The sequence below is a fragment of the Pleurodeles waltl genome, chromosome 1_1, assembly GCF_031143425.1.
Source record: "Pleurodeles waltl isolate 20211129_DDA chromosome 1_1, aPleWal1.hap1.20221129, whole genome shotgun sequence".
Taxonomy (NCBI): domain Eukaryota; kingdom Metazoa; phylum Chordata; class Amphibia; order Caudata; family Salamandridae; genus Pleurodeles; species Pleurodeles waltl.
The window spans coordinates 800804465-800948643 of NC_090436.1; positions in this window are offsets into that span (position 1 = coordinate 800804465).

Below are 144179 nucleotides of genomic sequence, written 5' to 3' on the forward strand. Positions count from 1 at the left end.
GAAGAGATAGACTTGGATTGAAAGGCATGTTGGTTGTGCTCTCCAGTTTGTTGGCTAGCTGGAAATGGATTTTTGTGTGTTCTGCTTACATATGGAAGGTGGTGTGATATTGATTAAGTAGCTGTTCCTAGGGGCCTAAAAATATATTGAACAAGAGGTACAAGGAGGAGGATGATCCTAAGGGCACACCACAGGACTCAAGGTGAGTACATAATCCGATGAACTCAATATTTATTTTGTTGTTGTGGCTGATCAGAAAATGTCCTTTTCTTTTTGCATTAATGTCACACATAGATGGATTACAATACACTACAGCCGGGCAACCAGCCTATGCATAATCACGGGTACTGATTCTTCTACTTTTGGTCCACAGGGCATGCCTTTTCCCTCTATATCAGCCAGAAGGATCGAAGAACCTACCCCAAACAGAGTGGCAAGCAGCACACCAAAATAGCCTATTCAGAACTATTGGCATTCCTCCTGCACCCTGCCTTGCACACAGGCTCTCCCCCTCGTCACAGGCTACGTCTGGATGCAGTAAGCAATCCAAGATTTATTTTTGCCCCTTCAAATTGGACACTTCTGTTTATATTCAAAATGCTAATTTAATTTCAAAACACTTTTTTGGGGGTCATTCTGGCGGGAACCGCCAGAAGACCGTACCGCGGTCAAAAGACCGCGGTGGTCATTCTGACTTTCCCGCTGGGCTGGCGGGCGACCGCCAAAAGGCCACCCGCCCAGCAGGAAAGCCCCAGCAACGAGGAAGCCGGCTCCGAATAGAGCCGGCGGAGTTGCTGGTGTGCGACGGGTGCAGTTGCACCTGTCGCGATTTCCAGTGTCTGCCAAGCAGACACTGAAAATCTTAATGGGGCCCTGTTAGGGGGCCCCTGCAGTGCCCATGCCAGTGGCATGGGCACTGCAGGGGCCCCCAGGGGCCCCACGACACCCGTTCCCGCCATCCTGTTTCTGGCGGTTTTCACCGCGGGAAGGGGGTCGGAATCCCCATGGCGGCGCTGCTTGCAGCGCCGCCGTGGAGGATTCCCTGGGGCAGCGGGAAACCGCCGGGAAACCGCCGGTTTCCCTTTTCTGACCGCGGCTTTACCGCCGCGGTCAGAATGGCCCCAGAAGCACCGCCAGCCTGTTGGCGGTGCTTCCATGGTCGTTGGCCCTGGTGGTCCATGACCGCCAGGGTCAGAATGACCCCCTTTGTTCGTAAATTACGCTGCGCAGAGTTTACTTGAGAAGACGTTTTGGCATGCTTTGACTCAGCTGACATAAAACAACTTTATCACATAACTGATGGTGTATAGCACACCACACCACATGTGGTGGTATATATTAGCAACATCGAGCATGGTCACCTTTGTAAGATTTTTGTAATTGTGATTTACCTTATCCTGTAGTCACCGCTGCCATTTTCTTGCAAATATAACTTTGGTAACAGAATGTGCAATTTCTGACATGTACAGGGGTACTTTCAAGTGAGTGAGAAATTCTCAAGTCAGTTGCTCAGATCCGATAGTTTACATTTTTGTATCTTTTCGATAGTTGTATGTCTACTATCCGCAATTTGTCCCTGCATATGCTAAAGATGTCTTTATTTCGGTTTCTACCATGTGCTCTCCATAGAAGCTCGCATGAAAACCAATATATTCATCCTGTCTATGTGTATAGTTTAGTAATTACGCTCACTGCGTGCTGGGGAAACCTCTTAACACCCATTTCTGTGATTCACAGATTGTTGTTTGTTAATAAACTCAACCGAAGTTGGAGGCCTTGGCTGGACCAACCTCTAAACAGGGACCCCAGGGGCCAAAGTTAAGGAGAGATTTTCCAGGGGCTCTTCACCCTCATTGGCATTGCCTCTTCCAAGCTCTTCTCACCACGAACACTGCTGTGAAGTCCTAAGGAATACTCACTTGGGTACACACCAGCCACTGTAAAAGAACCACCAAGCCCAGAAACTCCAACTTTCCTGGCCCCTCCTCTCCTGTGACCAAGTCACCCCTACATATCCTTCTCTTGCAACAGCAACTCATCATATCTCACTGACCTGAGAAGAAATTCTAGCAGCCAACCCTCTTCTACCTTGCTTACATCGGAGTGAAGCTTCATCTTCTCACCGACACTAACTCAGGTTGAGGAAGTTGGAAGCTTAACTCCTACTTGAATTCTTAATGGGTCTGGCTAGCCTTCTTTGCTTTCAGCCTTACCACCTGGTTCATGGTGTGGTACTGCTTGGATGGACCAGGTACTAGGCTCATGTAGATCAACAGCATACTGCCAGCAGCTTACCCCTGCAATTGTCATTCTGTGTATAATGAGAACATCTTCTTGCACCTTTTAGAGCAATACTGACAAACCCTTAAGGTTCCTCTTGTTGGATTGACAGTCATGCCCACAGATTATTGAGGGGATGTGCCAGTAGTCTGTATTCCCTATGACCAAGAAGAGTTGTGTTTTGTACTATCTCTGTATGGGCACTTCCCTGGTGTGTGTGACAATTCTTCCGTCTCTATCTCCTTTCTTATTTAACCATTACCACTTCCTTGATCAAACAATTATGCCCCTCGCCATTCACCTTCTGATACAACCTGTGGACAAGTTTGTGAGTTTTGAAATGCTAGCATTAATACGGGCTACAGTGAGTGCAATGTGTTTGTTAGAAAAAAGCTGACTGCACTTGATGAGTATCATTTCGAGCTTCTTTAGGTAGTCCTTTATTCCTGTTGCCGCTCTATAACATCTACTGGTTCTTAATTTGCCTGTGACAACTGAGCAATAGCTGGCTACCTAAGGACTGGTCAGTATCCTGTTTTCCAGGTTATATCCTACCAGCCATACAACAGACAGCTATCCAGCCCCCATTTTGGAAGAAAGTACCTAGAGAGATATCTGAGACTGCTAATTTCTTCAGCATCCTCTTCCCTATGAACCGGATCGGACTGGATATCCAAGAAGTTCAGACTGTAGTAAAAGTCTTGGAACAGATTGATTGCATACTCTGCCTCCAAAGTGTTAGGGTTAATCTGAGATAAGCTAGAAACCCAGAGATTTGGTTTTTTTGCAAACCAGAACGCTCTTAACTATGTCTTTGCTGCCAGTGGTGCAGTTTTGTCAGGTTTCAGGGAGAGGCACCACATAAGAGAGTCAGGTGACATACCACATAGAGAAGATTGAAAACAGAGCAGTGGAGACTGCAGTCATGGAGTCACAGAGGACAATAGCTTCCAGGTTTGGGTCTGAAACATGCTGCCCCAGCCATCAAAAGCCTGGTAGTTAACTTCTAGGTCAGAGAGGGCAGAGCTCTATAACGTTTTAGTGAATGCTGAAGAACATCTGACAAAATTGGTTGTTTCAACTCTACTGCTTGACGTTTTGGTTTGCAGGCGTGCTTCTCTTCATTCTTATTTTTCCCTTTTGTTGGTTTCCTTGGTTACCCTTCTCCCTGTTCTTTGAACTGACCCTTCTTTTGTCGTGGACTGACCTTGGTATTTGACTTAGCTATAGTTTCTGTACCCTTTCCTGCTGTCATCTGTGATTAGGCTTTGGCAACCAATACCTGCTTTTTGGACTTGGCTTTGGATTTCCCCTTTTTGCTTCGGTGACTATGATTCTACCTTTCGGGTGAGATGTGTTCATGTCATTTTGGGTTCTCAGGGAAGTGTCCAGGTTTGCCTGGAGCCTATTTACAGGGAGGCCTTCTCTCAAACAGGGTAATCTGCCTCAAACATTTGCTACTATACTACCCATTATAGATCTCCTCTTTTGTTAGCCAGTAGTCAGTGTCTTCAGTGTCCTCTCTTGACAGCAAGTCTTAGTGTGCCTCTAAAACAGAATGCCATCCTGTACTTCAGAGAGTCCAGTCCAGGTTTTCAAACAACCATGGTGCTGGAAACGAGTGTCTAACTCTGTTTCTCTCTAATCCCTCACCTCATCTTCCCCTTTTCATAACAGGTAGTCCCTACTTTTCTGGAGTGTGACATAGGGAGCAGAACCTCCTATATTGAGAGAAGGCTGAATTAACCTAGCTGTCCTTCAAGCAACATTCAGAGGGTCATAATAAGTTTGTGCCATCGAGGGATCACAATGTAGCTCGTTCATACCAAATGTCTTATTGAGTATACACAATAAAATTGACCACGCCCAAAATAGTGCTGAGGAACCTCACAAGATTAAAGATGGGTTTAATCTTGATGGGTGGAGTATTTGGTCTTGGCTTAGGGGTATATTTATAGGTATTGGGACAGAAAACATTGAAATTAGATTAGTTGTTTTCATATTACTCTTTCAGCTATGTGTATGAATAAGAGTTTGTAAGTGGTCTGTATAGCGTCTCACTAATGATAAAGAGTCCTTTCCTTCATTCTTTCTCACCTTACCACAGATCAATGATGATGTTCATAAAGAGTCTGAGTATGGGTTTTAAAAAGCTTTGATGAAGAAATGTCCAATGAAGTAGGTAGACTTATTCAACGGACTTGCGTTATAGATGGCACAATATTGTTCCAAACAGAAGGGTTGTACAATACTTATGATTTGCCATAACATAGCAGTAGTAGCTGCTGCCATTTTCTTGCTAATGTTGATCATGGGATCAGTCTTCATGACTTCTGAGGTGTACAGCTTCACTCTGTCTGTGACACATTTTCAAGTTCCTTGGTCAGCTTCAAAGGTTTTCATGTTTGTATTTTTTTAAGGTAGAATGTGTACTAGCTCATGTTCTGTCTCTGCACCTGGCGAAACCATCTTTGTTTCAGGTTCAACCGTGTGATTTCCATAGAAGCTCTGTGTATGAAAGCCTATGTTTTCATCTTGTGCATCTGAGTTGTATATTTGAGTTTCTTCTCACCAGGTGGTGGGAAAAACTCGTCAACTGTTTCTATGATTCACTCATTTTCAATTTTTTTAAAAACATTTTCAAATTTTGTGTAGGCATGTGAGCAGTTTTCTTCTACAACTTTGAAAAGATGAAATCTTCAGCGTGTGAATTCTTAATTGCATTCAGATTACTGCAGCTGGTGTATTAACTTTATTAAACCTTAGTAGTTAGAAAGATATTTTAGAGATAAACAGCCTGACTTAAGGTTTGGTAGACAGAGTACAATCCATCAGGTTGGCGGAGGACAGTACCTCCGCCACCCTGATGAACTACAGTCTGCCAAATTTCGAAATGACACCCGCTCCAGTAGTCATCTCTCTATACTGAAAGGAATCGCCATTGCAGCAGTTCTTTCAATGTACAAAAAATTTGGTGGATGGCCACCGTTTTGGCAGCCAAACTTTTTTAAAATTCCCAAAGCAGGAGTTTGTTTTTGAAAAAAAATAACAAATGACCCCAACACCCTGTGAATTTTCTCCCAGGGCATGACGGTAATTATTATTTTTTTTTACCTGCCCCTCACTGCCAGCTTTTTCCTGGCAGTGAGAAACAGGAATCTAAATAGTCCCTACTCCGTCATCCGTCAGGGAAAGTATACCTTCGACTTGGCCAACAGGAGATCTGTGGAGAGAATGCTTAAGGTCCTCCCGTCTCTAAACGAGGCGGCGGACCAAGTTTTTGGCGGGCGGGGTACTCTGTGGCATTTGCGTTGGAGTACCCTGTCCACCAAACTCTAAATCGGGCCCTAAACTGTTGCACTGACACTGTTCTCTAACCTCTGTTTGTGGATGTCCTTTACGTAAAGAGGAGGGAAAATGGAGATAAGGAAAGAGTGTGAAGAACTGAAGAAAGGCACAACAGATAACAAAGGAAAGAAGAAAGAAGAGCGAGAAGGGAGTCAAGTAGTGTGAGTTATAAAAGACAGTTGAGGAACAGCTAAAAGATGTGAGGATGTAAAAAGGTAAGGTAGAAAAGAGTAGAAGGAAGGTAAAGAAAAGATTTGAATGCAGCTAAAGAAGAAAAAAGGGGAGCAAACGAGGAAGAAAATGGATGACATTTCAAAGACAGGAGCAAGTAAGCAATCAGCTGAGGGAATCGATAAGGAAAAGAAAAAGAACAACAAATTAATGAAGAAAATGCAAAGTACAAAAGGGAGCTTTATGAAGAGAAGGGAGGAATGTGAAATAGTGGCTTTGTATTTTACTTTTTAATCTTGGCTTGTTAACCTACCCATTGTGTGATCCTGTGCGATTCCCTTTATCTCCCTGCCAATGCCTGATGGAGTAGGGCTTGGAGACAGGCTAAACATCCATGCTGAATTCAATCAATGGTTTATTTTGGTTACAAAGATCCATAAACATACAGAAATACATAAAAAATCGCAAAACAAAAAATATTAAAAATAAAATAAAAATATTAAAATCAGCAAGTTTTGGAATCTGTTCCTAAAATTGCATAATCAATACTTAAAACAAATCGACTTGATACATTAATCTCGCTAAATAACATTAAAAAAAAAAAGATCCAAAAGGAAAACCTCACATGTCAACATCCTACTATCATTCATTTCCAAAATTAAAATATAAAAATTGTGTCGAAATGGGACAGTAATCAAGTAAACTATATTTAAAAGTTCCTCATATTAAATTAGTTCATTAACTTGTTACTTCAGTAGGAATTAAACCCTTATAATCAAAGTTACCATTCAGAGGATAAACTTAGTTTCAACCAAGATAGTTAAAAAGTGCAATTTTGCCCCATATGTTAAAATATTATGACCTCCTCCCACCAAAGAATTTACAGTTAAAAAAATCCAGGAACCTAACCTAATGCAACCGCAGCATGTAATGCTCTAAAATCTCAGGGCTGCCTTGCCTCGGACATATGCAACAGTCAATAAAAATGGCTTGTTCCAAACCCTAGGTAAGGGGTAGTTTTGAACTTTAAAACCCTTAAGGCATCCTGATATTTCCTGATTCCTAAATTATTACAAAGCGGATGAATCCATTTCCTTCTAGGTTCCACATAAGATTTTTTTAAAAATAACACATGCTCAATAGTTTCAGTATCGCCCATGTTGCATAAACTACCAATCCAATTGTCTCCTTCATTATTCTGTGTATCCCGTTAGGTAGTAAAAGCCCTAACTTGAAAGATGTACCAAAACTTCATGTAAACTGTTCTTGCAAGGCTTGGTTGAATTATGTCTCACCACTCTTCAAAGCTAGAATTTGATTTGACATCTAGGAATTGAGAGGTCAACCTTCCTAATTTAGAATTTTGGTTAAGGTTGCTTAAAAGATAGTCCTAGTACACTTGTTTCAACAGACCCTTTTAGTGCACTGTACGAGAATGAGGTTTGTCCCAAAAAGAGTTACGCCCAAGTTTAGCAAACCATACCCTAACATGGGGAAGCCAGCGGAAGGTTACATATTTGTCAATATCCAACAACTCAATTAGTGCTTCTCTATAGTGGATCAAATCTTGTGTTCTCCATAACCTAATGCAATAAAGCATTGGCCTCAAAGCTGCTAGATGGTCAATTTGTTTTAAGCTCAAATCAAGAAAACCTGGGACCAAAGGTGTTGAACCAGGTAGTCCCAATGTGACTCTCATGAACTTATTTTCTTTCAGTGTTAGTTCTTTAGTTTTGGTTAGTCCCCAAAGCTCTTCCCCACATAAAGCTGCCAACTGGGCCTTATGTTTGTAAGCCTCAAGTACAGGAGATACTCATTTTGCCCTAATCTTTCAATACTTGTTGCCAATCGGTAAGGAATAATGAAGGAGCGTCATTTTTGCTTTATCTACTTGGGGGCCCCAAGATAGGTTAGAATCTAGGATCACACCTAGATAATTAAAGTTATTCACAGATTCAAGTTTTTGACCTTGGATCGTAAGGTTCTTCCTAAACGCCCTGTGGAGTCTAATAACCAAATATTTAGTTTTTTTCAAATTAATTTCTAACCTCTTTAACGTACAATATTAATTTAATTTTTCTAGTAAAATTTTCAAGCTCTTTGGGGTTTGGGACATCAAAATAGTGCCATTTGCAAAGAGAAGTGCAGGGATAAAGTCACACTTTCGGGGGGTTATGGACACATTGCTTAGGTTGGTCGACCCCATCATTTATATAAAGTCAGAATACGGTTGGTGCAAGAACACAGCACTGTTTCACTCCCATATTTATAGGGATGGCTTTTGTTAGTTCACCATTCGGGCCCCACCAAACCTTTACATAATTACCCACATGTAGCCTAATTACCTGAGTTAAAAGACTTTCTGGGATGCCCTGTTTCTTTAGTGAGGTTCAGAAAGAGCCTCTGGGGACCAGATCAAAGGCAGTACATAGATCTATAAACACAATATAGAGATGACCCCTTTAATTTAGTGTATTTCCATGCAATGCATAGGAGCTGAAGACCTGGTCAATTGTGATGGTTCGCGGCCTAAAGCCTGCTTGGTAGGATGTTAAATTGTTGCCTTCCTCCATCCGGTTAGCCATTTCATTTAATAGCTGCCTGGCATAGATTTCTTGTAGCACATCTATCAAGCAAATTGGCCTATAGTTTCCAGGCTCCTGTCTGGATCCTTTTTTGTAGATTGGAATAATTTCAGCCCCTTTCCATGTTTCAGGGATAGGGGCCCCTGATGCTACTGCATTTGTAATTAGGTTAATGTATGATGCCCATACGTCAATGCTATTTTTGAATAGGTACCCGGGGATCTTATCCAGGCCCGGGGCTTTGCCCAGTTTCATAGCCTCAATGGCCGCCATCGTCTCTTCCAGGGTGAAATAGGTTTCAATTGCTATGGCCTTAATTGGCTATTCCTTGGGATCAAACAGGTATTGAGAGCGCCTGAGTTCAGAGTAGAGATCAGTAAAATGCTGAATCCATGTGTCAGGATCCAAATAATGCTCAGTGCTAGATACTCCCTCCCTACTTCCATGGGCAACTATCCTCCAGAGTGTTACTACATCTTTGTGTTTCACCGCATTAAATAAATTGGCCCAGCTCTATTCTTCCCAATTTTTTCCTCATTGGTCAAAGCTTTTTTATAGTTCGCTCTAGTTTCCCGTACTGCCATTGGACTTTTAGACTTTAAAGCTTCAAGTAGAGTTTTTTGCCCTCTTTACCTTCTCTCGTATACCAGGGATTACATTGCCTAAGAATATTCCTTGGCTTTTCCTTTGTCGTGGTGGTTTGGTTAAATAAGGTCTCGGTGCTGAGACTAGGGATTGATGGATATCTAGAATTGTTGTGCCAATAGGTCTTTTATCAACATATGGAGTTAATAAATCTGCAAACACAGAGTATATGTTTGCCATGACACCCAGATTACTCATTAGTGAAGGTCATTTTACTATCCTGCGATTATTACTAATGGTGGGCTGTAAACCAACCGTACCTCTCCTCAGGCTACTTAATTCTAGAAAACACCCCCTCAGCTCTAAGCATAAGGGGAAGTGACCACTTTCACTTCTATTAACTATTCTAAATGATACTATCCTATCCCATGTTATTGTGCAATGCATAATATAATCAAGCCTTGAAAAGGCCCTACCTCTTTGGAATGTATCCAAGTTAGTACTGCCCTGTCGAATTATACCATGACAGGCAACTGTGCAATGGACTGTCGATTCAATAAATATCATATCCTCATCCTACACTAATTGTTCTAGGCCATTTATTGGTTCATAATTACAATTAAAGTCACCCCCTATTAATATTGTTTCCTTAGAGGGGATATTCTTTAAGAAGTCATCCAAAGTTTCAACTACACGTGAATTCAAGTTTAATTTCCTTGGCCTTATATAGATATTAAAAAGATGGGATAGAGTCTTATTTTTGGTGCTTAAAGATACCCCTAAAATATCGGGGGAAATTATATTGTACATATTTATCTCGATATTTAAAGAGATTTTCACCCATAGGACCTAACCTACCGAAAGTCTTCCACTTGTTACCGGAGTAGCGCTCACAAAATATGTTTTAAAGCCCACTTTATGTGGTGGATCCATTAACCAGGTTTCTTGTAAGAGGCAAAGATGAAATTGATCGACATACTCATGCCAATCAGGATCAATAAGTTTACTCCTTAGACCCGCCACATTCCATGAACTCAGGGAAACAGTGCCCTTAATTGTTGATATTATGGAACTTATATCAATTACTTGTGATAGTACAGGACCAACATTACTAATTATAGGCCTATAATTTCTCCCCTCCCCTAGGGTCTGCTGCATGTTCTCACCAGAAATTCTGTAAGCAGCTACCCCAGTACTTTTATCCTTGGCTGCAAAAACTATTTGAGTCAGTCAGTCTACTGCCTAAAGATCAACTTCTCTTCTATTCACTGTTGACTGACACATCTCTCTTTGGATATTCCGTGATGCAGAGGACTTGGCAGGAAAGGGACTATGCAATCTAAATCTCATGGTGGAATTAAGGGAAGCACTGGATCTTAGCTCCATAGAAATGAGGCCATCTACTATCCTCTTATCTTTTACTGTTAATGCAATTGCATCATAACCCCACCTCCCATCAGATAGTCTTTCCGCTCTCACAATATCAGAGCGGATAAGTGACAAGCATTGGCGTTCAGGTCTAATCCAATGAGTAATTTTATGTTTTGAGCGCATCACAGTCTTCCCTACTTAATGTAATTTCGGCACGTTTGTTATATAAACTGTGTGTTCCTTATGATACATTATACTTCCCTCAGGGTATTATGTATCTTCAGGATTAGTGGTCCTCCTTTCATAGGACATACTTGATGGTTCAATTGTGATCCCTGCTTCTGTTAATAATGGGTGGCATTTTTGTTTACCCTCTTGGTGATGGAGATTATTTTACCGACTTCCTTGTGTAGTGCTCTTGTCTGGGGCATATCATAACCACAGGGCCTGCTACTACAGTCAATGTCTCGCTTCCTACACTGCAATGGTGAGTAGGTGGAATTACATTGCTCGCGATTTTGGTTGAGCGGCACTGCTGGTCGTAAAGGGGTTGGATATCTACTGGTTGGATACAAAGATCTGGGGGATGTATCACTGACAGATGTCCATCTATTTGTTCCCCTCACCTCCCTATCTTTAACAAATATCATCAGTAATTCGACCAATCTCCTTAGCTCCCCCATTCCTCCTTTGAATCCCCTTTATCCCAGCCTTTACGTCTCAGGCATTATTTTGCTCTAATTGCATTAATGCTCTTCCCTCCTGAGTCACTCCCACCACTAGGCCACCTGGAGAGCCTAGAGAGGAGGAATCTGCCAGGTTTGATCCAACATGTTAATTATCTCATTTTCAGCCAGGGCCATATATCTTTTAGAATAAACAATATCAACCCCATGCTCTACACCCTCTTTCTCTATGCCTTGGCTTCATCCTGGTGAAGAAGACGGAGCCTGTACAGTTTTGTGTTTATCTCTTTTTGTTGTGATGTCAGTGCCTTGCTGGGCAGTTTGTCTAGCACCCTCCCCCGTCCCATAGGCAGCCTTAATTACACATTGTGGCCCTGCTTTTCTCATGTAAAAACACGTAATCTTTGCATCAGGCTCTTTCTGTGATCCAGTGTTATCACACAATAGGGATTTTGACTTCTTCTATTGTCATCTATCTCTTCTATGATGCATTTATCACCTGTGCTTCTTTGTTTCTTAGGGATTTTACCATTACCTGGAGGGAACTCGACCACTTTACGTTTGCCCGTAGTCAACCAAGAAGATAACTTATTTCAACTGTCACCAGTGTATAAATCCCACCCACCTAGTTGTTAAATAATTTTGTTCAACCTCTTAAATGACTGTTGATCAACTATGCCTGGCAACCTTCTTTGAAGCTATTGCACGAATATTGCGTAAAAACAACTAGTACTCCAATACAGAATACTACCTTGAAACCAGACAAGTTTTTAGACAATAAGGGGCATATTTATACTCTGTTTGCGCCGAATGTGCGTCAAACATTTTGACGCACATTCGGCGCAAACTGTGCACCATATTTAAACTTTGACACCCGAGCCCGCGGACATTAAAATTCCTCGATGTGCGTCATTTTTTGGATGCGGGAAACTGCCTTGCGTTAATGACATGCAAGGTAGGCGTTCCTGCCCAAAAAATGACTTTAAGGCCTGTGCGCCTTATTTATACTCCTGCATCATTTTGACGCACAGGAGGAGGCAGGCCTTAAAAAACGGCCCACAGCCTGATGTGCGCCGTTTTTCAATGCCTGGGTGAGGGCAGGCGTTAAGGGACCTGTGGGCTCACTTCCATGGTCTCTGACCATTGAAGGAGTCCAGAGGTGCCCTTCCCTGCCCCAGGGACACCCCCTGCCACCCTCGCCCGCCCTTGGAGGACAACCATGAATGGGGGGACCCATCCCAGGTAAGTACAGGTAAGTTGAGGTAAGTATATATATATTTTTTTAAGTGGCATAGGGGGGCCTAATTTGGTCTCCTCTACATGCCACTGTGCCCAATGACCATGCCCAGGGGACAGAAGTTGGAGATGGTTTGCGTCAAAAAGTATAAATATGGGCCTAAATACTTCACATATAGCGGTTTTTGATATCCATTACGAAGATGAAAGAGGGCGGGCCAGCCCAGCCAGCCTCCTCTGGGCTCCGATGGGTGTTGACGGGCCCACCTTGGCCCTGGGCCCGGCCTGGGCGCGGCCTGCGCCGTGGGGGAAGAGACAGCGCTAGAAGCGTGAAGTAGACGCCGCCCGCTCCCTCAGCGCAGTTGATGGTGATTAGGGCAGTTCAGTCCCAACAGTGCAAAGCACCCTGGGACAGGTAGATCCACCAGGGCGACGGATGACAGCTGCAAGAAGAAGAAAGAGGGCAATATTACACTCTGGGACAGATGGTCTCACCCAGGTAACGATGACACACTCCACAGTCTGCCCACTAACAAAAGTAAATCCCATGCAGCTGGGGAAGAAGCAGCACGATAAGCGCGATGTAGATGCCTACCTCCTCAGCGTGGCTAATGGTAATTAGGGCAGTTCAGTCCTGACAGTGAAAAGCACCCTGGGACAGGTAGTCCCACAAGTGCGACGGATGACAGCTGCAATAAGAAGAAAGAGGGCAATATTACACTCTGGGACATACAGTTCCACAAGGGTAACAATGATACCCTCCACAGTCTGCCCACTAACAAAAGTACATCCATGCTGAATTAAAAATGAATTTACTGGCATAGAAAAGATGGTAATACCCAACTACGCATATTTTATGAATTGCTATTTGTCCCTTTGAGTTCCTATTGCTTTGTGCAGTTGAAAGGAGATGGTCCTTTTGTCGCATTTTTTAAAAACGTTTATTGAGTTTACAAACTAAACAAACAAGTTGAAGTCGCGACATAACCAGAGCTGTTGCTGCCAGAATGCTTATCTCTTGGCTTTATTATCCTTATTCAAAGTACACCAATATTGTTATACTTTCCAGGTGAATCTTCCCTTCTTGGAAAAGCAAAGGACATTCGCCGAGTAAGCATTAACCATACACAATCAGTATCATGCTGTCAGCAATTAAACATTTAATGTGAAGAGGACGTTTAAGGTAGAGATTCACATATGCTATTTGCATAGACCTGGCACCGTGTCAGAGGAGAGCTGCGTATTTGTTTATTGCGATTAAGCTGTTTAAAGTGTATACATTTTTTTAACTTATTTTTATTTGCTTTTTTAAACAAAACAAGTCGTGCATAACATTTGCAACACCGAAAGGCGATTGGGTCCCAGAGGTCACAAACGCAATAACCATTTTATGTTGCATAATTTAAATATATGTACAAAACGGGAGAGGAAGAGGGCTAAAACCTGTCATATCTTCCACTTCACAACATAGTTCACTAAGAATGACAGGTAACCAGAAACATTCTTTTGGGATTGCCCTACAAGAATCCCAAAAGATTATGAAATATCATTTCACCCACAACTTTTGTGACATGCTTAATCAACGGCAATTTTCTACACCATGGTAGGTAAATACCAGCATGGCGAACTCGAGCATTGCTGGGGATTTTTAGATAAATAATTGTTGAATCATCTCAGGGATTCAATATAGGGTTAAACATATCTTGAGATGGACCCTGGAGTTATCCTTTAATAGTGGGTATCCCAGTTATGATTACACTTCTGCACTAATTTGGGTAAGGGGTGATTTATAATGTCTCACCCACCCATGTAATTATGCCAGCATGGTTCTGCCATTTAGTAAGCCTAAAATACGGGTGGTTCGGCATTTTGTCAGACAGACCGACAGACAAGAAGTGATCTAGGGGTGCACTCAGGCACACCTCCTTGACAAATGTGTGACTACAGGGGAGTGTATCACTGATCTATCTGAAAAAAAGACCCTACCACCCAAAGTTTAGGGTTCAGAAAAAGGCATTAGACCTCATTATAACGGCATGGTATGAGTATAGCCAGGCAGGGACTGGAGTAGCCCTGATGAAGGCCGGAGACCTGAATGGGCTTTCCAAATGGCCAAAACATGCTGGCAAGCTGAACATGTTGGTAATCTGAAGAACCTATAAATAGTTAGTATGGCACCCACTTTCGACATAGGTACAAGGGTTATTTGACAAGGGACACAATATGTAAATGTACCTACTACCTCCCCAATATTGTTGCATATTTCCTGGTCATCCTCAACTTCTGTACATTAACTCCTCTGCCAATGCTTCCATCCCAGAAGCTATTTGTCAAGTGAAGGGGCAGTATTTGCTCGCCAGTAATGAGTGATCTCCCTTTTGGCCACAAGTAGGTCCGCCGGCACTAGCATTCTATTTCTCCACAATCTATCCCAATCTGATTGTATACCTAATATAGCACCTGTTCTTCACTGTTTCTAATGTATTGTGAATACGGACCAGTATGTTTGTATCCTGTAGCTATCCCAGATCATGTGTAAATGTGCCCACCACTGCCAGACATCGGGTACAGAGGGGCATAGCAGCTTTCCTCATCCTATGGAGTCTATCCGGAGTGTAGTATACTCGATTTAAGTATTTAAATTGTATGAGGCATAGTTTAGCCAATATGGCTGACACCCTGGTTGCCACTTTGGCCTGCAGCCATTTCATTATCGTCAATGACCCCAAAATCTGAGGTCCATCTTTCCCAGGATTTCAAACGGGTCTGGTATATTGACTACTAGGTCCTTATAGGGTCTAGGCAGTCCCTTCCAATCCATCTTTTTTACCACCAATTTGGATTCTAAGGGATTCAAATCTGGAATAGGGTTCAGCCCCACCTTGCAGTCTTGCAGAGCATGCCTTAATTGTATAAAAGCAAAACAATTGTGACTTGTGTAAAGCGTACTCTGGTGTGAGGTCAGAATAGGACTTCATGTATTCTCACCTAACCTTGATATACCAATATTATCCAGGCCCTGAACTCCTCTATTTTTGTCACTGCGGAGTTCCATGTACCGGCCCACAACAGAGTTCCTCTCATTAAATTCTCCCCCCATGCGGTCCATCTTAAGGCATGGCACCAACACTCAATTGAAATCCTTGTAACTGATGGTAACAACTTCATGTGTTTCACATTGTACGTCTGCTTCAGCAGCCCTGCTCCTCTAGACCTCCCAACTCCAATCTAAAGGCAGGATAATCATATCCTTCTCTCAGAAGCACCAGTCATTGATAGGGACCATCAGGACTACCCAATAATATGACTGAATGTCTGCCACGGTGAGCCTCCCATCAAAAGTAGACTGAATGCATTTAACAAAGGCTACCCATGGTGGTGAGCCCCACCAAAGGTAGGATAACATTTGGGCCTAAAGTGTTTTTAAGAATGTTGGTGGTATTGAATATGGATAATCTAAGATATAAAGCATTTGTGACAGTATGATAATTTTAAGTACAGCACTTCTGCCCATTATAGACATCGGAAGTTTCGCCATGCATTCATCTCAGCTGTATCTTTAGTCCGCATGAGTACTATATTTAAGTTCCAGCAGGCAGAGGGGTAATGAGAAATTTGAATGCTAAAATATTTGAAATGACTGTGTGATATCTGACATGTAGGATTATCTACTGCACCCTCGTCCAGATATCCTGTCAGTGGCACCAGAAGCAATTTATGCCAGTTGACTCTAAGCCCCAAGGCATTACTGTAGACAATAAACATGTTTATAATTCTGGGGATCGGGAGGTGTGACCTTCTGCAGGTATAATGAAACATTGGCAGCAAATAATGCTGTGCGGTCCTTCAGGTCGCCACACCTGGGCATCACCTCTAATCCAGTTCTCAAATGGTTCCATTACTAAATCAAACAGGAGTGGGCACCTCGGACCACCCTGCTACGTTCCCCTGTCAATCTTGAAAGACTTATATAATACCCCATTGATACAAACTCGCACCCATGGAGAGGAATAAAGCAACCATTTCTATGCCATTAAACCTAGGACCAAATTGCATCTAGCCCAAAAAATGATGTAGGAATTGCCATGAAACAGAATGAAAACCTTTATCGAAGTTAACAGAAACATTGTGCTGTAATTTGGTTTACTCTGTCCAGCTTGGCCAAGGCCACGTGTAACCTTCTCTAACAGTGTCTGGTTCCTCTGTGGACATGAATCTATTCTCTTCAGAATCCTCCCACGAAGAAATAATTTTTGCATGATTGGTTGCCAAAACTTTTGTCATAATTTTTGCCTCTGTATTTATTAAAGATATGGGTCTGTAGGAAGCTCAATCTGTAACCGGCTTACCTAGTTTTGGAATGAGCACTATGGTGGCCCCTCATAAATCCTCCAGCCATTGCGGATTTTTGCTGGCAGCAGGTAAAGGGGGTACCTCCTGGTACAGCATAGGGTTTTGTATATTGTGACCGGTAACAGCGAATGGTCTGGGAAAATCGAGGAAGAATTTTAGACCTCCCCACCCAGTACACATAAACTGCAGAGACAAAGAAATAATCTGTCCTAGAGTGAGACCGTTCTGTAAATCAACAACTAAGGAACCACCTTATTTCCCAACCATCCCTCTCCGCATACTTTTCAACACAAAGCATCTGTCGTCCAACATAAACATTAAGTCAACTTCCATATGGATCAGCGGCTCTGCCAGCCAAAAGGACCAAAACCATTTCAATGACTTACCACATAATTTCATAGATATTAGCAACTGAGGTCCTTAGTTCTTGATTTTGCCTCGTAGTGAAACCTTTATCAAGTTACGCACTTTTACTTGGTGAGTGCCAGTTCTGACTGCTTTGAAAAGTTTCTCCCGCTGCAGTGGATCTCTGATCGCTGTCCTCGCTAGAGCTGGCAGTCAGAAGTTTCCCACTGTCTCTTTCTTTGTGGCGGAGAGATCTCGCCTTGTGTCTCTGCCCACTTCGCAGACAACAGTCTTTCAAGTTTGTAGCACAGGAGCCCACCAGAGTGCTCCTCTTTAAGGCCAAAAACTCCCTGCACTTCGTTCAAAGATCAGGCCTTTCCTCCACCCAGATCTAAGGTTCCTAGGGCGTTTCAGAAAATAAGAAATTTCTCCTGGAAGATTTATGTTGCTGTTTCACCTTCACGGTGTGGACTGGGAAAATGAACATCTTATTAGTGTCACACTGGATGTCCCACTCTCTGACCCTATTGAGGATTGTATCTGTCAGCATAGTTCATTCCCCACATGATCATCCTGTGAGGGGGAGCAGAGGTGGAGGTTTAGGTGTCAAGGCCTTATGGACTTCCTGTAGGAGGACAAAACACACAGCTCTTCAAAGCCCAATCAATTATTAATCAAAACAACTATTTTAATACATTCATGATTTTATTAATTCAAATTTCATTAATAAATCAATACTTCAGTTCTTAAAAGAATAAACAACAGTCTAACAGAAAAATATATATATTTAACATATATAGGAATCCCAAAGCAAGAAAAGCTAACGTAGTCAGACTAGCCCCCACAATTCTCACAGTTACTCAAACCAAAAATCAAGTCCTGTAGTTAAAAATAAGGCCCCTGCTGTAGACACATAGGCCCTCAGTATAACATTGACGGTAAATACCGCCTACTGCCACAGTGAAGGCCACCATCCGTCCGCCATATCATGGGCACTGCCTGATTTCCGCCATAATAAGGGCGGAAATCTGGCAGCATTCATAGTGGCGGAAGGTGGTAACACCCTTCATCAGGTGGGCTAGCTTGAATCCAGTGGCACAGTGAGCAAGGGTCCCACGTCTGGGCATACCCTTCCCACTTAGGGCAACTTGAGCAACACAAAAGGATGATGGACGGAGGGCTAAACAAATCAAACACTCACCCCAGTCACAGATCTGGGTTTAATCCATCGTTCTTTTGCTCACCATGCTACCCCAGGTTGAACCCAGCCATATGCAAATCAGTCTTGACCCTGTTCCTCATGGGAACAGTCCAGCCCAAACTGCCAAGCCAGGGCCTCCCTTGACCGGAAATAAGCATCCTGGGACCGGTTTCAGGGTATCACCCTTCATCAACCAGGCTAGCTTGAATCTGCAAGCTGCACATCCCCGGTTGAGACGTGAACACTGACCTACACAACGGAGCTGCACTAAGATAGGCAGACAGCCCTGTCAGGGGAACATCTATCACTCTGCAGCTAGCTGCTGGCTCAGCCATCTGGGGATCCGACTCGGCCTGATGCCTTCACTTTTTTGGGGGAAAAAACAAACAGGCCTGCCCTTGCCGCATACAGTGCTCCTTAGGCCCATGTAACCTGGCATGGCCCACATGAATGGAATGTGGGTTCCTCTCCCTGTATGTGATGGGGTGCTGCATAAGGGGAGAGAAGATACGTTGGGCCCCAGAGGAAGGCCCAAGTCGACCGTGGGGGCATAACCAGCCCAGCCTGGCTGACATGCCGAAAGACATTCCAGAGGGCGGCGGCAGGCCTTTTTTGACGTGTGATTGGCACACAGTGGGGTGTCCATGGGGGAGAGTGGCAGGAAATTAGAGATCATTTGGGGCCCCTGTGACCCACCTATTGCCTCACAAGCTGACATCATAACCCCCAGCCTGGAGCACTGCGAGCAGGCCCATCTCCAGCACAGGCGATACAGCAGGTTTGGACCTGCGGCCCCCACCAGCGAACTACAGGCACATGGCCCTGTGAGTCCTTGATGCTTTGCGGCAGAGGTTAGAGGACCAGTAACGAATCCCAAAATGCATGCCAAGATTGCCTACCTTGACCAGGATCCCTCACCCACTGTGGTGAAGCGAAGAGGGGCTCCCCCAGTTCACTCGCTTCGAACCCACAGCACCCAGATCCCACAAACCACTCAGCTTGTGCATCATCCATCACCCAGTCGGACACTTGGCCACTCAATACAGGGCCGGTCTCCAACACAAACGGCCCCTGGTCTCCAGAGGCGAGGAGAGACTCCCATTTGGACAAACCTTAACATCTCCAGGATTGACCCGGATGGGCAGATCTCATTGACCCTCCCTGACAACTACCTAGAATATCCCCCAGCAGGAAGACAGGCTACACCAGCCTAAAGCCCAAAGGAGTAGAAGGTGCCAATATATTGGGCGCTATGACAGAAAATGACTAAGGTTCAATCCAGCTCACTATCACCTCGATCATTGGATCGGCCGAGGAGACCTAACATCTCCACAATCCCTGGACTCCGCCTCTAAGGTGGATGCCATCTTGCATGCTATTGAGACATTGTGCACATCAGTTGAATCTTGCATAGAGGAAATCTGGGTGGAATTCAGGCTCCTCCACAAAGACCAAAGGAAACCTCCAGGGTCACCGATACAGAGCACAATATTTCATACATGAAACCACAGCTGTTAGATTGGGAAAGGACAACCCAAGACATCCTTGAACGGGTGCAGTGGCTGGGAAATCATCCAGAAAATACAGAGGGGAGGGTCTGACGAAACAACATATGCAAAGTTGGCCTTCTGGAGGGTGTGGAGGGATTCCACCCGATGGTCGAGTTCCTGGAGAAGTGGATGAAGACCTTCACACCAGCCCAATCTCTCTCTCCACATTGCTCAATGAAACAAGCATACTGGGTGCCTGCTCGCAAGACCCCACTGAGGACAGCCCCCCATCCAGTGGTAGCAAAGATTCTCAACTACAACCACAGAAATGCTATCATGTAAGTGGCAAGACTCACAGCCCTGCTCAAGTACGAGAACTGCCGCATATCAATTTTTCCAGACTACACAATGTTGACTCAATGCCAGCATTCCTCCTTTCTTGCAGTGAGCCATCACCTCCGGGACTTACATTTCCTGTACTCTTTACTGTTCTCAGCAAAGCTAAAGATTACCCATGACCACTTATTCACTGAACCGGACTCCGTTTAGGAATGGTTGGAAACTCACTTTGAGGGCAGCCGCCAACCTCCAGTGACCAACAATTCCGGGTCCCACCTTGGAAAGCAAAGACGCCGGAAAAATAGACAGTGTAACAGAACTAGGGTGGCTCCCAGAGTGCCTTCCCAGCACGAACTGCGCCAAAGCCAACAATCAGCCGTAGACATAGCATTTGCTCTTCATCAATCTTCACCTACTCAACACAGATTCCAAATCCACTGTCAGCAAAGCTGATAGGATCCCAGGAGAACTGAGACAAGGGGCTATTGTCTGGCCCATTGATTACGCCACAGTCAGTGGAGGATTTACTTTAATGTCCCTTGCTTGCGCCCTGGCAGTGACCGCTTACGGGAATGAACCTGAATGGCCTATGCTGACTCCTCCTTAATACTTGGCCAGGGTCATAGACCATCCTCTTTGAGGACTCCACACTCCCCTCTGACATCTCCCCCCTCTCACTTTTGATCATTGCTCAGCGGTTTGTGAGTCGTCTACCTGCCCACCAGCAACATGATTTGGATTGCACGTTGGAAACCTCTAGACCCTTATTTCTCCTGGCTCAATTCTGAGCAGTAATTTCCCAACACCCCTGTTTCATGTACTGGTTCTTTGAGCAATATTTTAGGTGTGTAGTCACCAGCTACAGGCTCCAGTTCCTGTTAACATATTGTTGTTTGTTACCTGTTGTCTTTCTACCCACAGCATGAGTGACACATGACTCTCCCCCACCCCTGGCGGACTGGCACAGACAATGGGACGGACATCCATGCACCACCCCCTCTTACCTTCCCACACACACCTGACATGAGCAAATGGCCACTAAATGCACCACACGATTTCTCACAATAAGGCCCTGTTTATACTTTGTGGTGCAAGACTGCACCAACGCAGTTTTGCACCAAAACGTTTAGCACCAGATAGCACCATTTCTGTGCACCAACCGGGCACCATATTTATGGAATGGTGCAAGCCGGTGCAAAGGGTAGGATAGTGTAAAAAAAAATTACGTTAGTCGGGTGGGGCTGGCAGTATAGAAGAAGGGGGTTTTGCACCAAAAATGACGTTAGGCAGGTTAGAGTAAAAAAAAATGACTCTAACCTGCCTAGAGTCATTTTCTGATGCAAAACCATCCATACCACATGACTCCTGTCTTAGAAAAGACGAGAGTCATGCCCACCACCCCAATGGCCAGCACAGGAGAGCAGGGTCCCCTGGGCATGGCCATTGCACCCAGTGCACGTAGGGTGGCCCATTTCAGGGCCCCCAATGACACTTTAAAAATAAATAAAAATACTTACCTGTATTTACCCATAATTACCTGGGATGGGGTCCCCCATCCTCCGCTGTCCCTCTGGTGTGGGTGTCCCTGGGGCCTAAGGAGGGTGCCTGTGGGCTTATTCCAGGGTGTTCCACCATGGAAATAGGCCCACAGGTCCCATGATGCCTGCACTGACCCCGCTGTTAAAAAAAGGTGCAAAGCAAGCTTTGCACCATTTTTTTACCCCTTCTCCCTCCCGTGCGTGATTTTAGCTTGGGGGGATAAATATGGCGCTAAGGCCATAGAGTTTGTACTGGAATGCCTACTTTGCATCTCATTGACACAAAGTAGGTTTCCACGTCCAAAAAATGACTTTAACTCCATAAATTTGGTGCTAGACAGGTCTAGTGCCAAAGTATAAATATGGTGTTAGTTTTGCACCAAATTTGCGTTAAAAAAATGACGCAAATTTGGCGCAAAATAAGTATAAATATGCCCCTAAATGTGCAGGGGATGCACTCAGCACACTGTTGGTACTCTGTACAAGGATGATATTTTGGACCAATTTCTCAGGAATCCTAGCCCAATGGGTGGGTAACCATGGATACTAGGTGGTGACTATAACAACATATCGCCTGATCGCTCCCACCCAACACTCTTTCACGCCCAAGCCTGTCAAAATTCCCAACAATTCTCCAGATGGGCACAACAGTGGTCCCTACTTGATGTGTGGAGAACTCATAGCCCAAACCTGCGCTTATATTCTCACTACTCGGCCCCACACAACCTTTATCTCTGATTGGATCACATTATGTGTTCCCAGGACCTGGTTCCACAGCTTACCCACTCAGACTACCTGGGTCAAGTACTATCTGACCATGCTGCACATATAGTGGACATAGAACTAGGGGCGGGCGAAGCTCACAGAGTTCTACTCCGCAGAATTCTGCGGAGTTAGTTTAAAACTCTGTGGAATTTTGCAGAGTTCCATGAGCGGCAGAGTGCAGTCTGCCCTAGTGGCACCCTGGCCTGAACGCGTCAGATCTCCTGGTTAGCCAGGCCTGACCCTGCTTAGCTCTTCTGAGATCGGGCACATTCAGGCCAGGGACGTATGCAGCGAAAGCTGCTGTTTCAAGCCTCTTGCGCACCGGCCTGCCCTGTGTGCACAAGAGGCCTGAAACAGCCCTGGCCTGAATTCAGGCCAGGGCTGTAGGAAGCAAAAGCTGCCATTTCTGGCCTCTTGTGCACCAGTGTGCACAGAAGATAACAAAAAAAAAAGGATTTACCTGGGTCCTCCCAGGTTCTTCATTGCCAGCAGCCTGGCTCCCTGCCTCCCTCGCCGCCACCCCTGCATAGAATTGGGAACTTCACACCCACTGGTTCCCACCTGGAAATTATCCAAAGACATACTAGGTGACTGGTATGTTGTGATACCCATTTCACCTACATTACCTAGTACTTTGAAGAAAACCACGACACATCCACCACCCGTGCGTTCGAGTAGGACTCCTTTAAAGTAGTCCCTAGAGGTTTCTACATGCAAAAAATAGCTGGGGTTTGTAGGGAACTGGTTAGGGTCCTTCAGGACGCCAATGAGGCAGTGACCGCATTGGATGATCGCCCCCCACTTGGATGGCATAGAGTGCCATGCCCTGACGGATGCCAAAAACAATACTGAGCTGCCATGATAGAGTGCCTCAGCAGTTATAACATCCATCACAAGATACACAGCCAGGCTGCTCGCAAAGGGGGGCAAACCCAGTCACCTACTAGCATGGTTAGCGTATCAGGAAACACGTACCCTTAATCACTGAACTCGCCCCAGATATAGGCCAATCCTGAGGTCCCAATCAGCTATATTACAAGCATTCAGTTCTTATTATGCTGAGTTGTACAGTGTACCTCCCGCTCCACCCCCTGGGGCAATCTGACACTTCTTAACCCCCATTCCCCTACCACTTATCAGTGCTGTGGAGCGAGAGGAACTGGACAAACTAATTACTGTGGCCGAGGTGAAGAAGACAATACATGATCTAGCCCGCTATAAGGCCTCAGGATTGGATGAGCTCCCAATAGAATATTATAATCGGTTGTTGACTAGCCTTACCCTAGCGTAGTTGAGATGTACAATGAGGCTCTCACCACAGGCGTGCTCCCAGCCTCCCTCCAGGAGTCTCTCCTATCACCCAGTAGCCATACTGGGAGCCGACTACAAGATACTCTGCAAGATCCTCATCGAACAGTACCTGCAGGTACTCCCTGCCCTAGTCCACCCTTACTAAATCGATTTTGTACCAGGTCGTAACACGGCTAACAACATCAGGCGACTCTTCCATGTGATGGATCACGCTTTGCTATGGTATCCACAGGCAGGGTGCCTCATACTGGACCTTTGGCTCCCTGTCCTGTGATTACCTCTTCGAAGTCCTACAGGTGGTGGGTTTAGGCCAGCACCTACTACCATACATAACATTGTTGTTAACGAACCCATCACCCAACGTACACATTGGCCACTTGATCTCACCCCCCTTTCCCATAGATCGCTGAACACGTCAGAGGTGCCCTCTTTCCCCTATTCTATTCTCAAACGCCATAGAGCCATTAGCCCATCGCCTTCGCCCAGAAAGTCAACATTTCGGGATCCCCTTGGACAGACCTAAACACGCTGTGTTGTTTTATGGGGATGACCTACTACTATACATCCAGAATGCATCAGAGGACACAGCCTCCATATCAGTGACCTTCGGGACTTTGAAGAAACAGCAGACCTTCGTGTAAACTGGGGAAACTTGTTTGCCGTTAAATTTTTGCAATGATATCCCCTTCACAGATAATTCGTATGGGTGATACTCCACTAACCTGGAACACAGCAGCAGTATGGTATCTGCGTGTCAGATTATATGATTCCCAAGGGGACGTGTTTGAGGGCAACCTGAAACATGCTTTTACAGCCCTAAAGGCCCAAATGTGATTTTGGCAGCAGCTACCCCTCGCCTCAACAGGCAGGATAATGCTTTCCAAAATGATTGTCCTCCCCCGCCTCCTGTACTACTTTGTAAATGTACTAGTGTTCCTCCCCAGGGTGTTTCTTTTGAGATTTAGACTAGATGCTGGGAGACCTTTTGTAGGATGGTGGGATGAGATGGATGGGAGGAGATGGTGGGACAGGCAGGATTTGGGGCACCATCCTTCAAAACATTACTTCAGGGCTCAGCTCCAATGGCTGTCCCGATGGCTGGCAGGAAAGAACCTTTAAGAGACAAGCACAGGAGAAGGCCCTCTCCTTATGCACGTAATTTGCCAACCGCTTCACCTTCACATCAAGACACACCGATCTTGGTCCCTACACAGGTAGGCCACCTGAAAGTACCTAGCAGCCTAGTGGTGTGATGGAGCTGGGGATTTTCGGTTGGTACTGCCACTGTATTTGCTTCTGGGACTTTCATGTTTTTCGTACTTCAACCCCCCCGCCCCCCTGGCTGGGGTAGTGGTGCCTCAATGAGTGTTTGACAGAGCCTGCAGGTGAATAGGGGCAGAGAAGTTTGGAGTATGCTTTGGAGGTGGATCCCCTTGGCAGGTAAGGCCTCTGAATGGGGACTACTGTTATGACGATCTCCCTACTGAGCACATTGAGGATCTGTGTAGAGTGCTGGGAGAACTTTTTGCTCTTCATGGATTGGCACTGGTGGTGACCTGAGCCCTCCCTCAACTGTTGCGATTCATTGTGGGGAACTTGACCTTTTAGGACAGACTTGACACGAGGAGAGAAGACAGGTCAGGCTTCATCACTGGTGGCACCCAGTGCGACAATCTTTGGTGGGGGCTCCAAAAATCTCTTTATAGATTAATTCCTTCACTACCATGCTCCACCAGTGCCCCTCATCTCTCCATAGCCTCTATCACACACTCATTTAATTTGTTTTACAGTGTTACTCATACCAGTGGAGGGTGTCAGAACACTTTACATCACACATGCAATGAATCATACATGTGTAAATCAGTCTATAGGAAATTTTACATAAGACAATGAGGACTGTAAGGTGTAGGGGTCACTTGTCACTGATAATAGTAGGTAGTTGTAGGATGTTGGCTCTGTATGTGCTATTTCAAAGTAAGGAATAGCATGCACAGAGTCCAAGGGTTCCCCTTAGAGGTAAAATAGTGGTAAAAATAGATAATACTAATGCTCTATTTTGTGGTAGTGTGGTCGAGCAGTAGGCTTATCCAAGGAGTAGTGTTAAGCATTTGTTGTACATACACATAGACAATAAATGAGGTACACACACTCAGAGACAAATCCAGCCAATAGGTTTTTATATAGAAAAATATCTTTTCTTAGTTTATTTTAAGAACCACAGGTTCAAATTCTACATGTAATATCTCATTCGAAAGGTATTGCAGGTAAGTACTTTAGGAACTTCAAATCATCAAAATTGCATGTATACTTTTCAAGTTATTCACAAATAGCTGTTTTAAAAGTGGACACTTAGTGCAATTTTCACAGTTCCTAGGGGAGGTAAGTATTTGTTAGTTTTACCAGGTAAGTAAGACACTTACAGGGTTCAGTTCTTGGTCCAAGGTAGCCCACCGTTGGGGGTTCAGAGCAACCCCAAAGTCACCACACCAGCAGCTCAGGGCCGGTCAGGTGCAGAGTTCAAAGTGGTGCCCAAAACACATAGGCTAGAATGGAGAGAAGGGGGTGCCCCGGTTCCGGTCTGCTTGCAGGTAAGTACCCGCGTCTTCGGAGGGCAGACCAGGGGGGTTTTGTAGGGCACCGGGGGGGACACAAGTCCACACAGAAATTTCACCCTCAGCGGCGCGGGGGCGGCCGGGTGCAGTGTAGGAACAGGCGTCGGGTTCGCAATGTTAGTCTATGAGAGATCTCGGGATCTCTTCAGCGCTGCAGGCAGGCAAGGGGGGAATTCCTCGGGGAAACCTCCACTTGGGCAAGGGAGAGGGACTCCTGGGGGTCACTTCTCCAGTGAAAGTCCGGTCCTTCAGGTCCTGGGGGCTGCGGGTGCAGGGTCTCTCCCAGGCGTCGGGACTTTAGGTTCAAAGAGTCGCGGTCAGGGGAAGCCTCGGGATTCCCTCTGCAGGCGGCGCTGTGGGGGCTCAGGGGGGACAGGTTTTTGTACTCACAGTCTTAGAGTAGTCCTGGGGTCCCTCCTGAGGTGTTGGATCGCCACCAGCCGAGTCGGGGTCGCCGGGTGCAGTGTTGCAAGTCTCACGCCTTTTGCGGGGAGCTTGCAGGGTTCTTTAAAGCTGCTGGAAACAAAGTTGCAGCTTTTCTTTGGAGCAGGTCCGCTGTCCTCGGGAGTTTCTTGTCTTTTCGAAGCAGGGGCAGTCCTCAGAGGATGTCGAGGTCGCTGGTCCCTTTGGAAGGCGTCGCTGGAGCAGGATCTTTGGAAGGCAGGAGACAGGCCGGTGAGTTTCTGGAGCCAAGGCAGTTGTCGTCTTCTGGTCTTCCTCTGCAGGGGTTTTTCAGCTAGGCAGTCCTTCTTCTTGTAGTTGCAGGAATCTAATTTTCTAGGGTTCAGGGTAGCCCTTAAATACTAAATTTAAGGGCGTGTTTAGGTCTGGGGGGTTAGTAGCCAATGGCTACTAGCCCTGAGGGTGGGTACACCCTCTTTGTGCCTCCTCCCAAGGGGAGGGGGTCACAATCCTAACCCTATTGGGGGAATCCTCCATCTGCAAGATGGAGGATTTCTAAAAGTCAGAGTCACCTCAGCTCAGGACACCTTAGGGGCTGTCCTGACTGGCCAGTGACTCCTCCTTGTTTTTCTCATTATTTTCTCCGGCCTTGCCGCCAAAAGTGGGGCCTGGCCGGAGGGGGCGGGCAACTCCACTAGCTGGAGTGTCCTGCTGGGTTGGCACAAAGGAGGTGAGCCTTTGAGGCTCACCGCCAGGTGTGACAATTCCTGCCTGGGGGAGGTGTTAGCATCTCCACCCAGTGCAGGCTTTGTTACTGGCCTCAGAGTGACAAAGGCACTCTCCCCATGGGGCCAGCAACATGTCTCGGTTTGTGGCAGGCTGCTAAAACTAGTCAGCCTACACAGATAGTCGGTTAAGTTTCAGGGGGCACCTCTAAGGTGCCCTCTGTGGTGTATTTTACAATAAAATGTACACTGGCATCAGTGTGCATTTATTGTGCTGAGAAGTTTGATACCAAACTTCCCAGTTTTCAGTGTAGCCATTATGGTGCTGTGGAGTTCGTGTCTGACAGACTCCCAGACCATATACTCTTATGGCTACCCTGCACTTACAATGTCTAAGGTTTTATTTAGACACTGTAGGGGTATCATGCTCATGCACTGGTACCCTCACCTATGGTATAGTGCACCCTGCCTTAGGGCTGTAAGGCCTGCTAGAGGGGTGTCTTACCTATACTGCATAGGCAGTGAGAGGCTGGCATGGCACCCTGAGGGGAGTGCCATGTCGACTTACTCGTTTTGTCCTCACTAGCACACACAAGCTGGCAAGCAGTGTGTCTGTGCTGAGTGAGAGGTCTCCAGGGTGGCATAAGACATGCTGCAGCCCTTAGAGACCTTCCTTGGCATCAGGGCCCTTGGTACTTGAAGTACCAGTTACAAGGGACTTATCTGGATGCCAGGGTCTGCCAATTGTGGATACAAAAGTACAGGTTAGGGAAAGAACACTGGTGCTGGGGCCTGGTTAGCAGGCCTCAGCACACTTTCAATTGTAAACATAGCATCAGCAAAGGCAAAAAGTCAGGGGGCAACCATGCCAAGGAGGCATTTCCTTACACAACCCCCCCCCAAACGAAAGAGGATGAGACTAACCTTTCCCAAGAGAGTCTTCATTTTCTAAGTGGAAGAACCTGGAAAGGCCATCTGCATTGGCATGGGCAGTCCCAGGTCTGTGTTCCACTATAAAGTCCATTCCCTGTAGGGAGATGGACCACCTCAACAGTTTAGGATTTTCACCTTTCATTTGCATCAGCCATTTGAGAGGTCTGTGGTCGGTTTGAACTAGGAAGTGAGTCCCAAAGAGGTATGGTCTCAGCTTCTTCAGGGACCAAACCACAGCAAAGGCCTCCCTCTCAATGGCACTCCAACGCTGCTCCCTGGGGAGTAACCTCCTGCTAATGAAAGCAACAGGCTGGTCAAGGCCATCATCATTTGTTTGGGACAAAACTGCCCCTATCCCATGTTCAGAGGCATCAGTCTGCACAATGAACTGCTTAGAATAATCTGGAGCTTTGAGAACTGGTGCTGAGCACATTGCCTGTTTCAGGGTGTCAAAGGCCTGTTGGCAGTCCACAGTCCAGTTTACTTTCTTGGGCATTTTCTTGGAGGTGAGTTCAGTGAGGGCTGTCACAATGGATCCATATCCCTTCACAAACCTCCTGTAATACCCAGTCAAGCCAAGGAATGCCCTGACTTGAGTCTGGGTTTTTGGAGCTACCCAGTCCAGAATAGTCTGGATCTTGGGTTGGAGTGGCTGAACTTGGCCTCCACCTACAAGGTGTCCCAAGTAAACCACAGTTCCCTGCCCTATCTGGCATTTGGATGCCTTGATAGAGAGGCCTGCAGATTGCAGAGCCTTCAAAACCTTCCTCAGGTGGACCAGGTGATCCTGCCAGGTGGAGCTAAAGACAGCAATATCATCAAGATAAGCTGTGCTAAAGGACTCCAAGCCAGCAAGGACTTGATTCACCAACCTTTGGAAGGTGGCAGGGGCATTCTTTAAACCAAAGGGCATAACAGTAAACTGATAATGCCCATCAGGTGTGGAGAATGCTGTCTTTTCTTTTGCTCCAGGTGCCATTTTTATTTGCCAGTACCCTGCTGTCAAGTCAAAGGTACTTAGAAATTTGGCAGCACCTAATTTGTCAATGAGCTCATCAGCTCTTGGAATTGGATGGGCATCTGTCTTGGTGACAGAGTTGAGCCCTCTGTAGTCCACACAAAACCTCATCTCTTTCTTTCCATCTTTGGTGTGAGGTTTGGGGACTAAGACCACTGGGCTAGCCCAGGGGCTGTCAGAGCGCTCAATCACTCCCAATTCCAGCATCTTGTGGACTTCCATCTTGATGCTTTCCTTAACATGGTCAGACTGTCTGAAGATTTTGTTCTTGACAGGCATGCTGTCTCCTGTGTCCACATCATGGGTACACAGGTGTGTCTGACCAGGGGTTAGGGAGAAAAGCTCAGGAAACTGTTGTAGGACTCTCCTACAATCAGCCTGCTGTTGGCCAGAGAGGGTGTCTGAGTAGATCACTCCATCTACTGTGCCATCTTTTGGGTCTGATGACAGAAGATCAGGGAGAGGTTCACTCTCTGCCTCCTGATCCTCATCTGTTACCATTAACAGATTCACATCAGCCCTGTCATGGAAGAGCTTAAGGCGGTTCACATGGATCACCCTCTTGGGGCTCCTGCTTGTGCCCAGGTCCACCAGGTAGGTGACCTGACTCTTCCTCTCTAGCACTGGGTAAGGGCCACTCCATTTGTCCTGGAGTGCCCTGGGAGCCACAGGCTCCAGAACCCAGACTTTCTGCCCTGGTTGGAACTCAACCAGTGCAGCCTTTTGGTCATACCAAAACTTCTGGAGTTGTTGGCTGGCCTCAAGGTTTTTGGTTGCCTTTTCCATGTACTCTGCCATTCTAGAGCGAAGGCCAAGTACATAGTCCACTATGTCCTGTTTAGGCTCATGGAGAGGTCTCTCCCAGCCTTCTTTAACAAGGGCAAGTGGTCCCCTTACAGGATGACCAAACAGAAGTTCAAAGGGTGAGAACCCTACTCCCTTCTGTGGTACCTCCCTGTAAGCGAAAAGCAGACATGGCAGGAGGACATCCCATCTCCTTTTGAGTTTTTCTGGGAGCCCCATGATCATGCCCTTTAATGTCTTGTTGAATCTCTCAACTAAGCCATTAGTTTGTGGATGGTAAGGTGTAGTGAATTTATAAGTCACTCCACACTCATTCCACATGTGCTTTAGGTATGCTGACATGAAGTTGGTACCTCTGTCAGACACCACCTCCTTAGGGAAACCCACTCTGGTAAAGATACCAATGAGGGCCTTGGCTACTGCAGGGGCAGTAGTCGACCTAAGGGGAATAGCTTCAGGATACCTGGTAGCATGATCCACTACTACCAGGATATACATATTTCCTGAGGCTGTGGGAGGTTCTAGTGGACCAACTATGTCCACACCCACTCTTTCAAAGGGCACCCCCACCACTGGAAGTGGAATGAGGGGGGCCTTTGGATGCCCACCTGTCTTACCACTGGCTTGACAGGTGGGGCAGGAGAGGCAAAACTCCTTAACCATGTTGGACATATTGGGCCAGTAGAAGTGGTTGACTAACCTCTCCCACGTCTTGGTTTGTCCCAAATGTCCAGCAAGGGGAATGTCATGGGCCAATGTTAGGATGAACTCCCTGAACAGCTGAGGCACTACCACTCTCCTAGTGGCACCAGGTTTGGGGTCTCTGGCCTCAGTGTACAGGAGCCCATCTTCCCAATAGACCCTATGTGTTCCATTTTTCTTGCCTTTGGACTCTTCAGCAGCTTGCTGCCTAAGGCCTTCAAGAGAGGGACAGGTTTCTTGTCCCTTACACAGCTCTTCCCTTGAGGGTCCCCCTGGGCCTAAGAGCTCAACCTGATAAGGTTCAAGCTCCAAAGGCTCAGTTCCCTCAGAGGGCAGAACTTCTTCCTGAGAAGAGAGGTTCCCTTTCTTTTGCTGTGTTGCAGTTGGTTTCCCAACTGACTTTCCTGTTCTCTTGGTAGGCTGGGCCATTTTTCCAGACTCCAGCTCTACTTTTTCACCCTGTGCCTTGCACTGTGCTCTTGTTTTCACACACACCAGTTCAGGGATACCCAGCATTGCTGCATGGGTTTTTAGCTCTACCTCAGCCCATGCTGAGGACTCCAGGTCATTTCCAAGCAGACAGTCCACTGGGATATTTGAGGAGACCACCACCTGCTTCAGGCCATTGACCCCTCCCCATTCTAAAGTTACCATTGCCATGGGATGTGCTTTAGTTTGATTGTCAGCATTGGTGACTGTATAAGTTTTTCCAGTCAGGTATTGGCCAGGGGAAACCAGTTTCTCTGTCACCATGGTGACACTGGCACCTGTATCCCTCAGGCCCTCTACACTTGTCCCATTAATAAAGAGCTGCTGCCTGTATTTTTGCATGTTAGGCGGCCAGGCAGCTAGTGTGGCTAAATCCACCCCACCCTCAGAGACTAGAGTAGCTTCAGTGTGGACCCTGATTTGCTCTGGGCACACTGTTGATCCCACTTGGAGACTAGCCATTCCAGTGTTACCTGGATTGGAGTTTGGAGTGGAACTTTTCTTGGGACAGGCCTTGTCTCCAGTTTGGTGTCCATGCTGTTTACAGCTATGACACCAGGCCTTTTTGGGATCAAAGTTTTTACCCTTGTACCCATTGTTTTGTGAAGAGGCTCTGGGCCCACCCTCCTGTGCAGGTTTTTGGGGGCCTGTAGAAGACTCTTTACTATTTTTAGTTTTGGTTGTCTCATCACCCTTCTGCTGGGGAGTCTTTGTGACCCCTTTCTTTTGGTCACCCCCTGTTGAAGTCTTGGACACCCTTGTCTTGACCCAATGGTCCGCCTTCTTTCCCAATTCTTGGGGAGAAATTGGTCCTAGGTCTACCAGATGCTGATGCAGTTTATCATTGAAACAATTACTTAACAGGTGTTCTTTCACAAATAAATTGTACAGCCCATCATAATTATTTACACCACTGCCTTGAATCCAACCATCTAGTGTTTTCACTGAGTAGTCAACAAAGTCAACCCAGGTCTGGCTCGAGGATTTTTGAGCCCCCCTGAACCTAATCCTGTACTCCTCAGTGGAGAATCCAAAGCCCTCAATCAGGGTACCCTTCATGAGGTCATAAGATTCTGCATCTTTTCCAGAGAGTGTGAGGAGTCTATCCCTACACTTTCCAGTGAACATTTCCCAAAGGAGAGCACCCCAGTGAGATCTGTTCACTTTTCTGGTTACACAAGCCCTCTCAAAAGCTGTGAACCATTTGGTGATGTCATCACCATCTTCATATTTAGTTACAATCCCTTTGGGGATTTTCAACATGTCAGGAGAATCTCTGACCCTATTTATGTTGCTGCCACCATTGATGGGTCCTAGGCCCATCTCTTGTCTTTCCCTCTCTATGGCTAGGATCTGTCTTTCCAAAGCCAATCTTTTGGCCATCCTGGCTAACTGGATGTCCTCTTCACTGGGGTTATCCTCAGTGATTTCAGAGTTGTTGGTCCCTCCTGTGAGGGAGCCAGCATCTCTGACTATTATTTGTGGAGTCAGGGCTTGAGGAGCCCTGCTCTCCCTAAGTAGGACTGGAGGGGGGGAATTTCCCTCCAAGTCACTATCTTCATCCTCTGAGTTGCCATCCTCAGAGGGGTTGGCCTTTTCAAACTCTGCCAAAAGCTCCTGGAGCTGTACTTTGGTAGGTTTGGGGCCCATTGCTATTTTCTTTAGTTTACAGAGTGACCTTAGCTCTCTCATCTGTAGATGGAGGTAAGGTGTGGTGTCGAGTTCCACCACATTCACATCTGTGCTAGACATTATGCTTCTAAAAGTTGGAATACTTTTTAAGAAACTAAAACTGGTTCTAGAATCTAATTCAAACTTTTACCAAACTTTTAAACTTTAAAAGAAATGCTAAACAGGATCTAACACAAGGCCCTAGCAGGTCTTTTAAGAATTTAGAAAACTTTTCAAATTGCAAAAATCAATTTCTAATGACAATTTTGGAATTTGTCGTGTGATCAGGTATTGGCTGAGTAGTCCAGCAAATGCAAAGTCTTGTACCCCACCGCTGATCCACCAATGTAGGATGTTGGCTCTGTATGTGCTATTTCAAAGTAAGGAATAGCATGCACAGAGTCCAAGGGTTCCCCTTAGAGGTAAAATAGTGGTAAAAATAGATAATACTAATGCTCTATTTTGTGGTAGTGTGGTCGAGCAGTAGGCTTATCCAAGGAGTAGTGTTAAGCATTTGTTGTACATACACATAGACAATAAATGAGGTACACACACTCAGAGACAAATCCAGCCAATAGGTTTTTATATAGAAAAATATCTTTTCTTAGTTTATTTTAAGAACCACAGGTTCAAATTCTACATGTAATATCTCATTCGAAAGGTATTGCAGGTAAGTACTTTAGGAACTTCAAATCATCAAAATTGCATGTATACTTTTCAAGTTATTCACAAATAGCTGTTTTAAAAGTGGACACTTAGTGCAATTTTCACAGTTCCTAGGGGAGGTAAGTATTTGTTAGTTTTACCAGGTAAGTAAGACACTTACAGGGTTCAGTTCTTGGTCCAAGGTAGCCCACCGTTGGGGGTTCAGAGCAACCCCAAAGTCACCACACCAGCAGCTCAGGGCCGGTCAGGTGCAGAGTTCAAAGTGGTGCCCAAAACACATAGGCTAGAATGGAGAGAAGGGGGTGCCCCGGTTCCGGTCTGCTTGCAGGTAAGTACCCGCGTCTTCGGAGGGCAGACCAGGGGGGTTTTGTAGGGCACCGGGGGGGACACAAGTCCACACAGAAATTTCACCCTCAGCGGCGCGGGGGCGGCCGGGTGCAGTGTAGGAACAGGCGTCGGGTTCGCAATGTTAGTCTATGAGAGATCTCGGGATCTCTTCAGCGCTGCAGGCAGGCAAGGGGGGAATTCCTCGGGGAAACCTCCACTTGGGCAAGGGAGAGGGACTCCTGGGGGTCACTTCTCCAGTGAAAGTCCGGTCCTTCAGGTCCTGGGGGCTGCGGGTGCAGGGTCTCTCCCAGGCGTCGGGACTTTAGGTTCAAAGAGTCGCGGTCAGGGGAAGCCTCGGGATTCCCTCTGCAGGCGGCGCTGTGGGGGCTCAGGGGGGACAGGTTTTTGTACTCACAGTCTTAGAGTAGTCCTGGGGTCCCTCCTGAGGTGTTGGATCGCCACCAGCCGAGTCGGGGTCGCCGGGTGCAGTGTTGCAAGTCTCACGCCTTTTGCGGGGAGCTTGCAGGGTTCTTTAAAGCTGCTGGAAACAAAGTTGCAGCTTTTCTTTGGAGCAGGTCCGCTGTCCTCGGGAGTTTCTTGTCTTTTCGAAGCAGGGGCAGTCCTCAGAGGATGTCGAGGTCGCTGGTCCCTTTGGAAGGCGTCGCTGGAGCAGGATCTTTGGAAGGCAGGAGACAGGCCGGTGAGTTTCTGGAGCCAAGGCAGTTGTCGTCTTCTGGTCTTCCTCTGCAGGGGTTTTTCAGCTAGGCAGTCCTTCTTCTTGTAGTTGCAGGAATCTAATTTTCTAGGGTTCAGGGTAGCCCTTAAATACTAAATTTAAGGGCGTGTTTAGGTCTGGGGGGTTAGTAGCCAATGGCTACTAGCCCTGAGGGTGGGTACACCCTCTTTGTGCCTCCTCCCAAGGGGAGGGGGTCACAATCCTAACCCTATTGGGGGAATCCTCCATCTGCAAGATGGAGGATTTCTAAAAGTCAGAGTCACCTCAGCTCAGGACACCTTAGGGGCTGTCCTGACTGGCCAGTGACTCCTCCTTGTTTTTCTCATTATTTTCTCCGGCCTTGCCGCCAAAAGTGGGGCCTGGCCGGAGGGGGCGGGCAACTCCACTAGCTGGAGTGTCCTGCTGGGTTGGCACAAAGGAGGTGAGCCTTTGAGGCTCACCGCCAGGTGTGACAATTCCTGCCTGGGGGAGGTGTTAGCATCTCCACCCAGTGCAGGCTTTGTTACTGGCCTCAGAGTGACAAAGGCACTCTCCCCATGGGGCCAGCAACATGTCTCGGTTTGTGGCAGGCTGCTAAAACTAGTCAGCCTACACAGATAGTCGGTTAAGTTTCAGGGGGCACCTCTAAGGTGCCCTCTGTGGTGTATTTTACAATAAAATGTACACTGGCATCAGTGTGCATTTATTGTGCTGAGAAGTTTGATACCAAACTTCCCAGTTTTCAGTGTAGCCATTATGGTGCTGTGGAGTTCGTGTCTGACAGACTCCCAGACCATATACTCTTATGGCTACCCTGCACTTACAATGTCTAAGGTTTTATTTAGACACTGTAGGGGTATCATGCTCATGCACTGGTACCCTCACCTATGGTATAGTGCACCCTGCCTTAGGGCTGTAAGGCCTGCTAGAGGGGTGTCTTACCTATACTGCATAGGCAGTGAGAGGCTGGCATGGCACCCTGAGGGGAGTGCCATGTCGACTTACTCGTTTTGTCCTCACTAGCACACACAAGCTGGCAAGCAGTGTGTCTGTGCTGAGTGAGAGGTCTCCAGGGTGGCATAAGACATGCTGCAGCCCTTAGAGACCTTCCTTGGCATCAGGGCCCTTGGTACTTGAAGTACCAGTTACAAGGGACTTATCTGGATGCCAGGGTCTGCCAATTGTGGATACAAAAGTACAGGTTAGGGAAAGAACACTGGTGCTGGGGCCTGGTTAGCAGGCCTCAGCACACTTTCAATTGTAAACATAGCATCAGCAAAGGCAAAAAGTCAGGGGGCAACCATGCCAAGGAGGCATTTCCTTACAGTAGTATATTTTAAGAGTGTTTGGTCTGGAGCAGCATAAACTCGTAAAACGTACCACAGTGGTTGGATTTACTAATAGGAATGTATTTCTGCCAAAATTAACCTTTTTTAGCAACATTAGGATAATGAAAGAATGTGGGGAAAAAACATAACATTCTAACCTATACCATACAGTTTGTATGCAGCTCTGTGATGACTTCTTATAGCAAACTGTGCTATACTATGGTTGTACTTATGAACTGCAAGTGACAAAAACATCCCACTAACACAAGCAGTAACTTACTGAGCAATCCACATAACATACAATTTGGAGGTTTGCGTGGTACACACTCTTTGCAGCATGCATATTAACCCTCAGCTCTACTTTATCATGAGTGAAAACTGCCACTAGACAAAAGATATCTCTTCAGTGTGAACATTATTCACCAGAGTTATCTTGACATTTTCATTGTTGCTTGAATACTGCTGGACACACAAGGAACTCAGGTGCTTTTTAAACCCTTGTTATTTCTAAACACGCCCCTCTCCTCAGGTCAGGACCAGGTACAGCTGTACCAGTCGCGCTGTCCTAGAGCTAGCCTAGTGAGAAGACCTGATCACGACGGGGGAGGCCTTAAAGCAGAAACAGGAGGGGCATCCTAGTTTCCCATAGCGGGGTAGTTTTGATGCTTCTTCTTGCTCTACCTCTTACTTTCGTTCCTGCTCCCTCCAGGAGCTGCCCTTGATTTGAACCCCTTTCACTTGGCCAAAGATACGGTTTGCAGCTCTGGTCATTTGGGTCAGATTGACAAATATACTAGATAGGACCCTCCCTTAGACCCACCAAAAGCCGCCTCTGAAGCAGTATTGACAGAAATGATTCCTAAAGCAAATCAAAATACTGGGGCCTCATTTACGAGGTTTTAGCACAGGGCAGTGCGGCAAGGAATCTTGCTGAGCTTCCCTGCTTCAAAAGGGAAGGGCAAGAATGCACCGTATCTATGTGATGAGGCATATTCCTATTCTTTCCCCCTTTGCTGGCGCACATTGGGGTGTCATGCGCCAACACAGGCACCCTTACACCACAGTGCAAGGGAGTCTATGTTGTAGGGATGATTATTTTGGTGCAGGAAGGGACACCTTCCTGCAAAAAACGATGAATAGAGTCTTTTTCCTCTTTCTATGTGTGCTGCAGAATCTAGTACATATAGAAAGAGGAAAAAGGAGGAGAAATAAAGGTATTTCTCCTTGTTATGCCTCCCTTGGGAGGCGCAGGCTTTTGATGCTTTCCCAGGTTCACAAAATCTCGTAAATCTGGGAATGTGGCTAATAACATCTGTGTTATGTGGGATCACCCACTGTAACACCAATGGCATGCCTCCTGTAATGGGTTCTTAGTCTATAGGGGAGGGATATATTGGAATAATACTATAGGCCCCGGCTTTGGGTTGGATAATTGCTTTATTGGTATGTTTAAAAGTTTCTTTGCCTCTTTTTGTTTTAGGTTTCTGGGTGGCTCGCTACTGTGTTCATCCGGGTTCTTTTCCTTTCTTGTAGGGGTCCAGTTAGAGGTCTCAAACCAGTCTGTCCCTTGATGGAGTAAGGTCAGTGCTTCTCTCCCATGACGCCGGATCGGGTTCCCCAAAACAGAAAGAACGGAACAACAGGTAAGTGTAGAGGTAAGGATATAGGGTTTAATAGGGTTAATAGGGGTGGAGGGAGGATGGGGTTGTGCAGGGTTGTGGTTGGGTATTTACTTTCTAGTGCATTTCACCTTCCCGTGAACTTTCTCTCTTTCTCTCCTCTTTAATGTCTTTCTCTAGCTGGGAGAGGGGTTTTATCACAGTGGGATTAGTTGTTTTATGCTTAACAGACTTCTCCTTCTCTGTAGCACCTTTCCCCACTCCTCCCTGTAGTTCCTTCACTCTTCCTCCCACCCTGTAACCATGTCGGCACCCAAGAAAGGCTTAGGTACGATCGTACCTGTGAATGCCACGCCCCTCCGGGGACATGGCGGGCCCCTTCGTGGTGTCCTGGTTTCTCCTCGGTGTTCTCCAATGGCGGGGAGAGATCTTCTCCTTCCTCCGGCTCCTTCGGGTGCGGTTCGCGGGCTTCCTGGGATCCTTCGTTCATCGGCGTCTCCTTCCTCTCGGTCCTGGACGGCAGGGTTCCTTCCTGCTTCTCCGACGACGCCTTCGGGAGTCCATCTTCAATTTCTAGCCGGATTTCGACGCATTCAGCGTCTGACGTCACTTGTTCCAGTCTCTCTGGAGTGCCCCGGGGGTATGGTGTTGTCGGCTCCAGCTGCCTGAGAGTAACCGCGGCGACAGACGCCCGGTTACACCTCCCTATCGCAGTGTGAGGCAACGCAGTGACTTGCCCTGCGTTTTCCTGCAGTCTTGATCCTTGTCCCCATGGGAACAGACAAGCCGGAACTGCCAGGACAGGTCCTACTTGGACAAGAAACTAGCATCCTGGGACTGCTTTCGGACTTGTAGCCATTGGCTTGTAGCCATTGGCACAGTGACGTCAAGACCCACATCTGAGCATATCCGGCACACTTAGGGCAACAATTTAAAAGTTTTTTTAAAAAAATACTAGGCAGAATGCTGAACAATGCCAAAGATTCACTCCGAGGTAAGAGATCTGGGCCTCAATACATTGTTTCTTTGCACACCATGTCACCCCAGTTTGGACCAAGCCATGTGCAAATCAGTCTTGACCCTGCTCCCATGGGAACAGTCCAGACCGAACTGTCAGGCCAGGCTCTCCCTGGTCTAGAAACAAGCATCCTGGAAGCAGGTTCAGGGTATCACCCTTCATCAGCAAGGCTAGCTTGGATCCAGTGGCACAGTGAGCCCGGATCCCACGTCTGTGCACACCCGGCACACTTAGGGTGACACTCGCAAAAAGAACAGATGATGGACAGAATGCTGAACAATGTCAAACATTCACCCCAAGTCAGAGAGCTGGGCCCAAATAAAACAAATTTGCCCACCATGTCACCCCAGTTCGGACCCATCCTTATGCAAATTAGCCTCGACCCTGTTCCCCCTGGGAACAGTCTAGCCTGAACTGCCAGGCCAGGCTCTCCCTGGACCAGAGACAAGCATCCTGGGACAGGTTTCAGGTTCTCCCCCCTCATCGGCCAAGCTACCTTGAACCCATTGACACAGTCAGCCCAAGACCCACATCTGGGCATATCTGGCACACATAGGGCAACAATTGCAAGTAAAAAAAGATGCTGGACAGAATGCTGAACAATGTCAAACATTCACCCCCAGGTCAGAGATCTGGGCCTAACTCCATTGTTTCTTTGCACAGCATGTCACCCCAGTTTAGACCCAGCCATATGCAAATCAGTCTTGACCCTGCTCCCAATGGAAACAGTCCAGCCTGTCCTGCCAGGCCAGGTCCTCCCTGAACCGGCAACAAGCATCCTGGAACCTTTTTTAGGGTATAGCCCTTCATCAACCAGGCTGGCTTGAATGCCTGGGACCCAACTCTGGGCATATCCGGCGCACTTAGGGTGACCAATGCAAAAAGAACAGATGATGGATGGAATGCTGAACAATGTCAAACATTCATCCCCAATCAGAGATCTGATCCTAAATCTCTTTTTTTACCCACCATGTCACCCCAGTTTGGACCCAGCCATATACAAATCAGTCTTGACTCTGCTCCCCAGGGGAACAGTACCATAATTTACACATTGCCTCTTAAATTAAGCATGCCTGCTCTGTTGCAAGCTACCAGAGGGTGAGCACAGGTTCATTTATGGTGTTTATCTGACTTACCCTGACTAGGATTGTGGTTCCTGCTTTGACAGGGTGCATACCTCTGCCAACCAGAAACCAAAGATCTAACATGAGACCTTTGTAAATGATGTAGCTGGTTTTGAAGATGGTGTGTGCCAGTATGGGGAGCAAATGGAGTTCCATCAGGATGGGGGTTATTTGATCATATTTCTTCAGGCCCTGGATGGGATTTGCTGCAGCATGTAGGATGCCCTTCCATATCATATTTCATCATGCTCTGGATGAGATGTGCCGCAGGGTGTAGAATATCCTTAAAGGGAGCCATAGTGGAGTCTGACAGCCAATAAAGTAGGGTGTTACCACCACCATTCAGATGTGAGTCTTTGAGGTCTTGCACAGCTGTTCTGAAGTAACTTGTATAAGTATGTAAAACATCCAGTCTCTTATGTATGTAGGTAGATAATGTATGTATAAAATCCTAGAGCATAAGGAGTAGTAGAAGCTGGTTCCCAAGCTTGTTTAACATGGCCATCCCCTTGCAATCAGCTGAGTATTGCAATTGTTTCTGACAACCTTGCACCTAAATTCCCATTTATTCAGCTCTTATTACCCTTTACAAGGTGATGAAATGTATCTCATATTCACTTTATGCACTCACATGGACTGGCACAGGAGTTATAGCTAGGCATGTTTTTTTAGGACAAGGTTTCAACAAAGACACATGGGGGGTTATTACAACTTTGGAGGAGGTGTTAATCCGTCCCAAATGTGACGGATATACCATCAGCCATATTACGAGTTCCATAGGATATAATGGACTCGTAATACGGCTGGTGGTATATCCGTCACTTTACTGTCACTTTTGGGACGGATTAACACCTCCTCCAAAGTTGTAATAACCCCCATGGTGTGCACAATTTCAGCTGTACAGTCAGTGGATTCACAATATGTTCAATAAGAAGTAGACCTACTCTTTTGTATTGTAACTTAAGGAATGTTTTCAGATGCAGAGTTATGAGTTGTAAGTTATTAAATTTTTTATCTATAACTGATTGAAATGGCCATCTGTTCTTGTGGATGGAGGTAGGGAAGTATCTTACATGCATGGCAGTTCACCTCCTTGCTTTTGAAATTCTCCAGTTACAGCCTGTCAAGTCTTGCAGAGGTTCTGGTGTGGATGGGCCGGCCTACCTCTTTCACTCAGATATTCATTTTTTAGGATCTGTCCTGGGGTTCAAATCACCTCTTAGTCCCTATCCACCTTCTTCCACCTTCATTAGAGTCTTCTGTTGTAGACTGTGGATTTCTCTCACATCTCGAACGTTCTTTTCCAGGGATTCCTCCAATACATACCAAAAATGGGTTTGTCCCGTCATCACCTGTGCAGACAACACCTCCTAAGTTCTCATTAAAGATTTCAGAAGTCAATAAACAGAATCGGACTTCACATGTCATACATTTCAGAGTGCCCTAGTCAGTCGTGGTTCGCGGGAGGGAAAAGGGGCGGGGCGGCTTGTGGTGGGGAGGGATACAAAATAGAAAAAATAATGAAAATGAACTTACCTTTATTCCCGCGCCTCGCCCCTCTATTCTTCCATTGCAGGCTGCAGACAGACACAGGCTCCCAGCCTGCCTTGCGGGCAATCCTGATGATCCTAGGATTGGCTGGGAGCACCCATCCAGGGCGCTCCCAGGCAGACTGGAAGCCTGTGCTGGCTCTCTCCAGCCTGGCAACACAGTGTCAGGCTGGAGAGAGCCTACTGCGCAAGTGTGTTTGGCCAGCCCGAGACGGCTGGCCAAACATACTCGCGCACTGAAGGGGAGTGCTGAGCACTCCTCCTCCATCAATGTCATGCTAGTGGCCCCGCCCGCTTTTACCGAAACAACATAATAAACCGAGTTTATTATGTTGTTTCTATAAGAGTTTTGCAGCTCCTGCTGCTGGCGCGGGGGGAGAAGGGCGATGCTCCTCCGGCCCAGTGGAGGAGCCACCCTAGTACTGTCTGACCTAACCGTTGAATCAGACTTCAGGCCTGGCTTCATCCAATACCCTCTTCCACAGAATTCTCCAGCTTATCCTTGTGCCTGGGTTTCTTGTGTGGACCCTGGTCTGGCCTCTTGATCTCGACCTTGATCAACCATAGGCACTTTCTGCCAACAAACCACCAAACTGAGAAAGAAATCTGTGCTCATGCCAAACTGGAGTCTGAAAATGTTTATTAACAAAAAGGAAAATGGTGTGTGAATCACAGAACGAGGAAAGAAGGGGATTTCCTGGCACCCCATGAGCATAAAGCTGGAGCACCTATACAACATTGTCAATTTCTACTTTTTTCATGCACAGGGCTCCAAAGGAGACTATGTGAAAAAACACCGAAAGAAAAGAGATATGCAAGTGGACAAGCTGAAATTGTAGAATAGCACACTGTCAACTTTCAAACTTATACAAAAACAGTAAAGTTTCAGAGTTGAGCAAGCTATTCAAGTATTTCAAGTCTACGATCCAGCATGAGAGTGAGGTTTTACACTGCAGCGACAGGCAAGAAGCAAAGGCAAGAAAATGACTGCCACTATTACAGTAAGCTAGGGACATATTTCTAAAATCTATATTGTGGGATCGTGTGAGTATCTATACAGTGCTTACCGCTCTTCTCTAGGCACTTCAGCAGTTCCTCTCTGAGGGACCCCAAAGTTAATGATTTAGGCCTCATTTAGGGCCAGATTTATACTTTTTCACGAACACTGCATTAGCGCAGTTGTGCGTGAAAAAGTATAGCGCCGGCTAGCGCCATTCGAAGACGTCGGCCGGGCACCATATTTATGAAATGGCGCTAATGCCCTGTTAGCGTCCTTGGAAAGGACGCTAACAGGGTGGAGAAGGCGTAGGGGAAACTGGGGCATGTGCGCCCAATTCTGGTGCTACACTGTTTAGAGGCAGAAAAATTGCCTCTAAGCAGTGTAGCGCCATTTTCTAGCGCACAACCCCCATGGACATGGCTCCTGTCTTAGTAAAGACAGGAGCCATGCCCACTTGTCCCCTGGCATGGCCATTGGGGCCAGCGCTGTGCAGGGGACCCCAAGTCAGGGCCCCTGAGCGGGAAAAATAATTAAAATAAAAATACTTACCGGGACTTATCTAGGATGGGTCCCCCATCCTGTGGTGTCACTGTGGTGTGGGTGGAGGGTCCAGGGAATGGCACCTGTGGGCCCTTTCCATGGTCTCTGACCATGGAAATATGCCTAGGGGTCCTTTTACGCCTGCCCATACCCAGACGTTAAATAATGGTGCTAAGCTTGATTTAAGGCCCCCGTCTCCCCATGCTGGATTTTAGCACAGGGATAAATATGGCGCAAAGGTCATATCATCCTTTTCTGGACAGGAACGCCTACCTTGCATCTCATTGACGCAAGGTAGGTGTTCACGTCCAGAAAACGACGTTAACTCCATAACTTTGGCGCTAGACTTGTCTAGTGCCAAAGTATAAATATGGAATTAGGTTTGCACTGAATTAGCGTAAAAAAATTACTCTAATTCAGCGCAAACCGAGTATAAATATGGACCTTCGAGTTTGGTGAACGGCCTGCTATCTGCCAGGGTGGTGGAGGCAATGACCTCTGCCAACCCGACCAGACTACTGCCCGTCATATTTAGAGATCCCTGCCAGTTTTGCAGAGATCTCTATACCTACGGAGGAGCCTCCGGTATGGCCGGTATGGCAGCTCCTCGGAAGGAGCTACAAGTTTGCTTAGTGTCCGCCATGTTTTTTGCAAGAGGAACCTATAGAACAAAAAAACAAAATAAGATGACTTTAGAAGGCATTCACCAGATCAATACGTATTCACGTCCACAATATTTATAGATTTCCCACTGGAGCACCAAGGCCCTTATTACAAGAAGCTTCTTCATTCCAATGGGACCTTTAACAGTACTGGCCCCATCCAGTGCTTGAAATGGAAAAATAGACGTGCAGGTTTCTGAGAAGTGCCGGTACTCTCCAATTGAAAGTATTACGTTTTCTCAATTATGAGAACTGCTGAAACACCGCAGATATGTTCACTTTCACCCAGAGATTTTGACTGTTAAATGCAGCTGAATCTCCTGGGTTTCCCGCTTACCGTAATATTGCCACACTAGAGCGCGGAGGACTCGGCAGCCTCGCTCTTTTGTGGGCTCCTTCCGTGCCTTGGCCTGGGTACTCCTTCGAGATGCAACCGCAAGCTAGTGTGAATTTTTTTTTTGCGTCAACCGATCGGGCTGGGCGCAGCACAGTGGGGCCCACGTGATAGAAATGCTGCATAAAGAAAGAATTAGATATATTCCCATGCCATAATTAAATAGTAATGAAGTTATCATGCTCACACTGATGTTATATTGTTTCTATAGCATGTATCTTATGTTTAGCTGTTCTTTCTTGAATGTACTATTTTTTTCATTTCCCAGTTCAAAGTGTCCGAACCATTTCTTCAATTATGTCACATACTATTTGTTACTATAAAAAAGGTCCCAATTTTGAGTCCATTTGGGTCCCAATTGATTCAGATAGATTACATGCTCGCGGGACTGTTGCTTCTGTTCCTTCTCCAATTCCTGCTTATTGTTTTGCTCTTCGACTTGTTTCCCGGCTTGATCAGCTGGGAGGTTTTTGTGGCCTCCAGTATCCCCTATTCCTGCTGGATACTAGCTGTGGAGAAAAATCTGATTTTACCTTCAGTGGCCTAATGAAACTAAACCCCCTTCCCCTGCAAAGTACCTTTTAGGGGTCCCGACTCCCCCCTACCCCCACCGACCCAGTCGGTGTACTGTGCTGAGGGGGCCCCCTGGAGCTCGGTCCCCCCACCCCCGCAAAGCAGCTGCTACGGTGGGCCTTTGTTATGCAGTGTCTGTCTGGTATCTAGCGTTGCCTCTAGAGATAGGAGGCCGTTCCAGCCTACGAGGAAAACTCCCCAAGTATTTCCAAGAAGACCGGCTCTTGACATCCCAAAAGTGGAAGTCCTGCCTAAAATGAGTAATTACTCGTGTAATCAGACCCGGAATTACCAATTTCTCTGGTAAAGCCTCATTTATTGGTGGAACCTCAAATTCTAGTTTGTAATAGGCTGTCGTTTCCCCAGCTCTGCAGTTAACAGGCATATCATAACGAAGACAGAAGGGTTCTGCCGCTAAGCAATTAATTTACCTCCTTATAGCCCACCTTCCCAACTGTAAGCCATGGAGATATGTCCTTATATACTGCACATGCAGCAGCATTAACTTCTGAAAACGTATTCTTTTACGCAGTTGACTCACTTTAAAAAATATTGACAAGGTAGGTTTGACCCGCAGGGCTCCCACTTTCATCAAAGTGATCGCTTTAGTTCCAAATCAGTTTTACTAGATCTAAATGTTTGCACTAGATATATTCTAATAACACAGTCACAGTTTGCACATAAATAATACACATATTTAATGAATGACCGACCTATGGAGCATATGAAATTAGTGTCAGAACCTTAGACAATTATTCCATTCATTCTCAGCCAGACAGTAAATCTTCGCCATCAATACTTTTCAAAATGTTTCCCTCCACGGGGGGGTCAGTTTGAGAGAAGTTGCTTAAGTGAATTTAAATATGGGTTACACTGTTATCAAAGCAGCTTGGAAAATCAGGAATGATGAATTCCGGGTCAGATTGCCTGAGGCGGCTGAGTCAGGTTCTTGGAAGACAGTTGATAGCTTAGCAGGTGCCCACGTTGGCCTGGAGTGAGAAGGTGCAGACCCATTTGTCTGCCAGAAGGCGGCAGCAGAAGCAGAGGAAAGCAGTAGCAGAAAGCAGTATCACCCTCAAGATGGGCAAGAGTGCCCCAGCAGAAGGGGCACCGAGCCACGGCAGTCCGCATGCCTATTTACATGGGTGTAACAGGCACTCCTGCGCTGTGCACACATATAGATAAGGCCATGGGAACTCTGCTGGTTTTACAAGTTTGAGAAAATAAGCTTCTGCAGGGGGTTCCACGACGTCAGAATTTGACTGCATGAGAGTTTCTGCATTTTGATGCGGTTTTTGCAAGCACATTGTTATGTTAATTGACACTTTGCAAAATTGCCGTGATTCCAGAAGTAGCCTAAAACGACAGCACAATTTACCTGACGTGATTCTACCGGGCTGCAACATCTTGCAATGTGCTATGTGTAAATGCAATGTAAATATCGTGTTTACACCCTGGACTTCGTGCACCACAGAAGTAGTATCCATCTTGCCACATAATTCAAACAATGTGCAACTGATTTAAATGACACATAATTCATTTATCACCTAATCATAATAATAGCACCACTTTGGTGCTATACAAAACAGTACAGATACAATTTGACAGTGATAACACTCTCTGCATGTTCCGCACAGCTGAAATACATCCATGGCTAAAAATATAAAAAGATAGTTTGCCAAGTGTCTGTATGCTGAGATCACCACTGTGCTATGCGAACTAGAATTCCATATCAGGAAGTAGGTAGAAAGTGCCTAGCCATCAATGTGAGAGCTGTTGCCTTTGCTCACAATAACATTGACATACATTGGCTTGGATAAAATGGACTTAACATTTAGGTGTACAAAGGCATTTCTCCATTGACTCCTCAGGTGAGATGAGAGTCTGATAAGCCCAGCTGCGTCCTTTAACATAGTCGAGTTTTTCAGTTATGTGTGTGTCCATGAATGAGGTTCAAATGATAGTCTCAAGTTTCAATAAGTTATGTAAGTATATTTTGACCAATACCATACTGGGAGCTCGGTACAGTATTAGCTCCCAACAACCTGCATTTCTCAGTATCTGAGAGTAGCACAAAGAAGCATGCTGTGTGTCAACATAAGGGCCTGTTCACAAAGGCGTTTTGGAGGAGTTCTCCTGAAGTATTCTTTTACATTCTTTTACACACCCTTGAGACCTGCCCAAAAAATATATAAAAAGGCGCTCTTTTTCCCCTTTACTAAAACGGAAGTGGACGTTTAAGAGCAGATTTGAAAGGGGTTGTAAGAGTATGTGAAAGTGCTTCCTCTGTACCAAAATGCTTTTGTGAATTGGCCTCATAGCTCGAACTGTCAATGACTCCTAGTTCCACTGCATGCATTACACATAGACTGTGATTACCTGTCAGTGCAGACTTCCACTCTGTAATAAAAAGACAGAGTCACCCTATAGCCCCAGGGGATTAGGTATTAACAAGTGTCAACAAAAAGTTATTGCAGAAATCTAAATCTGATATGTATAAGCAGTAATTCCTCAAAATAAAGGCGTTGCTTCCTCCCAAAAAATGCTTCTTCAACAATCATGCTTAATACACAGCTTACATATAAATGTTACACGCCTAAAAGTCTGTGTTTATGACGTTTATGCTTGTTAGACCTGGCATCCTAAGGGTGGTTTTACCTCAGATTTCTTGCCTTTACCTCCTGTTTTGTTGGTGTAACTTGTGTAGGCCTTAAGACTCTGAGCAATTTACCACTGCTAAACAGTGCTAAATTGCATGTGCTTCTCTCCTAAATATGGTACATTGGTGTACCCACAATTGGCATATTTAATTTATATGAAAGTCATTTTTAAAGTGGAATACCATATTTCCAGGGGCTGTACATTAAATTCTACTAGTGGGCCTGCAGCACTGATTGTGCCACCCACTTAGGTAGCCCTGTAACCATGTCTCAGGCCTGTCACTGCAGAGTCTGTGTACGCAGTCTAACTGCTTCCTCGAATTGGCATTTTAAACCTCTTCCCAAGCCTTAATCTCCTCTTTTCTTGCATACGGGTCACCCCTAAGGTAGGCCGTGGGTAGCCCATAGAACACGGTGCCATGTAAGTAAAAGGCAGGACATGTACTTTTTAGTTTTTCATGTCCTGGTAATGAAAAACTCTCGAGGTTGTTTTCCGTTTCTGTGAGGCCTGCTCCTCTCATAGGCCAGCATTGGGAAGTCCTTAAAATACTTTAAAGCTGTAATTCTTGATCAGAGAGGAGTAGCTGCATCATGGATAGCATCATTGGAATGGTAATAATAAGTCCTCTTTGATGGTAAAGCCAGATTTATTATTATTATTTAAGAAATGCCACTTTTAGAAAGTGGGCGTTTCTCTGCCCTCACTGTTCTGTGTGCCTACAGCCTGTCTCCAGTACACGTATGGCCTGGGCTAGTTGACAGCTATACTTGTGCATTACCTTCAGACACCCACAACACTGGATACTCAACTGCTTCTACATTCATCTGCATACTGATGGGTCTTCCTGAGGAGGACGTTGGGAAGGACTCACACTTACATTTTAAAGGGTAATGGCCTGAACCCACAGAAAGGGGCTGATTATCTCCCACTGATAATCTGTAACTGGGGCTGGGCTGAAAGGGGGACCTGTGCACTTCACAGAAACATTTTGAAGTCATCCCCCTCATCAAAGGCTCTTGTTAGTATAAGTATTGGGTCTCTGACCCACTAAAATCAGTACAGTTCTGAACTGAAAAAACCTGCTGGAATAAAGATTGCTGTGTGCCAGGATCACCACCTTGCCAGGACTGACAGTTCCCAGGAACTGCTGCTTTTTCTTGTTGTGCTGCCCTACTGCCTGCTGATCTTTGCCCTGCTGCCCAAGACTCATCAGCTAACTCCAGAGTGACTTCAAGGGCTTGCTGACCTGCCTCCAGTTGTACTAAGGGCCTCAGGACATCAAAGACCCACAAGCGGTTTCTTTGTAACCTGCCGCTCGCTTTATCAACAACCCAGAGCGTCTTCGCTGCAACCTGCCACCCGCTTGGCAAGGATGGCAGAGCGGCTTCCCTGTAACTTGCCACCCATTTTTATTAAGGATCGCAGAGCAGCTTTCATACAGCTCGCCGCCCACCTTATCAAGGATCGCAGAGCGGCTTCACTGCAACCCCATTGTCAAGGATCACAGAGCGGCTTCCCTGCAGCCTCGCCGACTGCTTTAACAAGGATCGCAGAGCAGCTTCCCTGCAGCCCGCCACCTGCTTGTCAAGGATCACAGAGTGGCTCCAATATGACTGTCCGCCACACTCCCTCCTTAACTCTGAAAACCCTTGGCTGCGACGGTGATTCCCCAGGTGCCGCTAGCCCCCTATAAATGCTCCCCTGCACCCTCATCAGCTTCCTTGCTACCATGCGGAGGGGAGAGAAGTTTTACCTGAAATCAGAACATCCGGCCATTCTCGGCGAACAGCGCATCCAGTATATGCCCATATTATACTTGAACAAAGCACACTCGTATCGCAGAGTGCACTGCACCATCTTTTGTCCTGTCACCAATTACAAGCACTGTTTTTGTTTAACCTTAAAAAGTGAGATTTCCTAATTGGATTTTTGTCGATTTGGTCTCATCCTATAAATAGATAAAGAGTGTCTATTTTCTCAATTCTGTGTGGAGTCTTTTTGTGGTGTTCTCATTGTTACTACTGTAGGCGATTGCACAAGTACTTTGCACATTGCCTTTTAAGTTAAACCTGCTTGCTCTGTACCAAGCTACCAAAGGATGAGCACCAAGTTAATTTAGGTTGTGTATTTTGAGTTACCCTGACTAAAATGATGTCCCTACTTGGACAGAGTGCATATCGCTGCCAACTAGAAACCCAATTTCTAACAATGCTTTGATTTTAAACTACAAATAATACATTTCATTGCAGAAGAAGCAAATATTGGAAGTGAGTACTAACATTTTTTGTCCATAGATCTGGTAGTGAGGTGGCCATGAAACTATTGCATTAAACATATCAACGTTAAATCCCCTGGGAATCTTGCTGTTAATTTTTGAATCCCTATTTATGTCATGTTTTACATTTTACCACAGGTATGGACATGACAAAGTCATGTATGGGAATGAACCCCCACTCGAGACAAAAACCTTCTTGCACTTTTGTCTTTCTTCAAAATTACAAAATTACAATATTTTAGGATCCCTATTCCAAGAGACATGGCTCCTGGGTGATACCCTAATGCAGGTTTACCACTTGCACTAATTTTTCACATTGGACTTGAAGGTAGTGCATAAGACAAAGAAGGACTAGCAAAGATGATTTTAATCAAAGTGGAATATAGTGCATGCAAAATGTGATGGTAAATTGTGCTTTCGTTAATACTGAGTTAATTTTGCTCAAGACAGCATCCCTAATTGGATCATAGTTTATTGATATGTTCCTCCAAACGACTCACAAAGAAATAGCGAAAACCTGAGGACATCATCATGTTTTTGGATTTGAATAGTGCTGATTTCCAAGTATGTAGTATTAGTACTCCCATTGGTTACTGGTAGATGACCAGCCACCAGAATGCTCCATTTGCCGTCTACAGATGACATTATACATCTTCCCAGGGAGAAATCTATGGCTTCTTTCTCCTGGACTGCCCCTACAGTGTGCTCAGGCTGAATAGTCCTACAAAGCCCCTCTCCTAACATATCCCTCAGCTGGGTTTGTTACATCTACAAAGCGTGCACAGCGAAAGCTGGAGCCGTAACTCACCATGAGTTATTGAAAAATGTCTCCTCGGCCATGCAGCGGTTCTCTGCTTGTCTCTCCACAGGGGTCGTGCAGCGATCTGTTTTCCTGCCTTTCCATCCTTGAGGGCTCAGCTGAAGACAAGTGACCCCTCTTATGGAAAATTCGCAGATATTTTCTGGGAAAAGACTTCCCACAGAGGTATAAGTAACATGTCTTTGGCTACTGACCTACAATCTCACTGCCATCGTCCCAGGTCATTGATTGGATTGAGAGGATGGTAGCTGCTCTCACTCATAAAGGGGTTACACTTTTGGTGATCACGGGCACAGCTCTAATGTAAACAAAAGCCAGAATCCTCCTCCACTGGGTGGGCTTGCACGATTATCCAGCTCACTGGAGGAGAAACGGGTAAGCCAAAACATGTTAGTGCCGGGGCTGAATACCCTTTCCAAGCCATGCAGAGCTCTTCCCAACAGGTAGCCGCAGAGTAAAGTAGGTTGTCTGAAATGACACCCACTGATCCCTCCTTAGTGCTCACAGCAGTAAAATAAATACCATACTCAGATTATATGATCACTCCTAAATGTTTTAAGCTTCTTTCTGACTCTGGGCCACTGATGATGGACATACTTATACTCTCATATTGCTGAATCTCTTCACGTTTTTTGATGATGAGAAGCTCCTATCGAACCTATCACTTTGTCTCCATGTATGTTTGACCTGTATTTAGAGCCCTTCAGAGGTATGGCTGTAGGATGTGATGTTTCCTGTGATCAGTATTCCAATGATACTCAGAAATCCTGAAAAGTGTCATCTATAGCTGATGTACAAAGTTGATGGTGTAACAAGGTTACCTCAATGTGACCGAGGCTTTGATGGTTGCAATAACTCTGAAGTTTATTCGTTCAATTATTGAGTTTCTATTAATTCCTTTCCGATTGGTCAGGATCAACTATCCTACCCTTGTAGCCCATTTTAGGCACCAGTGGGATATCCCCGATGATGGTTGATTCACCTTGTTCCTCAGGATTACTGCTTGACTCCAAGGGTTTCATGCTTGCACATATTGAGAAGTTTAAACTTTCTGTGCAGGTGCCTTAGTGTGAACTGTTATTTTGAGGGCAAATCAAGCATTTCATCTCTCCTGCAAGTGTAAGGCTTAGGTCCAGTCATTAGTACTTTCTCTTATTTGTGACAGCAAGCCATGGGGACTCCTTTACATATGTGCGATTTTCTTCCTTGAAGTCTTCATCACATGCATGGTTAGAAGCAAACATTCTACACATGTCCTCAGACCTCTGCATGTGCTCTTGCTGTAAACTACCTTTCCTTGTCCTTAAGGTACTAGAACGGATCTCCTCTCTTTGTGGATAAAATACAACATAAAGAACAGCCTGATGACCCCAGGATGGTGAAGCTGTAGTTCGTCGAATTTCTAAAATAAAGAAACCCGTTTTCTCTATAAATTTGAGGCAATTCGTCAAATAAAAACTCCTGAAAAGGGGAAAAGAAAACAGGTAAGGAAAAAAGGGGCAGAAGCAAATGATGAGGAAAACAGTTAGAGGTGCTAGCGTATAGGTAAGGGTAGAGTCACTTGTGTATAGGGAGGAGTAGAGGTGCAAGGGTACACGCAGACATACAGGTACCAAGGAGTATGTATGCGCAGAGGTAAAATAGTAGATACTAGTATATAGGCTTGGGTAGGGGGACCAGGATATAACTAATGGTACTATGATATATGGAAGGGTAGAAGTAACGTGTGTAGGTGGATAGGTGGACGATGAAGCATTAGAGCATAGGTAGGAGTGGAGATTCAAAGGTATAGGTCGGAGAGGAGGTGCAAACATCTAGAAAGTAATATAGAGCTATTAGGGCAGAGGTGGGTGTCCTTGGTACTAGTGTACAGGTACATACGGAGATGGTATTGTAAGGGTAGGGATGGATTATTTCACATACTGAAAATGGTACACTTGGGTCTATTTAGAGATAAAGGTACTACAGTATAGGCAGTGGTGCTAGGGTTTGGGTGGATACAAGTATTACAGTATAGATAGGAAAATATTTAATAGAGAATAGGCAGGGGTGAAGGTACTAAGATATAGGTAGAGGTGCTATGCATAAATAGGGGTAGAAGAAATATGGCATTGGAAACGTATAGGGAGAGGCAAGGGTAGAGTTAACAATGTGTAAGTGGTGGTAGAAGTAGTAGGATAAAAATGGAGATAGAGCAGACCACGTACGGAGAGATAGGTATGTGTGTAGGTAGGACTAAAAGTACTATGATATAGGCCAATTTAGACAATTTAGGGTAAAGTCAGGATAGAAATAATATATATAGGTAGTGGCACAAAGGTATAGGTAGATAGAGGGATTATAGTGTGGGAATTGGTGCAAGTGGGTAAAGATGGGGATACAGGTGTGTATAGGCGGGAGCAGAGGACCAGGGTAAAGAAAAAACATTGTTGTGGGTGTGAGAGTGAAAGAAGGATGAAAAGCAGAGGAGAGAAAAGAGGGGAGGGGACAAAGAGTGGGTAAACAGTGAGGCCATTAGGGTGGGGTGACAAAGGTTCCCCATACTAGTAAAACAAGGAATCAACGTGATGCTGCCAAGCAGAGCTACAAGGATTTTTTTCTGACATGAAGGGCATACAGCAGAATCGGTTTGGCATCCTGGAAATACCATTCATGCGATAAGAAGTAGAGGAAATAGGTTCATGGAGAAAGAACAGGTTTTTGTAAGCCACCTTGTCTTCACATGCAATCCAGCGTCATTTCACTACACGCTATGCAGCCCAGTTTTAACCCTAGCAGTGTGTCTTGGTTCTTAGGCGAAGGCTATGTTGTTTTACCTACGGCCCTCGTGAGGGCAATGGTTCTGAATGCGTGAGGGCTTTTCAACCCTCAACACTACTCTTTACAGCCTCTTGCAAGCAAATGGTTAATGCTAATGAGGTGGCACTTATGTAGAAATCTCAGGAGTGAATTAATGACATAGTGCCTCCACTATGTTTTCTAAGCACTTTAAGAATGGAAAGAGACTTCCCTTGCATCTCAGACAGTTCAGTACGACTCATAAATTGTGGGTTGATGATAAATGGAAATATTAACTTTACAGTTTAAACATGAAATGCTCTTAACTCCATTCATATATTTGCATTTCAGAAGAACTGTGAAACAGGATATAGATGGAGGTGATGTCAGGCCTACGAGCAATTACCTTTTCGCAGGAGTGAAAGTAACATGAAGTTATTCCCTACTTCCCCATGAATCAAGCAGATCTCGACTAAGATCAAGCCTGACCCATCGGGACGAAGAGACAAAGCCAATTTGAGGTGGTCACTTGCCTCCCACTTGAGGCTGTTGGTAGAGTCTTCCCAGGTCTGTATTAAATCACAATAGTAAGCCTTTAGAACTCAGAGCAAAAAAATATAGGGCCTGATTCTAACTTTGGAGGACGGTGTTAAACCGTCCCAAAAGTGGCGGATATACCACCTACCGTATTACGAGTTCCATAGGATATAATGGACTCGTAATACGGTAGGTGGTATATCCGCCACTTTTGGGACGGTTTAACACCGTCCTCCAAAGTTAGAATCAGGCCCATAGTTTTTTTGTTGTTTTTTCCCAATGATGCCATCCACTCCGGTCTTACCTAATGTCCCTTCCTCCTAGTGAGTTGATGGTTTTCAGTTGAATGGAAGTCACTATTCATAAATCTAAAGACTGTTGATGCATGAAGCCTTCTGGTTGCGTATACAGTAAAAACAAAACATACATCAGTATGAGTTGTACCCCCCCTTATTAACCACCTATACTAAGTCTGACGCGCCTAAGTAGCAGATTACTAAACAGTCCTAAAGAACTATAATGTTACAGTGCCTGTCCAAAAGGCAGTCTCATGACTTTTTAAATCTATGGCTGGATGATGAGTCTCCAACCATGGTATTCCCAAAATAGCCTGAAACTGTGGCGCTTGTATCAGATCAAAGCGTATCTTCTCTGTATGGGTTCCCTGAATATCAAGTCACAAGGCAGTGGTAGCATGTGTTAGGGGACCTGACTTCATGGCGCTCCCATCAATAGTTTTGACTTCATCAGCTTGAGCTTTCTGTTCACATGGAATACCATAGAATGAAACAAGAGTTTGGTCCATGAAATTTCCTGTGGCTCTTGAGTTAACCAATAGTTGGAAGCTAATTGAACCCCATCCCAAGATAAGCGAGCTGTTACATAAACATGACGATATTGTTGGCTGCATGATGTTTGTACTAGAGTTTTGGAAGCTAGATCAATCTGTACACCTGAAACACTTGTCTCACTAGGCTTTGGGTGCCTTAGTTTCCCCCTTCCCCTTTTCTTATAGGTTTTACTGGGCCGTAACGTAAAAAAAGAACTTTGTTTCCACAAAACATACAAAGCTTCAGTGACCTTCGCCTTTGTCTATCCTCATCACTCAATGGTCCTCTCGCACTCCCTATTTGCATGGGCTCTGGGTTGTCAGTTTTATCAGGGTCAGATCTTTTTTCCTTAAACCTTAAATATCACTCTCTTAGTTCAGGTCAACCTTTGTCCCACCTATGTTTGGCCAAACAATGATCCAGTTTTACTACTAAATTTATGAGATCACAACAGTTATCTGGAGGGTCAACTACTTGGGCTAGCAAATCTTTCAAACCATCATGCAATCCTTTATAAAATAAGCAACTCCTTTTACTCTCTGGCCACACAGATTCTGCCACTAGCCGATTGAATGTAGTAAATCTTTGTTGCCTTGTCGTGGGTCCAATAATTCAGCATCTACAGACTGAATGAATGTGTGACGGGCAAACAACTTTTTCAACAAAGGGTTGTCTCTCTCTGCTATTGGTATCGACCATGTTGCAGCTCTACCCCTTAAATAGGACAAGTTAAAGGCCACTTTAGATAGATCGTTAGAAAAACATACTGGTTTGTAAATAGAATGCAACTGAAATTGATTTATGAAAGTAGCTCATTTTGTGGGATCCCCAGAAAAACGCTCAGAAGGAGCCAAAGGAATAACAGGAAGAGTGGTGACTTGTATCACAGATGCACCAGCACCCTGACTAGGTCCAGTTGCGCAGTACTGTGCCATGTTTCCATCTGAGGACTTTCGACCTTGGTCTGTACTTGAAACAGAAGGATCAGTATAGGCATCAACTCGCTGTGCTAGCGTCTGAGTTTCTTCTTGCAAATTGACGATCTAGGGCCACATGTAAAAAGATTCGGTTTTGCGACTCGCAAACTGCAAGTCCTAGTGACTCACAATTTGCGAGTCGCAAAAACAGATGTACAACAGTGTACTTAACACTGTTTGCGATTCCCAATGGGAATCATGAATATTCGAGAGGTAGGTCGCAATTTGCGACCCAATTGGGAATGGCCGCCCTCACAGGGATGGTGGCATGCTGAAAACAGCAGACCACCATGTCTGTGACTGCCTTAAAATCAATCAGTTTTTTTTTTAAATGCATCCTGTTTTCCTTAAAGGAAAACGAGATGCATTTCAAAATCAAAAATGAAAAGTTTTCTTTCCATTTTTTCAGAGCAGGCAGTGGTCCGTGGGACCACTGCCTGCTCTGAAAAATATTTTTGCTGCCATTCACAATGCGAATGGGTTAGCACCAGTTTGAAATTGGTGCTAACTGCGATTGTTTTGCAACCGCATTCGCGGACACAAAACAATCATACATACCATTTATATTCGGTATTAGGAAGGGACGCCCTTGACACGCCCCTTCCTAATACCGAATTGCAAAACCCAAACAAAATCGCAGTTTGGGGTTTGTACATCCCAAAAAGCAAATCTGCAAATCGGCCCCTTTGCGACTTGAAAAATGGTTCAGACATCTGGCCCCATTTAAGGTACATAGGCCAGAGTAATAGCACGTCTCTCCATTTCACTCGGATGAAAATTCTACGTGCGCTTGCCATTCTGTCAGGCCTACAAGCAATTACCTTTTCGCAGGAGTGAAAGGAACACAAATGTATTCCCTACTTATGCACAAATCAAGCAGATCTTGACTAAGATAAAGCCTGACCCCTAGGGATGAAGGGACAAAGCCAGTTTGAGGTGGACACCAGCCTCCCACTTGATGCTGTTGGGAGAGTCTTCACATCTTCTATAATAAATGACAATGATAAGACTTTAGAATTCAGAGAACTAACTATATATATATATTTTGTTTTTTGTTTTTTTCCCAATTATGCCACCCACTCCGGTCTTACCCAATGTCCCTTCCCCCTAGTGAGTTGATGGTTTTCAGCTGGATGGAGATCCCTATTCATAAATCTAAGAAACAGAACTGATACTGCTAATGCATGAAACCTTCTGGGTGCGTATGCAGTAAACACAAAACATATATCAGTATGAGTTGTACCCCCCTTTTACCCACCTAGACTAACTCTTGAGTGCCTAAGTAGAAGAATATTATTTAAACAGTCCCAAAGAACTATAATGTTACAGCGTCTGTCCTTGGAATCAAAGTTCAATCCTTGTATATGAGTTCATCAAACCTTGAAACAATAATTGTCTCTTATTTCATGTAATATAATAACCAATTGTTAAGTTCACCAACAGTTTATATATACATATATTATTCATAGGTTCATCAAGCCATAGGAAATCCCAAATGTTTTTTCTTTCCTGGTAGCAAACCAACAGCGGTTGACATCACCAATTCCTTTAAAGAATATCCATCAGATAAGTAACTTTTCTGCTTGACTTTACATTAACTTGTTTTTATACAGCTTGAAGAGATTGCTTCCTAATCACTGTTTACTTTTCTTTCAGCAGGTTTTCAGGCAAATCAAGGTGCCACTGACAAAGAAGGCGAAGACTCAGCACTCCAACACAGGAGGATGACCCCGCCACAACTAGAAGCAAAGAGGACACCGAGCAGTCAGGCTGAGGGCAGGGGAGAAGCAGAAGGTAGGCCGAATCAAAAAACACGAGACAGCATCAGCCCAGACGTCCACAGGAGCTGCAACAGGTGAGTATGGTATGGTGGGAGGGAATACAGGACGACGAGCAGTCATCATAGTGCAGCATGCAGCCTTAAAGGCTACGCACTCCACCTTAAAGGGATCACACCACCGGAGTGTTGCTGAAACGCGGGCCTGACAGGTGACGTGATCCTACTCCCAAGAGATACACAAAGTTATTCTGAGTACTTACCCCAGAATAAAACTTTTTGATAAATGACTTTAAAACATATGACTTCTCCTTAAAACACCACCTTCAGTGGCTCTGTACAGTCCCTCAATTACCAGGAAGAAAATTGCTTGAGACCTGGGCAAAGATGATCATGGATTCAATAATGTGCACAGTTATAAAATCTTGGCCGCAGCAAAAGTTTCTAATGTAAACTACGTTCCTTGAAAGGGATAACTCTGAAGCTCAGCTTTTGGCAGGTCAAGGATGAAACCGTTCCCTTGAGATCCCCACCATAGTACTTCAACATTACAGGTATAAAATAGACATTTATTCTGAGTCACTCAAGTTGTTTTCTTCTTGACTTAAAAAGCCATCACCTGTCACAACCTGGAGGGATGGTTGACAGCTCTCCGAGTTTCCAGACACCATGCTCTGTTAATTTTCCAATCCTATCGTAAATAATGAGTCATTTCTACAAAACCCTTAGGCCTGAAGGAGTTCCACGCACACTGTTTTGTTGTCCTCGTTCTTATGACAGAACAAAAGCTCTTTTGGCTCTACTATCTTTACTACATCTATTCCCAGGACGCATTAAGGTGCTCCTTCTTGAATGGAGTAAGTTGGTTTCTTGAATAATGTGAACATTGGTTTAAAATTCACCCACCCACTATGGGTGCCTTGATCCTATGTGGGAGAATGACATCCACTAGCCTTGATCCTATGTGGGAGAATGACATCCACTAGATACTGTGAAGTGCAGGGGTTGGCTGTCAAAATGTATACATCAGTAATGAACCTACCGCTTGCCACTGGAGACCATTCCGTATCCCTTCTGCTCTAGGCTATACCAAATGCTCTGACATATGTGCAGACAGCTGCTTCTAGCAACACTTAAGATCTGTCACCGTGGAAACCCCCATGCTAAAAATGTGTGAGAGTAGGTTTATCAGTTTTATTTGAACCCCCCACTGCAATATTAAAAGCAAAAGGATATTCATTATGAGTCCCTGTTGTATAAAAGTGTGTAAATGTGCAGATGTGTTTTAGCATTTTGGCCTGCCCCTGAAGGATCACATGCATTCATTAGGAAAGAGAAAGGACTTAAAAGTAATTGTCACCCAAGTCTCATGTACATGATGAAGCATAACGTTTTAAAGTATACCACCCTGAGGCCAATAGTTGGTGTTTTAAATTGAGTACTTTTCTAGTCAAGCGTACTTAAAAAGAAAAAAAATAGAAATAGTTTTCACACAGCTCCTCAGACACATCATCTCTAACTATACATGTCTTTTTCATTGTGTTGGCTGCTATCACCTTACTCAAGCAAATATATCTACCTATACTAAAGGCCTTCATTACGTGTGACGTGGTAATTATAAGATTAAACTGGAATACCATGGATATGGTTGCTTCATGCAGAGATTTTAGCTGCTGAGGCAGTCAAAATGTCCAGATGATATTTCAGGTAAAACGAGGAATTACTGGAGCAATTGAATTCAGAATTAGTGATGCCCTCTGTAATTCCTCATTTTAAGGGTATTTTCCGGGTCCACCTTGTAATCACCATAAATTCTAGGGCACTTAAAATGAGACCCAGAGTGCTCTCACGCTCTATGACCAGGATTGCTAAAATATTACAAATGTATTGAAAGATGGATTCTGTGGATGCACACATTCACTGCAGCCCTCTTTGAATGAGTTTCTATATTTTCACATCTCATTCAAAGATGCCACCATATATGCATGTCCATTCACGGCCCCTATCTAATACAAAAAAGTACTGGCAAAGTCAATGGGTCATTGTGGAGATCTATTGTGTTTGTCATTGCTTGTAAGTCCAGAGCACATGTGAGCTTGTGTTTAAAGAATAGTTTCATGATACTCTGGTGCACCTGGGGAAAGGGTATCCAATAGTCCAGATGAAAGAGGTCTCCATCTGTGATAACCTTGCTGTTTTAGTAGTAGGAAAGTGAACCTTTGCTGTTCTCTGTAACAAAAATAAAATAACTTAAATTTAATCAATGCATTTTAAATTAAACATAATGGGTAGCAAATAGACAATCGTTCTTAATTTTTAAAAAAACTGTACGAAGAACACATTTCTGCATCAAACTGCTGGACATGAAGTCAGCACTGCTGGCGATCATCATTACACGAAAGAAAATCCACTCAGAAGAACACAGAAGGCCAACACAGAAGGACTGCACCAAACTGAAAGTATATAATATTATGTAAGTAATAGAAAAAACACTAATAAATACATGTTTGACTAAAATCTCCAGAACCTCCAGAAAATCTCAAGACTGAAGAAGGCCAAATGTAAGAATGAAAAAAGAAGGAAATGCCAAACTAAACAAAGAAAATTTCAAAAACAGATACCAATGGAGCAACATATAGGTATAATAATTAATAAAACCAGAAAATATACTGAAAATGCCATGTAATTTTATATAAATCCAAAACTTTTGTGAAATTAAAAAAAAAAGTGTAAACATTATAATAAAATATCAAAAAGGGGCATGGCCAAGATTGCGACATGAGTGGACGTGTTGCTGAGGCTTTCCGCTGCCCAGGCTGACAACCGTGGAGTTCAGCGGCACCGATGTCCCATGTCGCCACTCCCTCAGGGACACGATTGATAGCGGCTGCGGGGGTCTGCGGAGAAGTGGACTTTGCCGCATGCGCAGCCTGGTGCGGGGCTCAAACAGCCGTGCTGCCCCGGGAGCAGAATAGGAGAGGGACCGGCTGCCTGGAGACAGAGAGGGACCGCGAGTGACCTGAAGAGAAGCCAGCGGGCTGCAGCAGTGGAGGGGCCCATCCGGCGAGTGAACTGCAGGTCCCGGGGCCTGGGCGCCGGAGGTGAGTGGCAGACGAGGCCTTGGGCGTGGGCGCCGGCCTGCGATCTGGTGGCAGTCGGGGCCCGGGTGGCCCTAAGATGACGTCCTGATGCCACGTGGGCTGGACATGCTGCGGGGTGATGCCCTGGGACCGGTTGGTAGTGGGGCTAGCACGGGCCTGGCTCGGGACTAGGTTGGTGAAGTTGCCCCCCATGCGGCTGCCTGGCTGGGTGGTGCCTGGGTGGGCCACGGGGACTCCAGCGACTAGGTGAGAGAGACAGATGTTGGAGTGCTCTCTCGCCGTCCCCAAGGGTTGTGCTGGGATTTGGGCCTGCTGGTGCTTTAGGCTGGGCCTGGTCCTGAGCCTGGGTCTACCGAGTGGCTGCCCCTGGACAGAGGACAGGAGCGAGAAAGCCCAAGAGGGACCTGGAGGAGAGGCCAGAGGGGCAGAAGCAGATAGCACCTGGATGTCCCCTCCCTGAACTGGAGAGCAGTGCTTAGTGAAAGAGCTGGCTGAGCCACGGTGCATTGAAAGGGGGGGATTGCGAGAAGGACCAGCCTAGTGTGACGCAGGATACTGCCACGCAGCGGCCCGGGGTCCACGGTGTGTGCCCCACAGAGTGCCTGGACGGAGGTTGCACTGCACTTGGGGGCCCCCCCACCGCATGGTGGTGGTCAATAGAGAAAGGAACGTAAGGAAGGGAGATCCTCGAGGACACAGCCCCCTTGCCACCCAGGGGAAGCCTTGGCCATTGGCATGATCTTCCCTCCCACAGTTGGTGCCAGTAGCGCAGGTGACACAAGCATAATCTCAGCTCACCCCTGATCACTAAAGACTCAGTTTCTCTAGATTCCACGGATCGCTTTGAGCTTATTGGGAGTTGGGGAGAGGTCTTGGCCCTGGTGCAGCTCATCGTGGTGGAGACCATATAATAGGAGCTTTGCACAGACGCTCAGCTCTATAGTAACGACTTTGGACCAGGAGAGAGGGGGCCGCGTTCTGAACTGAAACATACAGTGGGCACCACTTGGCAACTTCTAAGATCATAACCACTTCGAAACATAAAAAGGAGCAGTCAGTCCGAGAGATGCTGACGAGATCTGCACCGGCGCAACACAAATGCACAAACAATACCCCCTGGCCCTTGCTACAGGCTGGCAACGAGGGAATGAATGATAATGAACTTGCCCCTGACACCAGGAGCTTCCTCTCGTCATTGTTTGACTCCTTAAAGACTGATCTACAGGACCTTAGAAAAGACCTCTCCCAGGAACTGCGCAATCTTTGTTCAGATCTTACCTCGATTGGGCAACGGGTCTCGGGCTTGGAAGACAACGAGATTGCGAGAGACGAAGATGTTGAACAAATGCGTCAAGAGATCCTGCGACTTTGGGGACAGCAAGACCAGCTACGGATAATGACTGAGGAACTTGAAAATCGCTCTCGTCGCCACAACACCTGAGTCAGAGGTGCTCCTACGGGAGTCGAAGGAGAAGACATTAGAGAACACATCACAGCCCTATTCCGCTCAGTCCTGGGATGGAAGGACGACAAAGAGAGCCTGCTAAATTGCGTGCATAGAGTTGGGCGCCCAGGAGGAGCTAGATCAAGGCCCCCATGCATTCTAGCGTTTGTACACAATTTCCTGATTAAAGAAGACATACTCCGGCTGGCACGAAGCCAGCAGCATATCCAGTTCAGAGGCCATACACTATTGCCCTCATTATGACATTGGCAGTAAGTGCTGCTTAACACCATGCAGACCGCCGCCAACATACCGCGACCGCGGAGGTATACCGCTACGGATATTATGACCCACACATAGAAATCCGCCACTATACATACACACACATAAGTCCGCCAGCCCAAAGGTCAGTGATAAACTGGCAGTAGCAAAACCCGCACCGTTACGCCAACAGAAATACGCCCACAGCATCATGACCCATGAATCACGGCGGCAGACATTCAACTGCGGTAAACCATTGGCGGTACAGACCGCTGCGCTCAAAATACACACACTAACAAAACAACACCACATTGGACAATTCAAACTACACACACCTGACACACATACACACACCACACCACTATAAAACACACACTACCCACAACCCTTTACGACCCAAAGAATTTGACAACTGAGAGAGAGACAAGCCAGGAGCACCCACTGAATCTGAGCCACAAAACACCATCACTCATACACCATCCACGCACCTCACAGCACACACCCCAACACATCACCCACCACACCCTCACACACACCACTCACACTACACCCATGGCACCACAACGACACCCCAGATTATCTAAGGAGGAGCTAAGGGTCATGGTGGAGGAAATCATCCGGGTAGAGCCACAGCTATTCGGATCACAGGTGCAGCAGACGTCCATTGCTAGGAAGATGGAGCTATGGCAGAGAGTCGTGGACAGGGTCAATGCCGTGGGACAGCACCCCAGAACAAGGGATGACTTCAGGAAGAGGTGGAACGACCTACGGAGGAAGGTGCGTTCCGTGGTAGCAAGACACCAGATAGCTGTACAGAGGACTGGCGGTGGACCCTCACCTCCTCCCCACAACTAACAACATGGAAGGAGCAAGTCTTGGCGATCATGCATCCTGATGGCCTGGCAGGAGTAGCAGGAGGACTGGACTCTGGTAAGTCAAATCTTTACTACTTTATCCCCCCCTACTTACATGCATCACAAACTCCTACCCCTACCTTCACCCCCATCACTCCACCACCTCATATATACCCCACCATCACAACCCACCCATCCCAATACCAAGCCCTGCATGCTACACCAATGCATGGACCCCCATCACAGACCTGCATGGACACCCATCACCACAGCATGCACACTAGTGACAATCACTTAGCCAACCAAATCACAACTCACACAAGCCAAAGCTGCCTTGGTAAAAACAACCATAGAGGGAAACATACCCATGTACAAGATGTCACACGCAGAAACAATAACACTGCATTTACATCCCCACAGTACCCCCACACAACGTCACCGGAGAGGAGGTGCCAGCAGCATCCAGTCCCCCCCAGAAGAGGCCCACAGTGATGACAGCAGCTCTGCATGCCTGGATTAGGATGACCAACCTGGCCCATCAGGGACCTCTGGACAGTTGGTGACCCAGCCACAGTCCCAAACCACCACAGAGCCTCCCCCCTCAGGAAACACCAGCACAGCACCCACCCAGCGGGGCCCATCCCTCTGTCCCCAGGACACTTCAATCAGCAGTGTGTCCACCACTACAGGGACCCCAGGCAACCCCACAAACACAGGACAATCAGGGACCTTTGGTCAGTGTCAGTGGGCACCCTTGGAACAAATACAAGTATGGAGCCTGTCAATTGATTAAAATATGTATGACTTAATCAAGCTGTAAACATTGCAATTGAAATGTACAATTATATTTACATAGGTATGACCTGTACTGGGCAGCAGTAAACACACCAGGAACCAGAGTGGGGAACAGATATCTGAAAATGGAGATGCCAAAGGATACAGTAAGTGGCCATAGAAATAGGGAAATCAGGTTGCCATGTACAATGTCCAACACAAACTGCAATGGAAGGTGAAGTTACAGTGTCTTACCTGTGTGTCACTGGAGGTACTGTTGGATTATTGCAGTTCTGTTGTCCACATCCTCTTCCTCTGCCTCCTCTTCGTCACTGTCCACAGGCTCCACCGCTGCCACACGACCATCCCCAGGCTCATCCTCCTGCAGAAAAGGCACCTGGTGTCTCAAGGCCAGGTTGTGCAACATGCAACGATGATCTGACACACCTTCTTGGGTGAGTAGTACAGGGATCCACCTGTCAGATTGAGGCACCTGAACCTGGCCTTCAGGAGGCCAAAGGTGCTCTCAATGATCCTCTGCCCTTGTCCTGGCATTCCTCACTGGGGTCAGTAGCCATAAGAGGTTGGGGTAACCAGAGTCACCTGCAAATATCGAGGGATACCTGTTAGACACACACTCACCCTTAGGGACAACCCCACACCCATATACCTACATCAACTGGGTGGGGACTATTAGCCACACCCGGTGCCTCTGGAGTTGAGCCATCACATATGGGATGCTGCTATTCCTCAAGATAAAGGCATCATGCACAGAGCCAGGATACTTTGCATTGACATGGGAGATGTACTGGTCCGCCAAACACATCATCTGCACATTCAGAGAGTGAAAGCTCTCAATTTCTCCGGGGGAGGACAAAGGCAATATGTGTACCATCAATAGCACCAATGATGCTGGGGATATGTCCCAGTGTATAGAAGTCAGCCTTCACTGTGGCCAAATCCTCCACCTGGGGGAATACGATGTAGCTGCGCATGTGTTTCATCAGGGCAGACAACACTCTGGTCAGCACGTTTGAGAACATAGGCTGTGACATCCCTGATGCCAGGGCCACAGTCGCTTGGAAGGAACCAATTGCCAAGAAATGGAGCAGTGACAGGACCTGCACTAGAGGGGGGATACCTGTGGGGTGGCAGATAGCTGAAATCAGGTCTGGCTCCATTTGGGCACACAGCTCTTGGATTGTGGCCCTATCAAGTCTGTAGGTTAGGATAATGTGCCAGTCCTCCATTGTGCCAAGGTCCACCAGGGGTCTGTACACGGGGGATGTCTCCATCTCCTATTCATCCTCAGTGGTTGAACTCTAGAGTGAAAAACAGTGAGCAGAATGTCATTTTCAAACATGTACTCAGATTAATATGCAATTTTTGTTTTACAGAAACAGTATGTGAACTTGTTAGTCAGTTGATGTGCCTATTTCTGCTATCACGCAGCTAGATGCCATGGCCTGTGCCCCCCTGAAATGGCGGACCCTGACCAGTGAGGAGGAACAAGTGGAAATAAGGTAATCCCGCTGGTGATGTGCACCATTGCGGTTGGCCGTATTGGTTATCATTGGGGCCTACGGGTTCCAGGAGCCAATGGCTATGTACGCCGGCGGTGATGGTATTCACCGCCGCAGACGTGACCACCATTTTCTATCTTCACTCACTTGCTACCTGACCTTCAACAGGAGAGGACCTACACTGCAAGTGCTGCTGTGACCTGTGTCTGGAAGCGACCATGGCTCGAGTGTCTGGGGAAAGGACCCCTCCCTTCACTTCGGAGGAGTTGGAGAGACTGTTGGATGGGGTCCTACCCCAGTATTTTTTACTTTATGGTCCTCTAGACCAACAGGTGAGTACACTGTGAGCATGATGCGTGGGGCATGAATGTATGGAGTGCTGTGTGTGTGTAAGCCTCTTGTAGGGGGGCTGAGGGGTACTGGGCAGAGTGCTGCATGAATGGTGGTCAATGTCTGTGCATAAAGGGATGAGAGGGATATGGTGGGCCATGAGTATGACAGTCCGGACGGTATGACTTATCCCTTTTCTGCTGTATTTTTCCTGCAGGTCAGCGTCCATCAGAAAAAGGGTATTTGGCGTGCCATCGCCAAGGAGGTGTGGACCCTGGGGGTCTTTGACAGGTGGAGCACCCACTGCCGCAAACAGTGGGAGGACCTGCGCCGCTGGGCAAGGAAGACAGCGGAAGCCCAGCTGGGGCTGGCCCCCCAACGAGGAAGGGGTGCCCGTCGTACCCTGACCCCCCTGATGTTCCGCATCCTGGCGGTGGCTTATCTGGAGTTGGATGGGTGCTTGAAGGCATCACAGCAGCTACAAGGGAGTGAGTACAGATTCAGATTCTTGACTTTGCACGCGTTAAGGTGTTACCTGGGTGGGGAATGTGGGCTGTGGGTGCCACTAGGCCAGGGAGAACATGGCAGGGTAGGTTCCATGATGGGCAAGCTCAGATGCACTCCAACCACAATAATGTTGGTGGGCATCTACTACTGGGCAGGGTCCTGTGGGTTTCAGGTGTGTAGCTAATGGCGTTAGGCATTGTACCCCATGGGCTGGTGACTAGCATTGTAACTGTAGTGCATGGCCTAGTGCATAGGGCTGTTCCCTGTGAGTTGTGTACGCCAACGGTAGTGTTGTTGCTGGCATTGACCAAGTGTATCCTCTGGCTCTCCCCCCTTTTTGTTTTGTCACCCTGTTCTTGTGTGCATTAGCATCATCTGGCGGAGGAGCGGAGGCACCGGCGACATAGGAGCTGCATCCCACATGGGCCTGGAGGCCGAATCCACCGACGGTGAGGGCACCAGTGGGGCGGAGGGCGAGGGGAGCACCACGACGGAGACAGGAGGGGACAGTACAACAGCGACTCCTCCTCCAATGGAAGCTCTCTGGTGGTGGCGGACACCTCTGTGCCCACCCTAACTACAGGTACATCAGCCACCCCCCGTACCAGCACCGCCCTCCCAGCAGGCCCTCAGCATGTTTCCTGTGCCCGCTCACCCAGGAGGGTGGGCATCTCCTTCGCCCCAGGCACCTCAGGCCTTGCCCCAGTCAGCCCTGCGGCCTTCAGTGAGGAGGCTATTGACCTCCTGAGATCCCTCTCTGTTGGGCAGTCAACCATACTGAATGCCATCCAGGGTCTAGCAGGGCATTTGCAACAAACAAATGCATACCTGGAGGGCATTCACTCTGGCGTGGCAGTGGCCAACTCACTGATGGCAGCCATTGTCCCTGTCTCCAGCCTCCCCCCTCCAATTTATCTACCCAGTCCCAATCCCACTCAACCCCAGCCTATCCCAAGCACACTTTCAGACCAGCATTCACCCAAATCAACACACAGAAGTGGCTCAGGCAAACACAAGCACCACACCTCATCTCACAGGCACTCACACAAGCACCATCCACATGCAGAGACACCAACATCCACTGCCTCCACTGTGTCCCCCTCCTCCTCGTGGTCCACCTCCCTCCCAGTAGTGTCTCGACTCACACCTGCATGCACTACATCCTCATACACTACCTCCATCACCAGCACACCTATCACTACACACCCCTCACTGGCAGTCACCACCCCCACATCCATGCACACGTCCCCTGTGTCCTCTCCCTCTGTGACCCCTCCTCCCAAAGTACACAAATGCAAGCACACAGACACCAAACAGCCATCCACCTCACAACAGCATGCAGCCCATGCACCTGCACCCAAACACAGCAGACACGTCCTACAACCACTCTTTCTCCACTCCCAAACCTTCAACCTCTTCCCGCCCCAGTGTCCCTAAGAAGCTATTCCTCGCCACCATTGACCTATTCCCTACCCCTTCCCCCTGTCCTTCGCTTCGGGCCAGGGTGGGCAGAACCCAGCCCAGCACCTCAGCCACCCAGTCCATGGCCACTGTGGTTTCTGCAGCTACTGCTGGTGTGAGAGGCTCCAAGGAGGCACCCGTCAGCACAGCCAGTGTGTGAGCACCACCTGCCAAGGCCAAGAAGGGTCCGCCACCTAGCAAGGGCAAGAAGGGGACACCGGCCAGCAAGGGGAAGGAAGCACCACCAGCCAGCAAGGGGAAGGAGGCACCACCAGCCAGCAAGGGGAAGGAGGCACCACCAGCCAGCAAGGGGAAGGAGGCACCACCAGCCAGCAAGGGCAAGAAAAAAACACCAGCTGGCAGAAGCAAGGAGGCACCACCATCTGCCAAGGGCAGGAAGGGGCACACAACACCGTCCGAGGCTGCAGGTGAAGGGCTGGAGCCTACCACCACTGTGGCCAGCACCGCCACCTGCACTGCGGGCAGCACCGCCACCTGCACTACGACCAGCACCACCACCTGCCCCGCCGCCAGCAGCACCACTGCCAGCAGCCCCAGTGGGCAGCCATCCGAGGCTGCAGGTGAAGGGCTGGAGCCTACCACCACCACTGACAGCACCGCCACCTGCAGCGCAACTGCCATCCACTGAGCAGCCGTCACCGCCTGTGAGCAGTGTGTAGTAGTGACTACATGGGCTGCAGTGCGTCCTTGCCACTGTCGGTGTGACACCCAGGTGAGAGACTGTGACCTTGCCCCATCCAGAATGAAGCACACTGGGCACAAATCCCCCTCCAGAACCAGTGGAAGAAGGCTTGCACTCACCCCCTCTTTGCCAGGATGAAGCACACTTGGCACAAATCCCCCTCCAGATCCAATGGAAGGAGGTATCCACTCACCCCCTCCTTGGCAGGATGAAACACACTGTGCACAAAGCCCCCTCCAGAACCAGTGGAAGGAGGCATCCACTCACCCCCTCCTTGGCAGGATGAAGCACACTGGGCACAAAGACCCCACCAGAACCAGTGGAAGAAGGCATCCACTCACCCCCTCCTTGGCTGGATGAAGCACACTGGGCACAAAGCCCCCTCCAGAACCAGTGGAGAAGCCACCCACTTGAGAGACTATGGCGTTGCACTCCTCAGGACCAAGCAGTGGGCAAACCACCCACTAGAGAGACTGTGGCTTTGCACTCCCCAGGACCAAGCAGTGGGCATGGAGCCCCGTCCAGTGGTGCTGTACCATCTTCCGGCTGAGGTTCCCCCCCATTCCCTGTCCCCCTGAGGTGCCTTTGTTTTTTCGACCTGATGCCCCTGCAGTGTTCTCTCCGTATTGAGGCAGGAATCAAGTGTGGCCTTGGCCTATGTGTTATGGCCTCGTGGGCCACGGACATTTTGGATTGGGCATTGTCCCTCCTTTTGTATGTATTGTATATACTGTTTATTGTTTAAGGACGTATTTATCTAAATTTGTAATATTACACTCATTTTAATCAATTCCTTTTGTCCTTGCGTTATTCCTGAGGGTTACGGGGTGTATATGTATTGTTATTGCATCTGTTTGTGTGTATGGTGTTGGGGGTGGGGGTGTTGCGTGTTGCGTGTGTGTGTCACTCTCTTTTTCCTACCCCACTCCCTTGTGTGCTGGGTGCAGTACTCACCGTGGTCGTCTTTGCCGGCGTTCGTGTTCCTGGTGTATGAGAAGGTACACCAGCATTGGAAAAAAGTGCAGCTCGGGCTCCATGGTGTCGTGGTTCTTCCTTGAGTGTCGAGAGGTGAGTCGTTTCCCTTCAGTGTACTGTTTCCGCCGTGCTTTTGATGGCATTTGTACCGCCCCGGAAAATGCGTGGATAGGCCTGTTGTAATGCTGTGGGCGGCACATTGTCTTCCGCCTGGCTGTTGGCGGTTACCACTGCAGTGTTTGTTGCTACCGCCATGGCGGTCGGAGTGTTAAAGTGGCTGTATCTGTTGGCGGTTTCCGCCGTGGTCATGATTCCACTTTTTTACTGCCGGCCTGTTGGCGATGTTACCGCCACTTTATCACCGACCTCCAGGGTTGTAATGAGGGCCTGTATCTTTTCCAGGACATATCCCTGCTTACACTGCAACGGCGCAGAGAGTTTAAACCTATAACAGACTGCCTCTGATCCGCAGCGTCTCGTATGGCTAGGGACACCCATTCAACCTTATATTGCGCTGGGAGAACCAGCTACACAAATTGAAGACAGTCAAGGAGGCTCGACAGGTTCTGGAGCTACTAGAGGATCCCTTGGACCCGGTGGGCCGGACGTCCGGGGAGGCCAGCCCCAGTGGAAGCGAGCATCCCAGCAGCGGAAACATAATAGGCCATCTTCCAGGGAAAGAGAAACAGGAGCGACAGGCGGTTCTGGACAGTATCACTTCTGGCACTAGCAAATAGATGCCAAGAGGCTGTGTCTTCACAGCAGCTATGTCCTGCATCTGACTGTGGGGACCCCGGTTCTCTGTGCTGCGACAACTGGGCCTGAGGCGGCGGGGCCCTCGCGAAGTTCAAGTAGTATTGTCAGATGCCCTTGAGCCAGGATGGACTTCCTCAAGTTGGGAGCTGTTTCATGTTAGGTTTAGCACACGTTGTGCCATAATGTTATCTGTTTTAACCTCCCCCTGCTCTCTACGTAGAACAATATTAACACCTGACGAGCTCCAACACTTGCACAACATTTGGCACCACAACCAATACAGCTCTCCCCAGTGCACGCAGGTGACAAATGCCCTTCCTGTCTACGAGCACACTTGACACTTACATTTCTGAGCCTCAACGTCAGAGACCTCAATCACCCCGCAAAATGGTTGCTGATACTCTCCCTACTTGAACGCACCGAGAGCTATATTTGCTTATTACAGGAAACACATCTCCTGTCTAACGATGTCTTTTGGATGTGCTCTAAACGATTCTCTCAACAGTAGTGGTCCTCTGCACACACGAAACACGGCGGGCAGCGATCCTTCAATCTCGATCTTTCCAAGGGAATTACTCACCAATATAACTGAGATAAAAGGTAGATACTTGGCATATAGAATAACGGGTGGGTACATTTTACTTTACACTGACCATAACCTACGCCCCCAATATGAAACAAGAACTATTCATTATACAAGCCCTCACCCCATGCTAGCTACCCCCGACATGGCGCTCCTCCTAGGGGGAGACTTTAACCTAATCATGGACAACGACCTAGATCGGTCTGGCCACCGGCAGGGCTAGACGGTTGCTTTCTCCCTGGCAGGGCTCCAGTGCCTTCGAGACTGTGTATTGGCAGATACACGGCGAGAGGTAAATCTGAACTCTCGAGACTACACCTTGTATTCAGTGGTGACAAAAACATATACCCTCATAGATTATTTCCTAGCTTCCCCAGCCTTCCGAGCCCACATAAGAGACATCACGATAGAACCCAGATCCCTATCTGATCATGCCCCACTCTCGCTAACGGGCCAATTTGATCTAACTCACTTACGTTCTCCTAACTGAAGATTTTGCAATGCCAAGCTCCAGGCACATAGTTTGGTGGAGGCCTTACGGCAGTCTATTAAGGAGTATCTTAGCATCAACAACAATGAGTCTACATCCCTTGCGTCAATGTGGGATGCCCTTAAAGGAGTGGTGCGGGGGGAGGTGATATTTATATCCGCCGCAAAGCTTGAAAAGAGCGACGACTCCAGCTTGAGCAGAAGGTGGTGGAGTAGGAGCGCTTTCAGAAATGCACAGGGGCACCCATAGTTTGGACCTAGATTTAGATCGAGCGGAATATGCCATTGTAGGACTAAAGCAGGAATACCATGTGGGGGGCAACCGCTGCGGGAGGCTGCTAAATCGTAAACTGCGGGGACGAGCCCAAGCCGCTAACATTAAAATGGTGTGCTCCAATTTAATGGGAGCGGCACGAACGGACCCCCAAATTGTGGCTACATTTAGCAAATTCTATCAATCTCTCTATGCGGCCGACACAACTATAAGCATTGACCCTGGCCCCTACCTGGATGGATGTGCCCTCACCTCGCTTCCGCAGGCCGACACAGAGTCTTTAGACAAACCAATCCAAGTAGATGAAGTTATATCGGCTACCTCTCGACTGAAGGCGGGGAAATCACCTAACCCAGAAGCCTTCACGCCACTCTTCTATAAAACCTTGAGTTAGCACCAATACTCACAAGACTATTCAACTCGTTCACTGAGACTAACTCCCTCCCTGACAGCATACTAGATGCAACCATAACTTTAATCCTGAAGCAGGGCAAAGATACAGAGCAGTGTGGGTCCTATCAGCCCATTTTGCTCCTTAACATAGACACCAAATTGTTCACAGGCATTCTAGCGCACCGCCTTAACCCTCTCATGTCTGGGTTGGTGGACTGAGATCAAGCAGTCTTTATCCCGCACAGGCAATGTGTATACAATACGAAACACCTCCTACATCTTATAGATAAGGCACACAGGTCGCACTGGGAGGTGCTGCTCTTGTCAATAGATTCTGAGAAGGTAGTTCAATAGGGTCCACTGGCCCTACCTTTTTGAGGTGCTAGGCCGTTTTGGCCCTAAATTAATGCGTTGGATAAAATGTGTCTATAGAGCCCAGTGCCTCTGTCCAGGTGAACGGCATGTCACCTCAGCCTTTTCTGATTCAGCGAGGGACAAGGCAGGGATGCCCAGTCTCCCCACTTCTTTTTGCCCTTTATAGGGAACCCCTGGCCCCAAAAATATGTATGAATCCCACAATAACGGGTAACAAATTTGGGGGGGACCATAGTCTTATCAGTCTATATATGGATGACGTGACACTGGCCCTGTCTGACCCTATGGTCTCACTACCGGATCTCACAATATCTCTGCAAGAGTTCGGGTCTATCTCAGGACCACGGGTAAACATGCAAAAATCTCAAATCCTGAACCTGACAGTTCCCCCTTCCCAAGAAGCGGAGCTCTGCTCCCAATTCCCCGACCTCTGATCTCCCTCCCATATCCTATATCTAGGCATCAAACTTGCTAGCACATCTTCACGAACGGCGCACAGAAACTTTGCTGCCCTTTTTAAACTTGTGCTGGCAGACCTGGACACATGGAGCAAACATAAATTACCATGGCTAGGCCGGGTAGCAGTTATTAAAATTCTACCTCGCATTCTATATATTTTCCAAATGATTCCCCCCCCCCCCGACTAAGGCGCTAAGCACACTGCAGTCTGCAATCCTCAAATTTATATGGGACTTGAAGTCCCCACACTTATCAAGGCAGATCCTGTTTCTCCCTAAGAAAATGGGGGGTCTGGCAATCCCATGCCCTGTGAAATATTTTCAGGCTACTCAATTGCGATTCATGATAGAATGGAGTCACCCATCTACCGAAAAACACTGGTGCTTTATAGACCAACATCTGAAAAGAACCTTGGCTTCCATGCAAATACAGGGCTAAAGGACTTTACACCTCCCCCATCACTAGCACTTAATTCCGGGTCTGGGACACGGTTGCTACCAGAAATGGGCTGACAGCTTTCCCATCACATATGATGCCTAAATGCGCCAACCCAGACTTTACCCCTGGCATGAACCCAAATTGTTTTCGCAGATGGCATGCCGGAGGTTGCAAGAGTATAGGAAGTTTATTCGACAAAGATGGCATTTTCCCTTTTGATCGCCTACAGGAAGACTGTGGGCTCCTAGAGGCAGACAGAATGACGTACTTACAGGTTAGGCACTGGGTGCTTCAGTCCTCGGTTCGACCCCTGGCGGCGAGATCTCTCACACCATTTGAAAAATGAGTAACACTTAAGCAGGATGAAAAACGACTGATCTCTGAGATCTACACGCACCTAACTACCATAGTACAGGTGCCCTAAACTGCCAGACAGTGAAGATGGGAGGCTAAGATAGGGAGAGAGCTATCAGATACAGAATGGGGAGATATCAACTATAGGTGCGGAGGGCAGAAAGACATCTTACAAAATTGCTTAGTACTGGTATTATACCCCAGCGTGGATACACTCATGCGACCGCTCCAAACCGGCTACCTGCTGGTGAGGGTACGGTAACACAAGCACACTATTGCACCTGCTTTGGCATTGCCCCAAGTTGCAACGATACTGGAGTGGCATCCTAGATGAAATAGACAAGGCATTCCAAACAGAGATCCCTAGATTATCGACATACACTGTACTCTGCCTTTCTAACCCACTTACATTTCCTCTGCGCTCTATGAAGGGTCGCCAAATGACTCTGGCCATCAATGCAGCCCATCAGACTATCTTACCATTTTGGGACACAGATAGAATCCCCAACCACACTTCTTGGCTGCATAAACTCTGGCACTTGCTGGAGATGGAGACTCTCACACTGGCGGTGGAGCAACGGGCCGCAGATTTTTCTACCCTATGGGCACCCTTCAATTAGGTACTGTCTTCTGAATTTAATGAAATCGCTTGCCTTACATACTTAAAAGTCTTATGACTACTAAGGTAGAGCGCTGGCCCGGTACCTCATGCCCAAAGCTACACCTCCTATCATTGGGTGGGAGAGGAGCAGGTGCAACTCCTTCGATTGACACTTGGGGCAACAGACGATTAGGGTGAGCCAGAATGGGTTAGAAGTTGGAAGGGGACTTGTTTTTTGTTTGTGTTATTATATTGTTTTGTCATTTCATTTACAGCTTTCAATGCAACTAGTTATGCTGCTGGCCCATGGGTTGTGGCATCAAAGCTGTGTTAGATATTTCTTACGTGGAACTGCAGCTGCTGGCTGGAAAGGTTGTAGGCAAACAGCTGTGTTTCTTCTGCTTTGAAACTGCAATATATAGAATTTATCCATAAAATATCAAAAACTTTAAACAAAATTAATTTAAAACAATGGCCATCTCAACAGTAAAACTGAAAAGGAAGAAAAGAAAAAACAAAAGAGGGAAAATCAAAAACCTTCAACAATCAGAAGAACCTACAACCTCAAAAAAGAAGTAAATTAAAAAAATGTAAGTATATAATGTAAAATCTGTGTTTTAAAATAACATAACAAATATTTTCAAATGTATAATCTACAGAAACTGGCCTCCGATAAGCAAGAGGGGATACTCCGAAAGCAAATAAAGTTATAGAAATGAAAGAATGCATTCAAAATGCACTAAATATTATTCCAATTCATGTTACCGAAAAGGCACAACAAAAGAAGATATAGTAGAAAATATGAGTGAACACACTGACTGGCCAAAAGTCACAGAAATACAAGTTACAAATATGCTACAGAATTTAAATTCTCTTTATTAACATTTTCGATGTACACGTGCACTGCAAAGGCTATTCATATAATCAACATGCCTGACAATTGGGACAGATCCAGGAGTTATGCTCAAAGGCATAGGCCGATATGTACGAAAAGTTGAGCATTTCTTAACTCTCCGGATCGCTATTTCAGGCCGTTAAGAAATGCAAAACTGCCTTTCGTTATGTACAAAGGATTATGTGACATTGCAAAATGTGATTTCTCCCCAGTAGAAATCGCATTTTGCGATTCACAAAATAGGAAATCACAAATTAGAATTTCCTATTTGGAACCAGAAATTGCATGTACATAGAATTTCCTAATTGCAAAGAGGGCATTTGGGAAATGCTATTACCATCAACTTGGATCTGATGGTAACCAGGTGCAAATAGTAAAAAGACATCTAAAATGCATCAGGATCATTCCCAATTTGGACATCTTAGCAAGGAGGATAAGTACTTTGCAGGTGAGTGTGATAAATATATATTGTTTTTATATATTTTAATATAATATATATATATTTTAACAAAATATATATATTTATATATTTTATTAAAAAGAGAAACGCTGCACTCGATGAACTGACACAAATTCTTGATTTATTTCACATGTAGGTCAGCTGCCTACATGTGAAATAAATCAAGAGTTTTTGTCAGTTCATCGAGTACAATGTTTCTCTTTTTATTAAATTACATTTGGAGACATAAGGTCTGTCTCCCTTTGTGTTTGCACCTGCATCCAGAGAGCTTCGATTTACATGATATCATATAGCAAAAAATTATATATATATATTCACTGAATAAAACCAAAGGTTACAGTGATGTTATAGTTAGACTCGCATTTGACACGTAGAAAGCCATAGAAATTCAGCAGTTATAGTTACCCGAGCTAAATGTAACAGAACCACTCACATACCCACTCATACCCCCATGGAAACTCTCATACATCAACACACCAACAACTATTCACATACTCATTCACAGACCCATAAAACTACTGACACACACACCCACTCACTCATTCACTCACTCACTCACTCACTCACAGAGCCACTGACACAACCACTCACTCACCCATACAGCACCAATTCAGCTATTCACACACTAATACAGCTACTCACACATCCACTCACAGACCCTTTCACCCAGACAACCACTCACACACCCACTCACTGACCCATACAGTCACTCACACGCCCACTCACTTACCAATACAACTGCTCACACATCCACTCTCTCCCAGACAGCCACGGACACAGCCACTCGCGTATGCATACTGCCACTCATACACTCACTCACCCATACAGTCACTGAATCACTCACTTACTCACCCACACAGTCCCAAACACACAGATGCCCTCATTACGTGTTTGACGGTCACAGGACTGCCATGTTGGAGGCGGCAGGTGAAGACCGCCAAATTATGACCATGGCAGTGTTCGCAACGGACCACAGCCAAACTACCGCCAATACTGCCAGTGCGGACAGACCTGCGTGGATGGCGGTAGGCAACTTCAGACTGACAGGGAGCATGTTTCCGGCAGACATATTACGAGATGCACACCACCAGGGTTTCTGCTGCGGTCACACCGCCACTAAAACCCTAGCAGAAACCAACTCAATAAAAGGAAACACTCAACTTCAGGAACACAGACGTGCCCGGAGCCGCCATGGAGCCTGAACTCGAAGCGGTCCCACTTTTCCTGCTCGCACAACGACTTCAGAACCAGCAACAGTGACGAAGACATCAACTGTAAGTACACACACCTAGCACTCACTGGAGGGAAAGGCATTAGTACATAGGCACACACAACACACACATCCGGAACGGCTTGCAGCGGACACACACACATGTAACCAAACACCCATACGCGCACACACACACACACACACATGTACATACACAAATACGCTACACACATGCACACTCAAACTACACACACCACGGCCAACACACATGTGCCATACAAACACCAACCCGCACACACAGCACTGCCATTGTCTAACACAATCATACACAACACTACTGACTCACACAGCAACATGACAACCACAACTACACAAATGCTTTGCCAAGCACTCTCACTGCACACCTCAACATAACAACAGATACATACAAAAATAAATGACAACACCACAATACCATGCCACACTATCACACTACCATACAAACAAACCATATGATACACCACGCACACACCACACACAATGCAAATGATATAGCCAACACCACACAAGGACACACAACACTACCATCCCTTATGCCAACACAACCAATACACAATTTGGCTATACACATGCATGTACCAAAGACAAACATATCCTACAGACAAAACACAGCAATGACAGCGGGACCAATGGCATTGCCACACACACACACACATGCAGCCCAGTCACAACAGGTAGTACAACCAATACACACAAACCAAAGGCCATAAACACAAAACAGCCATGTAGAAAAAAAGGCAGGACAAGTATGTTACCATCAATACCAACAGCAGGTTGTACCAGATGTATTAAAATATTAAAAGAGTTAAAATTATCTAAATAAAAAGTGAAAGCCATTGACCAGTCCATAGTCATTGGTGCCCAAGGCACAAATGGCACCTCACTGTGCCCGAACTTGACACCTGACTGCAAAATGACCTAGACAGGGTAGGGGCATCAAGGAGGCAGGCAGGCACTTCAGGGATTAGGGGGTAGTGGTGGAGGGGGGTTTGGGTTTGGGCTTGGGAGGGGGTGCTTGGGGTTGGAAGGGTGGGTACTTGGGCCTGGGCTTGGGAGAGGTAGATCTCTTGGCAGGGAGAGGGGCATGGACACTAGCAGGGGGACAGGGGTGGACTTGGAGGTGGAAGAGCTGGACTTGAGCAGGGACACAGAATGCTTGGGGGTCTCACGGGGTGGGAGAGGGGTAGGAACAGGGACAACTCTGAAAGGAAATACTTTTTAGACACAAGGGGTGGTCATGGCAAAAGGTTTTGGGAGTGGAGGGAGAGGGAGCAGTTTCCAGATGTGTAGGTGTGAAAATCTTGGGTAAAGGTGTATGCGTGAAATGCTTGTGGGTGTGGGGTGTCTGTTGGGTGCGGGAGTTTAGGTGTTTTGGGAGGAAGTGGGAAGGAGGTGCTGGGAGATGCTGTGGTGAATGGGTGACTGCCTGTTGGGGTGGTGTCTGCAGGCATGGTACAGGTGCTGCATTTGGGGTGTTTGTGGATGTGGTGGGTGCGGATGTGGTGACTGGGGTAGATGTGTGCGGGCCTGCTATTGTGCTGACTTTGGGTAACATGGGACTGGTGGCTGGATCCGTGCATGATGGTGTGGTGGCTGCAGGTGTGTCTGGTGTAGTGTCTGTGTGGGAGGGGGAGGCAGGGGAGTCAGTGCAGGGAGTCGATGTTGGTGTGTCTGCAGGTGGGTGTTGCTTGTGTGCATGCCGGTGGTGGATCTTGTGGTGCTTGTGTTTGTCTGAGCTACCCTGGTATGTTGAAGTGGATGCATGCCTGTATGTATGTGGCAATTGATGAGCATAGGGAGAGGGGTCTGGGATTGGGAAGTGGTAGTTGGAGGGGGAACAAGAGACAAAAGGACACTGGCTGCCGTCATAGAGGATGCCAGAGCCTGAAAGGATCGCTGTAGGCCAGCCATGGTGAATGGCCTTCATGAATGCACTACTCTGTTGGACGTGAGCTGCCAGTCCCTGGATGGCATTCACAATGGTCGACTGATTCACAGACATGACCTCAGGACGTCAACAGCCTCCTCACTGAGGAGAGCAGGGCTGACTGGGGCAGAGGCAGAGGTGCCTGTGGCGAAGGAGACACCCACCCTCCTGGGTGAGTGGGCATGGGCAACTGGGTGAGGAGCAACAGGGAGGGTGGTGGTAGTAAGTGGGGTGGCAGACATAGATGAAGCTGGGGTGGTCCCCGTTTGGTCCGCCACCCCCAGGGAGTGTCCAGTGGAGGAGGATTCCTAAGATAAGGTGTTCAATCCGGTCTCTCCAGTGGCACTCCCTCGCTCTCTGTCCCACTGGGTCCCTCGGTGTCGCTGGTGCCACCTTCCTGGGCCCGTGGGCTGCTGTTTCCCCATTTGCCTGTGCCCCTTCTCCTTCACCAGACAATGCTGATGCACGCAGTGAGAGAGAGGGAGGGAGGGAGAGAGAGACAGGGGGCACAATGGTTAACATAGACTTACAATTGAGACAGCTACACATGTACATGCGTCACAATACATATCATGGCTAGGACAGAGCATTTGCCAATTCACATTACCAACATCATGTCATTACATGTCACTACTACCCACACCTGTCTACCAACCCTCACTCCTACAGCTATACCTAAGTAGGAGTCTACTACTAGACTCATCCCCATGATGCCAACCTCAGCCCTTTAGCTGGCATTGCATGCCCTGGATGCAGAAACAATAGTATGCCAGAATACACATCTAACACTCAATACCGCTTTCACCCATTGGATGTGCAGCTGACAAGACACAACACATCAGGCCTCTACAGGCACAACATCTGACATGTCCATGTCCTCTGTAACATATCCATTTCAGTGACTACTACTCCACTCATAGACCACACAGCACCTTCCTGTTATGTTACATGGCGTTCCACTCAGTATACTGTTGCCATTATGGAGGAGTAGTCAGATTTAGCATATACTAGTCAGACACCCAAACAGCTCACATCTGATGTGTACAATGTGAATCTGTGGTATAGGCATGTTAGCAGTCTGACCCCATCACAGAGCCAGACCAGGTGACATACAGCACATACATCACAAACCAGCATACTGCTAAGTGCATCTTCAATGGCCCATGTACCACATGTAAAGCATCCAAACACATCCACTGAGTGCACTGTCATAACAGATGTATATCAGGAAAATCATACCACTACATGAACCACTTCCAATGCCACCACACATGCAGGTACACCAGTTGGACTACGCACCATGACAACTCCAGCATCACACACAACATTCCACAAATGGCAAAACCTGTCACTAAGGCCAGACAACACACATCTCAGGGGCTATATGTATTTGCATGCATTAGGCACACATGGACAAACACCGCTGCCAGTACACCAAAAACAGATCCCACTACCACATAAGCAGCCTGAGGTGACTGAATACAAATCTTCCTTCACATCAACACGCCATGTGTCATGCAGTACCCAAATCACTCCTAATCTGCCACTACCTAGTAGTCAAGGCAAGCTGTAATAGTCATAGGCCATCAGATGTGCCCCCAACTATCCATGACCACATGACGTAGGCAGTCAGTCAGCAATGCATAATAGGACTTGCTAGGACATTGTCCTTCATGACATGTACACACCATGTTGACGAATAATGAATCTCCCAGGGCACTTACCACCTCCAGTACCAACCCATAGGTTGGAAGTCCACATCCCCACAAGTATAGCTCCTAGGAATGCATCACCTGTGCTATCACACTTCATCAACTCGACATGTTACAGTATCCCAGGTTGGCTACCTACACATACCCCCGCAGATCACCTATATATTTGCCTAGTCTGCTATCTGCCAATATTCATGTGTCTTGAAGGCCAGTCCTGTGGTGGAGCTGTAATGGCAGTCCCACAATGTGTCAACACCATTACCAGTACATGATTTATATAGTCTCAGTGATATCAGGAGAGTGACACAGTCGCATATACAGGATAAGGTACACAGATGGGAGGAGACACCTCAGAGCCACTAATGCAGTTGTCTGGAACTGCTCATACGCAATGCTTAGGGTGATACTAACACTCACATCCATTGTATGGCCAGGATGGAGTCACACATGTGCCTATGACATTGGTGCATCCCTCGTTGGGAGGACATCCCCAGCTGGGCCTCTGCGGTCTTCCGGGCCCATCGTCTCAGGTCCTCCCACCGCTTGCAACAATGGGTGCTCCACCGGGCATGGATCCACAGGGTCCAGACTTGCTTGGCGATGGCACACCAGATTCCCTTCTTCTGATAGGCATTGACCGGTATGGGTGACACAGACAGAAGGAGCAAGTTATGTAGAGTAGCATCATACCAACAGCAGTGGACTATAAACAGCAGACCCAGCAAAAGCCCACACATACCCATCCCCGTGGGTCACACGGCTAAACACCATGCCCCCTGCATGCATGTACTCCCTGACCAGAACACATATGCCATTCACCCTCACACACATCCCTATCACACATGACTATGTCATTGAGCTCACCTATCCTCTGGTGCCCCATACAGCTGTCCATAGAGGGGTAGGACCCCTTCCACCAGCTTCTCAAGCTCTACTTGGGTGAAGTCTGGGGCTCTATCACTTGCAGGACGTGGCATGATGCCTCCCAGAGATAGTACACAGCAACTTAGCTTGCAGAAGTCTTGCATGCAAGAGTGTCAGGAGTCAAATGAGCAAGGCTGCAGAAAATGGCGGTCACTGCCACCGTGTACAGGACCTTCACCGCCAGTGGTGATTGCCATTGGCTCCAGTAACCCACAGGCAGCACTGTTAGACAATAAGGAGTTGAATGGCGGACTGCCTACCACCATGACGACATATGTCAGCGGACTTAGGTCACGTCCATCTGTCCAGTGCTACAGGACAGGCGGCTGGCATTTTATGCCGTGATGCATGGAAATAAGTGCACCATACACTTTTTGAGGCAGTGTGACCATACAGGTATTTTGCAGGAGTACATACGTGCTTAGTGCAGGACAGCTCAGTGTACCGCATATGGAACCCAACACATGTGATGTATGTCAGATTTTATTGATCAGGAGCAGCAATGTGCAGCAAGGATGGAGCCCATGCCACTTCAGCATGGCCAATATTGTCTGAGTCAGAAGTGAGCGGCATGTCTACAGTGTTAGGTGTGTGTTAGTGATATGTTCTGCTAACATGTGTGGAGTGCATTTCACATTGTACATTATCTCCTCTCTATCTTAGATACCCTGTCTTGAGGCTATTGAGACATGCACCAGTGTACCGTCCGCTCATGGACCTTGCAACCCTGGAGGAGAGGCGTATCATTCAGACCTATTGTCTGAATCGTCAGACCACCATGGATCTATGTAACCAGTTGGAACCAGATCTATTGCCTGCCGTACGTAATCCATGTGCCATCCCTCACACAGTTCAAGTTCTGTCAGTGCTACACTTTCTTGCCACAGGCTCCTTTCAGATTACAGTGGGCTTGGCAGCAGGGATGTCCATGGGCCATTGGGAAATTGAGTAATGTCATTGAACAATCAACAGGGTGTCTCAGTGGCACACAAGGAAGAGTAATGGCAATGGGTTTGGTCTTGATATCTGCTCCAGCTGGATGTCTGGATGTACGTCCACGTTTGTGGGGGGTTCCTCAGCTAGAGGGAGGGGTGCCTGAGGTCCGTGGTTCTCCTGGCAGAGCTTCCATTCCACTAGCAGATGCAGATGTAGAAGGCTCTGATGTGATGCGGCCAGTGGAAGGGGACTGCTGGTGGGTGGAGGTTGTTAATGTCCTTGAGCACCCCTGCAATTGAGGCTACGGTGGCATTGTGGACCTGCCACTCCTGCATGGCCTCCTGGTGGTATTCCCTCTGCAACCTCTGGTTTCCCCCCAACATGGTTATGATCTGGCCCATCCTGTCCTGGGATCGATGATATGCTCCCAGGACTTGGGAGATGGCATCCTGGTCAGGTGTATGCCCTGGCTGCCCTGTGCCCTGGCCCACAGGTCCCCTCCCATGCCCCCTGCCCCATGTGCCTGTGGCCCTGGCACGGTGTGCCGACTCCCAGTGTCAGCAGGACCTTCATTGTCTTGGATGTGAGGGGGTGACTCAGGTCCCTGTACTGTGGAGCACACCATTGATTGAACAGTCCTTGGGGCACAGGTTTGGGGACGAAGGGTTGGCTGAGATGGTGGTGCCACAGGGTGGGAGAGTGGTTTGATGTGGGCAGGGTGAGGCAGGGAGTGGAAGACTGACCAGGGGTCAGCCAGGGTGCCTAGTACCCAGAGCCAATTGTTGATACACATGTAGCATTAACTTCAATGTCACTTTGCCTGCAGTGAGGCACCCAATCACATTCAATGCCAGTCAAGTCCTAGGATGCAGTCAGTACTCACCCCCTTGGGGCTGCTGTGTTGCCCTATAACGCCGACCTACCTCAGGGTAGGCCACCACCAAAATGCTGGGCCTCTAAGTTCTTCCAGGGGTCCCAAATGTGCCAGGTAGGTCATCACTGTCTAGACATCCAGCAGCGTTGTCCTCACTGGGACCTTCATCCTGAGGAGGGCTGTCCGTTTCTGGAATCCTCACCATGGTGACAATGGCAGGGATACCGGTAGATGGGTTGAGAGGGGGTTTAATGGTGGAGGTGGGATTGGTTTTCTGTTGGTCTGATGCATATAGTGGCTTGACTTGATTCCCAACAATGACAATGACAGGTGCAGCTGTGCTGACACAGTTTGTGGATAGTGGAATGTGACATGTGTACCATGCTCTATAGGAGTTGTTTGGCATTGTGGTGTGCCTTAGCATCGCTGTCATTCCCATGTAGTGGTTCTCAGTCAAAGCATCAAATTGGTGTAGCTAGTGCAATAGTCATACATGCAAGAGATGTGATATGAAGTGCACTTTGCAGGTTTTGATGTAGATGGGCTAGTGCATTGTGGGAGTGGGAGTGATAGTAATTGGCTGTGCTATCCTTGCACTTGGCAGGGTGTGTATGGGCATTGGGGCAGGGTGGCATTCAGGAGAAGGGCATTAGGTGATTATGTGGGAGGTGTAGTGGGAAATGGGGTGTAATGGGGAGTGTTTGGGTGGTGAGGATACATGCTGGACAGGTCAAAGTATTGCCTTGGGAGTAGTAGCTACTCTCCAGAGTCCAGTCCTCCGGGTAATCCAGTAAGGCCCTCTGGATGCAGGGTGTCCAAGATCTTCTCCTCCCACAGTGTGAGCTCTGGGGGAGGAGTTGAGAGCCCACCGCCAGTCTTGTGCACGGCTATCTGGTGTCGTGAAGCCATAGAACGCACCTTCCCCCGTAGGTCGTTCCACCTCTTCCTGATGTCCCCCCGTGTTGGTGCATGGTTGCCCACTGAGTTGAGCATGTTGACTATTCTCTGCCATAACTCAATTTTCTTGGCTATGGAGGTTTGCTGTACCTGCCCACCTAGGAGTTGTGGCTCTACCCTGATGATTTCATCGACCATGACCCTCAGCTCATCGTCACTGAAGTGTGGGTGTTTTTGACGTGACATGGTGGTTGTGTTGTGGGTGGGGGTATGTGCTGTGTGTGTAGGGTGCACACTGTGGGACTGTTTGTGAGTGATGGTAGTTTGTGGTGCTTGTGTGTAGTTGTGATGTGTGTATAGTGTTGCTAATGGAGTTGTGTGGTGAGTGTGAAATGTTAATGTGCCTACGGTGTATGAGTACTGAGTAATGAGAGTGTGGCTTCTCTGTGTATGTGGTGGTTGTTTTCATCGCAAAGGATTGTGGGTTGTGTGGGGGGTGATGTCAATGGCCATGTCATGAGTGATGTAATATGTGAGGTCATAAGCAGTGTATTATGGGGGCGCACTTTATAGTTAGCTCTGGTGACAATAACTGCTAAATTTCTATGTGTTAAAGGTGAATCTAACTATAGCGTCACTGTGACCCTTGTTTTTCTTCAATGAATTTCTAAGATTTTTTTACATTCTATTTCCTAACTTTAACGTCCCTGTAACCTTTGTTTTTTTCAGTGAATTTCAGTTTTTTTTATGTAAAGTAATTTTCATTACTATACGTTAATCCAACCACTGCGTAAATGGCCTTCAGCCTGTGGCCAACCCCCTATAACGACCCAGGCTTGCACCGCATACAGCCTTTGACCATCCGCGGTGGGGTTGGTCACAGGACCTGGCCTGTGGCTAGTCCCTACAACCACCCCCCTAACCACCCAACCCTGAGAGAGTGAGAGAAAGTGAGAGATTGAGAGAGAGCAATTTAGGCTTTGATGAATGATATGCAGAATGATATATTTTAGGTAAAATTAAAAAGAAAAGTGTATTTGTCACCTAAAACAAGTGAGGTCACTTTTTAGTATGAACCTTTAACATTTGAAGTTTAAAATAAAAGAAAGAAGGGAAAAGACCACAGACACATCTGGAGTACAACCCTCGACTTTCAGTGTGAGGGTCTGTGACCTTAACCATTATGCCACAGGTGCCTCCTTACCTTGCTGCTCCAGACATACCTATGACATTCAACCCATGCATGTGATAGGAAAGAAATGTGAATGTTCCATCAGGTTTAACAGTCAAAATGCTAGTGCAGAGGTTCCCAACCTGTGGTCCGGGGACCCCTGGGGGTCCACAAACCCTCGTCAGGGGGTAAGCAATTAGTATTATCAGATTAGGTCCACAGCTTTTAATAATGACTCAGTGGGGGGTCCCCGGATTCCAGTAATGATTTAATGCGGGTCCCCGGGTTCCAGTAATGATAACGTGGGGGTCCACAGAAGTCAAAAGGTTGGGACCCACTGCCCTAGTGAATACACAAACACACTGCCAAGCAATACTAGGATTTGAACCTTCAGCCTACTGAGACCTTGACCATTAGGCCATAAGTGACTCTGTTCTGCTCTGCATCCAAACTATAACATTCGTCCCAAACATCTCGCTAGACTGTCTCTTTAAAGTCATTCTATGGAGAGACCATTGCAATGACAATCTCTCTCTCTCTTCCGTCCCATTACATGATGAAAGAGAGAGAGAGTGACAGGACTGCGGAGGAGCCTTGTGGCCCCTGCGGTTCTAGCTGGCTCCCCACATCCTGCGGGAGCTGACATTGCACTTGCAGAAGTGAGGTGCTCTGACTTGGTGGGAGCTGTCAAAGCTCCAGCCAAGTCAGAGCAAACAGCTATGTCCCGGGTGTGGGCATCCTGGGACACGCAGGAGCTGGTTCTGGGGGGTGGCGGTCCCCAGGACCATCAGTGGCTCCTTGAAGGGGGCTGAGTGCCCCCTTCCAATGTAAATAGCCCCGGGAGGTGGTAGTCCCCGGGGCCTGTTGGTCCGCAACGGACCCCCTATCTTTTTCAAAATTAGCCCCAGGCAGATGGCAATCCCCCGGGCAGTGCGGGGACCTGGTGCCACCCCCCCATTATATTTAGAAGATGTGCCCAGGGGAGGTGGTGGTCCCCAGGGTTGCGGGTGTGGGCAGGTGGCCCTCTGCACCTCATTTATAGTTGCCCCATGGAGGTAGCAATCCCCAGGGCTCTCCCCACATTAAAGCACTTTTTTGCCTGGGGGAGGTGGCAGTCCCCAGGGCTCTGCCTCCCCCACAATAAAGCAGTTTTTTGCCCAGGGGAGTTGGCGGTCCCCAGGATGTCGAGGACCACAGAGCTACCCTGAATTTTACTTTGTGACCGCCCCAAGAAGGTGGCAGACCCCAGTGCTTATAGAGGCCATAGGAGTGGGACACATCCACCCCCTCCTTTCTAAATCCCCCAATGCCACTGGACCTCGCCCACCCGGGGGCTTCATGAAAAAGGTGGAAAAATGGCTATTTAAAAAAAAAATCTGCAGATCCATCCGCAGATATTTCAGATGTTTTAAAAATAAAATCTTGTAAGCCCTGGCGGGAACCTCAGCACCAGAGCTACGGGGTCAGGGTGACTCTACCCTGGCCCCTTTTCATTTCATACTTTTTTTTCCTGGGACTCAACAGAAGACGAGTCCCAAAATGGCTACCAACACTTCCTTGGTGAAGTGTTGGCACTCAATCAGATATCAGCACGGGCCAGTTGGATCTGTCGAGGATCTGCATCCGTAGATATCTATATTTTTTAAACTCTAATATCTCCAAAACAATCAAAGGGATTTACACCAAATCACAGAAAGCACACTTTCTCAACTAAGAGCTAGATTTCTGGCAAATTTGGTGTAATTCCATTCAGTCATTCAGGATGTAGTCGTGTTAAATAATTTGACAAATCCATTTACTTAAAATGGAGAAAAAAAAAATCCCCCTTTTCTCCGCTACCGCTTGACGGAACTGACCAAAGTATAAGTTTTGAAAATGTTGCAAAGATTCGTCAAGAGAGGCCAAAGTTATTGGCAAAACAAAAAACGCTCCGTCTATGGAAAAAAAAGTCCTAACTATAACTACCTAGTGGCAACCTCCCTTAGTTGATAAATATATATAGAGATATATATATAAACCAAAGGTTACAGGGATGTTATAGAAAGGTTCTGAATTTACTCACACAAAACCATAGAAGTTCTGCGGTTACAGTTATAGTTATTCCAAGTAACTATAACTCGCGCCATAAGGTAACTATGGGCCAGATGTAGCAAGCAGTTTTGCCCATTCTGTGTCTATGGGAAAATGTGTTTGTACATATGGCCCTATAACTCGTGCCTCCGCCATGCACAGTTTTTTCTTCAATAATTTGACTACTAATGTTTCATTGATATTTTTATTGACGTCATGAATGCTGTAATATCTGCTGTAATTAGCAGTGCATGGCAAGGGCACAGGTTATAGTTATAGATGCATGACTGTCTGAGTGTGTCTGTGAGTCGGTACATGATTGTCTGAGTGGTCTGCAATGGGTGCATGAGTATCTGAGTGGGTCTGTGAATGGGCGTGTGAGGGTCTGAATGGATCTGTGAGTGGGTGCGTGAGTGTCTGAGTGCGTCTGTGATTGGGTGTGTGAGTTTCTGTGTGGGTGTATCAGTAACTATGTGAGTGACTCAGCCACAAAGGAACCTCACCTGCCCTTTTACCCCGCAAGAGTCCACAGTTTTGCACAAAATACCTAACCAAGTGGAGTTCTTTCTGCCTCCTTGGGCAAATGTCCACTATGTAATCTACACTACAGCTGCATAGTGGACCACGAGGAAATAACTCCAGCTACCTTGTGTGCATCTGGCAATGTGATTGTGACTCATGTGTCTTTCTCCAAAATTCTGTGATAACATGAATCCTCCTATAGAGACGCCAACAAGACAAAAAAGACGTATATCTCCACCAAATCATGGTCCTTCCTCTTATATATATGACATAAGTGTTTCTTTGTCTTATGGAGATGTCTTTATATACCTCAGCATCAAGAACACGCTAACAAAATTGGAGGCAAACACACGAGGGTGCCCTTTAGTAAGCTATCCATCGTCCTGGCAAAAGGCGGGAAGATCTTTTATTATTAATAGAAATGGGGGAGAGGGGCCTCCCTCTGCTGGACGATTTTGGCCCTGGGGAACCCATTCCCCCGGGCTGGGCCATGTCTCCCTGGGTGCCCTGGAGCCTACCCAGTGCACTCAGTGTGCAATGGGACCGCCGAGGGAGCCTCAAGGCCCCCACAGTCCCAGCTGGCTCCCTGCCTCCTATGGGAGCCGGCATTGCTATTGCACACAGGGAGATGCTAAACATGCAGCTCCCTGTGTGCAAGAGCAATCGTTTCATCTCTTTCACTGCCTGCATGTCTGCGGGCAGGGAAAGAGATAAAACCTCCGCTTCCAGCAGGCAGGAGCACTTTGACAGCTCTCACCCGCTGGAATCGGAATGCTTGCTTTTGCTTGGTGGGAGCTGTCAAACTCCCACCAAGCAAAAGCAAACAGCTATATCCCGAGGGTGGGCACCCCGGCACATTACGGGAGCCGGCCCTGGGAGGTGGTGGTCCCTGCAGCTTTCAAAACAAGCACAGAAGTCTGCCTTTGTCTTTTTTTTTTTTTTTCACCAGAGTTGCAGATCCACCGAAATTTTCGGTGAAGGTTTTTTTTAAAATACTTTTTTGCCCTGTGGGGTCCCTCTGGGAACACAGCACCGGGGCTAAGGTGTCAGTGTGTCCCAACCCTGGCCCTTTTTTAAAAATCTTTCTTTCAAGGCCTCGGCTGAAGCCGAGTCCCAAGATGGCTGCCAATGCTTCCTTGCAGGCAATCAGATCTCAGCACGAGATGGGGAGGGTTTGCAGAGCCTTTGCATCCCTATATATACAAATTTGATTTTTCTTTGATATCTCAACAACTACTGAACGGAATTACACCAAATAACAAAAAAGGACGCTTTCTGGACCAAAAGCTACCTTTCTGCTAAATTTGGTGTAATTCCATCCTGCAGTTCGGGTTGTAGTCATGTTAAAAATCCTAAGGAAATTCACATGGGGAAAACAAATTTTGGGAACCCTTCCCCCTTTTTCTTGGCCTCCGCTTGACGGATCACCCCAAAACTTCCAAGACAGCAGCTGAAATGAGAGTGAATTTCTTGGAAAATCCTGTGAAGATTCATCAATGGGCACTAAAGTTATGGGCAAGTCAAAAAACGTTTTTTTCTATAGAAAATAGGCCCTAACTATAACTACCTAGTGATGACTGCCACTAGATGATATATATGTATATATCAAGGGATTATACTTGCCTGCTAAATGTTTTTACCATGCTAATGCCTTCACCATGCATGCCTTTAAAACGAAAAACTACGATAATGTAAGTATTTTACAGGTAAGTTTAAACCCTTTTTATATATGTGTGTGTGTGTATATATGTATATATATATATATATATATATATATATATATATATATATATATATATATAAATCTATATATATCTATATATTGTAAGGAAATGCCTCCTTGGCATGGTTACCCCCTGACTTTTTGCCTTTGCTGATGCTATGTTTTGATTTGAAAGTGTGCTGAGGCCTGCTAACCAGGCCCCAGCACCAGTGTTCTTTCCCTAACCTGTACCTTTGTTTACACAATTGGCACACCCTGGCATCCAGGTAAGTCCCTTGTAACTGGTACCCCTGGTACCAAGGGCCCTGATGCCAGGGAAGGTCTCCAAGGGCTGCAGCATATCTTATGCCACCCTGGGGACCCCTCACTCAGCACAGACACACTGCTTGCCAGCTTGTGTGTGCTGGTGAGGACAAAACGAGTAAGTCGACATGGCACTCTCCTCAGGGTGCCATGCCAACCTCACACTGCCTATGCAGTATAGATAAGTCACCCCTCTAGCAGGCCTTACAGCCCTAAGGAAGGGTGCACTATACCATAGGTGAGGGCAACAGTGCATGAGCACTGTGCCCCTACAGTGTCTAAGCAAAACCTTAGACATTGTAAGTGCAGGGTAGCCATAAGAGTATATGGTCTGGGAGTCTGTCAAACACGGACTCCACAGCACCATAATGGCTACACTGAAAACTGGGAAGTTTGATATCAAACTTCTCAGCACAATAAAAGCACACTGATGCCAGTGTACATTTTATTGTAAAATACACCCCAGAGGGCACCTTAGAGGTGCCCCCTGAAACCTTAACCAACTACCTGTGTAGGCTGACTGATTTTAGCAGCCTGCCACACTCGAGACATGTTGCTGGCCACATGGGGAGAGTGCCTTTGTCACTCTGTGGCTAGTAACAAAGCCTGCACTGGGTGGAGATGCTTATCACCTCCCCCTTGCAGGAGCTGTAACACCTGGCGGTGAGCCTCAAAGGCTCACCCCCTTTGTTACAACACCCCAGGGCATTCCAGCTAGTGGAGTTGCCCGCCCCCTCCGGCCACGGCCCCACTTTTGGCGGCAAGGCCAGAGGAGATAATGAGAAAAACAAGGAGGAGTCACTGGCCAGTCAGGACAGCCCCTAAGGCAACCTGAGCTGAAGTGACTCTGACTTTTAGGAATCCTCCATCTTGCAGATGGAGGATCCCCCCAATAGGGATAGGAATGTGACCCCCTCCCCTTGGGAGGAGGCTCAAAGAGGGTGTAGCCACCCTCAGGGCTAGTAGCCATTGGCTACTGCCCTCCCTGACCTAAACATACCCCTAAATTCTGTATTTAGGGGCTCCCCTGAACCTAGGAACTCAGATTCCTGCAACCTAAGAAGAAGAGGAATGCTGAGCTGAAAAACCCTGCAGAGAAGACGGAGACACCAACTGCTTTGGCCCCAGCTCTACCGGCCTGTCTCCCCTCTTCGGAAGAAAACTGCTCCAGCGACGCTCTCCCCAGGACCAGCGACCTCTGAATCCTCAGAGGACTGCCCTGCTCTAAAAGGACCAAGAAACTCCAGAGAACAGCGGCCCTGTTCACCCAAGACTGCAACTTTGTTTCCAAAGGAGCAACTTTAAAACGACTGCGTTTCCCGCCAGAAGCGTGAGACTTGCTACTCTGCACCCGACGCCCCCGGCTCGACTTGTGGAGAAACAACACTTCAGGGAGGACTCCCCGGCGACTCCGAGACTGTGAGTAACCAGAGTTGCCCCCCCTGGGCCCCCACAGCGACGCCTGCAGAGGGAATCCTGAGGCTCCCCCTGACCGCAACTGCCTGACTCTCAGATCCCGATGCCTGGAAAAGACCCTGCACCCGCAGCCCCCAGGACCTGAAGGATCGGAACTCCAGTGCAGGAGTGACCCCCAGGAGGCCCTCTCCCTTGCCCAGGTGGTGGCTACCCCGAGGAGCCCCCCCTTGCCTGCCTGCATCGCTGAAGAGACCCCTTGGTCTCCCATTGATTCCAATTGAAAACCCAACGTGTGTTTGCACACTGCACCCGGCCTCCCCCGTGCTGCTGAGGGTGTACTTTCTGTGCTAACTTGTGTCCCCCCCGGTGCCCTACAAACCCCCCCCCTGGTCTGCCCTCCGAAGACGCGGGTACTTACCTGCTGGCAGACTGGAACCGGGGCACCCCCTTCTCCATTGAAGCCTATGCGTGTTGGGCACCACTTTGAACTCTGCACCTGACCGGCCCTGAGCTGCTGGTGTGGTAACTTTGGGGTTGCTCTGAACCCCCAACGGTGGGCTACCTTGGACCCAAACTTGAACCCCGTAGGTGGTTTACTTACCTGCAAGAACTAACAATTACTTACCTCCCCTAGGAACTGTGAAAATTGCACTGTCTAGTTTTAAAATAGCTATATGTGTTTTATTTGAAAAGTATATATGCTATTGTGATTATTCAAATTTCCTAAAGTACTTACCTGCAATACCTTTCATTTGAGATATTACATGTAAAATTTGAACCTGTGGTTCTTAAAATAAACTAAGAAAATATATTTTTCTATACAAAAACCTTTTGGCCTGGAATTGTCTCTGAGTGTGTGTTCCTCATTTATTGCCTGTGTGTATGTACAACAAATGCTTAACACTACTCCTTTGATAAGCCCACTACTCGACCACACTACCACAAAATAGAGCATTAGTATTATCTCTTTTTGCCACTATCTTACCTCTAAGGGGAACCCTTGGACTCTGTGCATACTATTCCTTACTTTGAAATAGTGCATACAGAGCCAAGTTCCTACATTGGTGGCAGCGGTGGGATACAAGACTTTGCATTTGCTGGACTACTCAGCCACTACCTGATCACACGACAAATTCCAAAAATTGTCATTAGAAACTGATTTTTGCAATTTGAGCTATTTTTCTAAATTCTTAAAAGTCCTGCTAGGGCCTTGGGTTAGTCCCTGTTAGCATTTCTTTTAGAGTTTAAAAGTTTTGTGAAAGTTTGAATTAGATTCCAGAACTAGTTTTAGATTCTTAAAAAGTATTCCAACTTTTAGAAACATAATGCCTGGTGCAGATGTGAATGTGGGGGAACTCGACCTCACACCTTACCTCCATCTTAAGATGAGGGAGCTAAGGTCACTCTGCAAAATAAAGAAAATCACAATTGGCTTAAGACCCTCCAAGCAACAGCTCCAGGAGCTTTTGGCAGAGTTTGAAAAAGCCAACCCCTCTGAGGATGACAACCCAGAGGATGATGTTAGTGACATGGAGGAGAATTCCCACCTTCCAGTCCTAACTAGGGAACCCAGGGACCCTCAATCCCTGATTCCAACTGTGATAGTCAGAGATGCTGCTTCCCTCACAGGAGGGGCCAGCACCTCTGAAATCACTGAGGATAGCCTCAGTGAAGAGGACCTCCTGCTAGCCAGGATGGCCAAAAGATTGGCTTTGGAAAGACAGATCCTAGCCATAGAAAGGGAAAGACAAGAGATGGGCCTAGGTCCCATCAATGGTGGCAGCAACATAAATAGGGTCAGAGATTCTCCTGACATGTTGAAAATCCCTAAAGGGATTGTAACTAAATATGAAGATGGTGATGACATCACCAAATGATTCACAGCTTTTGAGAGGGCTTGTGTAACCAGAAAAGTAAACAAATCTCACTGGGGTGCTCTCCTTTGGGAAATGTTCACTGGAAAGTGTAGGGATAGACTCCTCACACTCTCTGGAAAAGATGCAGAATCTTATGACCTCATGAAGGGAACCCTGATTGAGGGCTTTGGATTCTCCACTGAGGAGTATAGGATTAGATTCAGGGGGGCTCAAAAAACCTCAAGCCAGACCTGGGTTGATTTTGTGGACTACTCAGTGAAAACACTGGATGGTTGGATTCAAGGCAGTGGTGTTAATGATTATGATGGGCTGTACAATTTATTTGTGAAAGAACACCTATTGAGTAATTGTTCAAATGATAAACTGCATCAGCATCTGGTAGACCTAGGACCAATTTCTCCCCAAGAATTGGGAAAGAAGGCGGACCATTGGGTCAAGATTAGGGTGACCAAGACTTCCACAGGGGGTAACCAAAAGAAAGGGGTCACAAAGCCTCCCCAGGGGAAGAGTGTTGAGACATCCAAAAACAAAAATAGTAAAGAGTCTTCTTCAGGCCCCCAAAAACCTGCACAGGAGGGTGGGCCCAGAGCCTCTTCACAAAATAATTTTGGGTACAAGGGTAAAAACTTTGATCCCAAAAAGGCCTGGTGTCGTAGCTGTAATCAGCCTGGACACCAAACTGGAGACAAGGCCTGTCCCAAGAAAAGTACCACTTCCAACTCCACTCCAGCTAACACTGGAATGGCCAGTCTCCAAGTGGGATCAACAGTGTGCCCAGAGCAAATCAGGTGTCACACTGAAGCTACATTAGTCTCTGAGGGTGGGGTGGATTTAGCCACACTGGCTGCCTGGCCCCCTAATATGCAAAAATACAGGCAGCAGCTCTTAATTAGTGGGACAAGTGTAGAAGGCCTGAGGGATACAGGTGCCAGTGTCACTATGGTGACAGAGAAACTGGTTTCCCCTGGTCAATACCTGGCTGGACAAACTTATCCAGTCACCAGTGCTGACAATCAAACTAAAGTACATCCCGTGGCTATGGTAACTTTAGAGTGGGGAGGGGTCAATGGCCTGAAAAAGGTGGTGGTCTCCTCAAATATCCCAGTAGACTGTTTGCTTGGAAATGACCTGGAGTCCTCAGCATGGGCTGAGGTAGAACTGAAAACCCATGCAGCCATGCTGGGCATCCCTGAACTGGTGTGTGTCAAGACAAGGGCACAGTGCAAGGCTCAGGGTGAAAAAGTAGAGCTGGAGCCTGGAAAAAGGGCCCAGCCTACTAAGAGGAAAGGAAAGACAACTGAGAAACCAGCTGCAACACAACAACAAAAAGAGAACCTCTCTTCTCAGGAAGAAGTTCTGCCCTCTGAGGGATCTGAGCCTATGGAGTTGGAACCTTATCAGGTTGAGCTCTTAGGCCCAGGGGGACCCTCAAGGGAGCAGTTGTGTAAGGGGCAAGAAACCTGTCCCTCTCTTGAAGGCCTTAGGCAGCAAGCTGCTGAAGAGTCCAATGGCAAGAAAACTGGAACACATAGGGTCTATTGGGAGGATGGACTCCTGTGCACTGAGGCAAGAGATCCCAAACCTGGTGCCACTAGGAGAGTGGTAGTGCCTCAGGAGTTCAGAGAGTTCATACTGACCTTAGCCCATGATATTCCTCTTGCTGGGCATTTGGGACAAACCAAGACGTGGGAGAGACTAGTCAACCACTTCTACTGGCCCAACATGTCCCAGAAAGTCAAGGAGTTTTGTGTCTCCTGTACCACCTGTCAAGCCAGTGGTAAGACAGGTGGACATCCAAAGGCCCCCCTAATTCCACTTCCAGTGGTGGGGGTCCCCTTTGAAAGAGTGGGTGTGGACATAGTGGGTCCACTTGAACCTCCCACAGCCTCAGGGAATATGTACATACTAGTAGTAGTGGATCATGTTACTAGATACCCTGAAGCTATTCCCCTTAGGTCGACTACTGCCCCTGCAGTAGCCAAGGCCCTCATTGGTATTTTTACCAGAGTGGGCTTCCCTAAGGAGGTGGTGTCTGACAGAGGTACCAACTTCATGTCAGCATACCTGAAACACATGTGGAATGAGTGTGGAGTGACTTATAAATTCACTACACCCTATCATCCACAAACTAATGGCCTTGTTGAGAGATTCAACAAGACATTAAAAGGCATGATCATGGGGCTCCCAGAAAAACTCAAAAGGAGATGGGATGTCCTCCTGCCATGTCTGCTTTTCGCTTACAGAGAGGTGCCTCAGAGGGGAGTAGGGTTCTCACCCTTTGAACTTCTGTTTGGCCACCCTGTAAGGGGACCACTAGCTCTTGTGAAAGAAGGCTGGGAGAGACCTCGTCATGAGCCTAAACAAGACATAGTGGACTATGTACTTGGCCTACGTTCAAGGATGGCAGAGTACATGGAAAAGGCAAGTAAAAACCTTGAGGCCAGCCAACAGCTCCAGAAGTTTTGGTATGACCAAAAGGCTGCAATGGTTGAATTTCAACCAGGGCAGAAAGTCCGGGTTTTGGAGCCTGTGGCTCCCAGGGCACTTCAGGACAAATGGAGTGGCCCTTACCCAGTGCTAGAAAAGAAGAGTCAGGTCACCTACCTGGTGGACCTAGGCACTAGCAGGAGCCCCAAGAGGGTGATCCATGTGAACCGCCTAAAACTCTTCCATGATAGGGCTGATGTGAATCTGTTGATGGTAACAGATGAGGACCAGGAAGCTGAGAGTGAACCTCTCCCTGATCTCCTCTCATCAAACCCTAAGGATGGCTCAGTAGATGGAGTGATCTATTCAGACACCCTCTCTAGCCAACAGCAATCTGACTGTAGGAAGGTCCTAAAACAGTTTGCTGAGCTCTTTTCCCTAACCCACCTGTGTACCCATGATGTGGACACAGGAGACAGCATGCCTGTCAAAAACAACATTTTCAGACAGTCTGACCAAGTTAAGGAAAGCATCAACGTGGAAGTCCACAAGATGCTGGAATTGTGAGTAATTGAGCACTCTGACAGCCCCTGGGCTAGCCCAGTGGTCTTAGTCCCCAAACCTCACACCAAAGATGGAAAGAGAGAGATGAGGTTTTGTGTGGACTACAGAGGACTTAATTCTGTCACCAAGACAGATGCCCATCCCATTCCTAGGGCTGATGAACTGATTGATAAATTAGGTGCTGCCAAATTCTTAAGTACCTTTGACTTAACAGCAGGGTACTGGCAAATCAAAATGGCACCTGGAGCAAAAGAAAAGACAGCATTCTCCACACCTGATGGGCATTATCAGTTTACTGTTATGCCCTTTGGTTTAAAGAATGCCCCTGCCACCTTCCAAAGGTTGGTGAATCAAGTCCTTGCTGGTTTGGAGTCCTTTAGTGCAGCTTATCTTGACGATATTGCTGTCTTTAGCTCCAGCTGGCAGGATCACCTGGTCCACCTGAAGAAGGTTTTGAAGGCTCTGCAATCAGCAGGCCTCTCTATCAAGGCATCCAAATGCCAGATAGGGCAGGGAACTGTGGTTTACTTGGGACACCTTGTAGGTGGAGGCCAAGTTCAGCCACTCCAGCCTAAGATCCAGACTATTCTGGACTGGGCAGCTCCAAAAACCCAGACTCAAGTCAGGGCATTCCTTGGCTTGACTGGGTATTACAGGAGGTTTGTGAAGGGATATGGATCCATAGTGACATCCCTCACAGACCGTACCTCCAAGAAAATGCCCAAGAAGGTAAACTGGACTGTAGAATGCCAACAGGCCTTTGACACCCTGAAACAAGCAATGTGCACAGCACCAGTTCTAAAAGCTCCAGATTACTCCAAGCAGTTCATTGTGCAGACAGATGCCTCTGAACATGGGATAGGGGCAGTTTTGTCCCAAACAAATGATGATGGCCTTGACCAGCCTGTTGCTTTCATTAGCAGGCGGTTACTCCCCAGGGAGCAGCGTTGGAGTGCCATTGAGAGGGAGGCCTTTGCCGTGGTTTGGTCCCTGAAGAAGCTGAGACCATACCTCTTTGGTACTCACTTTGTAGTTCAAACTGGCCACAGACCTCTCGGATGGCTGATGCAAATGAAAGGTGAAAATCCAAAACTGTTGAGGTGGTCCATCTCCCTACAGGGAATGGACTTTATAGTGGAACATAGACCTGGGACTGCCCATGCCAATGCAGATGGCCTTTCCAGGTTCTTCCACTTAGAAAATGAAGACTTTCTTGGGAAAGGTTAGTCTCATCCTCTTTCGTTTGGGGCGGGGGGGTGTTGTGTAAGGAAATGCCTCCTTGGCATGGTTACCCCCTGACTTTTTGCCTTTGCTGATGCTATGTTTTGATTTGAAAGTGTGCTGAGGGCTGCTAACCAGGCCCCAGCACCAGTGTTCTTTCCCTAACCTGTACCTTTGTTTACACAATTGGCACACCCTGGCATCCAGGTAAGTCCCTTGTAACTGGTACCCCTGGTACCAAGGGCCCTGATGCCAGGGAAGGTCTCTAAGGGCTGCAGCATATCTTATGCCACCCTGGGGACCCCTCACTCAGCACAGACACACTGCTTGCCAGCTTGTGTGTGCTGGTGAGGACAAAACGAGTAAGTCGACATGGCACTCCCCTCAGGGTGCCATGCCAACCTCACACTGCCTATGCAGTATAGATAAGTCACCCCTCTAGCAGGCCTTACAGCCCTAAGGCAGGGTGCACTATACCATAGGTGAGGGCAACAGTGCATGAGCACTGTGCCCCTACAGTGTCTAAGCAAAACCTTAGACATTGTAAGTGCAGGGTAGCCATAAGAGTATATGGTCTGGGAATCTGTCAAACACGGACTCCACAGCACCATAATGGCTACACTGAAAACTGGGAAGTTTGGTATCAAACCTCTCAGCACAATAAAAGCGCACTGATGCCAGTGTACATTTTATTGTAAAATACACCCCAGAGGGCACCTTAGAGGTGCCCCCTGAAACCTTAACCAACTACCTGTGTAGGCTGACTGGTTTTAGCAGCCTGCCACACTCAAGACATGTTGCTGGCCACATGGGGAGAGTGCCTTTGTCACTCTGTGGCTAGTAACAAAGCCTGCACTGGGTGGAGATGCTTATCACCTCCCCCTTGCAGGAGCTGTAACACCTGGCGGTGAGCCTCAAAGGCTCACCCCCTTTGTTACAGCACCCCAGGGCATTCCAGCTAGTGGAGTTGCCCCCCCCCCCTCCGGCCACGGCCCCACTTTTGGCGGCAAGGCCGGAGGAGATAATGAGAAAAACAAGGAGGAGTCACTGGCCAGTCAGGACAGCCCCTAAGGCAACCTGAGCTGAAGTGACTCTGAGTTTTAGGAATCCTCCATCTTGCAGATGGAGGATCCCCCCAATAGGGATAGGAATGTGACCCCCTCCCCTTGGGAGGAGGCACAAAGAGGGTGTAGCCACCCTCAGGGCTAGTAGCCATTGGCTACTGCCCTCCCTGACCTAAACACACCCCTAAATTCTGTATTTAGGGGCTCCCCTGAACCTAGGAACTCAGATTCCTTCAACCTAAGAAGAAGAGGACTGCTGAGCTGAAAAACCCTGCAGAGAAGACAGAGACACCAACTGCTTTGGCCCCAGCTCTACCGGCCTGTCTCCCCCCTTCGGAAGAAAACTGCTCCAGCGACGCTCTCCCCAGGACCAGCGACCTCTGAATCCTCAGAGGACTGCCCTGCTCTAAAAGGACCAAGAAACTCCCGAGAACAGCGGCCCTGTTCACCCAAGACTGCAACTTTGTTTCCAAAGGAGCAACTTTAAAACGACTGCGTTTCCCGCCAGAAGCGTGAGACTTGCTACTCTGCACCCGACGCCCCCGGCTCAACTTGTGGAGAAACAACCCTTCAGGGAGGACTCCCCGGCGACTCCGAGACTGTGAGTAACCAGAGTTGCCCCCCCTAAGCCCCCACAGCGACGCCTGCAGAGGGAATCCCGAGGCTCCCCCTGACCGCGACTGCCTGACTCTCAGATCCCGACGCCTGGAAAAGACCCTGCACCCGCAGCCCCCAGGACCTGAAGGATCGGAACTCCAGTGCAGGAGTGACCCCCAGGAGGCCCTCTCTCTTGCCCAGGTGGTGGCTACCCCGAGGAGCCCCCCCCTTGCCTGCCTGCATCGCTGAAGAGACCCCTTGGTCTCCCATTGATTCCAATTGAAAACCCGACGTGTGTTTGCACACTGCACCCGGCCGCCCCCGTGCTGCTGAGGGTGTACTTTCTGTGCTAACTTGTGTCCCCCCCGGTACCCTACAAAACCCCCCCTGGTCTGCCCTCCGAAGATGCGGGTACTTACCTGCTGGCAGACTGGAACCGCGGCACCCCCTTCTCCATTGAAGCCTATGCGTTTTGGGCACCAATTTGAACTCTGCACCTGACCGGCCCTGAGCTGCTGGTGTGGTAACTTTGGGGTTGCTCTGAACCCCCAACGGTGGGCTACCTTGGACCCAAACTTGAACCCCCTAGGTGGTTTACTTACCTGCAAGAACTAACAATTACTTACCTCCCCTAGGAACTGTGAAAATTGCACTGTGTCTAGTTTTAAAATAGCTATATGTGTTTTATTTGAAAAGTATATATGCTATTGTGATTATTCAAAGTTCCTAAAGTACTTACCTGCAATACCTTTCATTTGAGATATTACATGTAAAATTTGAACCTCTGGTTCTTAAAATAAACTAAGAAAATATATTTTTCTATACAAAAACCTATTGGCCTGGAATTGTCTCTGAGTGTGTGTTCCTCATTTATTGCCTGTGTGTATGTACAACAAATGCTTAACACTACTCCTTTGATAAGCCTACTGCTCGACCACACTACCACAAAATAGAGCATTAGTATTATCTCTTTTTGCCACTATCTTACCTCTAAGGGGAACCCTTGGACTCTGCGCATACTATTCCTTACTTTGAAATAGTGCATACAGAGCCAACTTCCTACATATATCTATAGGGTTTATACTTACCTGTTGAAAACTCACAATTTTGTTGTAAAGGAAAGCGTGGTAAAGGCATAATCATGGTAAAGACTTGTGTAGTAATGGCGTGCGTGGTTCCGTCATACAACATTATTCATTTAAAAAAAAAACACCATTTGGCTAGCAAAGCAGTATCCTGGATCAAATCTAATATTGCTGAAGAGTTCCTTGGTGTGTTTGGTGCTTGCTTCAATGTGGTTTGTCAGGGCATCATCTTTTGCGTCTTTGAGTTGCTGGTGGTACTTCTTTAGGGCGGAATTGAAAAGGTCTGCAGTATCTTTGCTGGTGCTCCATCTTCTCTCCAGTTGGCTGCAACTGCGTTTCATTGTCCTGAGTTCTGGTATGTACCAGCTAGCTTGTTTGGCATCTCTGTGGGTCCTAGTTTGTTTGATGGGGGGGGGCAACTTGATTGGCAGCATTGGTGATCCAGGTGGTGAAGTTCTAGACTGCTTGTTCTAGGTTGGTTGCAGGATCGGGCTGGGTGTTGTTGGAGGTGTCCATTCATTGGGTTTGTTTTACTTTGTTCCAGCTGCAGAAGGGGGTGTTGGTGGGCCTGGTGGTGGTGAATGGTGATCTTGCAATAGTGAAGTAGACGATGGAGTGGTTAGTCCAGTTGAGTACTGCGGCATGGTTGTATTTGACTTGGTCACTGGCCGTAAAATTTGGGTTCAGTCTGTGTTCTGCTCTGTGTGTGGGGTCAGTGACCAGCTTGGTCTGTCCAATGTTGATCATGCATTTTAGGGGGTTGGCAAAGTTAGTGTCCGTAGGGTTGTCCAGGTGGAAGTTGAGGTTTCCGAGGAAGATGTTGTGCTTGGACTTGATGGCTAGTGAGGCGATGAAAACCGTCATGGCATCGCAGAAAATGGTGCATGGTCGTGGGAGTCTGTAGGCAAGGGTGCCCCTGATGGTCGTTCTGTCGTTGGTGTGAATTTGGAAACTGAGGTGTTCCATGTTTGGTGTGGTGTTGTCCTCGGTGGTGGTAATTCAGATTGTTTCTTTGTGGGTGATGGTCGTGCCTCCGCCGTGTTTGTTGGTGTGGTTTCAGTGTGCTTTCTTGTAGCCTTTTCCGGTGTGAATGTCGAGGGCAGAGGAGGGGTTGAGCCAGGTTTCTGTGATGAAAATTGTATCAAGGGTGAGGGTAGTGATGGTAAACTAGACTTCAGTGGCTTGTTTGTAGGGAGATCAGGGGTTGAGCAGGAGGCATCAGAGAGGTTCCGGGGGAGTTGCGGTGCGTGAAGTATGAGTGGCGTGGGTATCTGTAAAAGCAGAAGGGCCTGAGTTGCAGGTAAAGAAACAGCGGTGGCAGGTGAACAGCCCTGCTGTTGCGCGAGGAGAAATGAGGCAGCAGTTGTTGCGGCGTCTAGGCTCCTGTCACGACTTACGTGCTGCTTTACCCTGGAGTCCGCAAACGAGTGGCGTGGATCCTGTTCTTGAATGTTTGGCCTTGGCCCAGGTAGGGGCGACTCTTTCTGGTAGCCACGGTGCTGCAAGCCATGGGTACGCCAAGAGCAGGCCATGTCCCACAGAAGTAGTGCCAGAGAGAAAAAAAACCTGAAAGGGGAAAAAACCTCAAAAAAGATAGGTTCCTGCAACAGGAACAAAAAGGATAGGTAACAGCAGGAGCAAAATACAGGAAAATACACTGGAACCGACGAGAACCAGCACAGGAATACAAGGAGGCAGGAGTGAAGACACTATCCAAACAGAAAGTGTTACAGCGCAAGGAGAGAAAAGAATCACAGCCCTTAAATAGCAACAAACAGGAAACGACCAACAGGAAGTAAAAGGACACCATCTTAGATAGGGAAAAGCACATAGAAAAGAATGGACTAGGAGCCATAGAGAGTAGGGAACAAGGAATGCTGGGAAGAGAAGGGTAATATGGGAAAGGGAGAAAAAACATAAAGGAAGGCACAACCAGATGTCCAGAAAAAGAAGAAAAGAACAGGTGAGTGGGGGGTCAGACCTGCCTGGAAGCGCGGTGCACTAAAAAAGAACGAGGCCCCATGCCCAATTTGGGGCCTCGTAAGGTACAGAGCAGGCTGGGGATGCGGCGCGTCTTAAGACCGCGTGCTGCGGCGCGACAGTAGGTCCCCCCCGAAGGTCCAGGTTTGTGCGGAAACAAGCGGTGAAAATGGTGAATCAGAAGAGGTGCGTGAACAGAAGATGCATCTTCCCAAGAGCATTCACTGAGAGGGTAACCAAGGATTGCAGCTTGCAGCACTGTGGCTACCAGAAAGAGTCGCCCCTACTTGGGCCAAGGCCAAACATTCAAGAACAGGATCCACACCACTTGTTCTGCGGACTCCAGGGTAAAGCAGCACGAAGTCGTGACAGGACCCTAGACGCCGCAACAACTGCTGCCTCATTTCTCCTTGCGCAACAGCAGGGCTGTTCACCTGCCAGCGCTGTTTCTTTACCTGCAACTCAGGGCCTTCTGCCTTCACAGATACCCACGCCACTCACACTTCACGCACCGCAACTCCCCCAGAACCTCTCTGATGCCTCCTGCTCAACCCCTGATCTCCCTGCAATCCAATGAATCAAATACTGAAGACGTTTGTGAAAGATACGAGAGTCACAAATCTCTTGTACCTCATATTCAGGTACATCATCCACTAACACGGGAGGAGGACAAGGAAACTGACAAGAGTAAGGATCAGGTACATAGGGTTTGAGCTGAGAAACATGAAAGACCGGGTGAATCCTCCAGGTACGAGGCAAGTGAAGACGGACAGTGACAGGATTAATCAGCTGAAGGATACGGAAAGGACCATAGTAACGAGGTGTGAACTTATTCTGAGAAAGGCGTAAAGACAAAAATTTTGACGAAAGCCAGACTTTATCCTGAAGGTGATATTCTGGAGCATCCCTACGCTTCTTGTCTGCTATTCTCTTCATGTACCTCTTGGTGTTCAACAAGTTAGCTCGAATCAATCTATGGATCTGTAAAAGACGTCTGGAAAATGAAGTAACAGCAGGAAGAGAAGAGGTAGACTGAGGAGTAGTAGGAAAAGAGGTAGGATGATAGCCATAAGAACAGAAAAAAGGAGTGACCTTGAAGGCACTATGAACAGTGTTATTGTAAGAGAATTCAGCGATAGGAAGGTAAGTGTTCCAGTTGCTCTGGGTAGAATTACAAAAGCAGCGAAGGTGCTGCTCCAATCCTTGGTTGAGACGCTCAGTCTGTCCATTGGTTTGAGGATGGAAACCCGATGATAGTGCTATATTGATATTCAGTGTCCTACAAAAATGTTTCCATAACCGGGAGATGTACTGAGGTCCCCTGTCAGATACAATGCTGTGTGGAGGTCCAGGGAGAAGGAAAAAATGATGGATAAATATCTGACTTAGTTCTTGGGAATTAGGTAGTTTTTTCAGGGCAGTGAAGTGAGCCATCTTAGTAAAGGAATCTATGGTGACCATGATAACCCGGTTTCCTGCTGATGGAGGTATTGAACACATAAAATCAGTAGAAATGGTGTGCCAGGGAGCCGGTATAACAGGTAATGGTTGTAGTAATGCTGCAGGTCTGGGATCTTTACTTGAGCACATATGGGACAAGCCTGAACGTATCTTTCGACATCCGATTTCCAGGTAGGCCACCAGAAAGATCGCGATAGTAGTTCTTGTGTGGCCTTAATGCCTCTATGACCAGCAACCGGCGAATCATGGCACATTTGTAGTGCTTTTTCTCTTACTCCATTAGTAGGGAGGAACAACAGGTTCTTATAATAATAATACCCTTGCAGTTTACATATGTTCAGTTTCTTTTATTCTTGATCAGTCAGGTTGTAATATTCTAGTTGTACCTCATCCAGGAAAGACTGAGCTACTCCGATGATTTTACTGGGCTCAAGTAGATACTGTGATGGGGTAGAAGTACAATCTGGATAATGGCGAGACAGAGCATCGGCCACAATGTTTTGGGATCCAGAAATATAGGTGACATAAAAGTCATACTGACTGAAGAAAAAGGCCCAACGAGCCTGATGACTGTTCTGGCATAAACAATTACATAAATATTGTAGATTACGATGGTCTGTTCTCACCTCGAAGGGCTCTTTGGAACCCATAAGAAACTCTCTCCACTCTAGGCAGGCTGTTTTCAGAGCTAACAACTCCCTTTCAAGTACTGAGTAATGTTGTTCCGACGCAGAGAGTACATGGGACAAATAGAACACAGGATGTTTAAGACCGTCATCTTCTTGTTGTTGGAGTAAGGCAGCACCGATGGCTTTTTCGGAAGCATCAGTAACAACAATAAATTGTTTGTTGGTATCTGGGTGTCTCAATACCGGTGCTTGAGTGAAGGCCTTTTTTAGACTCTGAAAAGCTCTTTCAGCCGCCCTTGTCCAGACAAAGCCTTTCTTTAAATTTTCTGTTTTTAATGTTTGAGTTATGTGGCTGGTTTGTTCTGCAAAATCTAAGGTGAACTGCCGATAAAAGTTTGCCAATCCTAGAAAACATTGTGTTTCCTTAATAGAGGAAGGAGAAGGCCAGTCTAGGATGGCTTGTACCTTTTCCTGGTCCATTGCCATTCCAGTGGGACTAATGTGATATCCCAAATATTTGACTTCGGTCTTGTCAAACTCACACTTTTCCGGTTTACAGGACAGTTGATGTTCCCGGAGCCTTTGGATGACTAGTTTCACGTGAGAAGAATGAAGTTCAGGACATCTAGAATAAATAAGGATATCGTCAAATGTCTAATCCAGGTGACTGGTTGACACCTGTTCGGTATAAGTCAATAAGGATGCTCAATGAAGGACCACACGCCAATTATGAATACAATTTAGCTTTACTAGAATTTCAGGTAAATGTAGGCATTTAGCACATTAACAATAGTGGAATAAGAATAACAATGAAAAGCATCTATTTATATATAAGTAGACTACATAGAGCATCTATGCATATATATAAGCAAAGATTTCATTGACAGATATAAGTTTTGATTAACTGTATACCAAAATCACACTACGATGTTCAGGAAGCAAAATATAAATGAGTTAAATACTTCAGATAAGCTTTGATTTACTGCACACCAAAATGCATGTTTCAATTACTGCAGCAGGCTCACACTACGATGTTCAGGAAGCAAAATATAAACGAGCTGAAGACTTCAGATAAGCTTTGATTTACTGCACACCAAAATGCATGTTTTCAGTTACTGCGGCAGGCTCACACTACGATATTTAGAAAGCAAAATATAAACGAGCTGAATACTTCAGGTTATAAACAGAGTGCAAGCATAAATAATCAATCATAATAATAGAGCAGAGAAACAAAGGCCTTTCATCCCTGTGTGGAACTTAACTTAGTCCACGAAATGCTGGGAAGCCCTCTACTGCCTGCTTGGACCTCTCTCTCCCTCAAGCATCACGGTCACCAAAACAGGGAGGCAGCGCTGGGCCATGGCAGCTTTCACAACTCCATCTGCGAGCTTCAAGTCCCTCACCCACACTTCAGTGCTTAAATAACTCGAAGCTTGGATTCTATCTCTTTCTGGCATTTTCTAGCTATGTTATCAGCACTTGGCTGCTCTGCCCTTCCCCAGCCTTTGTTCCAGCTTCTCCCTGTACTCTCGTTCTCAAGGTTGAGACGGAATCTTCTACACAAACAAGCTTGAAAATAATATCATGAACTTTTCCATGTTGTTCGGCGGGTTTCAGCAGGCATCACGCTTATCTACACTGCTCAAGCTAATTAACCCTTCGAGTCACAATGTCTTCCGCACCTTTCCTTATACTGATCATCTAAGTAGATGACGACCGTATGGTTCAAGAGATCAGAGAACACAGAGTCCATAAATCTTTGGAAAATGGAGGGGGCATTAGTGAGACGAAAAGGCATAACTCTGTACTCATAATGACCAAATGGGGTCCGGAAAGCAGTCTTCACTCGTCTTCTTCTTTAATACGCAAAAGGTGGTAGGCTCCACGAAGATACAGTTTGATAAATCGTTGAGCCCCTCTGACTGCCTCTAGTATATCCTTGATGAGGGGCAAAGGATAACGGTCTTTTATAGTTATTTTATTTAGACCTCGAAAATCTAGGCCGGGACGAAGATCCTTTGTCTTCTTGGGTACAAAAAAGAGGGGAGCCCCTGCCGGAGAGGACGATGGTACAATAAGACCGCTATGTAAGTTTTCTTGCAGATATTCCTTTAGAACTTCCCTTTCAGGTTCCGTGAGTGAATACATCCTCCCAAAGGGAACGATAGCTCCGGGTTCCAAGGGAATAGCACAATCGTAATCTCGATGTGGGGGTAACACAGGTCTGGTTGATTTTTGGAACACATCTTGAAATTCTAAATAGTGATCGGGGACTCCTTGAACTGTACTGATGGAACATCCGGTAGTAATTTCAGTAGGCATCAAACTCTTAGGTGACCAATATGTGTCTGAAGCAAAGCAGTTCTCATGACAAAACTGTGAGGACAAGGAAATAGTCTGGGTTTCCCAATTTACATAAGGGTTATGTCTGAACCACGGAATTCCCAAAATGATAGTATGATTGGGGATGATATTAGATCAAATGAGATGTGTTCTTGATGGTTTCCGAATTGTAAACTTAGTGTCATGGTGGTAGTATCAACTGGACCATAGGATATTAAGGACCCATCGACTGTGTGAACTTGTTCTGGGATTTCTTTGGGTGGTGTTGGTATTTGTTGAGTAGTGGCCCAAGTCTTATCCATATATATGCCACTGGCACCACAATCAAGTAAAGCCATTGTTCTTTCTTGATGGCCGTCCGGTAACTGTAACATCACAGGTAACATAAACAAAGTCGTGGCATTGTCCTTGAATGAACTGATGGAAGGTATAGCAGATGATCCCGTCCCCTCCCTTCTTACAGAGGACGGGAAGTGGCGTTTCCCGATAGCCTTAGAGGACGAACGGGGCAGGTACGAAGCATGTGGCCGGCAGCACCACAATACAGGCACAATCCTTTCCTACGTCTGTCTTCCCCTTTGCTAACGGAAAGTGGGCCTCGAGTGGTATCCACCTGCATAGGTTCACCTTCGCTGTCTCTGGCGGGAGGACGAGGTTCCTCGGGACGACGCATAAAGACACGTGAAGTGCTTGGCTGGGAAAATCCTCTACTCTTTCTCTTCTCCATACGTCGTTCTTGGAGACGGTATTCGATGGAAAGAGCTTGATCCATCAGACCACGAAGATCTTCAACTCGGGTGGAGTGTACTAACTCATCTTTAATCTCCTCTTTAAGTCCTCTACGGAATAAAGTCAACAGAGTTCGTTCCACCCAAGTGGTCTCAGCCGCTAGCTGTCGAAAGTGGGTAATATATTGGAGGACATCTTGTGAGCCTTGTTGGATGTCACATAAGGCTTCTTCCGCAGAGGCCTCTGATCCTGGACGACTGAACATCTGTTTAAACCGATTCACGAAGGCGGGATAGTCTGATAATACTGGGTCATTGGATGATACCATCGGGGTTGCCCAGGCCAAGGCAGGACCGGATAACGCACTGATAAGATATCCCACCTTTGTCTTGTTGTGGGAGAATTGGGTAGGTCGGAAGGCGAAATACACAGTTAATGCATCGAGGAACTCTCGCAGTTTAGTTGGTTCACCGGAGAAATGAGTAGAGGTGGAGACGGCCGGAACATCCGCACTGCGGAAGGCCAAAGCCTGTCGTAAAGCAGCATTCTCATTGCGTAATTGTTGCAGTTCCTCAGGCTGTTGCTGAATGGTTGCCAAAAGAGATTGGTCAGGATCTGCAGCAGCCGCCACTGTATCATCCATGATGTTAGACGACGTTGGGAGTATTGGGCGCTGCAATCTGTCACGACTTATGTGCTGCTTTACCCTGAAGTCCGCAGAACGAGTGGCGTGGATCCTGTTCTTGAATGTTCGGCCTTGTCCCAAGTAGGGGTGACTCTTTCTGGTAGCCACGGTGCTGCAGGCAATGGGTACGCCAAGAGCAGGCCGTGTCCCTCAGAAGTAGTGCCAGAGAGAAAAAAACCCTGAAAGGGGAAAAACCTCCAAAAAGATAGGTTTCTGCAACAGGAACAAAAAGAATAGGTCACAGCAAGAGCAAAATATAGGAAATTACACTGGAACCGACGAGAACCAGCACAGGAATACAAGGAGGCAGGAGCGAAGACACCATCCAAACAGGAAGTGTTGCAGCGCAAGGAGAGAAAAGAATCACAGCCCTTAAATACCAACAAACAGGAAACGACCAACAGGAAGTAAAAGGGCACCATCTTAGATAGGGAAAAGCACATAGAACAGAATGGACTAGGAGCCATATAGAGTAGGGAACAAGGAATGCTGGGAAGAGAAGGGTAATATGGGAAAGGGAGAAAAAACATAAAGGAAGGCACAACCAGATGTCCAGAAAAAGAAGAAAAGAACAGGTGAGTGGGGGGTCAGACCTGCCTGGAAGAGCGGTGCACTAAAAAATAACGAGGCCCCATGCCTAATTTGAGGCCTCATAAGGTACAGAGCAGGCTGGGGACGCGGCGCGTCTTAAGACCGCGTGCTGCGGTGCGACAGGTCCAGGGTTTGGAGTTCAGTGGCGGACTACCTGTGGGTAGCTGGACAGCCAGGGTTCCAGGCGCTGGGTGTAGTCCGGATGGGCACAGACGGGCTTGGCTTTGGCGCGCCTTCAGCACCTGTCACCTGATGGTTTAATTTACACCAATATTATTCTACAGTTCTTTGCTTCCACAAAAATACATACTTGTTCCCATTGTACTTATTTGTAATGCTTACAATGCCATACAACAAATATACCTTATTAATACCCTTACAGTGTGTCTTTATAAGTTAAAAACTAGCCTGATCTGCTAATGTGGCCACTAATTAAGCTATGTGGTTTGCTTAGGGGTGGCTTATTGCTTTCTTTCTAAACGTTTCTACAGATATATCAGTGCTAGGCAATTAATGTTTATAGACTTCCTTTTAGAGTGCTTGTTCTCCTGCCTAAGGAGGTGCTTCACCCATTCTTGTACAAAATTTAGAGCAGAATACGTAAATAATTTCGGTTTTACCATGAGATCTGGAATGCTGGAATGTGTTGCAGCTGGACAGGAGGATTGAAAATCCTTATTGCATGGACGCTCAAAGCTCTCCTTTAATTAAGAAAAAAGTCAGTGATTTTATGAATCTAATTAACATTGACATTTTAATTCATAAAACAGTAATTCTTTGAAGAAAGCAAAACGGTTTTCCAGTTAAGATGGCTGATTTTTTAAAATAAATGATCAATGTCATGCAGGTAACATGCCAGTATGGGCTGTCTGATATAGCAGGATCTGATTTGTCAGCGGTTTAGGGCCATATGTGTAAATTTTTCGAATTCCTATTAGGAAATCAGAATTTAGGGATTTCATATTTTGCAATTTCCTAATAGTGATTGTGACTCCATAGGAATCACTATTAGGAAATCGCAAAATACATACATTTCATTTTGTGCTTCCCAAATAGCAATGTATACGAATTTGCTACTTGGGAATCACAAAATCGGAATTTCGTACATATGGGCCATAATTCCCTAACTTCCTGAAGAAGCCACAGGACAACTGCTAACGACAACAAACTTTAAAAGACTTCCCACAAGAACCAGGAGGTAGCAAGGCAAAATCCAAGAGCTCTAAGGACATTTGTTGAAATAAAAATCCCTGGGAATTTGAAACTAACACACACTAACCTAGATTCCCTAATGCATGATAATGAAAATTAGAATATAATTCTTGGCTTTAAATGAATAATAACTTACTAACTGCAATAGAATGACAAAAACTGGATGATGAAAGGCAAGTTTAAATCTTGTACCCCATTATTCTCACTTACAGATACAAAACATGACCAGCACCATAACACAAATGGCTCATTAATACATGTGCTACTTCAACACAAGCAAAGTACAACATATATTGAACTCCTAATAATAATAAAAACAAAAAATCAAATAACTACAACCCCAAAATGTATTATAGAATTTGAACCAGCCATGATATTCACTACTTTAAAAATCATCTATAAACAGACTTCAATAAAACCCTTATATTATGCCAGAAGCCCTAAATTAGAGCATAAAACCTAATGGTTACTACCTTTAGCCAACGTGCCTATCACAAAGGTTACAAAATACCATGAAATGCCAATAAAATTACCATTCTACCAAAAGAAAAAGCAAACATTGTCCCCAATATTAGATTGTTTGAAGACACTTTGGTTGGTCACCTACACTGTTCATAATGCAGACACCAAGTAAAGTTTCAATTGAATGGTCAAATATATATGATAGTACCATATCACAAACAAAAACCAACAGTGCAATGGACTGATGGCACAATTTCTTCTAAGGACAACTTGGAAAAAGCATTCCTGCATGATACTATTTCCTTGAAATATCAAAAAAGAAAAAGCCACCAAGATTTATGAACAGAACAATCACTAACTCAAAATAAATCAGAAATGTCAAAATAAACTAACCAGATGCACAAAATGCTTCTATACAAAGTGATTGAATTTCTAAACAATCTATAAGTACACTATCTCAAAGCAATAGGCAAAGCACTACTCACTTCGAAAACACAAAAGTTAAAAATTAAGCTCCCCAAACAATACTATAAATAATAGAAGTTAACATTTATTTTTATCATTCTGAAAACATTAATAATTATTTTTAAGAAATAGTGAGAGTAATAAAATATCAATTACTAATAGTACAAAATGGAAAACTTTTCATCACATATATCACTAAAACACACCTCAATGAAGCATATAAAATAACTAAGAGCAATGCAAGCATGTAAGATAAAACACATTCCAAACTAATAATCTTGTCCAACAATAAAAACATTACAAAATGTTTGTACTTATAGTTTAGTAGCAGAAGAGATCCTTCCACAGTAGACTATCCAACAAAATATAGAGAATAAAATTAATTCTCGCATAAAGCAAAAGTAAATTATAAAAAACATAGGTAAACCCATTCAGTTAAGCTATGTCTGCAAACCTGAAAACTACCTTAAATAGAATAAATGCTCCAAGAAACCCACAAAAACAAGGAAAAATAAAATGAATGTTTGGTGAAAAAAAAAATCCCAACTGTCTTTCTTGTTTAAAAAAAAGGTGACCACTATTTAAAATTAAGGTTTACATGATGAATAAAGGTTCTGCAAAGAACAGAGACACAAACAAAACCCATACAAAATCATGGAACATAACTAATAAGTCTTAGAGTAATATAAAAATATAACATACAAACCTAAACTAAGCATACATATCTAGCATTACACAATTAGCCCACCCCGTAGAAGCAATGACAAGACCTAATATTAACTCAAACCATGAACCCATACTAACCTACATCACCTACCCAAATTAACAGTCTATCCCCCATACACCTTAGAAGTAAGTTAGAAGAGATTCTTACCTGCACCGGTTAACTGCAATGAGTAACTACCATGCTGGTGACCTATCTGAACTACAAAAAAAGACAGACTCCAAAATACAGCAAGCACTCACAAAATATGGCAGACAAAGTGGCATTAAAAAAACTTTCGTCAAATTGAAACAAATATAAAAGACAACTCTGACTGCTGTATACTTTGGGGCATATTTAAAAGAATTGGCGTAGGGCAGCTCCCCAAGTCTATTTGCCATGCTGCTCTACGCCAGTTTGAAAGGGCAGGAATGCACCGTATCTATGGGATACAGTACATTCCTGTACTTTCAGCCAGTGCTGGTGCATTATATGGTGTCTAGCACCAACGCAGGCACCCTTGCACCATGGTGCAAGGGTGTCTGCATTGTTGGCAGGATTGTTTTTGTGCAGGAAGGGGAACCTTCCTGCACAAAAACAATCCATGGAGGCTTTTTCCTCTTTCAATGTGTGTTGAAGAATGCAGCATACATAAAAGAGGAAAATCACAAGGAGAAATAAAGATATTTCCTCTTTTTTTATGCCTCTTGTGAGACAGTTTTGACGCATTCCCAGGGTTACATGTCCTCGTAAATCTGGAAGTACGTCAAAGCCCATGAGTTTTGCATGGGAAAACCCACCGCAACAACCCATGGAATGTCCCCCTGAAGCAGAGCAAAGCAATGCAGTGACTTGAGCTGCGTTGCCTTACTCCATATCTACGAGGCCCTGAAAAGCCACGCAAAGTGGCTTTGCGTGACCTTGTATATATGGGTCAGCACGTCATAAAAAGTGATGCCCTGGTTGCGCCAGGGGCTTGTAAATATGCCCCTATGTTTGCAAACTGCACAAAAAGTGAATACAATGTGATAAAATGTCAATAATACTTTTTTAATGTTGTACCTATTAATTAAAATATATAATAAATACACTGATAAGTAAATAGAACTTAATTTATTTATAGCCTTTACTAAGAAGCAACAAAATTAGTAACAATGAAACTATGTTACAAATGCATTACAAAAAATGTTGAAAAATGTTACTGCAACAATGTTAAGAAAATGTATACAGCCAAAGCACTTCTTTTATTGTACTATCAGATATATAATGTGTAAATAAAAAAAGCAAACTGTACTGTGTCCTACATTATGAATAAAATAAATGTAGAATATTGACATACATGTTAAAACATGTCTGTAAGTGCTGTATGGCTTTGGAGAGATAATATTAAAATTTCCAAAATGAAACACATTGGGGAGAATGTTCGAATTTGCAGGAGTAACATTTACTATTCCCACTTCATTCTTAGCCAGAATGGGGAAAGTGTTAAGCTTCAGGGTGGTATTGGACTCTAGTGGAGAAAGGTGGATTTAATTAATCCCATTTCACCATACAACAGATTTAGAGCCTGATTATGACCTTAACGGAGGGGATTACTCCGTCACAAAGGTGACAGATATCTCGCCCACCATATTACAAGTTACATTATATCCTATGAAACTACGGTGGATGGGATATCCATCACATTTAGACAGAGTAATCCCCTCCGCCAAGGTCGTAATCAAGCCCTTAGCCACACTGTAGAAAATGTTGGCTTCTTGAGACAGTCGAATATCCTATTCCCACTCCAAACTAAGAACAGTATTTAGAGTTTGGCAGATGGCATACTCTGTCACATATATGGCAGAAGTCATTTCCACCATATTACTAGTACATTATAGCCTATGGAACCTGAAATAATAGGCTATCTGTCATGTTTTGACAGAGTAGTCAGTCTGCCAAACTGTAAATGAGGCCCTTAGCCGCATTGGGGAAAGTGTTAAACTTTGTGGGTCGTCAGATATACAATTCCCACTCCAAACCTAGCCACTTTGAAGAAAGTGTGAGACTTGAGCAGGGGGTTAGATTAACTTTTAGGTTTACTTGTGCCACTACAAGCTTAGCTGCATGGAAAAAGTGTTCAGATAGGATGGTTAGATTTACAATCCCCACTCCAAACTTTGCCACATTGGGGAATGTGTAGACTCTGGAGATTGTCAGATTAACTCTACCCAATCAAACTTGGCCACATCTGGGAAAGTGTTGGACTTTGTGGAGTGCCAAATATACTATCACTAATTAATGTTGGACTCGAGGGCTGAGGGGTAAATTTAGTATTCCTAATCCACAGTTAGCTACATTGGGGAAAGTGTTGGGTTTTGTGGGGTGTCAGGTATACTATTTCCACTCCAAATGTAACCACATTGTGAAACCTGTTGGACTTGGGTGGTGGAGGGGGCTGGATTTACTAATTTCACTCCAAAATTAGCCAGGTTGTGGGCTTTAGAGGATCAAAATATGACTTCAACTTCAAATTTAACAACAGTACAAACATTATATCTAAACAGTTTGAGCTTACTATTAATCATCCACATTTCACAACATAATTACAAATATATACAATATAAAAGTAAAATAAACACAGAATTACTCCAAGAAAAACATTATAAAATAGTTTGAATAATTACAAAGAGTAAATATATATTCAAAAAATACTTTAAAAAAATTAAAGTAATAAAAAAAGTCCCTACCTGTTTTTATAGCCATTTTTATTTGATTTTTGCAAAGGTAGTAGTGCAGCTGAACATGCCATATCTGTGCCAAACTCTGCATACAGCCATTGCAAAAAACATAATGGCAGGAGTGTCTGGTTCATTAGATGCTAAGAGAACAGTTGTAACCTATGAAACATCAAAGCGCAAGACCCCCCGTACTTATCCAACTGACCTCATCCATGAGTCTAACCACCTCGGTGGTATGCACCCCCTCAGAGGAGCCCCACAGCAAACATTATCTTTGTAAGAGCTTCCCACCGCTCCTGTCACACAGCGTACACCACAAGCAGTAGGTAGGCAAGGGTGATCATGTAGGGCAGGGGTCTTCAAACTGGGGGGCGGCCTCTCCTAGGGGGGCCTCAAGTGATCCCAGGGGGGGTGCCAGGCTCTGACCAAAAGAAGCATTATAGAGCTAACAGGGCTTTGTTTTGAGCAGAAACGTGTTATTGCATTTTAAAAAAGGGAACAGCACTTAACTGCAATGTTTAAATAAGTCTAAACATATTTAAAGATTGGCAGGTTTAAAAAATAATTGTGAAAAATTCTGAGGGGGGGCCCAATGGTTTTTATTTTTCAACTGGGGGGGCGCGGCATTAAAGAGTTTGGACACCACTGATGTAGGGGGAGTTTAGCCACTAATAGGTCTACTCCAACGGTATCATAAACATTGCTCTAAAAGCTCCGTGTTTAGTCATCCAGCACATCCTTGCATACCTGTAGATCGCACAGCATTTCATCCCACAAGGCTGCAATGGGAACCCTGTGCAGCCCTCTCACCTCTTCAGGCCTCAGCGCCACCCCCTCCACCTTGCCCACTTTAGTGTTGCGGCGCACCAGTGCCGTAGGTTTGGACGTGTGGCCGCTTTCCAGTGCATTGCTATGGAACAGTGAGCTATTAATAAAGCTAAACCCAGAAAGTGATTAGTTGCCCTGTGTGTTTTCTTCCGCTGAAATAGGCCGAGTATCTCCTTTCAGAGCCCAGTGCGGCCCTTCACTTAAGACAGCATCTTCGTGACTTCCCTCCACCGTGCCGCAACTACTGGGAAGCCCCAGAACATGTGCGCCGTATTGGCATAGGGGCATGGCATCTGGGGCAGTGAGGGGAGGACCCAAACATTTTATGGAGGCTTACTGGTGTCACATAAGCCCTATGAAGAATAGTGTGCTGGATATATTGGAATTTAGCTTTACGGGACAGTTTCCGTGGGTACTGGAATGCACTGTCCCATTCTTTGAGAGTCAAATTCCTGCCTATGTCTCGCTCCCAGCCCCTGGGCAGCAACAGCAAGGGGTCCTGGGGAGTGTGCGCCAGTGCCCTTGTGAACCATATGATTAGTCTACGGCAACCCCCCATCATATGAACTGCCTGCACCAACAGATGCTGTTCCAGCTCTGTGTCTGTACAGCACCACAACCTGCCCATTTCAGTTAAGGCGGCAACTCATGTTCTTCCTGTAGCTGGTCAAAGGGGGTCAGAACAGCATCACAAAAAAGGCCTTCCAGGGTCCCCATTCCTGCGGCAGCCCAGATCGCTAAACTGTCTTTCTCTGTGCATGCACTAAACGGCTCTATAGCAGCCAATCGTATTGCGGAGGAATATGGGACGATATCCGTCATAAAGTGCAGTCCCCTTTGGTAGCTGTCGTACACGATCTGCAGCAGGCTATCAGCCTCCAGTGGAAGGCCCGCAGGTGGGAGTTTGTGCTCTGGGCACCGATAACTCCAATTCGTCAATCTGTCTCCCCACTAACCAGTGCGCAGGCCATTGTAACTTGTGTCGCTATATAATATTTTAAAAGTGACTACCTGAATAAATGAAGAATCACATATAAAACAATTGTTTACTATAACATATGTTAAAAAACAAATAAATACTTTACACTTACAGTGAAAAATCAGCCTAACTATATAACCCTCTAAAAGCCTTTAAAACTAATAAATATGTGATTGTATTTAGGAACAGAAAAAAACTAAGCAATTAACCTTTGATATATTTAAACACTAACATCAATATATAAACAAGTATATCAACAAATCCACCTAAACCCCAAACATAAAAATCATTTCAGAAAACATTTATACAACTATAACAGAATCTGTTTTAATAAAATAATATGCCAATATCTTAAAATTTTTAACTTTCTAAAAAATGTCCCGTAGAGTAATACCTAATTCGTTTTAAAGTATTTACAAAAAAATAATTAATCATTTACAAATATTGAACAATTAACAAAACAGTTTTAAAACACTTTTCATCCCACTCCCTTACAAAGCCTGAAAACGTTATCACAAAATATAAAAACAATGAAACATTTTTTTCAAACCATTTTATATATTATCCAAAAACAATATTAAATACAACTACATGCATGAAGTTGCCATTACGAACACCAATATTGAATATAAAGTAAATTATTATCTGTGATATAGTATCCTACAATATTCTTGACATCACAATAACTCTGCAAAAATATTAAGGACCATGGCTATGTTTCTAACAATGTTTAGGTCGAACACCTTTCTTCAAGCTGTTGGCGACTGGATTACATACAATGACACATCATGAATTCTATTCTTCATTTTATATTATTTTCAAACAGACTCTGCCTGTTGTCTTAAATGCGTATATCTGAGTAACTTCCCCTCCTTCTTAGCTACTGGCCTTATGGGGGCTTTCTACTACCATCCATTTCTGAATCAGCCCTGTCTGTAAAAAGTTCAAAAAGATGCAACGTGCTCATGAAAATGTTACTAGTGTGCATGCTTTATTACTGATCACCAAGAGTAGGAAACAATATTTTCATTTTATGTACAGGCATTGTCCGTGCGAAAATGAGCACATGAAGCCCTGTACTGCAATTAAATGAACTGCTACAAAATTATCAATTGATGGATTCAGTGGCGTAACGAAATTTGAGACCCCCCTGTAAAGTACTTGGAGAGAGATCCCTCCCCCTGGGTCCAGTCAGGAGCCTGCATCCCGTGAACAGTTTGCTGTGCTGAGGGGGCTCCTTGAGCTCCGCATGGGCTGCGGGGGCCTTTGTTACGCCACTGGATGGATTCACATCCCAGGTGGAATGGTTGTGGGAGAAAACACTGTCCCTACCTAAAGTTGTGCATGGCAAGAGGCGACCAGGTCTCATTACTGAGACAAGACTAGCCATGCTCACTACAGAGTCCACACAAGCTATGGTCTCTAAGGTGTGCGGGGGCTCTGGCAGACCTCGGATATTGTAGATTTTTCCTGGCTAAAGAAAATTCAGGTCGCCCCAATTATTCTTCTAAGGTAAGATGGTTTATTTTCTGCAAGTGCAGCTTTGTATCTGAATACAGTCCAATTTCCGACAGAAATGGGACGTGCTGCTTCAGACAGTCAGACAAACTGAAAGGATTTTCTTAGGCCCTGCAAACTGAATGAACCAGTGAATGTAAAACATAAGTAGAAATTGGTTGTCACTTGAATATGAATATGAATATGAAGAAGAGTGAACCCTCACACTTTGTCTGTGGATGATGTCTCGGAGAGGTTTAGGAGACTCATGGACTTTGACAAACATAGGTATACAAGCAATGTAAGGACCACCTGGGGAGTTTGTATATGGAGCCTAACTTTAACAGATAACAGTGATGGTGAGTGCCCTAATTTGTTCTACTAGATGGACCTGAGCAAGTGCTGTAGAATAGGGTGGAACCATTGCCTACAAAGGATATAAAAAAGAAAATAACACATTGGCACTCGCAAAACATCATTATATCATGCACTATAAAATAAACACCTGTAAATGAAATTCACGACTGCTGTAAATATGTATTAAACACATCAGAACCAAAAGGTGAGGCTAGACAGAGCAGACAGAACAAGTCACAGGACCAGGGTATTAGCCTCACAGTGATGAGACAAATCTGCAAATGCAGTTTCCATAAGGTCTCACACCCTTTAGGATTGTCAAATATCAAATGCAGGGCTAACTGGCCTTACAATAATTACATTTGCTTATATAGTCTCCTGACTTCAGCCTTATGTGTAAACGAGTCAATGTTTTATTTTAAGATAGGCACATCCAGACAAAAAAGAAGGACTTCTCATTCAGTTCTGGTGAATGCTTGGATCCCACCAACTCGTCCAAAACATGCTGACAGATTAAACATCTCAAAAAGTCAGATATCTGCTTTTGAAAACATCAGTGCATTCTAATGTCAGACATATTCCTTTACTCTTCTCTATCATGCATTTCATGAATTCATTTTTACCAAGTAAGAACCCGGTATTTTACTTTATTAATCCTCAGTTCTAGGAAGATGTCTCAGTTCCTGTGCCTCGCCAATCAATTTAAAAAGGAAGCCTTGAACTCAGCCTACTATCAACAAGTGAACAAGGGGTACTGAAAGGAGATACAGTCCTCTGTTGTACCAAATAGCAATGGCTTGCAATGCCTGATTTCAGGAGGAAGTTCTGGTTTAGTGCTTTTAAAGGGGCATAGAAATATACAAACAGATTCTCCCAAACAGGGGAAATCAGGACAAGTACTTAATGCCACTAGCCCTGCTTCTGATCCGGGAGGATAGAAATTCTCAATAGAAGTACTGAATGAGAGAATTGGGAAAGCTCAAATCACATCCAAGGGTGGACGATATTCCAGTCTACAACCTGTCAACAGTAGGGATACAGCCGGGACACCACTGGAGTATTTTGACAACACATTATCATCATTTGGAGAAGAAACAAAGGGGCTGTAGTTGGCCTCCATGGGTGGGGTGGTGACCTCGTTTGGTGACGAAAATAGTAAAGACAGGGCTATATCTCTGAAAGGCGCACCCATGCCAAGATCTATACAAGCCTAAGAGAGAGGAGAGACAGAAGCCCGCAGTGGAATGGAGAGAGTGAGTGCTGCTTTCTCCCTTCTTCATGAAAACAACCAGTGAATGAGTCCAGGACGGAGAGGAGAAATTGAAGGCAAAAAAAGTGGTATAGAGGGAACAGAAGCCTGAGGTGGGATGTAAGGAGTGATTGCTGCATTCACTCTTCTCCATGAGGAGGATTTACCAGGCTACTCTTACTCTTCCTAAAGATTGCTCCAGGAGGATGGTGAATACTATGAAACAGCCAAGATTGGCTCAAAATTCTGAAAAGCTCAATTGGAAACTCTTGTAGAGATGTATTGTACTTTAATAATAAGTAGGCATCGACTCTATAACTACTATGGAAAGTTTCACCGTATATATATATATATATATATATATATATATATATATATATATATATATATATAAACCCACAATAAATCCTTCTCCCCAAGCATCCAAATCATGCATACTGATTCATCCTAGACAGGGCCCAGGCATGCTTTTATCTGTGCTCTCGCTCATAAAATGTGGGAAAAAATCAGATGTACCGCTTCCTATTGTGCTTTACCTAGTCATTCTTCTGTCTAGAAGATAGATTTCCTGACACTACGTTTTTCTCAAACAATCTGGTAGGGTATAATGCAGCCCTAGAATGAGCAGAGTAATGTACCTTTTACAAGTGCCTTACTCGAATTCTTTACATTTCCCTGTCTCATACACACAACAGTGTTAGGCACCCAAACTCAAACGGCCAACACTATGTAGCTAATTTATGCTGGTCCATGTGGCACCAATGGCACTTATTTGATGGACCTGGGACGTTTTCCCATCTCCATCACTGTCTTGGTCTACAACTCCTACCCCCTTTTATTTAGACTAAGGTTCATGGAAACATAAGACGGACCGCCAACAGTGATCTATTCAGTCTCTGGACAGCTCTTCTAGTTCCATAACCTCATTGGAAACAAATGAAGGATTGTGACTGAATGCATGCTGCTGCCTGGCCAAGCTGGTTATAGATCCTATAACAAGCAAGTATCCAAGGTGGTTGAATGCTCGAGTTGGCAGTGGTGCTTGGTGCAGCTGATAATACTGATTAAGGTAAGCCCTCAAACAAAAACCATCACAGAGCAACACAATAGTGGGATCCCCCTGGCATCGAATGGTAGATGAGCCGGGCTGTACTTTGGTCCACTGGCACGGCCACCATCTCCCCCAGCATTCCCAGGGGCATGTAATGGAGTACCCTGTCAGGCTAAGGACAATCGCTGTAACTGATGTTTCCAGCCTCTTCACTAGAGACTGTAACATCCCTGCCCCGATCCATAGGTGGGGACTGCATCGAGACCAGTCAAAAATTCCCAGGCAACATAACATCACAAAACATAAGTTCGATCTTGCAAAACAATGGCTTATTTCTTGTGCCATGTTTGCATTAGAGAACATATTACATTTTCAGGCCATATTTATTATAGACCATAAACACAACAAGCAAGGAAAACCATTTGCATATTATTTTATAATAAGTACAGCATCATGGTTGATGGTTTTGAAACAACTAATGCGTGACAATCTTCTGCCACATTCTCATGTTTCCGAAAAACTACAGAGTCGTGTTTGACCACCCTGCAGATCACTGTGCCATCACCCAATTGAATCAACCGAGCATGGGAAGAAAGAACCCCCCCAGACTCCACCTTTAATTGTCCTTTACAAGGTGAACCCCACCTGCTCCCTCAAGATAGACAGAGTTTGGCCAGTACAAAAGCTGGTTCCTCAAACAAACATCATGCCAGAGCAACCCAATAGTGGCCTTCCCCCTGGCAGCCAATAGGAGATGAGCCTGAGCAACTAGGCCATACCTTGGATTCCTACTGCATCCACCATCCCTCCCAGCATTCACAGGGGCATGTAATGGAGTACCCTGTAAGGCTAGAGACAATTGCTGTAGTGGGCGTCACTAGCCTCTTCACTAGTAGCCCTGCCATAGGTGAGCCAATGTTTTTAAAACCAATTCCACCTTGAGTTCACTTGCACCCATATTCCTGATGCAGAGGTTGTCCACCTTTTTTGTGACCAAACACAACTTCACCTCTGCCACAGGACTGGGTGGTTCCTCAACTGGCCAGGACTCCCCCGTGCCTTCTCGCCTAGTGCTGTGAGAAGTATTGCATTGCGAAAGCGACCAAGTTCTCTACAAACAACTCTTCGCCCCTGGCTGACAAATGAACCCCTTCCTTGTGAAAAAATGACTCCCCACCCTGTTGCAACCACGAAGAATTATCCTCACTCAACCATGCCTTGGTAAGCAACTGTTTCATCTTGCTATTTAGATGCCTCAACAATTCCCTGAGGCCTTTAGAGGACTGGCCCGACTTCCGAACCCCCCTCAGATTGATGTGGGACTATTCAATGACCGAGCCCAGACACCTGCTAGCTAACCAAGAGACCTCCACATCAAGATTTCAAATAGGGTCCTTCTGCCCATGGTTTCCAAATTGTTGTCAACAATGTGTAGGATGATGAGCACCGGTGGTGGGAGCCGCCAGCATGCCACCTCCTCAACCAGCTGCCCTAGACTATTTCAAGCAAAGACCACCTCTGGCAGCCCAGTTAAAATGAAGACCTGACTCTCCTGCTTGGCTGCAGACCAGCTGATCGCACATAGCAATGCCCGATGATCCACACCCTTGCTGTAGCCATGCACCCTAATGCAAAAACTGACAGGAGAAAAACATGTGATTACTTTTCCAGTCCGGGGAGATACGTTCATACCTACTGCATGTTGAGATGCTCATAGCTCTTGCAGTGGTCCGGCTGCCATCTGCCAATTCTCTAGGGTTACACCCTGCTCCTTGTATAAAAGAGTGGGGGTTGAAATATCCTTGGCTATCTGTCTCCTGAAGAGCTTTCCTCAGAACCTGGGAGAACTGATAGTGAGTGGGACACCTGTGACGTGGGCCAGTAAGGCAGTAGATGCCACCCGATGGTGGATCTTCAAGAATCTGTGTACTGTGGTCAATGGACAACCCGGAAAACTACCTGACCTCCTTGAAATTACCTGGTCTCCTCTATCCAACGTGTCTTTCTTTGAGTGTGGAATGATGACAACCAAATCCTCCCCAAACCAGGATATGTGACCAACTAGGATCCCTCAGCGTATATCATGTTTGGACCTGGACGTCATCTCAGTAAATGAAAATACTCCAAAAAATGCAAGGGAGAAGGCTGATGTGAACAGCGCAACCTTAGAAGTGATCTCACATACCTTGTACAAGGCCCCAGTAACCCTTCCTAACTTGTCAACATCCATGGGACACCGTTCATCTGAGTTCGTCCCATTCAACCTTACTTATCCTCACTGGGCTTTATGATTTAAAAAGGAATGTGAAAGATCTGGGTCCCCTCCCAATTTTGTGAAAAATGCCACAGCTGATTTGTGTCTCCTAGTAAAAGTCATTGATCTGCCTGCAACCGCATGTATTTAAGGAAACCCAGCCAATTAGTGTTATAAGAGAAGAGCTGTGCTTAAGGGTTGCCTATAGTGTATGCAATATAGCTGGGAAAAGGCCTTTTCATATGCCTACATCATTTGTGGTGCAAGGAAAGTGTGTCGGTTCCATCCCCCTTCCTTTGGGTGGAAATGTTGGAAATCCTGTAGCTTGAGATGGGATTATTCAAGATACCAGGTACATGCTTTGTTTTAAAGAGAATGTTATTTTTTAGACAAAGCAAGACCAATTCCTTGAACAGACTGAGCACTGTCTCACACTTCACATGCTGGGAACTGATGCACTTGACCACTGTCATGTTATCTGACCAGAATGTGAATGATTGTTTACAGAACTGGTCAGTCCAAATATGGCAACTCACTGAAATGGGGAGCAGCTCCTGAAAAGTGAGTCCAGCCAAGACTGAGGCCAGGCCTGGACACACTACTTGCTGCCCAGTATGGCACCGAAACCCATGCTTCCTGCTGCATCCTAAACAACTCCAAATCATGGCTTGACCATAAGGGCCTGGCCATACTCTTGAACTGTTAAAACATCTGAGAAAGGACAGCCAGATCCTCAAATCCTGCTTTTGATGCACTGAAAGGCATACCCTATTGTGCTTTTCATTGAGGTCGGCCATGGCTTGAGCAATGGAGTGTGAAAGTAGGCAACCCATTGGTAATATCCACAGGGCAAAATTGAGCTGACCTATTAAAGTTTGTAATTGGTGTAAGGTGACCTTCAGCGCACGCCAGGGAGGATCTGAAGGCATCCAATTTATCCACTGGAAGTCAGCACTCCTTTTTACAGAGTCAATTTCCATACCTAGGAATACCAAGGTCGTCACCTGCCCTGTGGTATTATGATGGGCTAAAGAGATTTTGAAAACAGACATTAAATGCTGGAAAGTAGCAAGTGATTTGGCACAGCAGTTCGACTCGCCCGGTTCAAGTCATCCAAGTAGCGAATGACTAAAGCAGACCCCAATATCTGCATGAAAATCAACCCAAAAAGTTGCTAAAATTTCCAAAATAGGCACAGGAGACCGAGCACCCCACGAGTATTCATTTGTCGTAATAGTATTTACTTTGGAACTGAAAGCCCAGTAACTGGTAGTCATCGTGGTGGACTGGCAATAGTGGAAAGGTCAATTCAATGTCCACTTTGGCCATGAGGGCCCCTGGACCCAATTGTCTTAGTAGGGTAAGGATGCCACCTAAGGATTCATATTTTACCAGAGTGATGGGTCAATGTCATCATTAACAGAAGCTCCCGTAGGGGCTGAGAGGTTATGGAGTCATCTGAATTCCGTGAGTTCTTTCTTGGGAAACAGGCATAGAGAGGAGCAAACAAAATTGCTAACAAGGGCTTGCAAATGGTCTGGCCACCCTCCCCAATCTCATTCCATCTCAATTTTATTTTTTGCCACATTCATTCTTGGCACTAAAGAGTGTTGATTCTTGCAAACCTGAAGCCCCCGCAAACCCGTAGCAGGTGTCCTAAAACTCTCACAGAAACCCAAGTACAGCTGGTGAGCCACAATGTTATGAGGATATAAATTTAGCCAAGTATTCAAGACCAGCAATGACACAGGGAAGGAATTACCACAATCAGGAAATGCAGACGGATAAATGGTAAAACCCTTAATCCAATTCAGCAGTGTTTCCTCAACTTTTGGTTTCTTCCACTTATGACCACATTCTCCTATCCGCCCCTCATCTGTCTCAGAGGCGTGTGAATCTGTGGCGAGGCCCCTAGTGTATTGGCTCAGAAGCATATCTTCAGATAACTTGTTTCAGTTTGCTGTTTGTGTTCTGAGTGTCATAATAAAAATAATTACCAAATCTTACCCCCAAAATTAAGTCCTTACTAAGTTGTTGGCTTGGTTTATTCTTTATCAAAGATTTACTTTGACTAAACACTACTATTTTACAAACCTGCTTACACTTACCCTTTAAATACCCTGAAGAGGGCAGCTACCATCACAATAAGAAAGTTTAATGCCAGATCCCGATTTACAAAGGGAACAGTAAATCTTCACTGGTAGAAGTACTAATCAACAAAGGGGCAGATTTATGACTTTCCCTTATTACAACATTTTACTTCTAAAGTTACTACAGCTCTTACATCAAACAGCACACAAGGCCAACCACTGGTACCTCAACAAAATCTCATAGAAAACAACAACGGAGACAGGGAATTAAAGTAACATCCCATATGAACTAATGGTAAACAAATTCAAAGTTCAACATTTAAAGTTGTATATACATACATGTATATATATATTCACTGAAGAAACAAAGGTTACACGGATGTTATAGTTAGGATGATGTTTTACCCATACAAAAGCACAGAAATTCAGCAGTTATAGTTATACTTATAGTTATTCTTATGTTAAGAAACTATGGGGCATATTTAAACACTGTTTGCGCTGAATTTGCATCAAAATTTTTGACGCAAATTCGGCACAAACCTAACACCATATTTATACTTTGACGTCCAACCCCGCGCACGTCAAAAGTCAGCAGTATGCGTCATTTTCTGGATGCAGGAAACCGCCTTGCGTTAATGACACGCAAGGTAGGCGGTCCCATCCAAAGAATGACTTTAAGGCCTGTGCGCCTTATTTATACTCCCGCGTCATTTTGACGCACAGGAAGGGGTGGGCCTTAAAAAATAGCGTTCAACCTGATTTGCGCCGTTTTTTAACGCCTGGGTCAGGGCAGGCGTTAAGGGATCTGTGGGCTCGTTTCCATGGTCTCTGACCCATCTATGGTGAGTGCAGGTAAGTAAAGGTAAGTATATATTTTTATTTTTTTAAAGTGGCATAGGGGGGCCTAACTTGGGCCCCCCTACATGCCACTGTGCCCAATGGTACTAGAGTCCCCTGGGCATGGCCGTTGGGCAGGGGGCATGACTCCTGTCTTTGCTAAGACAGGAGTCATTTCAATGGGGGTTGTGTGACAAAAAATGGCGCAAGTCTGGTTAGAGCCATGATTTTTGACTCTAACCTGACTTGCACCATTTTTTTAACGCACAACCCCCATTCTTCCCTACGCAAGCGCTATCCGGTTAGAGTCATTTTTTTACTCTACCCAGCCCGCAGCGCCGGCTAACGTCAATGCATAAATAAGGCGCCTGCCTGGTGCGTTGGAATGGCGTTAGCCGGCGGTAATTTTTTTTACGCAAACCAACGCTGGTTTGCGTCAAAAAGTATAAATACGGCCCTATAACTCGCGGCCTAAAGTTACTTAAGGGCACAGGTTATAGTTTCTTCAGATAAGTATAACTATAAGTATAACTATAATTGCTGAATTTCTATGTTTTTTTATAGGTAAAATGTCAATCTAACTATAAAGTTTCTGTAACCTTTGTTTTTTTTTCAGTGAATTATTATGGTTTTCTTAACGCAAAGTAATATGTAATTACCATACGTTAATACAACCACCACCACAAACGGCTGAAGGCTGTGCGCATTGGGGGTTGGCTGCATGCACCAATCTCCATGCCACGCAGCAGGTTTTGGTGTGTGAGTGAGTGCATTTTTTCCATTGTTTTTGGATCCATGGATCCTTCGCGTTTTTACACTGGAGGGTCGCACTGAGTGCCGCGGTAGATCCACAGATCAGCTTAAAAGAAAAATGTGGGTAATTTTTTTACCATGAGGGGTCCTTCAGAGACCCTTCTATTTCTCTTATGGGGTCAGGATACCTGTACCCTGACCCATTAGCTTGTTTTTCATTCTTCTCACCCAACCCCAGCCCGATTGAAGAAAGAAAAAGCACCCACAACTTTCCTCTCAGGTTGTGGCCAGCCAATCATGGCCTTGCTTTTCCTCCGGATCTGTGGATCCTCCACGAGTGGTTCCCCTAAACATCTGCATCCCTAGATTTCTATATTTCTTTTACTTTTAATAACCCCAAAACTACTAAACAAATTTACACCAAATAACATAAAGAGCTCTTTCTGGACTAAGAGCTAGCTTTCTGCCAAATTTGGTGTAATTCCATCCAGCGGTTCAGGCTGTAGTTGTGTCTAAAATTCCTAAGGGAAATTGCATGGGGAAAACACGTTTTGGGACCTCCCTTTTTCCTCTGCCCCGATTAAGGAATGACCTCGAAAATTTACACACAGCAGCTAAAGTGACCAGTACACTACTTGTGAAAATTTCGTGAATATTTGCCAAACAGCGCCAAAGTTATTAGCAAAGCAAAAAATGCTTTTCCTATGGGAATAAGGTCCTAACTATAACTACTTACTGACTATCACCATTAGGTTAAACGATATATATATATATATATATATATATATATAAACACACATATATATATAGCAACACAAAATAATGAGTGCTGAACAATGCAAACACTCACCCCTAGTCACAGATCTGGGTTTAATCCATCGTTCTTTTTGCTCACCATGCCACCCCAGTTTGGACTCAGTCATATGCAAATCAGTCTTGACCCTGTTCCTCATGGGAACAGTCCAGCCCGAACTGCCAAGCCAGGTCCTCCCTAGACCGGAAACAGGCATCCTGGGACCGGTTTCAGGGTATCACCCTTTATCAGCCAGGCTAACTTAAATCCAGTGGCACAGTGAGCACGGGACCTCAGTTATGTATTTAATGTATATATATATATATATATATATACATTAAATACATAACTTTAATGTATATATATATATATATATATATATATATACATTAAATACATAACTTTTAAGTGTTTACTAAATGTTAAATAAAAATAAATGTTGGTCAAGGTGACTATTTCTTTATTTCTTTTCAAAATTATAGTTTAAAAGTAATATTTATATATTGAATATATTTAAATATAATTTTAATTTTAATACACATTTCATTTGATGATTAATGTGCTGTATTTTTTATTTTATGCTTTCTATTTTAATAAATATGTTGCATTCATTTATATTTATGATATAGATTAAAATATTTTTAATTAAAAAATACTTTATTACATTTACCTACACTTTCCCATAGGAGAGCTTCACCTCCACCTAGCAGTTGAAAAATTACTAGTAGTAATTTTACACATAAATTCTGTTGTAGGAGGTTTCAGCCCCTCATTTGAGAAGTGGAGACATGTAAGTGTACACCGACGTGTAACTCTCCTCTCGGATATGGTGAATATCAAAAAAGTGGAGAGTTATATATAATTGTAGGAGTAAATGTACATGTGAGTAAACATACACATTGATATTTACTTGTGTGACTTGGGCCCTGACCTTTAAACTTTCCCAGGACCGTGTATGATTAGTTCACTCAGTCCAGATATTCGTTTGCCATTCTGGGGCTGGTAGTCTTGATTTTAGAATGGGGTAAACAGGACTTCAAGTCAAAGAAAGTTAAACCCTGAAATGGATGAGCACCTTACACTTGCACATGGACCTGTGAAACCTAGAACTCTGTAAACACGGATTTATTTTATTTCATATCTCCAGTGAGAAAGCATTTTCCTCATGGAGAAACCACTTCCCCTCATTTATCCCTGGTAGACACGCTTTTGTGGACAGCTGTCAAGTGTAAATGGATCCATTTGCAGTCATAACACACGTTGACCTCCCTAAATGGCTTCGTGAATGGGGCCCAAGTAATTTTCCTGGCAGGCCTTTCCTCTCCGGCGTGGTGTTGGCACTTTTTAGCATATGTGATTGCAGACTGTGCTTTCAAATCCCTCCTATTTCCCCAGACCTGCCTGTTTTTCTTCAGCCAAACACGTAAAGCACACAGAGCGGATTTCATCGGCCACAGATCATGGCCACGTCTTAATCTTATCTGGGTAAATAGTTGCAAATAATTGTGTAGATAGTCACACGTCTCTTCCCAGGTAAGACTGCGGCTCCGGGATTGGGGGCTTGTTACACAGGAGCATGTTTTTTCAAATCTAATCGTCGTCATTGATCGTTTTTGGGACTTAATTCCCCGATAATGCCTTTTATTGTTACCAAGAAGAATGCAGATTAGCCTTACTTGCATGTGTAGATACAGACCGTGAATATGGAAAGCCGCGTAAATGCAGTTCACCAGATCGAGCCTGGCGTTTTCTGATGGATCACAGCTGCGTTGCTCTTTCGAAGGGCGTCTAAAGATCCTACTTTGTATTTAGAGCTATTAAATTAAAGTTAGACTTAAAATTGGGGCGCCCAGGATCTCTCTCCACAAACCATGGAAAGTGTGTTTCACGACCTTAAATACGCCTTTATGAAAGTGTTCACGTTGGTAAAATTGCAAAAGTTACAGTTCGATTCCCAGACTCAAATATTTTAATGACACCCAAGGCACTGGTACACCTTAAGACAAACTAATGTAGAATTCGTGCATGTTATAATTATAACTATAACTAGAATTTCGTAACACAAAGTGCTACTGAAGACAAAGGAGAGATAGACGAGTATCTAGACCATCTGCTCCAACATTTAAGTGTTCGGCCGTTCCACCCTGTTTAAGTTAAAACACTCCACCCTACTGGTTGGCATTTGCTAATAGCATTACATCCCTTATCCCTCGGGCTATACAGATTGTTAAAGGCCTTCTCCCTCGTTAGGTCCTCTCCAGCAGCTGAGGCCTATATCTTATGTAAAGTGCCTTTAATAACAGATCTCTGCAAGAAACACATATACATAAATATGTTTATGTTTTAATCCATTTTTAATGGGTTTTTCGATTTAGAGACAGGCATTACTACCTGTCAGTGTACAACCCTCCAACAACATCATTCCAATACTCCCACCATTCGCATCTAACCACTCACCGATCTCTTAACAACCCCTCCAGCCACCTTTCATACATCCACATTTCAGCCACCCAAGAGCTGTTCCCACCCTTGGATTTACTGGGCCAGGGAACTACAGAGCCAATTTTACAGGTTGGAAAATGCAGCTAGTAAAATTACATTGGGCAGTGGACCGATGCACTCCTGGTGGTCCCACCGCCACATTACGACCCTGGCAGGCGGGGCCTCCTTTAGACCGGTGTCACAGCCAGGAACGTGCTTACCGACGGTTAGACGGCGGTCTGACTTGTGGTCAGCCACGATGGGGCTGAACTCAGCTCCGCTGTGCTGATTACAATGCAGCTTTCCACCTGACTTTCCATGGCAGTCACCCCACCATGGAAAGGCTGTCAGAAAGCCAGTGCCGTGGGCCACAGGGGGACTCCTGCACTGCCTATGCCCATGACATGGTGTGGGTAGTGCAGGGCTCTGCCCAGCACCCTAGGAATGCGCACTGTCTGCTGGTGTGATAAAGTATTGGCCTCTGCTCCCTTAAGGGGGAGCACTTAGCTTACTACTGTGGCACTGTTCCTGACGGTCAGCTGGCAGAAACGTCATAATACAATGTTCCGGCCAGTCAGCCCAGTGGGAACTTTGCAATACGACTCGGGGGACGCCACTGGCATGGCGGTGGCGTCCCCCGTGGCATTGGTGATCCTGTGGTGTTTTTAATGAGTCACGAATGAGAGCTCTAGTATTGAGGCCGAAGGCAGTGAGAGTTTCTCACAGTGGCTGTCAGTAGGTCAGAAAGGTGTTCAGAATACCTGGTCATCCAATCCTTGGTATCTCTGCAGAGTGCATAAAGCAGTGGTTGTGTATTCCAGTTGAAATTGTGATTCAGTTCAAATGTGTATGAAGGAGATGCACAGTTGTCAAAATATTAATAAGGCAAAGGTAAAAGAAAATGCAGTGCATAGAGCTAAGGGAGTGCGTTGGACGTTTGGGGGTGATGAAGGGACGGAGATACAAGGAAGTGCTTTCAGGAGAAAGTGAAAAGAGGGTGTTGAAGAGGAAAGAGATGGTATGTAAGATATGTAGATGGACAAGATATGGAGGAAAAACGGTGCGCATGTCTCACTTTCACTGAACACAATGGCAGTGATGGAGGCACTCTGAAGACCGCGACCCTTTCAATGGGCCTTAATATTGTTTAATTCACAGTCTCACGATTTCAGAATTGCAACATTTTCAAAATCAATTAGTCACAATAAAATAATTGTTTCTGATTTATCCTAAAAAGCAAACAACCATTGGCAGAGCTAACAGTGTTGGATGGTTTAATGTACATGTAAGCTGTTGTGTTATATATCTGGGTGTAATAACAGAAAGCTCCGCTAAGGAACCAAAATACCAGTTGTAAGAAATTGGGTTACTGGTTAAAGGGGATAAAACCCATTTCAAGCAGCAACCACAATCTTTGTCATAGTTAAGTCATAAGCAAACCCAAAATTAATCTGTGCTCAACCCTCTGGCAGCTTGGCACAGAGCAGTCAGGCTTGACCTAAGGAAAATGTGTAAAGTAATTGTGCAACACTTCAAACAGTAATAAAATGAAAGCACACCGTTAAAAGGATCCCACACCAATTACGAAAATTACAGTAGATTTTAATAAATAAACCAAGACAAAAATAACAACACTACAATCACTAGAACAAGAGATGTCAGGTTAAATATTTCAGTGAAAATAGTGCCAAAAAGCACCAGACAGGGACAAAGCCAAATGTTCAGGCTGACCACAATGGAGCGCAGGCCAGCCATAGGAGCCAGTTATGCCCTCTGAACAGATTACCTCAAATCCTGGTTGCAGAGAGTTGCAAGGTCCCACATCGAGGATGCGTTGGTTCTGAAGAGTTGCGAAGCTGTGGTGCGAGGCCTGCATCATTGTTGAGGATTCCGTCAATGAGGGCTTGTGATATAAAGTCTGGTGCCACTTGGCAGGATAGAACTAGCAGTTGCAGAGACGAGGTGCTAGTTACAAGAGACTAACCCTTGGGGTAACTCTGGTGGTCCTGGATTCAGGTTGCAGGTCTAGTACTTCTCATCCAAGCAAGAGGGCAACAGGTCAGCACAGCAGACCATAGTCCTTCATGGCAGCACTCAAGCAAAGTGACAGTCCTTTCAGCAGCACAGCAGTCCTTCCTGGCAGAGTCTCCACAGGTCCAGAAGTGTACTGAAGAGATGGCTTCTGAGGCCTAATATTTATACCCAGTTATGCCTTTTAAGTGGGGGAAGCTTCTAGGGGTTTCCCTTTGAAGTGCACAGATGCTCTGCCTTCCTGGCCCTGACTCCAGACTAACTACAGGGGGTATGCAGCCCTTTGTGTGGAGGCGGAACACACCCTAGTAAAGTGTACGTGGGGATGTTCCCGGCACCTCTCTCCCATCCTGTCTCACCTAAGCTCTCTATTGCATGTGGCTCTACATGAGGATACACAATGCCCAACTGTAAACTACACCCAGTCATGTGACCAAAAGATGGGCTGCAGGCACCAAATGGCTGAGGCAGGAAAAAGACAACTTTCTAAGTGTGGCATTTTTGAAATTGCAATTTAAAATCTGACTTCTCCATAATAGAGGTTTTTTCATTACAATTCCAGAGATGCCAAACATGAACTGATTACTTGTACCCATTTGGAAGTTACTGCTTATTAAATGTAATAAGGTAGCTCCAATGCTATCATATGGATGAGGTAGGCCTTGCAGTAATGAAAAATGAATTGAACCATTTTTCAGTACCAGGACAGGTAAAACTTAAAAGTATATGTCGAACCTTTTAAGTAAGTAAGTAAATTATTTATTGCAGATTAAAATCATCGCAATGTACACCTGAATGAGTGAAATTTCCACTAACACAATTAAAACAACAGCCATCAGTTAATTAAAATTTGCAAAATCAATGTGACCATTTAGTTCGAAGTCCAATTCTAAAAGATAGCTGCGTTTGAAACAATTAGAGCAAAGGACAGTCATAAGAACGGGTGTAGTCTAAAGGGCAATGTAGTGAGGAGGGTAATACTTCACAAGGGTTCGAACTTTGTTATGAGGACAGCCTTTTCACTTGCAGCAGAAACTTTGCTGCCCCGGCATGAAAGCTTTAAAGCACTATCACTGCAGGGCGACAGGATCTCATCTGAAGGGCCCTCAGGGCAGGACATAACAGTTTCTGTGTAGGGTGAGTCACAACTGGACAGATACACAAGAGGTGTAATACACTTTCTTCTGTGTGACCACGTAAACGGCACTGGGGGTTCGGCCAGGATTTCTCCCAAGTGGGGACCTGGTCTTTTAATGAAAAAAGGAGTGAAAGTTGAATGTGTGCTGCAATATCATTTATGAGGTACGGTTGTGGATTCAGAATAGTATAGGAGTGAAGAATTGTCCATCCATGCCTTTTGAGGGCCATTTCTGCTTTGTCAATGGTCCAGGAATGGAGTTTGTCTGCCTTGTTGGTGATTTTTTGTTAAAGGCGGTGAAGTGGAGTTTTAAATTCCAGGGGTTGTCCAAATTTAGGTTTCTGAATGCTTGCTGCAGAACTATTGGTCAGGAATTTTTTTGGTTGGGTTGCCTCTCCATTCATTTCTGACCAGCACAAGACAGTGACAGTTTCTGGAAGGGCGGATCTAAGCTCCCAACATAATTTAATGATGCAACCCATTCTAACAGAGGCTTGGTGGAACAAACTAAACTCCAGTCTCCCCTGTGCTTGTGAGGTATATTTCGAGAGCCGAAAAATATGTTTGAATAGGGCATATTGAAGCTAATTGAGCATAGTGGTATCATGCCTCTTTAATAATTCAGAACCATAAGAGAGTGTGGGGAGAAACTTTGCCCTAATGACCTGTAGTAGATAATGCTGTGATGTACTTCCGATCTTTTTTTACAGCATATGGAAAACAAATCATAATTTGTTGGCCGGGGCTCTTCTGTGGATCAAGTGGATCTTAGATGATAAACTAGCATCCAATACCACTCCCAAGTACTTCTATGTTTTGACCTGTTCTAGGTTATTTCTGGCTGCTTTTTTCCACCTAAACTTGGGATGGTTAACTCTGCAGTTTGCTGAGAAGAAGATTACTTTAGTTTTGGTATAATTAAGTTCCAGCCCCAAAGTTTGGATGTATTGGACCAGTTTGGTGATTAAACGCTGTAAGCCAGTTGGGGTCTGACTGACTAGGGCAATGTCACCTGTGTGTTGTAGACATCGAAGGAGTTCGTTTGCTAATTTAGGGGGATCACCTGCTGCTTCCGCCAGTCGTGTGTCTAGATCCATCGTATAGATGTTGAATAAGCAGAGGGCTAAAACCCAGAATGTGTGGCGATCTTGCCGGTGGTCGTGTCGTCATTACCGATTTTAACTTGCACCCAGGTATCTGAGTACAGATTGATCACAGCCTCCAATAATATCCATGGTACGCCCCAGCTGGCCATTTTTGCCCAGAGACGGTCTCTCAGTACCCTGTCGAACACAGCTTTTAAATCAACAAAGCATGCAGAAAGTTTTGAAACTTTTGTTTTTGGCTTTTTCGACAAGGAGGCTTGCTGCAAAAAGGTATATCATTGTATTCATGCCGGCCCTAAAAACCTGACTGCTTTTTCAGGATAATGTTTGCTGAGGAGACCCAGGCTTCCAGGTATGCTAAGAGATTGGAAGTGAAGAGCTTGACTTCAACATTGATGAGGGCAATCAATCTGTAATTCTCTGAGTCGGTCTGTGAACCTGATTTGAAAATGGGATGCAGAATGCTTTCTCTTCAGGATGCCTGAATGGTATTGGTGGCAAAATCCTAGTTAAACGGCGAGGTGAGATTTGTGGCACAAAAATGTCAGTCATGCTTAAACAAAGCGTTTGGAAGGCCATTGGGGCCAGCACCCCCTCTGGTCTCAGTCTCTTTAGGGTATGCCAAACTTGCAGGACATTTAGCCATGGGCTTTCTGTGGATTTTGATGGAGAAACTTCTAGGGGATTGCTATTCGCCCTTGTTTTGGCAGTCTGCATCTCATTATCAGAAAGATGACCTAAGTGTACGGCTGTAATATGAGCTATCCAGTAAGCTGCAGAGATCCTGCATTAAGATGGCAAAATGGCCATTTGCAAGTGTGTTAATTATGGCCCACAATTGCTTGCTGTTTTTCTGTTCACTTGTATGAAGGACCTTCAGCCATACATTTGTCTGGTGTGATTTTTTGGCTGTGCAGATGGCCTCTCTATAGCTGAGCCTCAGAAATGTAATCTGCTTCTGCATAACTTTTTTTTTGTAAACAAAGTTTATTGCAATTTCGATCAACCAATGATTAGGTAGACATAGTATAAGAAAATATACAGTGACCTACATAGACTCTGAGATCAAGAGCTCCCCAACAGTGCCCCACCCCCCAGTGATGGTACTGGTAGCTTATCTGGACAGTTGTATTGTATGTAGGTGTGCTATGAAGGAGTCAACCCTCCGCTCACAGTGTGAGAGTGTTTACCCCGTCTAGTCCAACCGTAGGATCCTGCCCCGGCGTCATCTGTACTGGCACCAATGGATTGGGACTATTGGTAACTTCTCAAAACATCCAAACATCATTCAATCAGGGGACTGGACCTAATCGGCATTCCTCCTTAAAGGAGTCTAATATCGCGTCCCAACCTTGCGCCACCTCCAGGGGCCGCCAACCCCTTCTGGCCTCGCTATGTAAAACAGCGCTCTCACACCCAGCCCACCTAGTTAATTCTCTGGTCCATAGGGACAGTCTCGGCCCAACTGGATTCTTCCAGGACATCGCTATTTCCCTCTTGGCCAGTACGTAGGCCAAGTCCCGGAACCTGTTAGTTATTTTGTACTTAGCCGTGCGTGGAAACCAGCCAAGCAGACAATGCCCTATTGTGCAAGGGACTTCTCTTCCTATCGCTCCAGCCACCAGACGGCTCACCTCCGCCCAATACACCTCCGCCGTAGGGCAGCTCCAGAACATATGCCTAAATTCTGCCTTCTCTAGTCCGCACCTCAGGCAATTTACTCCTTCCACTTCAAAGTACCTGCTGATCCGCTCAGGGGTGAGATATGCCCTATGAAGTACATAAAAATTAATCAGCTTAAATCTGGCATTGCGAGTCATTTTGGGGAAGCCCCCCAGAATACGCTCCCAGTCCATATCGGATATAGTTGTGCCCAGGTCTACTTCCCATGACGATTTGAGTTGAGTCAAAGGTATGTTCCTATCCGCTTGAACCCTGCTGTAGAGATTAGAAACTGCCTTAAAGGTGCCAGAAGAAGTCGCCAAATATGTACAGGTTGTTTGTGTAGTGAGCTCTCCTGTCCGTGTCAGCCAATGTTTCCTGATACTAGCCACTACTGAGCCATACAATAAGAAGTGTCCTCCCTGTAGACCGAATTGTGTCCGAAGGACTTCAAACGGCATCAGTGCCCCCTCCTTAAATAGTGCTCCTACCGTCTGTATCCCGGACTCCACCCAGGACTGGAGTCCTCCCCAGTCACCCCGATGGGGCAAAGCTCTTAGGGACAAGAGGGGTAGGTCAGGGGAGTAAGGGGCCTTTACTTTAAGTTTACGCAAAAAGCTCCTCCAACAGCGCGCAAGGACTTTAAATTCAAGGGAATCATGCGTCCCAGTACCCGGACACCCCAACAACAGTTCGTATAATCTAGTCTCTGGGGGAGTAAATGCCTTTACCCCCAACCCTGTTGCTGCTCTGTTGGCTATCCATTGCGCCAACCATTGGAATTGCGCTGCCAAGTAGTAAGCCTCAAAGTCCGGGACTGCTAGGCCTCCGTCTGTGGACCGCCTCTGAAGTTTGGCCAGAGCCACTCGCTTCCGTCCACCCCCCCAGATAAAGGCTATGACCATGGATTCTAGTTCTGCAAATATGGCCTTAGGAATCCATACCGGCAGGACCGTGAAGTGATACAGAAGGCGAGGCAACACCACCATTTTAAGGATGGCTACCCTCCCCGCTACAGATAGAGGTAAGGTTTGCCAGAAAGCCATGTTGGAACGGAGGGAACGCAATGAGCCTCCAATATTGCTGTCTATTATATCCTTTGGGTCATGGAAAATCTTGACCCCCAAGTATGAGAGGCATCTTGGAACCCACTGGACATTTCCCAACTCTAATGGTGGGGCTACAGTAGCGTTCAACGGAAACAGGCCGGTCTTGCCCCAATTCACCCGAAGACCAGAAAGCTCACCAAACTGCGAAAGTAACTGCTGGGTCCGGGAAAGGTCTCTGTGTACATCGTCTAAGAAGATCAATAGATCATCCGCATACAACGCTATTTGATGTCTCTTGCCCCCTGCCACTATGCCGGGACCCCCCCACCACCGCGCGCTGCGGCCGCTAATGGCTCCATAGCCAATGCAAATAGCAGCGGCGATAGGGGACACCCCTGTCTGGTACCCCGCTCAACGACATAAGGTCTGGATATTATCCGTCCTGTCCGTACCCTAGCAGTGGGCTCAGTATACAACAATCTGACCCAGGCAATGTATTCAGGTCCGAAACGAAGGCGGGACATCACTGTATAAAGGAAGGCCCACTCCAAGCTATCAAAGGCCTTTTCTATATCGACTGCGAGCACTCCAGGGGCTGGGCTAGACGATTTTCGATCGTTCATGACCGCTATAAATCTGCGTATGTTATCCGCTGTGTTGCGCCCCGGGATGAACCCTGCCTGGTCAGTATGTATTAGTGTTGCCATGTGGGGGAGAAGCCTAGAGGCCAGAACTTTGCTGAGGATCTTGTAATCCAGGTTCAGCATGGATAAAGGTCTGTATGCCCCAGCTTCCGCAGGATTTTTCCCAGGTTTAAGCAAGGGCACTATTACCGCCTCCCTCGCTGTTGCCGGTAAAATTCCTCGGTCTCTGGCGGATTGATATAGAATCTCAAGCCTAGGAGCTAACAAATCTATATACGTGGCATAGAATTAGATAGGGAGACCATCTGTCCCCGGAGTCTTTCCCCTCGATAGTTCTCTAATGGCCCTCCGAATCTCTGGTTGTGTAATGGCTCCCTCAAGTTGTGTCGCAACATCTGGTGGTAGTGTCTGCAACTGCAGACTAGATACATAACTATCGGTGGAGTTACCGATAGGACGAAGAGTGCTTTTATATAATCGTTCGTAAAAGGACATGAGGTGAGAGTTAATTTGCTCCTGCCCGTGAAGGGGATCTCCACTCTCCGATATCATTTCCAGGATAGGGGATGTTTTATGCGTTTGCGATATTACCCAAGCTAACATCCGACCCGCTTTGTCTCTCTCCCCGTGAGCTCGTGTAATATAGTTTTGGTAGTCAAAGCATCGAAGACGCTCCACACAGTCAGCGACCGTTGCTCTAAGCTCTAAGATAGTAGGTTGAAGGAGCGGACTTTCAGGCCTTTTTTTCTCCATCTCTCGCAGCTCACTCTCCGCTTGTTCAGTGTCCCTAAGTAGAGTCCTTCGGACCCCTACCGCTCCCGCAATACAGCGCCCACGCACCACCACTTTGAAAGCGTCCCATTCAATCAAGGGGTTATTGGTCGAAGCCTCGTTATCTAGAAAGTAGTGGGTAATATGATGTCTTAGCTCCTCCCGAAAGGGTGCGTCTTCTAGGGACTCAGTCTTCAGCCGCCAGGTGGGGATGCGAGAGGGGGGCGAACCCCAGCGTGACTCTAGTAATAGAGGGTTATGATCAGAGATTGTGCGGGTCAGGTATTCAACATTATGCACCTGAGGGAAAATGTCTGGGGAGAAGAAAAACACATCCAAGCGGACATGGAGCTCATGCCGGGGGGAGAAGAAGGAATAGTCTCTGGTCTCTGGGTGTACTCGTCTCCAGATATCCACCAGCCCCCAACTCGCCTGCCAGGAGGAGAATAGCCCTGCTACTCTCATCAGAGGGGAATCATGTAACGGAGGGTGGGAGCGATCCCTGGAGGGATCGGCCACACAATTAAAGTCGCCCCCCATCACTAGGGGGAACTGCAAATAGGTGGCTAGGAGGCCCGATAAGCGTGTAAAGAACTCACCCTGGTCCCAGTTCGGGGCATAGACATTGATCAACGCTAGATCTCTTCCCTCCAATCGACCCCGGATTGCTACAAAACGTCCCTCTGGGTCTATGAGCGTGTCTAATAACTGGAATGGAACCCCGGCTCTGATCCATATCAAGGCACCTCTGGCGAATGCGGAATAAGAGGTATAGTATGCCTGGCCCCTCCACCTTTTCTGTAGTGCTAGCCCTTCAGCCTGGGTTAAATGTGTTTCTTGGAGCAACGCAATCTGAATCCCCCTCCGCTGTAAATGTGAGAATACCTTATATCTCTTAGACATTGTGTGCATGCCCCGTACATTCCATGAGAGAAATTTATAAGTGCCTAACGACGCCATAACTGTGTTTCAATCCCCATCTGTGACTTACCCCATGCAGGGCTAGCATATACCACGAAGATCCCTACTCTCACATTATATAACATCAGCAGACCAGTGTTAAACATCCACCACTCATCACTCCCCCTAAACAATCCCCAACAATTAACATCCCAACTCCCCTTCCCCGGGACAAAAGTTTGAACTACTCTCATCCAAACTTCGCGAAATGTCAACTAGATTATCGAAAGTGGGGTAACTCCTAGATCACAAAAGGAGTGAGCCATCGCCCTAATCCCCACTACCGGATTGCAAGATATAGTAGTACTTGTGGACCCCGGTCTCATCCATCTGGTGGGTACGACCGCCATAGTGACAGCTAGTACGCCCTCCTCACCGGCCACCATGGTGCCTGCCAGGGGAGGCTCTCATTACCAGGACAACTGGCTCAAGTGTAGATCGATGGGAAGACTTTCATATGATACAGTCAGAAGTGCCTGGTGTTATGGCCGGGCCCGATCTGTCGGATACTTGGGAAGTCTCGGATTCATGGTCCGAATCAGATGGTTCACAGTCCGCAGCAGTCTGTACTTGGGATCCGCGATCAGAGCAGCTCAATGAAGCTGCTGCCTCCATGGCTTTTCGTCTCTCAGTTTGCATCTCCACAGGTGAGGGACTATTTACTATACGGGCCGTGTTGCGTTTAGCCCCTCTCCTCCGTCCATGCTCAGGGCCCTGTGCCGGAGGACCATTCCCCTCATGTGGAAGCAGATCAATCCATTGCCATACCTCCTCTGCCGTAGTGAAAAACTGTGTACTGTCTTTGGTCACTACCCTAAGCTTCGCCGGGAACAGCATGCCATATTGTAGACCCAATTGACGCAGTTTCTGTTTTGCAGCTCTGAAGGTGGCCCGTTGTTTCTGTACTTCCCGGGAGAAGTCTGGGAAGATACGAACCGTGTGATTGTCCATTGTGTGGTCCCCTTTGGCCCTGCTTTGATGCAACAGGTAATCCCTATCCCGGTAATGAAGAAGCCTGGCTATTATAGGTCGCGGGGGGGCTCCCGGAGGGGGAGGACGCGACGGAACTCTATGTGCCCTCTCGATCGCAAAAAAAGGAGAAAGTCCGTCGCCCGCTAAGTCCTCTCGGAGCCACCGCTCGAGGAACTCCGCCAGGCCAGTTTGTGGAACACTTTCAGGCATACCAATCACCCGTATGTTATTGCGACGCGATCTATTTTCCGCATCTTCGGCCCTTAATTCCAGGGCCTTGATCCTGGTCTCCAGCTGCTGTGTAGACTTAGTGGCATCTTTGACCTCTGGAAGGAGCTCTTTAAGTTGTCTGTCGGTGGTGGACACCTTTTCGGCTAGGCGGCGGTGATCATCTCGCAGTACTGTGAGATCTGTGGCCAAAGCGTCGATTTTCCCCTCCAGTGCTACACGGGAAGCCGTTATAGCTTGTAGGACATCTTGAAGTGTGGGGTCGTCACGGCCCTCTCCTGAAGCGTCATTCCTGGGTTCAGGCGGGACTGCCTGTGCCTCAGCTGGGGACCCACCTTTTTGTTCTATGTCCCTCCGGCGACCGACTTTACCCATTTTCTGGGGTATGGCTCCAACTCCGTCTGATCGGTGGGCTCTGGACCCCTACTCTCCCACCACCGCGCTGTACACTGCACTGCCAGAGGGATCGCCGAACTTTTTATTAGAGACTTGCTGTTTCTGGCGCTCGGTACACGTGTAAGAGGATTATCGCCTTCCAGTGCCAGCCGCACTCCGCACTCTAGGCCGCTAAGAACCCCTGAGGTACTCCACACGCCAGGTAGATAGGACACTCTCTCTCCTCCCAGTCAGGGTGTGGATCCGTTGAGCCAAAAAGCCTTGCCGTTCGTGGAGGGTGCCTTCAAGCATGCATGACTCCCATCCAGTGTCTGGGGGCCCCCTGCACTCTCCTGTATGTAGCACTGCGCATCTAGGGGGACCCCCGTAGAGGGGGGCCGCATGCACCGTGTCCCAGTGCAGGCCAGGTTCGCCCCATCAAGTCGCCGACTTCGCCCTCCTCGTTCCAGCTCACCCGAGGCGGTCCATGGGGTCAAGCCTCCCAGAAGTACCCCCCGGCGCTGTCGTGTAGACTGCGATCAGACGTCCTCAGAGGGGAGCTGCCAAAGGAGCTCTGGGGGAACCCCGGAATTATCGCCTCTCACCTTGATCCCCTCGGGCCTTCCCTCGGGTGTCGGTCGCCATGTTGTGTGTGCTCCGCGGTCCTTATCCGAGCACAGACGCCGCGCTGGGCCCCACTGTTCGTCGGCGTGGGACCCCAGAGGGAACCACCAGGACCCCTTGTACTTCCTGTCTCCCAGAGGGGTGAGCGGAAAAGGAGCAGGGAATTGCTTTAGTGGCTCTTCTGCCACCGGGGACGCCATTCAGATCGCGGCCGCCATCTTTTTTTTTTCCGCGGCACTCCGTCGGCCGCCAATTCGGCCCCGAAACTCTCTTCACTCCGGGACCGGACCCCTCAAAATGAGCCTCGGGACCCCTGCGCATATTCAGCCGGGCAATGGAGCGGTTTGGGGGTCCACTGCCTTTCAGGCTGGACCGGAGTGGGAATCGCTGGCAGGAGCCTCACGGAGAGGCTTCCTCTGCCATCGGCGTCAGGCCACGCCCCCATCTGCTTCTGCATAACTTGACTGATCTTTTGGTCTAAGCTCCGAAGTCTTCTAATCTCCATGTTTAGCTCTCTTTTTTCAGTAGAAGCGATGCAGTAAACCAAGTTGCCCCTTTCCAAATACTTTTAGCTCATGGTGGAAAGTTGGCAATGAGAGCCATTCTCATAAATTGCCATGATTGTAGCTGTGTTATTCCTTCTGTGAAGCTCAGTTGTGCTAATAACGTTGATATGAGGTCCATGATTTTCTCCTCCACTAATCCATTCCAAGGGAGACGTTTCACATTAGATGCACTGGGTGTCACACATAGGTCATGTGCGTGAGGGCTCTAGGTGGACGTGAAAGTAGCTCCATATGCTGAGGCAAATGGTCACTCTCCAGTCTTGCTGATATACTCTAATAATGGGTGATCATTGAGAACAGGCCTATGTCTACACAGGTATAATACAAAATGGCACTGGTTTTGTGCGATAACCTGGTGAAAGCTTTCGGTTGGTCCCGAGGAAGATGGCCATTAAATGTGATGAGGCCAATATTCTGTAGGGCAATGTCACACGCTTTTCTGTGTTGATCAGCTCTAGAGAATGTTGAAATGATAGGTGGCAGTATTTGAGTAGTACTAATTAAAAACTGTTGGCATGATTGCATATTGGTTTGCAAAAGATGCATATTAAAAAAACCCTGACAAAACTAGTAGAGCTTGAGGAAAAGTGCCTCGTATGGTTTTAAGTAATGCAGTTAATGAATCTATCTTTCCGGCTTTGCTCTTCTGACAGGGGTAAATGTACACATTACAAATTAAAAGGCTGAAGTCATTGTGTAATGTTGGCAAGCCCGAAAGTTTGACACATTGTGCCCATGTAAACCCAAATCAATGTATTCTTGGGACCACTGAAGGTCAGCTCCGATGTATATGGAAAAGCTGCCAGCGGCTCTGCATGCCTTATTTGGTTTCTAACACTTCTAAATAGAATTCCTTGAATCCAGGGATTGGATGTTTAACTTTTTTAATAAACTGCACCATGCCCTCCATCCTGCCAGGGACTAACCTAGTGGTGACTTATCTGCATTAAAAAGAATGGCTTGGGCCTGGCGAAAGGTTTATTTTGCTAGGTTGAAATGCAGTTTAAAAACCACACATGCAGGTTGCAATGGCAGATCTGAGACATGTTTAAAAGGCTACTTAAGTCGGTGCGGCAGGTCCACTTATAGCATTTAATGTACAGGCCCTGCGAACATGTAGTACCACTTTTATAAGGACTTATAAGTAAATTAAACATGCCAATTGTGGATAAGCCAATGTTACCATGTTTTAGGGAGTGAGCACATGCAGTTTAGTACTGGTTAGCAGTCGTAAAGTGCATAGAGTCCTAAAGCCAGCAAAAATGGAAAACTAAGGCAAAAGGTTTTGGGGGAAGACCACCCTAAGGCTGACAGGTCTAAGAGGAGCAGGTGGCGCACTATGCAAATTACGGAAATTTGGTTCAAATGTTTAAACCACACCGTTAATTACATAGGCCATAAGCATTTCAGAGACCCTCCACTATATTCACTTTTCTCAAATAACATCCAACCAATACTGTCTTTCCTCAGGTTGAAAGACTAGGATATGAGAGTAAGATGCAGCATAATAGTGGAGTGTCAGTAGAATCAAAGAATATTCGGATAGGAGTGTGAAAAACAACATAAAAGGGGAGTGTCAGTAGAATGACAAAGTATTAAAGAAAACCTCTGCCTGAGTACTGTAGTTCTGCAGTATTGCACAGTAGTGATGCTTTTCATTCTGTAGTGTCTAATTGCCTTTGCTGCTTGGGTAACCAGAACCTGGTCTCTGCAACTGAGAGCTGCGAGCTCTACCCTGCCAAGCGGCGCCGGACTTCACATCGCAAGCCCTCGTCGTGTGACATGATGTGTCCTGTGCTCCTGATGACGTCATCGCAGTCCATGACGGTTGATGTTTCGGCCGTTGGAAAGAGGACACGCCCTGGTAGGATGTCAAAGATTGTGTTATAATTCATACTTAGAGCAGAGTTCTCACTGCAGCCACACATGCAAGTTTCTATTGTGCTTGCAGGGATAACCAAAAGAAAAATGTATTTTGTGCTAGATTATAGCTTCTAATCACACGGATTATGAAAACATGATTGAATATGTTAAAACGTAAATCCTTGTTTATAGGCCATCTTAATTTGAAACGGGAAGAGTCACTACGGTTCAGATGAACATCTTACTTCCATTTTTGTAGCTTTTCACAAGTGTGAATCTACCACAAGGCAGCCGTCCACAGTAGGTAGCACCGCCATTTTTAGGACTGGGCTACAGTCACTGGTGCATGATCGACCTGGCCAGGCAAAGCAAAGTCCCTGACGACCAGGAAGAACACTCCCTGTGCACCAACGCCATTGTGTTTTTTCAATCTCACTCTTTGGAAGTTTGAGAAAAAAAACAAAATGAATGAAGACTGAGCCTGAAAAATACATGACCCCCACTATGCAGTCAGCTGTGCCTACAGCGCATTCACCGCATAAACTGATACACTGTTGGGACAGAGATCTCTGCCAACAGGTGGGGATCTCTAAATATGGAAGGTGATCTTTATACAGGCGGCGGAGAAAAACATCTGCCCTGTACAAGCAGGCTGATGGGCTAGCAGGATGCCTGCCAATCACCCCCCTAAACACCTGTCAGGTCGCAAAATCACTCTACACATTGAAAACACAAAACTGTGAATATTTTATTTACATAATGCATTTGCCACATTGCTTTACATAAAACATTTTAATATACAAGTATTATTACCCTATCAAAGATGTTAATTATGCTGATCAACTTCAGAAGGGTGAAGGTCTGAGGCATGCTTTCTGGCAATTAAGGGCCAGATGTATCAAGCGTTTTTGCATTTGCAAACGGTGCGAATGTCCGTTTGCGAATGCAAAAATGCATTTCACGATGTATGAAACGCATTTGCAGTGGGAAAATAAGAAATCATAATATTTGCAAATTTTTGCGAATGATAGACGAATTTGCGCGTTGCAAGCAGCGTATCGCAAATAGCGACATGATTTACCGAATCACTGTTAGTGAAACGCTAATTGCGATACAGAATAGCGAATCGCAGATAGCGATTACCTAAATCATGCCGCTGTTTGCGAGATGCAGATTGCGACACGCAAAAATGGATTTGCAATGCGATGTAGCAAAAAATCGCAATTTGCGATTATTTGCAGAATGGCCGTATGCACATGCAATTTACCACGAACCAAAACCAGGTGGTAACCAGGTGCAACCAATATAAAGAGGCCCAGAATGCCTCAGCTCCTCTTCCAC